General features: G+C 42.4%; 1 protein-coding gene across 1 annotated transcript; it reads right to left on the minus strand.

Moving 5' to 3' along the window:
• Positions 1 to 20,508: 20,508 nt before the first annotated feature.
• LOC309538752 (uncharacterized protein) lies at positions 20,509 to 115,811 on the minus strand. Its single transcript, XM_082234641.1, has 11 exons — positions 115,670 to 115,811; positions 115,476 to 115,539; positions 108,915 to 108,991; positions 104,864 to 104,985; positions 74,125 to 74,343; positions 72,457 to 72,709; positions 68,127 to 68,290; positions 64,950 to 65,109; positions 28,348 to 28,554; positions 22,532 to 22,668; positions 20,509 to 21,093 (listed from the first exon to the last, which is right to left on the minus strand). Exons 5-11 carry the CDS (start codon positions 74,217 to 74,219, stop codon positions 21,090 to 21,092), a joined length of 1,020 nt encoding a protein of 339 aa, XP_082090767.1. The 5' UTR covers positions 74,220 to 74,343; positions 104,864 to 104,985; positions 108,915 to 108,991; positions 115,476 to 115,539; positions 115,670 to 115,811; the 3' UTR covers positions 20,509 to 21,089.
• Positions 115,812 to 144,179: the final 28,368 nt, after the last annotated feature.

Consider the following 144,179-nt stretch of genomic DNA (forward strand, 5'->3'; position numbering starts at 1 on the left):
GATTACTAGGTAGAACCTAGAAAGAACCAGGAACTGTGTAGTATTAGCTCAGCCATAATGGTTAATCCAGAAGCAGCTGTTTTTCTTCTCCATCCTTTTTTTTTTAAAAAAAGTCACAGATGACCTCCTCCCACTCTGATTCCCATTATTTTTAGGAATCAACTTTTCAACACACACACAACTTGGGATTTCAAACATGTAACCGGTAGGATCTATTGAATTCCCTGAACGGTGTGCAATCCACAGCTTAAATTTCATGGGTTGCCTTTCAGGAACTAACATACTTACTGTTGATTTAACTGGTGCCTTTGGTTCGTTTTTTTCATATCCATGGCGTCATTTCCTTCTGACACTGAATCACTGAATCAAGTGTTGAAAAATGGATGTACACATGCAAGTTACATTTTGAGGTGTTAGTTTTAACTTGGCTTGGGGATCCTTTGGCCTATCACTAAATTTAAATGTTGCAAACTGCCTTCTGATCTTTGGATGAAGGGCAGTGTAATGTGTATGGGTTGCTCGTGCGTAAGTTGCTGCCTCTCCAGGCTTTGTTGCCTTGCTAAACCTTTCAGTCTGGGCAGCCCTTCACTTCGTGGCTGCCTCAGTCGCCAGCAGAATCCGTCAGTGGGCGTTTCTTAAATCTTTTCCAACATAAAAGTTGTTTGACACCCAGTCTCCTCCTACTCTCTCTGCGCGGAAGTCTGCGCAGGGTGGGCGTGGGTAGCGGAGGACCCGTGCTCTCCCCACTGGTGTCCGGTGAAGAGTCCTGGAGCCCTCTCGCCGATTCCCCCATCAGCCCCTCTATATCCCTGGTGTTGCGCTGATTTGCTTCCCCATCTGCGGAGCTGCCTCTCTCCCTGCTGGGCCCTTCTCCAGCATCATTTGAGAGCCTTCCCTCCGCCTCTAGCTCCGCTGTCAGTTCCCTGACAGGCAGTATACAAATTTAATAAATAAATAACTGTGACCCACATTCGATATAAGTAATTGGGATTCGGGTTATATTTATCTGTGCTGTGGGTGCTAATGGTCTCAGTATAATTTTGGCTCTATAAAGCGAATTATCTTTGCTTCAATGATGAAACGGCTTTTATTTGAGATGAATTTTCTGCAGTAACTTAAAACCAGTACATGGATGATTCAGATGGTTTTCCCCTCCCCCCGTGATAGTCACTGTTTCTCTATGCTATTAATTGTCTAGCATGCTTTTGAAAGGAGTTTGTCAGGTTGAAAGTACTTGGTCGCTGTTGTTGTTGTCTGTCTTCCTCATATCTAGAAAATATGTCTACATTTGAATTATGACTTTCCTACAGGAACTAACAGCTGTATGGGCAAATCATGCATATAAATCAATTACCAAGGCCTATGTACTATAAATGCACCCATTAATTAAGCAATGTCAGATGCTATGAACCGTGAAGTTCATTACATCTTTAGCATTCAAACCAAGGATTATTTGAAGAAGCAAGACGGAGTTTACCTAATAGTTAATGAAATTAAGCCTTGTTGTTGCCAACATTCTTATTTTATACCTGATGCAGTGTTTAAATGTTTATGAATAAAACAGCAACTGCTGAAAGCAGAAATGTTGAAATGTAATTACTGGTAAGTTATAATGCACTTGAGGACTCATTATGCCAGACTTGAGGAGTTTTTTTTAAGATCACCAGTGTAACACAGCCTCCAAAAACGCAGAGGTTTTCACTGGCTAAAAGCGGCAGAAGTTATAAAGACTGTCAAATTTCTCCTGGCTCAATGGAAATGTTGTTGATTGTGGTCGTATGATTTATGGGTATAATATTTTCCACTCATTACGTGGTTGCATTTCAGGATTGTGACATGATTTGCATATGTGAATATCCCTGCAAATTAACTTCTGATGAGTGCTACATCTGTCTGGCTAAAGAAGCTCCCATCTTAAGAATGAATCCAGCTGCTGCAAGGAAGGGAGATGCTGGAAAAGGAATGACAAGCCGAAACCTTCAAAGTTAAAACAAAAGAAAAATATTAAGGACAATTTCTCTTTCTTTCTTTCTTTCTTTCTTTCTTTCTTTCTTTCCTTCCTTCCTTCTTTCTTTCTTTCTTTCTTTCTTTCTTTCTTTCTTTCTTTCTTTCTTCTCAAGCTATCAGTGTCTCTGTAAACCACATCTCCCCCACCCCTTTGGCTTTAAAAGCACACTAACATATTTTTGCACCCATAATTGGGACGTCAGCAGAGGCTGACTTGTGCCAGAATGAGCATCTATTCATCTGGTGCTTTGCTGTGAGGACTCGCGCCAGAGCACCGGACCAAAAAACGGGACATTCCAGGATGCAAACAGAAGCCATGATTCACTTCACTTAAATTGGGACCATTGGGTGTTTTGCACTAAATATTCAAGAAGAATTGTGAATATTCAAGAAGAAGTATAGATGTTAAAAGAAGTGGGAAAGATAGATTGCACAAAGACTGGACCTTGTTTGCCCTGATAGATGACGTTCTTCTAGATAATGGTGTGTGTGTGTGTGTGTGTGTGTGTGTGTGTGTGTGTACGCGCAAGCAATCCTGTTGATTCTCTTGCATGTCTCAGTGGCATTTGATACTATTCACCATGGTATCCTCTTGTTGGTTTCACTCCTACATGCAGGGTCAGTTCCAAAGAGTAGGAGTGGGTGGCTGTATCAGCTCCCTGGGATGGGCAGCCAGTGGCCCTCCAGATATTACAGGACTACAGTTACCATCATTCCTGGTTATGCTCTCTGGAGCTGATGAAAGTTGAGTTCCCCAGCATCAGGTTCCCCATATTGGCCCATAATATGCTTTACATCCAGCAAGCGGAAACAGCTGAAGAAATACCATGCCCGTGAAAAGCAAGAGGGCTGCTTTGTCATTCCTTAGGAGTATCACACGTTCATGAGGCTTGTGGTGGATCACAAATGAAAAAGAGCAAGATAAATCCATTAAAATAGCATCAGAGTAACATATAAGCAGGTTATGGCTGTAGTTACTAGAAAGCTCGCATTTCATAACTACCTTAATGAGGCTTAAAAAGGTAAAGGGCAAAGGGACCCCTGACAATTAGGTCCAGTCGTGACTGACTCTTGGGTTGTGGTGCTCATCTCGCTTTATTGGCCGAGGGAGCCGGCGTACAGCTTCCGGGTCATGTGGCCAGCATGACTAAGCCGCTTCTGGCGAATCAGAGCAGTGCACAGAAACGCCGTTTACCTTCCTGCTGGAATTTATCTACTTGCACTTTGATGTGCTTTCAAACTGCTAGGTTGGCAGGAGCAGGGACTGAGCAACGGGAGCTCACCCCGTCGCGGGGATTCGAACCACCGACCTTCTGATTGGCAAGTCCTAGGCTCTGCGGTTTAACCTACAGCGCCACCTGTGTCCCACTTCAGTGAGGCTTACTTCTGTGTAAATGTGATAATAATAATAATAATAATAATAATAATAATAATAATAATAATAATATCTTTATTGTCAATGTACAAACTGTGTGCAATTAAATTAACCAAATTAGAATTGTGCTGTAAATTTAAGCAGCCACTGATCTCACCCAGTTCTTTCAATGCCAATAGAAACAGAAAGGCCATACTGTGCTTTCAAAAGATGCTTCGGCTTGGACTCCTGAGAGTTTCAAAGAGATGGAGTTCCTTAATTGACACAGCCACTGGAAACATCTGTCTCAAGAGTACAAAGTGTATGAACCACATCTGTAAAATTGTAACATCTGCTGAAACCAATCTGTTGCCCAAATATGAGTCATTCCAAATTGTCCTGATAGGAAGGAGTGGATCCAGAGGAAGTTAGTCACCCTTTAGTCTTTAAATAAGACAAAACTTATTTAAGTCATAAGATCATAAGAAGAGCCCTGCTGGATCAGGTGAAAGATTTATCTTGTCCATCATCCTGTTCTCACAGTGACCAATCAGATACCTACGAGAAGCCTGCAAGCAGGACCTGAGTGCAACGACCACTTGTGGTTCCAAGCAACTGATATTCAGAGGCATCTTGCCTCCGATGCTGGAGGCAATACATAGCCATTGTGGCTAGCAGTAGCCATCGATAGCCTGGCTGCCCATCAATTCACCTAAACCCCTTTTAACCCATTCAAGTCGTTGGACATAACTACTTACCTGGAAGGGCAGACACCTTGATCGTGACTTGACTACCTCTTGTAGGAATGGGACTAACTTGCCCCATGGGTTTCAATGAAGACTGAATCATCATACAGTGTCCTCTGGAGCCGACTGTTTCTGTTTATACTCCCCTCCCACGCAAAGGAAAACCGAAATTATGTCTTCATAACCCGTAAAAGCAGTGTGAGACTTGAAAACACATATATTCAACCCCCCCTCCATTTTAAGTTTTGTTATAAACTTGGGAAAATAAGGTTTTATGAAAATGCTCACTGCTGTTGCTACTAGTGGACACTACGATGAGAGTTCCAGCAGAATTACCAAATGCAGTGTAAAGTAATAGACAAGAGCAGAGCAATCCTATAAATCCTTACTCAGAAGTAGGTCCTACTGTGTTCAATGGACCTTACTCTCAGGGAAGCAGGGATAGGATCACAGCCTGAGTACCAAGCAAAGGTGCAGGCAAAACTGGGTAACGTTGATATCTGAGTCATATATGACCCTGGGTCCTACGTACTGCAGAAACTAGTCAACCAACACACTGGAACTGTGTACATTTACAGATTTTGAACCGTTCTTTGGGAAAATAACGGCTTATTGGGGTGTGGAATTTAATATCATTGTCAATCTATAAAACTTTTACAACCTAGTCTTATTTGCACAGAGATTACATCCCCAAAGCTCAGTGCCAAAGACACATGTTAATAAGCTCACAACTTTTAATTAAGCAATATGTATAAGTAGATTCCCATTAAGCTGTGATTTGTGGGCAAGTTCATTACAGTGGGTTTCAGCCACCAGACACATATTCAATACAAATCAAGCAGCCTGCATATTATCCAGCTTAATGTGAGTCTACTTGTGATATTTTATCGCCCCTTCACAATGGTGGCTTAGAGAACTATATTTTCTATAAGATCGGGGGCAGAGACCAGAACCTTCTAATGACCCCATGTTGATTTCTTAATGAAGCTATCCATCTGCATTATTTACCTGTAGCTGGCAATTACTCACGGAGTTAATCATTTTTCTATAATATAAGCTTTCTGTGTATGTAGCAAAATCAGCAAACTGGTACAGAGACAATATACATGGCATTGATAAACCAATGAATTTTAAAAGGTCCATATGGATTTCCAAAGACATGACATAATAGGACTCTCTCATGCACTACCATAAGTGGTTTTCCAGCACTGATAATATCTGACATCATGTCTTTTCAAATAAGCAAATCATATCTGGTTATTATCTTGGGATTTCCACCAATAATTCTTGTCAATTGTCTCTTGATTTAGGCACACCACTGAGGGAAGACCCAGTATGATGTGGCAAAACCTGCATTAATGATCAGGAAGAGAACAGTAATTTTCAGGGGTCTCCATGGTGACCATAAAATGTGTATAAAGACTCTAAAGGCACATTATACTTCTGATAAAGTGTGAATGTGATAAACAGGTGTGCGAAAACACACTGATAATATAAGTACACTCCTCAAGATCGTTTGCACCAAGTAGGGATGGAAGAATCTGTCAGTTTCATTTCTTTCAGTTTCTCATTTTTTTCCAATCTCAAATCCAGCTCTCTACATTTCTTCAGCACTTTGCAGATTAAAACAAGGAAACATGAACCTTCTTCAGCATTTTAGTGCAAACTCCTCCTAATAGTGACATTTGTGTATGCCATTTTGACTAATGTGCAAATTTTTGCAAGCAATTTCTCTTAATGGGCTGTATTTTCACAAATACGTTCGTTTTTGCACACGCTTCCACCTCATAGATGTATTTTTGTGAACGCTGGTTGTGGTTGGAGAACTGGGCTGTAAATTTCAAAGGGAAGCTGTGTTTCAGCTCGCCCATTGTTTTGGAAACTGCAAATTTTATAGATTTGCATTTGAATGTGAACTAAATCAGATTTCTCCCCATCCTGAGCAGCTGCCTCTCAAATGGACACTGTTGGGTGGGTTGGTGTGTAAGCTACATGTGATGAGTGAGGAGTGTGCATGAGCATGCTAGTTCTGCTTACCCCTTCCTCATCACTGTTGACCTCTGCATGTTGCAGACCTATTGGCTACAAAGGAATACCTCTTTGACTAATGGAGATGATGCCTGCACATTTTTGAAACCCTGGAAAATCAACGTTCTGAGATATGTGGGCACTTCCATGAGTACTTGAAGTTTCTTCCCCACTTCAGATACATGGGGGAGCCTGGCAGGGATGGAGGTGCAGAGCTAAAGGACTCACACACACTCTCGCCATCTCATGTGCTACCGTATTTTTCATCCTATAGGGCGCACCGGCCCATAGGACACACCTCATTTTTAGGGGGGAATGCGAGGCTTGCAGACACTCGCCCGAAGCATGGGGAGCCCTCCGAAGGGCTCACCATGCTTCGGGCGACAGGCTGCCGCCCCAAGCCTCGCGCGCTCGGCGGGACCTCCTGCCGGGCGCGCAAGGCTTGCGGACACTCGCCGGGGCTGCAGGCTGCTGCCCGCAAGCCTTGTGAGCCCACGGGAACTCCCACGGGCTTCCAAGGCTTGCGGATAGCTTCCTGAAGCCTGGAGAGCGAGAGGGGTCAGTGCGCACCGATGCCTCTCACTCTCCAGGCTTCAGCGAAAGCCTGCATTCGCCCCATAGGACGCACACACATTTCCCCTTCATTTTTGGAGGGAAAAAAGTGTGTCCTATGGGGCGAAAAATACAGTCATTTAAATCCTAATCAGAATGCCCAGATTGAATTTATGTTCTATTGCAAAGCGGGGGAACCTTCTGAGACCCACCTACCCACAGTGGGTGGGGACAGAGACAAAAGTGGGTGGAGCAATCAACATGCCTTTTCATTGGTAGGTTTAAAAATATTTTTTGTAACTGCTTCTTTTCTTTCTTTCTTTTTTTTAGTCCTTATCTGCGCTGGGGGAAAATATGCTGGAAGTTTTCAATTTTCAATTGTATTTCATATTTTATTCGGATCCCCAGTGCTGGCTTTTAATCTTGCTGCCATTATTTTCACTTTGAAATTGCATTTTACTGAAAATGATGTCAATTGTGTTTTGATGGTTTCAGTGTTTTTTATATTTATATAATCTGTAAACTGCCTTGCGAAAGCAATAGGGTGGGTTAGAAATACATTAAACAATAATAAAATCCAATTTAAGGGAAATAGATAGTGGCAAAAGCAAGTACTGTGTCCTTTTTTCTCCAAAATGTGGAAAAGGAAATTCTAATCCAAATTGCTGTTTGATTGCTTGTTACTGGAATTTTCTCTCAGTCTCAAAATAAAACAGCATAGGGGATTAACCCAAGATTAGGATGGCCTTCTCATCAGCAGACATTGCGGGAGTGGAATACTCCAATTGTGAACAAAATGGTAGCCATAAAACACTGAAGCCTTAACTAATTCACTTGGCATGATTGTAAGCATGCTTAACTGCATAGTGGTAAATATAGAACACTATTTATTCAGTCTTAATTACTTTCAAAGAAGGAGAAAGATTATTAGAACATCTTTCCACTTGGAAGACTCCAAAGCTGAGCCAATAAATATTCAGAAAGGAAGTGACAACAGAATTATATTAAAATTTTTGTTTATATAGGGACAAGACAATCCCTTAATGTCCATCCTAAACTAATCTCTCTTTACTATTATCCGTTTGCCCTATTTCAGTTGCCTGTTTCTGTATAAATTGCTGTCTGTCGTGGTCTAAAACATTACAACAGAACAATGGTTATGCACATTAACTTGGAAGTCAGAAAATGGCACATTGCACTGAATTATTATTGTTTAATCAGGTTTAGTATCTTGCAGCTAGCAGCATATTATGCATAATTGCTCTATGGCCATTTATGATGAGGTGAGCATTCTACAAAGGAAAGTCTTGTTTGGCGAGAGAGAGAAAAGAGCAAGCTGTTGCACAAAGACGACTTGAACAATGAAACAAAAATGCATGAAGGAAGAACATGACTAACAATAGCTTTCAGTGGAATGAAATATTTGAAATAAATGCAGAGCCCACTGCCTTTAATAGCTGGAATTTAGGCTGCAGTTCTTTTCATATTTAACCTGTTCATCTGTTGAACTGAATGAAATTTACCACCGAGTAGACCTTTATAAGAATGCTGTGTAAGGTTTGAGAAGCTGCCCTATGTATGTATATAAATTCTGTATCATTGAATGGAAGATGTATTATTTTACTGATTTTATCTCATCTTTTGATACATCATTAATACAGAAAATAAAAACTTCAACTAAGCTACGTCTGCTTCCATCTCTTCTGACACATGGCTGGAATTCACCAGCACTCAGTTCCAGCATCTCTGAGGTGGGTGCCACTGACATTACAGTGGTACTGTACCTCGAGTTACAGACGCTTCAAGTTACAAACTCTGCAAACCCAGAAATAGTACTTCGGGTTAAGAACTTTGCTTCAGGATGAGAACAGAAATTGAGCGGTGGCAGCGGGAGGCCCCATTAGCTAAAGTGGTACCTCAGGTTAAGAACAATTTCAGGTTAAGAACAGACCTCCAGAATGAATTAAGTACAAATTAACCCGAGGTACCACTGTACTTTATTCTAGGTGGTCAAATAGTAAGGATTGAGGAGAAATACGATCCACTTCTCATCTATAGGCAAACACAAAGTTCTTAACCTGAGATACCACTGTATAAGAGAACAAGGGAGGTGTTCGTGGTGAGTTCCAGCACTAGAAAAATAGTATTGGTTATCACTGGGAGTGAACCAAGAAAATCCCCCCTTTTTTTAACAGTTTGGACAGTTCTGAAAAATAATATATTTCTTTTTCAACTTTTTAAAAAAAGTATATTAAATTGTCATTCCTTGCGCTGAATGACATCATCACACAGTCAGTTATGACAGGCTACATAGCATTGTGTCATGAATTATACAGGATCTCTTGAATGGTTTCCCAGTGGCTTGAACGGTTTCCCATGCCATTGATCTGGAATCAAGAAATCAATGCTTTTCTATGCTGAGAATATTTAACAGAACATCACATGAACAAATTACAAAGGCAATACATTGCGCCAGCAGCCGAGGAGTTAAAATTGTGTTTCTTTAGAGAAAACCTGGAGTCAAGCAAAACAACCAAGACATTTAACTGCAAAGACAGGAGCAACAATACAACCATTAAAATCAAATGTCAGAGAAAGAGCTGTGCCTATTAGCTTCTCGAAACCCAAAACGAACAGTTCCGTGTTATCAAACAAATGGTTTGTGCTAGCCAATTATTAACTTCTGATAAGCGCCATGTCAGTTTTGAAATTGCACAACTGAGTTTGCAGATGAGGGAAAATAAATCTGTGTCATCCCCATAAAGACGATAAAAGGAAATCCAAACTATTACCATTGTAACAACCTAATGACACACAAGCTCCCATTTCAGTACTAGGAGAATGAATTTAAATTCAATCACATTGTACCAGACAACGTAGTCCCTCATCTGGTGCTCCTGGTCTAGTTTGAAGATTTCCACAAAAGCCATTTCCCTCCTCAGGCTTCATAAAAGCTCAATGAAATCCTCATTTAGAAAGCAGCAGGTGAAGATTCGCAAGGTACCTGTTAACGGACAACCTTAGTCCTCTTCAGGCATTCCTACTGTGAGGACATGTAGGGTGGAGGGGTGGGTGGTGTGCAGGTGTGGCTCATGAAGGTAGGTGGCCTGTGCAGTGGTGGACTTTGGGCTAAAATTTGGCACCCCTGCCTCTTGCACTCTGTTCTACAGCATTGTTGTGGCTTCCCCTGCAGCATGGCACCAGTGAAGCCAAAACAAACTGGTAATGCAACCCTAAAACCAGCGTGGTGTAGTGGTTAAGAGCAGTGGACTTGTAATCCGGTGAACCAGGTTCGTGTCTCCGCTCCTCCACATGCAGCTGCTGAGTGACCTTGGGTTAGTCAAACTTCTCTGAGGTCTCTCAGCCCCACTCACCTCACAGAGTGTTTGTTGTGGGGGAGGAAGGGAAAGGAGAATGTTAGCCGCTTTGAGACTCCTTAAGGAGAGTGAAAAGCGGGATATCAAACCCAAACACTCTAAAACTGCCTCTGGCCTGTGGAAAGTCCAAAGCAGGGGAGGCCATTAGGCCTCACAAACCTCAACCCACTCTCAGGTAGCCCTCACCTGCCCACCTTCTTTCTTCCTACCAGTCAGAAGGTGGCTCTGCCTCTTAATGGCTCTGCCTCCATCTACTGTTGGTCTCCTTGCCTTCTGTCCCAATAGACACCAGCCACCACTGGTCCAGAAGGATATATGGAGTGGCCTACAGGGTCTGGGGTTCCCCATTTCTGTCCTGGACCATTCACAGCTGGGGAATTCTTGCATAATAGGAGGCATAACATTACCAGGTTTTATAGTGTTTTTTCACCAAATTGTATTTTCATTGTTGTAAGCCGCTCTGAGAAGCATCAATGTCTTAACTCCTTTCTAATTTTAAGTTGTTGTTACCCAGTCTAGGACCTGCTGGGAAGTATTAATATTGATTGAGTTGTGTGTGTTTTTTTAAAAAAATTACTTGGTATCTGTTCCCTCAGAACAAAAAGTTCTCTGGTTGCAAGTGTTAACATCCTACAAATGGTCAGAAATCTGTTTTTGATCTTAGGTTGTGTGAGAAATGGCTAGAATAGCTCTATCATCCTCTCCACGTAAGAAGCAGCTATGTGTACGAGTACGACAGTAGTTAAGACAATGCAGGAAAGGGACATCAAATGCTTCCTTAACAAGTAGCCAGGTTTGTGCACATTCCTATTGAACAATCTTTTAAGGTAGCCTATTATGTCTCGTTAAGTCAGCCTTGTGTCATTATTTCCTATTAGTGTAAGTCACAGGATTGGCATAACCATACATGAGTCTTCGAGAGAGAAAGAAAGAAAGAAAGAAAGAAAGAAAGAAAGAAAGAAAGAGGAAGGAATGGCTACACTACATGGTAATAAAAATAACAAATACAATTTTCTCCCTTCCTACATACATGGTTGTTTAAAGCAGTATTGTATAAAACGTCTACCCCATGGAATCTTTCCCATATATACTTTTATATATGAAAAGCAAGTACATTCTCTGAGCATGGATTCATATGTGATTGAAATAGTACCACCCACAGATCAGCAGACTTGTAGGAACCCCAAGGATTGCAGAACTCTCTCTCTCACTCTCTCTCTCTCTCTCTCTCTCTCTCTCTCTGAAAAATCTTAAATTCAAGCAACCCCAAAACAATTGCAGACTGGATGTCAACTATTAACTGATATGACAGAAGCTTATAACACTTCCTACCACTTTTGCATTGAGAAAAAACCGGCTCCTATCCACACAGCCCCATATTGGATTCTTGGTCTCACACCAAGAGAGAGAGCATGCTTCTGAGAAGCTTTAGACAGACACAGACAGATAAATGGTGGTGGGTGGGTGTTGAGCATTGCTCCTAAGAGTGTTGGAGCACCCTGTTAGTGATGGAGAATGGACCCACACAAACCTGGCTTAAGATGTATGGTAGTTTGGGGTGGTTAAAATTCCACCATACAAAATGGTACTTAAATATTAGGAATGTGCACAGCCCTGTACCCCACCCCACCCTGAGGAACACCTGACAGCCTGGATCTGGCCATGAATCAATTTGGGGGTGGGATTAATATTTAATTAGGCTTTTTTTGACCCTAATCAGCTGGTAAGCAGAGGATTCAATCCTGCTGGGATCTGTTTCTCCAGTGTGTCCCCTGTGCACTGACAAAACAAGAAATGAAGTCTTCCCACCTGACACCTTACTCCCTGACAGTCCAAGTTCACTCTAGGCAACCCAACTTGGCCCAAGCTGAGATCCCACCAAACTGGTCCAATGAGGTTCAGGATTCAGACAATCTGAGGCACAATCCTAGTGAATATAGCTAACTTTTGTATGAGTCAGCCTTTCAACCCTGCTTGAATTATTGCGCTCCTTTGTTGAAATGGTATCCCTGCCTTACTGGATCAGTTACAGATAGGTAGCCGTGTTGGTCTGCCATAGTCAAAATAAAAAAATTCCTTCTAGTAGCACCTTAAAGACCAACTAAGTTAGTTCTTGGTATGAGCTTTCGTGTGCATGCACACTTCTTCAGATACACTTCTTCAGAAGTGTGCATGCACACGAAAGCTCATACCAAGAACTAACTTAGTTGGTCTTTAAGGTGCTACTAGAAGGAATTTTTTTATTTTTACTGGATCAGGTTTGTGAGTACATCTCCTACTAGTAGACGGCTGGCTGTGTCAGTTTTGTCTGTGACCAGTCAATTTTGGGTGGGCTTAGAGCAGGGGGGGACTCAAACCAGACTCTACTTTGCCCTCTCCCTGGCTCCAAAGCTCCAAAGTTGATATTTGCTGTCAATGCTGATCATGTTGACCTCATATTTGGTGAGCACACAGATGATGATCTTCTTCCTCAGCCGCCTGCTCATAAATCACAATTGTGCTCACACAGATGTGCGGATCACATCCAAACAGAATGTTAAACAAAAAATGTGTGGTTTGGGACTTGCAGATCAAGCACAATATCAAAACTCTTGATGAAAACACATTACACACCATTGTTCGTGTTTAGGGATTGCGTTGCTGAGAGTGAAATAGGTATAATGGCACATAATTGGCTGAGCACCAATTAATTAGGTATTTCCTTCTCCTTCCCTCTCTCCCTCTTAGATTATAATCCACATACATCTTTTCCATCCTGCTACTCCTTCAACTCACTCCATCAGTGTAACCAGCTGATTTATTTAATAAAACCAATGCCTTAGCATTCCTGAAAAATACTGCTTCCAATAGAACGCTCCCATGCTGTGATTGGTGAAGTGGTAAGTAATTTGCTTTTAATGCTAGCACATACCACTTAGCACTATATTTAACCGAATGATGAAAATCTCTAATTTTTCATCCACTTGCTTTAACTGGTGCTCACTGCCATCCATCTAGGTGCAGTGGGAGCTTTTCTCCTGGAAATGTTTTAATAGACCTTGCTCTCCAGTCTACAACAAGCATTTTAATTTTTAATTCATACTTATGACTTTATCCTATAATAGACCAGAACTACAGATGCGGGAGTATGTTGTAGACAATAAGAGCACAGTGGGTACCTAGGGAAACTATGGCACTAAAAGGGTTCTTTATTTACACTTTTCAGTAATGACTACATATATTCAGTTATACAGGAGGAAATTGTAAAAAGGAATGCCACCATAGGCAGCCAATTACTATGTGACTATAACTAAGTGATATGGATGAGGTTGCTAATAACTACAGAGGAGAATACAATCTGTACAAGTTACGAGCCAAATTCTATTTCGTTCGTATCTTATCAGTGGCTTCCCCCCCCCACCTCATCTCCATGGGATTCATGCAGGATTTATGAAACAATATCACAGAACTAAATCTATATTCAAATCTATATTCAAATCTGGTTCGGCGCCAGCGCTAATGGCTGCTCCCTCTCCGAGCTCCGGAGAGAGGACGGCTCTGCGAGTTCGGGTCTGACCCGCTACGGCAAGCGGGGGACCCCTAAAATCACAGGAACGGAGCCTGTGAACAAGGAGATTCGGTGGGCACCTGAAGCGCCCCCCTTTACCGCAGAAAGAGCCTTTTTAAAGGCTCCGGAACGACAACGGGGAGCGCGGTGCTGAGAATCGCTACCCAGCCCGCAGGGTGAAGCCGCGTCGCCATTAGTGGAGAGCGCCGATTCCCTTCCTGAACAATTTGGACAAAAAAGACCCGTGAGTAAGATTGAACCTCTATTCGTCCCAAAACTATCTGAAATTAGGCTGAAAACGGGAAAGGCGAAAATTAAGGAAGTCTGCCTTCCCCTGACTGCATGACAATTAAAGCAACGAAAGTTACTGAGCTGCATCCGTATGGGATACTGTTTTTAACTGCTTGAATCCGACATTTGGACTTTGACTATCCCCTCTAGCTTGCAGGGCAGAGGGGAGGAATAAGTGACTCTATAAGCTGCATGACTAACTGAAAGGAAAGGGAACTCTCTGCAGCCTTCAACCTGGCACAAACTGCTATTAGAACAAAGGAACACTGAACTGACTTTAGACTCTTGTGAAAGTAACAAAGTGGAAGTCTCATTGCTTATTTGATACAAAGTTTTGGGACTTTGTGGATACAATATATCAGGGAAGGCTGGGACTTTTTTAATGAGAAAGTGTTGCAATATACATATAGAAGCCTCCCGATAAATTTGCTTTTCAAATACTCCTTGCCTTTGTTTACGGACATTTTGATTTGCTCCCTCTAGAGGGTAAATTAAAAGTTGCTACGCTTTGGGACAGTGGAATTTTCCTTTAGGAGAAGGCTCTCGTGGGAAACGACCTTGAGATATGAGTGGCCCAGCAGATGAGATAAGCACGAGAGTCAAGACAAGGCAATATCAACAACAGCTACAGCAACACAAGAAAAGAGGCTCGATCTCAGGCATAACCCCTACAGTGACAACAGGACAAGAAAAAGGTACAGCAGTCTCCATGGATGCAGTGTCGCAAGCCCTTCTTAAGATAAACCAGTCTTTGGAGAATCTAACAAAGCAGATGGCTGAAAATACCAAGAAATTGACAGAGAATTCACAGAAATTGACAGATTTAACAGCAAGACTTGACCTGAATACAGAATCTATAAACAGGCTTACACAAGAAAATTCTGCCACACGTCAAATTGCAGAGGAAGCCAGAACTATTGCTGGAGAGACCCAGGAAAAATTAGAACCGATTGCCAGGAAGGTCTATGACCACGACACAACTCTGGCATTGTGGGAACTACAAAGAAAAGAAAGGAATTTGAAATTACGATCAATTCCAGAGGACGAAGGAGACAATCTTACGGACTTTTTAACGAAAGAGTTTGTTGATTTCTGGGAAGACCTAGAGGAAGACGAATTTAAAATCACAACAGCATTTAGACTGGGCAGAAGACAGAACAGAAAGGCGCCGAGAGACTGTCTGATTACCTTGAGATCGAAGGAGGAAAGAGACAAAATTCTAAGACTGCACTTTGAAAAGGCCTTACAAATTGGGAACTCTCCGATACAGATCTTTAAAGATATTCCTAAACATATTTTGGACTTGAGAGCTTCTTATAAGGACTTGGTCTACCTGTTGAAGAAGAACACCATTCTTTTCAGGTGGGAATTTCCACAGGGACTGTCTTTTGACTACAGAGGGAAGAAGGTGAAAATAAAGACGATACAGGATAAAGACAGGTTCCTGCAAAGAAACCAGGAAGACCTACAGAAAGGAACTGTAGACCCAATTGCTGAGCAAAGGAGTGTAATTGACATCCTGAACCTTTCGTTTGGACAGAACCTTCCACCACCAACAGAGGAGGAACAACAACTGGGAGCTGTTGGAGGAATACCAGAAAAATAACAAGATGGCCCTGCAATTCCTTAGTTGGAATTGTAATGGGATGAACAGCCCTTTGAAGAGACGACAAATATTCCATATTTTGAACAGAGAACAACTGGACTTGATTTGCTTACAGGAAACCCATATAACCAGAGCACACAGGAGACTGCTTATGAATAAAAAATTGGGACAAGAATTTATTTCGTCGGACAAAGTTAAAAAAAGAGGAGTGGTGATTTATGTAAAAGAGAAGTGGGCTCCAAAAATGATGTTTAAAGATGAACAAGGAAGATATTTAGCGGTGGAGATTCAGGTACAAGGAGAAAAATTTTTGATAATTGGGATCTATGCGCCAAATGAAGGTAAAGCAGAATTTTTCAAAAAACTTCATGAAACTTTGACGGATTATTTGGAATACAATATGATAATTATGGGAGATATGAATGGTGTAGTTTCTACAAACATGGACAAGACACAAAGACTGACTCTTACTAAAGAAGGGAGACTCCCGAAGACTTTTTTCGAAATGACTGAAAATATGGACTTAATAGACATTTGGAGAACAAGGAACCCTCTTGAAAGAGAGGGAACCTTTTTCTCCCATGCAAAGATGACCTGGACCAGAATTGACCAAATCTGGGTCACTAGTGGAATGGCTCCGAAGATTAAGAAGGTAGAAATCTGCCCAAAAACCTGTTCCGACCATAACGCCGTGAAGATGGAAATGAAATTTACAACAACTGGTCAGTTTAGATGGAGAATGAATGACACCCTATTTCGAGATAGAGAGATCCACATGAAGGCCCAAAAAACTCTAAAGGACTATTTTGAAATCAATCTAAAGGGCGATGTGGAAAAAAGAGTGATCTGGGACGCAAGTAAAGCTGTGATGCGAGGATTTTTGATTCAACAAAACTCAATAAAGAAGAGAAAACAGAATGAGAAAAAGGAAAAAATTTTGGAAAAGATAAAAGAAGGAGAGAAAAAATTAAGATCAAAACCAAAGTCCCAGGAGATTTTGAGGGAGATTAAGTTGTATCAAACACAATATATGGAATTGATGAACCAAGAGATAGAATGGAAAATAAAGCAAATGAAACAAAAGACATTTGAGTCGGCAGACAAATGTGGTAAACTTCTGGCATGGCAACTTAAGAAAAGACAGAAATTAAACACAGTTACAAGTCTAGAAGTGGATGGAAAAAATATATCTAAACCCAACGAGATAAGAAATTGCTTTGTGAGTTATTTCAAAAAACTCTATTCCCAAGGATTACAAAATGAAGAGGACATAGATAAATTCCTTAATAAATATGGATTACAAAAAATCTCTCATCATAGCAAGGTGGAGCTAAACCAGAGAATAACAGAACAAGAGATAGAGGGTGCCATTCAGGATATGCAATTGGGCAAATCTCCAGGGCCAGATGGACTGACTTCCAGATATTATAAATCTTTAAAGGAATGGCTAATACAACCGTTGAAGGAAGTTTGTAACGAGATCTTAGAGGGAAAAAAGGCACCCGAATCGTGGAAAGAAGCATATATCTCACTCATACCAAAGACAGAGACTGAAAAGACTCAATTGAAGAACTACCGCCCAATTTCATTATTGAATGTGGATTACAAAATTTTTGCAGACATTTTAGCAAAAAGATTTAAAAGAGTATTGATGGAGAAGATTCACAGAGACCAAGCAGGCTTTCTCCCAAAAAGACACCTCTCAGACAATGTTAGGAACATAATAGACATTTTGGAAAAGTTAGAGGTGAATATAAATACTAAAGCAGTTTTGATATTTGTGGATGCGGAGAAAGCCTTTGACAATATTTCGTGGAGTTTTATGAAAAAGAATCTTCATGGGATGGGGGTAGGACAAGGATTTGAGAATGGTATGGGTGCAATATATTCTGAACAAAAAGCTAAGCTAATTGTAAACAATGTAATAACTGAGGAACTTAAGATAGAAAAAGGAACACGACAGGGGTGCCCAATTTCCCCATTGCTTTTTATTTCGGTCCTGGAGGTTTTGCTGAACATGATTAGAGATGACCAGCAAGTTAAAGGTGTACAGGTCGGAACTAAACACTATAAGTTAAGAGCGTTCGCAGATGACCTTGTATTGACTTTGCAGGAGCCAAACACTAGTACAAAAAGAGTGTTGGAAATAATCCAACAATTTGGGCAGGTAGCCGGATTTAAATTGAATAAACAAAAAACTAAAGTCTTAGGGAAAAACCTAACAGATATGGAAAAGAATAAGTTTCAAGAAGAGACAGGTCTGACGGTGGTTAAGAAGGTGAAATATCTAGGGGTTAATTTAACATCTAAAAATTTGAATCTGTATAAGGATAATTATGAAAAATGCTGGTCAGAAATTAAAAAAGATCTAGAAATATGGTTAAATTTGAGATTGTCAATGTTAGGCCGAATTGCAGTGATTAAGATGAATGTATTGCCAAGAATGTTGTTTTTATTTCAAACTTTGCAGATTATTGACAAGATGGACTGTTTCAAGAGGTGGCAGAAAGATATTGCGAAATTTGTCTGGCAGGGCAAAAAGCCCAGAATAAAATATAAAATATTAACAGATGCAAAAGAAAGAGGGGGATTTGCCCTGCCGGACTTAAAATTGTACTATGAAGCAGCAGCATTCTGCTGGCTGAAAGAGTGGATGCTCCTCGAGAATACAGATATCTTGGACTTAGAAGGTTTCAATAATGCATTTGGCTGGCATGCATATCTATGGTATGACAAAATCAAAGTGCATAGTGCCTTTAAAAATCATATTGTAAGGAAAGCGTTGTTCAATGTTTGGATGAGATATAAAGATCTGTTGGAAAACAAAACCCCTAGATGGTTGTCACCCTTAGAGGCTAAGGCCCACAAGAAAGTTAATATGGAGGATGGATGGCCAAAGTATTGTGAGATCTTAGAACAGGATGGAGAGAAACTGAAATTAAAGAGCCATGAAAAACTAAAACCAAAAGTACAAGATTGGCTCCACTACTATCAAATAATGGAGGTTTTCAAACAAGACAGGAAAATTGGCTTCCAGGTGGAAAAATCAAAACTTGAGACAGAACTGTTAGAACCCAATACTAAGAACTTGTCAAGAATGTATAACTTGCTGTTGAAATGGAATACACAAGATGAAACAGTTAAATCAGTTATGATTAAGTGGGCACAGGATATTGGTCATAATATTATGTCTGCTGACTGGGAAAGGTTGTGGAACACTGGTATTAAATTTACGGCATGTAGTGCTTTAAAGGAAAATGTTATGAAAATGGTCTATAGGTGGTACATGACCCCAGTTAAGCTAGCAAAAATTTACCATTTGCCTGATAACAAATGTTGGAAATGTAAGGAAACTGAAGGTACTTTTTATCATCTTTGGTGGACATGCCCGAAGATTAAGGCTTTCTGGGAGATGATATATAATGAAATGAAAAAGGTATTTAAATATACCTTCCTTAAGAAACCAGAGGCCTTTCTCTTGGGCATTGTCGGCCAATTGGTGCCAAAAAAGGATAGAACTTTTTTTATGTATGCAACAACAGCAGCAAGAATACTGATCGCAAAGTATTGGAAGACACAAGATTTACCCACCTTGGAAGAATGGCAGATGAAAGTGATTGACTATATGACATTGGCGGAAATGACGAGCAGAATTCGTGACCAGGGAAAGGAGACTGCGGAAGAAGACTGGAAGAAATTCAAGATTTATCTTAAGAACTATTATAAACTTGATGAAGCTTAGAATGTCGAGATTTTACAGAGAGAAAGGGTTGCAGTAATATAAGATTAGACTAAGAAAGGACTATGAAGAATTAGGATGGGAAAGAACATTTATAAGTTGCTATAAAATTTGGACATGAGGATGCAGAAAGGGGAGGTATGGGGAAGTCCGAGGAAAGAAGTCTATGAAAGGATATTTTGAAATTATATTTGTTTGTTTGTTTGTTTTTCTTTTATGTTTGTTTGTTATAAAAACTTTTGTAAAACTAATAAAAATTTTATAAAAAAAAAAAAAATCTTTATCAGTTGAATTAGATATGCCCCCCCTCCCAAAAATACTGCAAAACTACAAAGCGTGGTTTGTAATTTTTACTCATTCATGGGAATTAATAGGGTAAGGTAAGGACCTGATGAATCTCTGGATTGTGTTCACTATGAAACAGTCATTCCAAGGATTTGGGGGAGGTCCCTGCTCCCATTTAAAAGATTCTTCCAATGATCTGAATGCCCTTTCTCCCACTGAATTGAGCTCCTTTTTTCCAGGAGCAACGGGGACTAGAAGAAGGAGCTTTCTGATTTGTGTTTGTGCCAGTCGCATGGAACAAGCCCCCTGGGAAAAAGCTGGAACAATTGGATTATCCTACCATGCTCTGGTATAGCTGCACTCATCTAGGCAGCCACTTGATTCCTCCCTGACTTGATCTGGTCTGGGTCACTACTTGGGCAACAGCCTTGTCCATGATGTTCTCCATACACTTTCCAAGCCCTCTGCTTTTCAGCTTCGTTGAGTGTTTTCCAGTCTCTGTCCAACCTGCTTCGCACTTCCTACAAAGCCAAACCATGACTCACCAAGACCATGACTTTCCAAGTCCCGCTTAAGACTCCTGCTAATCTACTCAATATCTGTCTCCAAGCTCCTTACCCATCATCCTGGACTTGTGCCTCCAATACCCGACATTTCTAGGTGTCCAAATCTCATGGGTAACAGTACCTTAGGATACAGCAATGCTTCTTTTATCATGTAGGGGGAGAAGAAGAATGGTCAAGCTGCAGCTGAATTTAAGTAACTTTTGGAAGAACTCATCGTTCTTGGGTTCACAGATGTACCATACTCACTTCCCATTTCAGGGGGGGGGCATACCAAGGGGGGCAGCTGCAGGGGGAGGAGAGGAAATTCACTCATGCAGTAGGACCCTAGGAAGTCAGACCACAGAACCATCTAGCTCAGTCTCATCTACATTGACAATATTGATTGTAAGTGGATGCTTATATTGGTTTAAGTTAAAATCCAGCAACTAAATCCAAAATGCAATGCTTTTTAAAATAACCTCCAAGGTCAAGTTCTTAAAGCAAACATTGAAAGGTTTTGCCAAAATACAAGTTCACAGACATTTTCACATTATTCCCTTCTATTTCTTTTTCTGGGCAAAATAATCAGCTTATTTCTATTACTGAGCATCCTGGAAGATTTCCTGGCAGTTGCCATATTTGTTTGCTTGCATGCTTACTTTTCAGAACCAAACCATGCTGCCATGTGTTTTGAGGCTTAACAGCTCCCCATGTACATTGTGGAAAACCCTGAAATAAATTTGAAGTACATTCTGTGGTTCCAAGGGTCAATATAATGAATTCTAAAAGAGGGGGAAAGCCCATGCAATAAAATCACAATAAGAAAGCACTCCAAATCTGGACTGCAGTCAGTCACAAGTTTGGAGGGCACTAGCTTCTGCATCATAAAATACAATAATAAATGTACACAGTAAAAACAAAAGTATTAGTAGATTGTGATGAAGATTGTCATATGAATCAAGATGCATTTGTAGCGCTCTTCTTGATTAATTAGCTACTGAAGACAACAGGTTCACCTAAAAATGAAAAGGAAATGAGTTGTTTAGACCATAACAGTTGCCAACCACCATTGTCCCACCAATTTACACTTCTTTTAATATTTTCACTAGTAAAATTTACCCTATAATTTCCAGCTGTTTTGGCTCTCTGTGTGTGGAGTGTACAGACACCCTTCACATAATTCCCTGCTGGACTGCCAAGAGTGAGTTCTGCTTTGCTGGAAGTATTTAAGTAGAGGCTATACTACGTTCAGGCCAGTTGGGCCATTTTAGTTCCTCTGTTTCTCATTTTTTCCAGTTAAATTTCACTTGCAACATTTCCACATCAGTTTTTTAAAAGTCCTTACGAAAGACCGTAAGTATTTTAGTGCACATTTCCTAACAGACACGTTTTTGCGTGCAATAGGCACATTTTGTCAGCGTTTTCCCCATATGTAACACATTCGTGCACATTAAAATGCATATATTAGTGAAAATAACGTAGGGGGGAAATACGTTAGGTTGGGGAAATCACTTGGAAAATATGCATTTCGTACATGTTATTTGACTGGAGAGGTGCATGCAAATATTGCAAATTTCAGATGATAGCTGTTTGGGAAAGTGCAGATTAGGTAAATTCACTATAAAATGTGAGCTGAACTGAATTGCTTCTTTATCCCTAAGATGGACATCTCTATGCCATGGATGCTGTAAGATTCTACATTGATTAGGGTGTTGTACTAGAGGAGCTCCAAGGTCCCTGTGTGGTACTCTGAATAAAGTTCTAACTCTGTATTACAATTCCATTTATCTCATTTATCTCAGACCCTCACACATCTATTGTAGAGCCTTAAAAAATGAAGAGATTGTAGGCTCCGTCTTCAGAGTATGCTATAAATCACAGGTAGCTGAATTGACATGTTTTGCAATGGAAGTGCTCTCATATATCACAGCTAGTGCAGGAGGTCAGTTTAGCTGGAGTCTTACTCTAGGAGGGTCATAGCCAGTGGTAGAATACTTGTTTGGCAGCCCCAGGTTTGATCCCTCGCATCTCCACGAAAGACCCCTATCTGGAACCTGAAGAGCCCTGCTAGATAGATAGATAGACCACTGGTCTGACTCTATATAAGGCAACTTCCTGTGTTCTGCAGAATACAGCGTATTCCACATAATCCAGCCTTGGTCATGGTGTTTACAAATTTCACATATGTTCCCTGGCCATGGACTTAAAGCCACCACTGGGTGCTAATCCAACCTCAAAGTCATCAGGTCTGGATTGGACCCATCATCTGGCCCTCCTCCCCTTCCACTGTGGCCACCATGAATGACAGGGCTGTAGATGCTTTTGTTCATAAGCCAGATAGTTTGTCAGAACAGGAGGAGGACTTTCCTTACAGAGGGCTTTTGCTCAGCGCTATCACATTTGACACACTCTGTTCCATGTTTACAAGAGAGCGGCAGTCACTGAAAGTAATACCTGTATTCTTTTCTTCTTTCCCTTAGCTTGTTCTCAGAAGAAATTCCCAGTGCATTATCTGTTTCACTTATGTGCTCCTGAACGAAGGCACCCCCTTCATTGCGTATGAAATTTATTCCACTAATGTCACCAAATGCCTGAAAAATACAGTGTGCAGGCTCATTGGTTGTGGCACAGTCCAGTGCGATATCAAGTTAAAAGAAACAAAAGTAAGCAGACTCTGGGCACAGTTTATTTATTTGTTTAAATTACAGATTAGCAGCTCTTTTGTGTGTGAAATTTGGTACTGTCATGGCAATAACCCAGATTCCCTTCTAATGTACAATTTGGGTTTCATGGTTGAATTCCGCTCCTGTGTTTTGTAGCAATTTTTTTAACAGCCCTGCCAAAACACTATAGAGGGAGTGTGCGTACAGAGAGAGTCATTAATAGCATGTACAGTGGCAAATGAAGACTTAATTCCACATGAAAGGTAAATCCACCTAGGTTTTGCTTCAGCTCTAAGAAATAAATAGAATAGAACTGCATTTCTCATGCTCAGCTATTTTCTTTCTGTAGGATACTGTTGGGAAGTGAGTAAGAAAAGTATATGAAATAAAGGGGGGAAGCTACTGGCTTTGGGAATACACTGGATGTAGGAAAAATATTGCAGATGAGTGATTCAAATATAGAATATTTATAGACAATAGAATATTGTCGTGACCCATTGTCGTGCTGCATCTAGGATCACCTAGAATCTACATCAAGGATCATTTAGGGCTACAGGCTTTGCTGGAGAGTGACTGATGTGGTATGTCAAGACAAACACAATTGGTGTCCTCATTACCTATATAAAGATAAGCAAACGGGAGTGATCTTTCATGGATGGTCAATCAGGTGTAGAGACTGGACATATAAGACAATGAGCAATTAAGGGGAATGCACCATTCTGATGGAAGAAATGAAGTTGTTGGAGTTGGTTACATGGGCTAGATCGCTTAATAGATTCAGCAAATTCACAAACTCTACCACATCTCTTTTAAAAAATTTAAATGAGAATAAGCTTATACTTAATGCTGCATTGAAATTAATGGGGGTCAAAAAAATTATTCATGCAGAGACTGATCTTCAAAATTCATAATTATATATTACTTACTAATTATATTTAATTAACTTAATTAACTTAATAATTATATATAACTCAAATATTAAATGTTAAGAACTGTAATAATAGTAATCACATCACATTTTATAAGCTGTTAACAAATTTGCATATAATGAACTGTAGCATGTATACAAATATAAACATAAACATATACATAAATATTGGACATAGTCTCAATATTGAATTAATTAAAGGCCAAGTCATTGCTTCTGAAAGTGACTCAATGGCAGTAACCTTTTAATTAATCAACTTCGCCCAAAAGTTCACTTCACAGTGTAATTATAAAAGTGAGTAAAAATTATAATTGATGTGTTTTTGTCAATCTATGTAGCTGCAAGGTACTTTTTGAAAAGGTTATATTTTTGTTTAGGTAAACTGAGCTAATATTGCCTTGGTAATTATCTTTGACTTTTTTTGCTTTTTCTAAAAATAAAAAAAACAAACTTGAATCAGCAATAAGATATGCTAAATAAATATTTGAAGCATTTAAACATTAAGAATGTGGATTGTGGATATATGCTGGAGCAAACTTGGAATGAACCACAAAGTCTAAGCAAAGTTTTCTCCTCATCCGTAAAAGGCCCATGTGGAATTAAATATCCTGGCACACTGATTTTTACTATCACAATTTATGTTTGCTTACTGGAACAGACATAGCATCAAGTCGAGGCTCCTCCTCACTCAGGAGCCATTAATCAAATGGAATGAAATCGCTTCAGAAGTGCATCCATTTTGTATTTCCCAAATATAAACATTAGAGCAGGAGTTTTAAGTAGAGAAATAAATGTACAATTACTTTTGCATATGTTAATTTGCATGCACACATGTTGGAAAATGCACAAAGTGTACAAAAAGCAGCTACATTTCAAGTTGTTCCAAATGAACAGATCTCACAACGCATTGTGTTACCAAAACCAAGTGGGCAGCCTGTTTTGTTTTCCTCCAACAACCTCTCTTGGGGGGACGACACACAACTCTGCCCCATTAATTCTGGGGTCACGTTGAACACTTGTTTGCTGGTTGTGGCCAGGTTGTCTGATGACAGCCAGGCCTGAAGCAAGAAGGCATACATTTTTAAACAGCAGCCCTTATGCCACCTCATAAGAAGGTACCAAGGACTAACTTTTTAAAAGGTTCGGTTTCTTATTTGACAGCTAGGAACTGTTCCAAACAGCTAGAAACAACAGCAAGCATGCCGCCTTGCCCCCACAATCGAGGGTGCCGGGACCGTGTGAAGTCAGCATGTGTTATATGTGCAAGCCCTGCGGCATATGCATGTGAATTGAGCACACCATGTGTTGTGTGTGCATGGCCGCCACAGAATATTGAGGGGGCTCATCCACCTCCTTGAATTTTTTTGGGGGGTGGGGGTCCTTGCCCTCTCAGTCTTCGCTAGGTAGTGCCCCTGAAGGACAGTATAGTTTAAGCCAAAAGAGGCTTCAGCAATTTGGATTCTTATTAGATGAGCATCCCCCCTGTCTTCAAAATTGTCATGCAGAGATGTCTTTAGTCCACTTGTTTCCACATATCAAACCATTTCCCACAGTACCAGGGAAGAGACAGGGAGGAGTGATGCTCTCTGCATCACTGTGAATGAGAGACTTCAAAATTCATCATTGTTTAACCACAACAATGCCAGTGGGTGATTGTAATGTGAATAATAGTCTATTAGAGAGGCCTAGTCCCTTCATAGATCTCTAGTCCCAGAGATTTGGAGCTGATTTAAATTAAGGGTGTACATTTGGTTGGAGTGAATCCTGAATGGTGAGCAGAAGTAGAGTGCATCAGAAGGATTTTGGCTTGCCTGAGGTAAAGTGAACACACACTCCCTCTATATATGGCTGCGTGAGTTGAAGCAGGGACCCCTGAAGCAGTTTGTGGCAGCTTGGTGATGCAGGCATTAAAAAGAAAATACTGTAGACTAGCGTCTACTGAAAGTGACACCATGTATCTAAGCTTTCTTGAACCCTTTAATTTAATTTTAACCATGCTTTTTGGAGCACGGGTCATCCACCTTGATCAGAAATGCTACAAGCCCCAAATTACATCCCTGAATATTGCAACTAGCACATACTTGTGGCCATCTACAATGTCATCTCACTTTCATCACAAGGTGATGCCTCCCCTTTTCTTTACTGGGTCCACAGCTCTTTATTTATGTCTTACAGACTTACATATCATTTGCATTTATGCCTTGAAATTGTTCAGGGTATCCTCTCTGTGAAGGTTTCAGCCATTCATATGTCAATGAATTGATCCAAGTAAGGGCCAATTAGCTCCTGCATTAGGCTATCAAATCATCCCTGATGTTCTCTGATTTGGATTGAAGTAGAAGTCCTCCCTCTCTCCCTCCCGTGAATGTGCAGTCTTCTGGTTGGTGCAGAAAGCATTTAACTTGGGGCTCCACTGCATGTGAGCAAACGTAACCACCAACACATTTGGGCTTGCTTTCACTACACACAACATTTCAGTATAATCAATGGCCTTGTTCATGGGTTATCTCATCCGTGGTACTCGGAGTAAGAGTTCAAATCTAAATACAGTGAATTGCTTTCAAAATAAAGCATTAGGTAATCTGTTTATTTCCCCAGGAAGCACTCACCAGCCACAAATGTGTAAGCGATTTGAGAGCTGTTTGATATGTCCTTACCAGTTCCAAGAACAATGCGCCAAATTGTGCAGCCCTTCATTTTTATAAAAGTACAGTTTTCTCGAACAGCCACAACACATTCGGTGTTCCTTAGATTAAATATCTGAATATTGCTTCTGAAGGAACAGCTGTCAGCTTAAATCTAAAGTCTAGTTTGTTTACCGATCGTATTTTATATTTGTTAGGAAATGACACCAAATGGCAATAACATTGCGGAAAGTGTTCTACTGGGGAATATACATGCCCTTTGGTTACAGTATACATATCTTTATACATAATGCCAGTATATTTTCCCTAGAATTATGTTAAATATGTAAAAAGCCTTTCCTCATAAAGGTAAAAATGCTAGATGATTCCAAGCTATAATTTAGCATTAGTGTCAAGATTGTTTCGGAAAATAAGCTACAGTTACCGCTTCATTCTTTTTAAGTGTCACTCAGCATACCGTATCTGATCTTGCATTCCAAATAAGCCCAGATGATTTTATTCACTTTCCAAGGCAGACACAAGAGCTTAAGCATCATGTGCAGCATATGGATGGATGTAAACGGCTTCATGAAGTAATAGGCTAGTTACCCAGACTGTCTGATCTTATTACCGCTTGCTTCATTTCAAGCAATTGTGGAGGGTAGGGAAGATCTCCCTTTCATCTTCTCTGTGTTTAGAGTGATTCAATCTTAAGGGTGGTTTTGTTTTGCTTTTTTAAAAACTAGATAAAAAGCAGGCTGTCCCAAAAAAAGAAAGAAAAAAAGTTTCTGTCCAACATTAAGCTTTACTTACCCTTTAATAAGAAACTGATTTCTTCTTGAGTTAAAAGTGGCTTATCGTTGCCCTCTTAATAAGAAATCAACTGAAGGCAGCAGAAGCCAATATAATAACAAAACAAAACAAAAATTGCCATATTTGTGTTATCACAATGTATCACCAGTATTAAGTGCTCTGTGCATGGCTTCTAAATGCATTTAAAATGCTAAAACTCAAAGGACAATTTAAAAAGGAAGAACTGTGAATGAAACAATGACTTGTTTTTAGGGAGGTGGCAATTTGCATGCAGAAAGTGCTTGATTCAATCCCGAGAGAAGGCCACTGCCAATCCATGGGAAACTGAGTTTGCAACTTACTTACTTCCTCCCTCCCTCCTTCCCCCCTTTTCTCAAGCACACGTCACTATATATTCCTCACCTCTTCCCTCCCTCTTTCTCCCAGAATTCAGATGCCCCCTCAATAGAACACATTTCCCCACAGAACACATTGCTCCATCCTAATCCCAAACTGAAATTGTTCATGCAGACAATAAATAAAGGTAAAGGTAAAGGTACCCCTGCCTGTACGGGCCAGTCGTGACCAACTCTGGTGTTGTGCACCCATCTCGCTTAAGAGGCCGGGGGCCAGCGCTGTCCAAAGACACTTCCAGGTCACGTGGCCAGCGTGACGAAGCTGCTCTGGTGAGCCTGCACCAGCGCAGCACACGGAAACGCCATTTACCTTCCCGCTATAAAGCGGTACCTATTTATCTACTTGCACTTAGGGGTGCTTTCGAACTGCTAGGTGGGCAGGAGCTGGGACCGAATGATGGGAGCTCACCCCGCTGTGGGGATTCGAACCGCCGACCATACGATCGGCAAGTCCTAGGCGCTGAGGTTTTACCCACAGCGCCACCCTGAATAGATAACTTTCTTACTATATGTGTGGTAGGAGCACAACAAGTGACATCAAGCAGAACATGACCATATTTCTTCTAACACAGCAACAATTCTCTTTCTCCCAGATCTGCTCCAAAAGGTCCCCTAACATTTATTTTTAATATGTATTTTGTGGTTTTATATCTTGATTTTATTCTGTGAACCACCCTGAGACCTCCGGGTATAGGGTGGTATATGAATTCTTTACTACGGAGACTGATTTGTGTAGAATGCTATGAAGTGACCAGTGCAGAATGATCCTGAATACACTGTACAATGGCCTATGGTCATTTGGCTATAACAATTACATCACATTAAAAACCAGAATGTTGGGACTTACCTCTACAATAGCACCACTAGGCAGTCTAAGGAAGTGCCTGTACAGTTCTTGGAAGCCCCCAAGATGAACTGTGTATATAGATACATGAACAGTGACCCCTCCTGAGCTTCCGATAGATTTCAAGATTTCATTTGGGAGCTGGAGGCCAGTACTGGAGACACCAGACTTATTGGCATGGTCTTTCCAGATATAATCACAGACAATGACCTAGTGAAGGAGAGATCATATGGTTATTTCATTTCTGCCATTCAGCTATTTTACCTTATTCAAATCAACTTAATTTTTAAAAGAAACTCGGGATCAATAAGATTCATCCTACAAAAGACATACCACAGGCAAAATTAATCATATTCATTATACTTGAAATTGCAAAGTATACATGCCTGTCAAGGCAAATAAATAAATGTGATATACGACATTAGCAAACATTATAGATTGACTGGAGTCAGGCATCTCATTTATTTATTTCTTTATTTATTTCTGAAGTTAATACAAGTTGCCTAGCTGTGTTTTAATGCTGAAATACATTACATCAGGGAATTGAAATGTGATAATTTTAGCAAAGCTGTAAATCTCATAATCAGCTTTGCATATGAGTAATCAGAAAACTTGCAGGATCTCGGTTTCTAAGGCTGCCAAACTTTATTTCTCAAAGAACTGTAGCAGGAACCCCCCCACCCCAATCATTCTGTTTCCACAAACTTCACACACACTCACACACTACATACGCCACATTTCTGTTATAAATTCATAGAAAATCAACCATACATCGGATTTGCACTGTTCCATTTTTTACTCCATGTGACAAGGACTATCAAAGGGGGGTGCTTGGTTTCTGGTCAGCCATAATCCCTTCACCATCCCAGCACATCCACAGGAGCCCTGCCCAGTTGCTATGTCAACCCTGATAATCCCAGACAGAAGACAATCAAAATCACAAAGAACAGTGGATTCACCACAGGCTGAAACAAAGGACAATAATCAGATCTTCCCTCTGGGGGCAGGAAACTGCAAACTCCCCATTGTCACCTGGAAAGTACTCATGGGGAGGGGGAAAGGAGGAACCAGCTGGGTGACTGGACACTCAGGTTACCACCACAACTCCTCCCTCAACCCCTCCTTTCTGTAATGTATGCATGATGTCAACCCCTTCTGTAATGTATGCATGATGTCAACCCCTCCTTTCTGTAATGTATGCATGATGTTTCTGGGGGTGGGCTTGACCTAGAGGAGGGGAATTTCAAAAGTTTTTATAAGGTCTTGCAGCCCATTGTTCTGGGTCTTTCCTCTCTCTTGCAAGGGAAGGGAACCCTGTTGCAACAGTTCAATAAAGGCCAAGCCTACAGGCTGCTGTTTTGCTCCAAGTTATCCTGGTTGGTGTCTTTGTTTTTGTCCAAGGGAGCCCTCAGATTTTTCCGTTAACAGTTGGCGACCACGAAGGGACACTTGGTTCTCCTGCAGAGGTGAGGAGGGAGATAGAGGGGATCAGGCGCCACTGGGCAACCTTAGCCCAGAGATCCTTCTTCCTCTCCCTGCCTCCTCTTTGTGGGCGGTAATCAATCGTCACCAAAAGCTCAACCAGGGGAGCAAAGGCGAGGTCAAGCCGGCTAAAAAGAAAAGGATCCCGGGATCTGCGGGGGGACATCTTCGAACGTGAGTATGGTTTGAAGTAAATACATTGGGAGGGGGGTGGAAAAGTAACGTCCCCACGACAGCCAGACTTTCCTTCTTTCATTTCTGACGTTACCCTTCGGAGTCGGCCGGGTACGTTCTCTCTCTCTCCTTTTCTCCCCCGATTCTCCCCCTCGGAGGGTGGCCAGGGAAATCGCGGAACTTTTCTGTCTGACGTTATCTCTCGGGGTCGTCTAGGAACGTCAAAACCTTTCCCTTTCTCTCCCCACAAATTCTTACGCGGTGCTGGGCCGGGGAAATTGTGGTACCTTTTGCTGTTTTCCGACGTTCCCCCCGGGGTCGTCCAGGAACGTCTTAATCTCTCTATCTCTTTTCTCCCCCGTTTTCCGTCTTGGAATTGAGTCCGGGAAAGCGTGGCTCTTTTACTGTTTCTCTGACATCCCTCTCTCGGAGTCGTCCAGAGGAGTCTTTCAAGTATTCTCTTACTCTCCACCTACCCTAACTCTGCAAATGAAGCTGCCCCTCCTGCCTGGTGACCTTTGTTAGGGATGACCCGGGTATGTGAGAACGCAAGGTCGTTTGCTCCCCTTTCAAAACTTTGTTTTCTCGGACCCCCAATCTGGCACTGCACAGCGCAGGCGTCCAGTAGGGAGCCCAAACTTAGTCTCAAAGGCTAGGCAGGAGGCTGTTGTGGAGGGTAGAAGGGGCGGTTCACGAAGTGGGGCCCCACACTAGGATTAGTCTTGTGAAGCAGCGCTGAGGAAAAGGAATTTTAGTTTTGTGGCTGAAGTTTTCTCGGGCAAGGAGTCCCGTGGCTGAAGTTTTCTCGGGCAAGGAGTCCCGTGGCTGAAGTTTTCTCGGGCAAGGAGTCCCGTGGCTGGAGTTTTCTCGGGCAAGGAGTCCCGTGGCTGAAGTTTTCTCGGGCAAGGAGTCCCGTGGCTGGAGTTTGAGTTCATGTATAAGATTTCTTGAAATGAGTTTGTAGCTTGTAGATATGTAGGAATTGTGTTAGTCAAGGGTACTTTGAGTACTGAAAGGATATTTTTTTCTGTCCCCCCTTTCTTTCCCATTGCCTTTCCTCCCTTGTGTGTGTGTTTCCACTCTTTCTGTCTTTAGCGTACTTCGTTAACGGAAAAAAAAAAGGCCCAATAATAACATATGAGAGAATGGGAGCTCACTAAACTCCCTAGCTGGACTCCTCCTGGCAACAAAGCTTCCATGAAGCCTTTTTGCCCCAGAGAGGATTCTAATATGCCCCTCCAGCTTGTCATCTCCAATTGGGAAAGATAAAATAAAATAAAGGGGCAAAATGGTCTTTCCAAGTACAAAGTACGAGACCGCTGTAACTTTTAGTGGGTGGCTTAGGCCCACCACCTAGAACCCAGGGCACAGTGGCCGCCTCAGGGATCCTTCAACAAAATCAGGGTGTGAACTCTTAGGGAGAGCTGAACACATCAAATTTGTGTTGTTAAACTATAACCTAAAGCTAGAACATGAAACTGTAAACTTAATGGTGCTCAGAGGCAAAAAAATAAATAAATGAATAAGAGATGTATTCAAAGATTTAGAAATATTTCAAGGGTTTGTATTTACATTGGCCTTGGCATCCACAGACTGTTCTTAAATGCACATAGTTTTAAATTGCAAGCTTGCTTCAAAAATCTCAAATCTAAGGAAGCCATGTTGCGCCTTATCAATCTTAAAACAAAACAAAATGGAGAATGGAGTGTGCAAATGTTTGTTATTTGAGAGAGGCTCTAAAAGAGAGTTTCCCTCCCAAGTGGTGAAATCCTGTATACGTGCTACTTGTGTTCTGAAAGGGGGATTACCCCACTCCTTCCTCTAGTTTAAGTGAGGAGGGCGATTTTAAGTGTAATGGTAAATGATGTTGTGTTGTAACTTTTGAGTTTGCTCCAGTCTATTTTGGAAGGAGAAGTTAACCTAATGTTTCTGCTGCAAAAGCCTAGTTGAGCACAACTGCTCTCTCAAGCTAAAATGCAGTGTATGCATTTCATTAAGCGTATGCCTATAAAAGTATGGTGTTCATTCTAAGAAAAAACATTTGAGTCCAGTTTTAACTTTGATTTGGTTGGACAGAAGAGTTATTGTAAGGCTCCTGATATCAGTCTCTATAAGACTTCATGGCCTCTTTTGTTAGAAAATGCCCCCCCTCCCCCTTGTTTCACTCTGCCTCTTTCAGTTGTTTTCTCCCTTCTTACTTCTGTGCCAGGTAAATTTACTCCCGAGTAAGCTTCCTTTAAAGGAAACTGCAAAGAGGGGAGGGGGCAACACTTGTGTATTCCCTAAAAAAAAAATCAAATCTAGGGCTGCTTTAACTGTGCTTTATAAGAGATCCTCTCAGGAGTATAGATGTTTCCTTTCCCAGCTGTAAATCTGTACTTAAATGTGTATGCCTCTTTGGTAGTACAAATCTTGCTGCGAAATCTTGCTGTGAACCCTATATTTTGGAGGGTTGGACTAGATGACCCCAGGGTCCCTTTCAACTCTCCCAATTTGTGGCTGTGTGGAAGACCATGTGTCTGCAAGCATTGGAGGGTAATTCTTAAATTCTGGTGTGGTAATGGAGTTGAAATTCAGCCTAGCTTTGCTCTTTAGTTTTAAAAGGTGAGAGGTGAAGCCCAACTGGTAATATCAAGCATTTGAGTGATTACAGTGTTTATCATTTTGTCTACTATTTAAAAATTAGATTTAAAAGTCTACTCAAAGTTTAAGCACATACAAATGAATAATCAAGTAGAATTAGCCTTGACCATTCCTGTAAATAAAGGGCAGTAAATAATAATATTAATAATAATATTTTTTGTCTGCAAATGGTAAGGCTGAAATGGCTGAGAATGTTTAAAAAAAATAAATAAATAAATCCTATGAATTCTGACCCTCTGGCCATTTCCCCATATATAAGGGCGTGGCATTGTTCTGCGAATAGCCAGAGGGATATTAGCCCTTTCCTGTACATAAAGGAAGCAGTCTCAGTTTGCTTGGGCTGAAATTGCTAGCTTTGGTGAATACTTAAATTGCTGAGTTTCTTTTTTTTGTTTAAAATCAAACCCTGTTTTCAAATCTACTCCTTACCCTTCCCTTCCCTTATTCAAATGGTAATTTAGCCAAAGGATGCAACATTTTCAATAGTATAAAAGGTTTGCTGAGACATGAACTCTGCACATGCACAGAGGCTAGATCAGCTAAAGAAGAGAGAGAGAGGAAGGGGGGAACTGTAAGGGGGGAGAGGAGGTTTCTTCCAAATGTAAAAGAAAACTTGGAACCATTGAGGAACCATTGAGGGAAATCACCCTTAATCTGTCTTTGCTCCAGGGGCTACTTAAGACAAAAGGCTAAAAAACAAAACAAAACAAAACAAAGCAACAACTAGCCCATCAAAAGTCAAGAGCTTTCCAAGTTCCAAATCTTAACATGCCAAATTCTTTTCACAGGTAAATATCAAAGCATTCCCCCCTCAATGGGAATTTTAGGAACAGCATTTCCTGACAGGCTTCTCACATGAAATAATTTTCCCTTTTAACAGGATATGTGAACCCCGATAACAAAGTGTTTGTCCCTTTTTCCTCCCACAGCAACTTTCTTTCTGTTCTGTGAAACAAGTCTGAATCCCTGCTATATTAGTGATTTCCATCTCTTTATGGCTTTGACACTTTTTTTAAAGTTACAAATAATCTGTTTTCATTTATTTAATCTGTTTCCCCATGATGTCTATGAAGTTAATCGAAGCACAACCAAACATTGTTTGGTGAATGGTATTTGTTTACCTTTTTGCCTGAGCATTTCTTATTAATTCTGTCATTTTGGCTAGTGCAAGGTACCTGCACAACTTTAAATTACCATTCATTTTTCTTGGTATTAACTCATTTCCCGTATTAACATTACAGTTGATGTTGTCACATCAAGAAACACTATTTTATTTTCATTTGGGATGTTAGAATGCCAAAACAGATTACTTCAGGTTACTTATTAATTGTGTGTTTTAGCATTTATTTATTTGGTTCCTCATAGGTCATTTTGTGTGTGTGTGTTTTACTTTGGGGACATGTCCATCACATGTTGAAAGTCAGTTTCATGAAGTTCTTTTATCAAATAGCACATGGTGAATTTAAAGTTTTTTCCCCATGGTTTTCCCATTTTTTTCAGTCTAGTAGTAATCTGCGTGGTTTTGATAATATATATAATAATAATTCTTTTCTAAATCTGATGTCTTTGTGTCAAGTTTGTTTTCATCTGACTGGTAATCTAATTTTTTTGCTTTCTTTTGCATTTCTTAACCTTTGTATTTTTTACAGCTCTCTTTCTCTCCAAAGTGAAGGAAAGCAAACGAACTTGGCAGATAATAACAGTAGTTATAGGAAAATGTGATAATAATATTGGAATGAATGAAACGCTTAATTCGCTAAGATTTTTATTATTTGCAGCTTCCAACAGAAACCGAAGGACATCCTTTTTGCCTTTTGCCCCCTCCCTTTTCTAACTGTCTTTAAGCCCCAAAACCCTGCCCCTTACAGGATATCACCTATACAGATGTGCAATGATGAAAAGCAGCAACAACCCCTCAACTCAGTTCTTCCGTCATCACAAGACACCAGAGTTTTCAAGTGCCCACAGCTATCTCTTTCAAAGGATATAGACTGCCAGGGGAGTGGGCCTGACAAAGGGGGGTGGAGTTGACTTGCAAGGACATCTTTTCACTTGAACCTCAAGCCTCTGTGCTCCAGGATTCAAAAGATACATGCGTAAAAGATCACAATTGTGTCAAGATATGCAACTGATATTTAATTAGTTTGTTTTGTATTAAGTGTTATTATGTAGGAATGTTGAAATGTGTCTGACAGTGTGTTATTTCCACAAGGGGGGTATTTTTGTGTGTAATTTTTATGTTTAATGTCTTATTGCTTGCACACCAATTCTCATGCATTTTATACTTTCTGATAGCTCACACTATTGTGTAGTCCAATGTTTAGATAACCACATTTCATTGTCCCACCTGGCACTCTGCCAACTTTCCCTATCCATTTTAAAATGTGCTAAAACTTGCTTTACCAAGGAGAAGCTTATAAGATACATAAAGGTGCACATGCTTTGGTTTAGCAGGAATGATCCCTTATAGAGTTAAATTGACTTATTTGGACAAAATGCCCTTTTAAGAACGGTTTTCCTTTAACAGACTGGTTTGAAAGGTTGAGAACCATGGGCACATAAATTCAAATTGGACTCAGTTTGAATTGGGCAAGTGTATCCAGGCTGCAATTAGCTTTTTGGTCCTTAAAGTGCAAGTGATCAACTTCCCAGGACTACAAGACCAGAGCCTGTAATAATAATAATAATAAATCCCATGGATTTTGGCCAAGGCGAAGACATTTCTCTCAGGACGTGTCCGAAACCTGTGCCAGCTGTGGTGGGTGCCAGGCTACATGAAAGCCCTAAGTGGATTCACCAGGGATTGCCACTACTGCGACACCGTGCCGATGTGAGACCACAGAAGAGCTACCTTGACACCTGAGAACACACAAATGGCGGGGGGGGGGAAGCAAACTGCACTTTTCAGTCATTAGTGGACCTTCCTGCCTAAATGCAAAGCATAGATCACTATTGAGAAAATATTTCTTCCAAGGTGCTAGAATACCACAAGTAACTGAGCAGTGCACTGTTACACCATTATATTTCCATGCAAATATCCTTAAAGTAGCATGATATCCAAGTCCCTTTCAGGTTCACATGGACACACATCTGGGACGGAGAATACCAGGTTATTATTTACCACCTTAAATTGTGCGGAGAAAAGGATTGCAAAGTAGCCACCTTTGCAATCTTATCTCCGAAGGGGGGAACTGTAGCAGGAACCCCCCCACCCCAATCATTCTGTTTCCACAAACTTCACACACACTCACACACTACATACGCCACATTTCTGTTATAAATTCATAGAAAATCAACCATACATCGGATTTGCACTGTTCCATTTTTTACTCCATGTGACAAGGACTATCAAAGGGGGGTGCTTGGTTTCTGGTCAGCCATAATCCCTTCACCATCCCAGCACATCCACAGGAGCCCTGCCCAGTTGCTATGTCAACCCTGATAATCCCAGACAGAAGACAATCAAAATCACAAAGAACAGTGGATTCACCACAGGCTGAAACAAAGGACAATAATCAGATCTTCCCTCTGGGGGCAGGAAACTGCAAACTCCCCATTGCCACCTGGAAAGTACTCATGGGGAGGGGGAAAGGAGGAACCAGCTGGGTGACTGGACACTCAGGTTACCACCACAACTCCTCCCTCAACCCCTCCTTTCTGTAATGTATGCATGATGTCAACCCCTTCTGTAATGTATGCATGATGTCAACCCCTCCTTTCTGTAATGTATGCATGATGTTTCTGGGGGTGGGCTTGACCTAGAGGAGGGGAATTTCAAAAGTTTTTATAAGGTCTTGCAGCCCATTGTTCTGGGTCTTTCCTCTCTCTTGCAAGGGAAGGGAACCCTGTTGCAACAGTTCAATAAAGGCCAAGCCTACAGGCTGCTGTTTTGCTCCAAGTTATCCTGGTTGGTGTCTTTGTTTTTGTCCAAGGGAGCCCTCAGATTTTTCCGTTAACAGTACCAAGCATAAGAACGAAAATTGCCCACTTTGCTTTGATAGTTGGATTTTGAAGACATGATGCATACAAATCTGTTAGTGATAATGTTTCAGATTCCTGGAAATTGTGGTTAAAAATATAACCTTGAAGCTCTGGTTTCTAAATATACATTTCACTTGAAGTGCATTTTGGGATATCCATTTTGCCCACTCAATTATATGTAATGATATTACTGAGCATTCTGTTGTTGCACTCTTTACAACAACCCTTGGAAGCAACCTAGTATTGCCATATTGGCCTGAATATAAGTCTCACTTTCCTCCCAAATTCCGACCATGAAAAGTTAAAGTGTGGCTTATATTCGTGACCTTACGGTATGCAACCAGGAGCATGGGGCAGACAGCATCAGGGGCATGGCAAAGCAGTGGCAGCTTCCTTGCATAGTCCCCATCCTCTCCCCCAAGGCTGGGAAGGGAGAGAGCAAGGAAGGGGAAAGGCCCCCAGCAACACAGCGTGGCTGCCCCCACCCACCCAGTATGCAGCCAGGAGCAGTAAGAATTGGAGTGGTTATATTCGGGTATTTTTCTCTTTTTTTCTCTTTCCCCCTCCGATTTTAAAGATGTGGCTTATATTCAGGCGTGGCTTATATTCGGGCCAATACGGTATTATCTCTATGTTGGAGATGGAAGCGTAAGAGTAGTTTGGCTAGAGGAAGGGTAGGGCCAAATGCAACACCTATGGCCTATCTATCTGGCCCATGTGACTCTCCCCAAGCCACATCCCCTTCCCAGTCATGCTCCCTCTCCTCAGGCCACATTCCCTCACCAGTTCCCTCACCAGAAGAGGAATTGATTATTTGGGGGAAGCCATGATTGTTTAAAGTAGTATGGTACTGCTTTAACTGTGTAGTCCATAGGTTGAGATCCCACACATTCCTGCATAAGAGCAAGCCGCATTGAACTCAATAGGATTTACTTAGCAGACCTGCATAGGCTTACATTGTGAATATCCTTGCAGAATGCAGAATAGGTAGGAAGAAGAAGAACATATTTATTTCCCAGAAAGGGCACAACTATTCATTTCAAACAACCTTCCTTTTCTAAACAGGAGTATGAAATCCACTGTAAACTGAGAAATGTGTCTTTCGGAATATCTTTAAAGTGATATGTCCATTCAGTATTGAATAATTCAGAATGCATATCTGTTAAGGAGTAGAATGCTTTATCTCTAATGTGCCCTGAATAACCTGAAGTAAGTGCCAAGCAGAAGACTCTGCTGTCATCTGAAATCTCTGTCGTGAAGTTAATCAAAAACGTCCATTCATCTCCTCATAGGCCAAATGTGGCTTCATAAATCTGCTGAGACAGACTAGTCAAGAGACAGTGCATATAGGACATGTCAGAGGCACTGAAGACAGCTATGATCTAGATTCACAGGAGCTGACAAGAGACCACAAAATGCCAGTGCAGCATCCCGTAATCCTAAAGTGAAATCCATCTTTCAGCAGAAAAACAAATTAAGGGCAATAATTCGGTGATAAGAAGCAGGCCAGAACAGGTTCAAAACGCTGAATATTTCACAGGGTTGTTTAATTAAAACAGAAGCATGATGCTTTTAATTGCTCTGCAGCAGTTCAGCCTGAAATTAAGCCTGATGTGAATGCACTTGCAGTTGATTTAAGTTGTTATAATTGCAAAATATTACAAGGAATGAACACCAAGATAACACTCGAATGGGGCTTTCTAGTGCAAATCTTCTCTTCTCAGCTCTGTGCCAATTTGTGAGGGAAGAGGTGAGAGAAAGGATTGTAAATGTCAACCTGCCCACATTCTTTAGCAAGCCTCACATGGATTTAAATTTCAGCTCCCGAATGTGATGCATTTTCCCACACCAACAACATTTTGGTAGTCATTGTTTTCCTTCATGATGGGTGAAAAAATTCATTTATGGAATACATAAAAGGTTGGGAGATTTCATTCCATGCATGCTAAATACTAGAGAGCATTTAGCAGTTTCAGAAGGTCCTATGGCAGAGTAGAAAGTGGGTTCCCTTGTCCATTCCAAGAAAGAGTTTTGGTGGAAAGCCTTCAAGTGCTCTTTGTCCTAGTTTACTAGATTCTTTCCAGACCACCTGAAATTTCCACACACACCATATCACCTTTTAAACAAAGGTGTTCGATCAAGGTTTAAACCGAGGGGAAACTACCAAATGGTGGCAGAATAGTGTTCTCTGGCCACACACACCTTCTCCATTGTTGCTCCATTTGGTCTCAAAGCCAAGATCCACTTACAGTGGAACCTTGGTTTTCAAATTTAATCCATTCCAGGAGTCCGTTCGACTCCCAAAACTGTTCGAAAACCAAGGCGCAGCTTCCGATTGGCTGCTGGAGCTTCCTGCACTCAAGTGGAAACTGTGTTGGATGTTTGGCTTCTGAAAAACATTCAAGAACTGGAAGGTACGACTGTATTTCCCCTTGAAGCATAAAAAGCAGAACATGGTGGCTTTGAGCAAATGAGCTTCCTGATGCGACTTATTCTGGATTCGCTTGACTTAGTCACCTTGGGAACTTATTTGAAGGGCAGGGAAAACATTTCCCTGTGTGAAATAAATAAATCATGTATTGCCAGATACCTTTATCAATCCCAAGCAAGAGTTCAGTGTTTGAATCCCTTCTACTAACTACAGATAGGTACTCAAGCAAACAGCACACATATATCTGAGAAACGGCACAATTTTTCTGCATGAAATTTCTCTGCAGGTTCCAAGCTCTCAGGTTTCGCCACAGGCAAATAAAAATGTGTGCTTATTTGATAATATTTATTTATTCGCAACTTTAAAAGTTTCAGTCACGTTCCCAAGAACCAGAAGTACAACCTCACTAATGAGGGCCTAAAATTACGAAACGTGGGTGTTGCGTGATGCAGGGCAAATGAGCTTTTGCAATTTGTGTGCCCAGTTCCGTACTTTAACTATGTGCTGTGTGAAGAAACATTTCCTTTTGTCTGTCCTGAATCTTTCTACATCCCACTTCATTGCTTACCTCTCCCCAACACCAGGTTATTTATGAACAAATTAAAAAGTACCATTTCTAAGAGTGATCCTTGAGGAATCCCACTTCTTACACCACTGTTAGAACTGTCCTTTTATTCCTACACTGTTTCTCATTCTTTTACCACTTACCCTCTCCCCTTATCCAGCGACTGCTAAGGTTACTCACAAATATTGGGTGGGGGGTTGTCTCAAAACCTTTCTGAAAGTCTAAGTAAACCATGTTGATGGGCTCACCCTTATCCATACACTCTCAAAGAACTCTTTTTTTAGGCAGGACTTGCAGAAGCCATGTTGCCTCTCCATCCATTTTCTTGGCCTTGACCTGTGTCCAAATTCACATTGAGCCCAAATGTTTCCCTGCCCTACCAGCTCTGATCAATGCCACATTCTAAAAAACCAAGAAGTAAGATTTTCAGGCTATTAAGAAACCATCCATAAACCAGGAATATTAGACCCTCCAAGTTTTATTTTCCAGGGACGGTCCCTGAATTACAGAAGCTGTCTCAGTTTCTGATTTGATCTTGGAATGTCTCGCTTTTCCTTAGGACGTCCCTATTTTCATTGGAAAAATATTCGAGGGTATGGTAAAGGTAAAGGGACCCCTGACCATTAGGTCCAGTCGTGGCCGACTCTGGGGTTGCGGCGCTCATCTCACTTTATTGGCCAAGGGAGCCAGCGTATAGCTTCCAGGTCATGTGGCCAGCATGACTAAGCCACTTCTGGCAAACCAGAGCAGTGCACAGAAATGCCGTTTAGCTTCCCACCGGAGCGGTACCTCTTTATCTACTTGCACTTTGACGTGCTTTCGAACTGCTAGGTTGGCAGGAGCTGGGACCGAGCAACGGGAGCTCATATTCGAGGGTATAGAATCATAGAATCATAGAATCATAGAGTTGGAAGAGACCACAAGGGCCATCGAGTCCAACCCCCTGCCAAGCAGGAAACACCATCAGAGCACTCCTGACATATGGTTGTCAAGCCTCTGCTTAAAGACCTCCAAAGTAGGAGACTCCACCACACTCCTTGGCAGCAAATTCCACTGTCGAACAGCTCTTACCGTCAGGAAGTTCTTTCTAATGTTTAGGTGGAATCTTCTTTCTTGTAGTTTGGATCCATTGCTCCGTGTCCGCTTCTCTGGAGCAGCAGAAAACAACCTTTCTCCCTCCTCTATGTGACATCCTTTTATATATTTGAACATGGCTATCATATCACCCCTTAACCTCCTCTTCTCCAGGCTAAACATGCCCAGCTCCCTTAGCCGTTCCTCATAAGGCATCGTTTCCAGGCCTTTGACCATTTTGGTTGCCCTCCTCTGGACACGTTCCAGTTTGACAGTGTCCTTCTTGGACTGTGGTGCCCAGAACTGGACACAGTACTCCAGGTGAGGTCTGACCAGAGTAGAATACAGTGGCACTATTACTTCCCTTGATCTAGATGCTATACTCCTATTGATGCAGCCCAGAATTGCATTGGCTTTTTTAGCTGCCGCGTCACACTGTTGGCTCATGTCAAGTTTGTGGTCAACCAAGACTCCTAGATCCTTTTCACATGTACTGCTCTCAAGCCAGGTGTCCCCCATCTTGTATTTGTGCCTCTCATTTTTTTTGCCCAAGTGCAATACTTTACATTTCTCCCTGTTAAAATTCATCTTGTTTGTTTTTGCCCAGTTCTCTAATCTGTCAAGGTCGTTTTGAAGTGTGATCCTGTCCTCTGGGGTGTTAGCCACCCCTCCCAGTTTGGTGTCATCTGCAAATTTGATCAGGATGCCCTTGAGTCCATCATCCAAGTCATTGATAAAGATGTTGAATAAGACCGGGCCCAAGACAGAACCCTGTGGCACCCCACTAGTCACTCTTCTCCAGGATGAAGAGGAACCATTGATGAGCACCCTTTGGGTTCGGTCAGTCAGCCAGTTACAAATCCACTGAGTGGTAGCATAGTCAAGACCGCATTTTACCAGCTTCTTTACAAGAATATCATGGGGCACCTTGTCAAATGCCTTGCTGAAATCAAGGTAGGCTACATCCACTGCATTCCCTTCATCTACCAGGCTTGTAATTCTGTCAAAAAATGAGATCAGGTTAGTCTGACATGACTTATTTTTCAGAAATCCATGCTGACTATTGGTGATCACAGCATTCCTTTCTAGGTGCTCACAGACTGTTTGCTTAATGATCTGCTCCAGAATCTTCCCTGCTATTGATGTCAGACTGACTGGGCGGTAATTATTTGGGTCCTCTCTTTTCCCCTTTTTGAAAAGAGGGACAACATTTGCCCTCCTCCAGTCTGCCGGGACTTCGTCTGTTCTCCAGGAATTCTCAAAGATGACTGCCAGTGGTTCTGAGATCACATCTGCGAGTTCTTTTAAGACTCTTGGATGCAGTTCATCCGGCCCTGGAGACTTGAATACATCTAAACTAGCCAAGTATTCTTGTACTATCTCCTTAGTTATTCTGGGCTGTGTTTCCTTTGCTGAATCATTTGCTCCAAATTCTTCAGGTCGGGCATTGTTTTCTTTATCGGAGAAGACTGAGGCAAAGAAGGCATTGAGGAGTTCAGCCCTTTCTGTGTCCCCTGTTTGCATTTCACCATCTTCTCCTCTGAGTGACCCCACTGTTTCTTTGTTCTTCCTTTTGCTACGAACATACCCATAAAAACCTTTTTTGTTGCTTTTAACCTCTCTAGCAAGCCTGAGTTCATTCTGTGCTTTAGCTTTTCTGACTTTGTGTCTACACGTACTGGCTATTTGTTTGAATTCCTCTTTGGTGGTTTCCCCCCTTTTCCATTTTTTGTACACATCCTTTTTTAATCTTAACTCAGTTAAAAGTTCTTTAGATAGCCACCCTGGCTTCTTTAGGCACCTTCCATGTTTCCGTCTCATTGGTATTGCCTGACGTTGTGCTTTTACTATCTCCCTCTTAACAAACTCCCAGCCATCATGAACTCCCTTTCCTTTTAGTATTACTGTCCATGGGATCTCACCCAGCACTTCCCTAAGTTTTATGAAGTCGGCTTTCCTAAAGTCAAGAAATTGAGTCCTAGTATGCTTGGCTGCTCCTTTCCACTGTATAGTAAACTTCAGAAGAGCATGATCACTCGCGCCTAATGATCCTTCCACATCTACCCCACTAACCAGGTCATCAACATTGGTTAGGACCAGATCTAAAATGGCTGTTCCTCTTGTTGCTTCTCCCACTTTCTGGACAATGAAGTTGTCTGCAAGGCCAGTGAGGAATCTGTTTGACCTTATGCTCTTGGCTGAGTTTGACGTCCAACAAATATCCGGGTAATTGAAGTCCCCCATTACTACTATCTCCCTTCCTTTTGCATGCTTGGCCATCTGTTCCAGGAAGGCATCATCTATGTCCTCCATTTGGCTTGGGGATCTATAGTAAACTCCCACAATGAGGTCACTGTTATTCTTCTCTCCCTTAATTTTGACCCAAATGCTCTCACTTTGGCTTTGAGGTTCTAAATCTTGGATCTCTTCACAGGTATACACATCCCTGACATATAACGCCACTCCTCCTCCTTTCTTGTCTGGTCTATTTCTCTGAAATAGATTGTATCCCCCCATTATTACATTCCAATCGTGGGACTTATCCCACCAGGTTTCAGTGATGCCTATTATGTCATATTTAGTTTGCTGTACCAAGAGCTCAAGCTCATCTTGTTTATTTCCCATGCTTTGCGCATTAGTGTACAGACATTGAAGTCCATTAATCATTCCCCCATGTCTCTTATTTAAGGATTTTTTCCTCCCACCACTAGGTCTGTGTGCTGTTTGCTCCATTTGGTCTATGACATTTGGATGATCATCTTCATCAACTGATAGACTCCTACCTTCAGGAGCACTGTCTCCCTCCCCCACAGTTTAAAGCCCTCCTGATGAGGTTTCTGAGATTTTTGGCAAAAACATTTCTCCCAACCGTTGTGAGGTGCAGCCCATTGCTTGCCAGAAGTCCATCTTCAAGAAACTGCAGTCCGTGATCTAAGAATCCCAACCGTTCCTGTTTACACCATTTGCGAAGCCAGCTGTTCACTTCCACTATTTTTCCCTCTCTCCCTGGGCCACATCGTTCAACTGGGAGGACAGATGAGATGACAATTTGTGCATTTAATTGCTTCAATTTCCTGCCCAGAGCCTCGTAGTCTCTTTTGATTTTCTGGAGGCTATTGCTTGCAGTGTCATTGGTTCCCACATGAACCAAGAGGAAGGGGTATTTGTCAGTGGGTTTTATGATTCCTTGCAGTCATTCAGTTACATCTTGGGTCTTAGCCCCGGGGAGACAGCACACTTCCCAAGACATCTTGTCAGGCCCACAGATCACTGCTTCTGTTCCCCTCAGTAGGGAATCCCCTATCACCACTACACACCTCCTCTTAGGTTTCGTCGGGGTTCTTCCGTGAGCTGTCCATTCCAAGGTCGCCTGCAAATTCCCTGAGGACTGACTTTGCTGCTCGTCTTCATATACCTGATCGACTGTAATGAGGGAGAGATCCTCAAATGGAGTCTGCTCTTCGTCTTCCATGCTAGGGGAGAGGACCTCAAAGTGATTGTGTATTTCTAAACAATCAGAGCGAACCCTGGGCCTCCTACTTCTTTGAGTCACGTTTCTCCATATATCTGGCTCCTGTGTTGGTGAACTAGCCTCCTTCTCGGGGGAGTCCCCTGTCACCTCCTTGGTGGAGACGGTGTGCTCTGTTGCTTCCAAGAAGAGCTCCAGCTCTCTAATTCTTTGGAGCGTAGCTACACGTTCCTCCAGTTCCTGGGCTTTGTCTTTTAAGAGGGCAATCAACATGCAATTGTTGCAGGTAAAGCTGCCTGCAACCTTTGGCAAGATGTCAAACATTGTGCAGGAACCGCAGGCAACTGCAGCTGTTCCCTCCCCCTCCATCTTGAGAACGTGTCATTGGGGGTGGCTACAGCGGTCCTCCATCATAAAAAGCGTGAAGACAGGACAAATAACTCCCCCCACAAAAAACCTAGGTCTCCCCCAACAAACGTTTGAGACTAGCTCCCCTAAATCTAAAAGATGGATCAAACGGTGTGCGCCACTAGGCGCGCGCTGCTCTCCTGCAAGCTCTGATAAGCTCCTCCCACAGCTAATCACCTGCCTCAACATAAACCCTGCCCCCTCTGACCTTTGCACAGGGAGAACAGCTAATCAGCCACAAAGAAACACACACACACAAGAAAACCCTTTTTGCTCCTCTTCAACTGCTGCCCTGCAAGCTCTGATAAGATGTATAAGGTATGGTAGGATGTCCCTATTTCCATGTTGGAGAGTATGGATATGACCCCCAAGCCAAGGAGATAAGTAACTATGCAACCTTTAGAAGACATCTGAAGACAGCCCTGTATAGAGAAGTTTTTAAAAAATGTTTAATGTTTAATTATGTTTTTATATGTGTTGGAAGCCACCCAGAGTGGCTGGGGCAACCTAGTCAGATGGGTGGGGTAATAATAATAATAATAATAATAATAATAATAATAATAATAATAGAATAGGAAATCCCCATTTTCATCAGAGAAATGTTGGAGGGTATGGAATATCCTTTCGTGAAGACCCTGACTTCCTAGTAGCCTGCTAAGTGAAGCCATAGTGATACTTCTTTTAGCATTTGTGCTAATACAGACAGCAAAATTTGCCACAAGAGTACCGTTAGGTTTTGTGAATGAGGTGAGTCTGTTTGTGCTTTCTGAGTCTAAACTGCTTTATCCACTTTGCAACTGCTATCTCCAATATACGCTGGAGGGGAGAAAATGTTATCTCTGTATTCAATATGCTTGATTTGCAGGGAAACACACACACATAACTGTTCTAGCATTATTCTAACCAACTGCCTGTTAGAGCAATGCCCTTTATTAGTGGAGTGCACTTTCAGTAATGACTCTATACAAGACAGCAAAAGATCACTGGCTGGTAAATGTCTGTGAATTCCATTTCCCACTGCAAACAAAACCCATTCTGAGCCACCAGCCAACAGAGTCTCCTCCAGCTGCTGGAGAAGAAGGAAACAAAAGTGATCATTTATGAAGAGTGGCAAAATAAGATCCCAAGGAAGCCTGTCATAAAATGCTTGTTGCATAATACATGATGGATCAGTTCTATTATGTAACTTTCCCAAAGATATAACAATAAAGAGAGTTGCTAAGCATCATAGTCAGCATTAATTTACAGTAGGAAAAATAATTAGAATCTACCCCATTTTTAATTTTTAATTTTTTTGGAAGAATGGAGTGAAAATGTAAACAATGCTTCCCTCCAGGCAAGCACTTTATCAAGTTGACAGGTGCATTTGAATTTCCGAGGGTGGGGGACATAATAGGTTATTTATGTGTCATTTTAATAGAAAGGCCCAACCATCAAGATGGACAGGAGACTTTATCAGGACTGCTGTTTGCAACTAATCCACCAATTTAATACCCCAGGAAAATACCTGAGACAAAACTGGTCCATTTTTCTTATACACTCCATTATACCCAAATCAATATGGGCTCTATTCATCTCCAATCCTTAGCTCGGCAGGTGCCCATCACACTGCACCCCTCCCTCTCGACTCAAAAGGCGAGCAATGCTGGTTTGCATTGTAAGGCTCCGGTTCAAGCACTGGAAGTGAATGCAGAAAGAAGAGCTGAATAACTCGGGTCAATCCATGCATAACTGGGAAATTAGGGGTGGATTATGAAGGAGACATCTACAGCTCAAAAGGATCAGGTAGGAGGCAATAGGAAAGGTCTTTGCTAAGACCCCGGAGAGCTGCTGCCAGTCGGAGAAGACAATATTAGGCTAGATGGACAATAAACTGATATAGCGTAAGGCTGCTTCCTAACAGGTAATGCTGTTTTGACTCGTCCATCCCCATTCTGCTAGGCAGCAGTGACACCACTGCCAGGTGTGTGCCTCTACCACTCCTCATTACAATGTAATTTTGGAGCAGGCATAGGCAAACTCGGCCCTCCATATGTTTTGGGACTACAACTCCCATCATCCTTGACCACTGGTCCTGTTAGTTAGGGATGATGGGAGTCGTAGTCCCAAAACATCTGGAGGGTCGAGTTTGCCTATGCCTCTTTTGAGCATTCTTTCTTAATTCTTTCTTAATCAAGATTCACAAACTTAGGACACGCTATGGCGGGACAGTATTTATCCATCGGGTAACGTTTAAATTCATTTGAAAAATTGGAGATGAACAGCAAGAGCAACCAACAACAAGAATTCAGAGGGCAACTGAGTCCAAATACATCTCTTTGTGCCTCTGCTCCCCATCAAAATCATTATCAGCCCAGCGGCTCTACTGCATGAGCTCAGCTACAATGGTTCAATCAATGCCAGGACATTGTGGGTGCTAGCAATTGGGGGGAAATGGCCTCGCAATGTGTCATCTTGCGGTTTTCAGAGCTGATTCATCACAGGTCTTTCCTTGGTCATGCTATTTGGACACCTGGCTTTGAACATAAAGAGGGGGGGATTAGAAAAAGAAGGAGGAACAGCAGCCAATTCCTGTAGAAAAGAGCAATTTCATTTTGCAGGATTAATTAAAATGTGGGAGATCAGCTGCAGTGCGAGGGAAGGCGTGGACCTTTTGCCTGTGGATCAATGTTCTGCGAGATATATAACCCTCTCAAAAGCAAAATGGAATTCCTTGAAATTGTCTTGCTCACCAGGCTCTCTGTTTTGAAGCTATTTCTTTTAGCCAGTACCAGTTTTTTCCTTGCATGCAGTTTTCACTTCTAACTCAAAGTTTCCGTATGTTAAAATATATGAAATCAAAGGACACTTCTAAAAATAACCATTCTTAAATAAGCATCTAATATAAAGCCTCCATCTGTCAATCACCTGCTGTCACAATGAGGGCAGGTGAGTTGTTTCTGCCCACATGGATGATCATCTGATCTTCAGGGCTCAGTAGCTGCATGGCACCTTGCAATCCCTGACAACCTAGTGCCTGCAAATCTGCTTTGGCCTAGTTGAATATTTACCTGTCCCACACAGGTATGGCAGGGGTCATAGCATGGCTAAAATAGCCCTAGCTGCACCAATGACAACAAATTGTTTTGCACAGGGGTTACATTCTAGACCCAGTGCCTGTTGGCACAGCACATGAAAAGTGTTGCACCCCACCTCTGTTCTGCCTCCATCCCACCCTTTCAGTGGTGTTTTAATGACTTTCGGGGTCACTTTGAGGTTTGGCGCCATGCATGTGTGTGCATTAGCGCATCAATCAGTCATGTCTAAACCAGGAGTTACCTGTATACATGCTTATTTCCTTGGCCTGTACAGTCATACCTCGGGTTAAATATGCTTTGAGTTGAGCACATTCGACTTGCGCTCCTCGGCAACCCGGAAGTAACAGAGTGCGTTACTTTCGGGTTTCGCCACTTGTGCATGCGCAGATGCTGAAAATGACATCACGCGCATGCACAGAAGCAGCGAAAAGCGACGCGCACATGCGCAGACGTGCCATTGCTAGTTATGTTTACCTCTAGACGTGAACGGGGCTCCGGAACGGATCCCGTTAATATCTAGAGCAGTGTTTCCCAACCGGTGTTCCGCGGCACACTAGTGTGCCGCGGAACGTTGTCTTGTGTTCCGTGGGAGGGAGGCGGGCGAGTTGGGCGGCGAGAGGCGGGGCGGCGGCGGCGAGCACACGCGGGGCGGCGAGCGAGCGAGCTCCCACATCCCATCGCCGCTCGCTTCGGCCGGCCTACTGGAGGAAGGCGCGAAAACCTCGCGCATGCGCAGGCCTTCTGCCTGCGACAGCCCAGTAGGCCGGCCGAAGCGAGCGGCGATGGGATGTGGGAGCTCGCTCGCTCGCCGCCCCGCGTGTGCTCGCCGCCCGACTCGCCCGCCTCCCTCCCACGGCACACCAGCCTACCTCCGTGGGAGGGAGGCGGGCGAGTCGGGCGGCGAGAGGCGGGGCGGCGGCGGCGAGCGCCTCGGGTGAGTCAGTCCGGCCTTAAGCCCTCCTGCAGTTTATTATATGGAGTTTCCTTCTTTCTGATGAAACGATATGCTTTTTTGCAGCAGCTCCGGGTGCTTCCTCTCCCCTCCCTCCCCCCTCACTCGTGATGCAATTCCCACAGCAATTTACACGGCTGGGAACCCGGGAGGCGCTAGGACCCAGCCGAGCTCGCCGTGTGAGTTCTGGCTGCGGCTGGACTGCTCGGCTCGAGTTACGGAGCTCCCCGACGTGCCGAGCTCGCCGTCTCACCGACCGGCCTCCTCCTCCTCTACCCGAGGAATTGCAACAAAACCCGCCCTTATCAGCTCCGCGGCGGTCAGTCGATAGCGCGGCCCTGCACGCACCAGCGCCCAGACATGAGCTGACGTCAATGCAGGCACAATAATAATAATAATAAAACCCGTGTTATTTTTTGCCGATCCAAAGTGCTGGCAGGGTGGCCAACACTTAACGTGTGAACCCGAGTCCGACACGGGCCCCGACCCGCTTTTACATCTCTCCTCTTGTTGTGCATTGCAAGGAAAAGCCCGATGAAAATGCACCTAATACCAAGTACTTTTGCGGGGAGTGGGGGTGTCCTGATCTTTGCAGCAACAAAACACGCACACATCCCTCTACAGGCCGCTTTGTGGAAGATTCACTTCTTTGGCTGCTTGTCAAAATAATGTAACCTGACTGCTAATGCAACTGTTACTTTTCGTGGCCATATACCTACACGGTTAAGGTCTTTGGGAGAGCACACTTTCGTGCGTCCCTCCCGGCGCGACGCTGCGCGCTGACATCACGGGGCTGTAATGGTGGTGTGCCTCGAGATTTTTTTCATCAAACAAGTGTGCCTTTGCCCAAAAAAGGTTGGGAAACACTGATCTAGAGGTACCACTGTACATTATCTGCAATTGGTACAAACAAATTAGTGTCAGCTTTGGCAAGCAAAAATGCTGTTAGATATGTTGCAGCGATAGGAGTCATAAAAGCAAAGGTTTTTTTTTTAAAAAAAACTCTTACTGATGAATATCTTTCCTTACCAGTTGCATGAATTTGAATAATATTCTTTTAGCAGATAATTATTCATGCACAGCTTCTCCTGCTCGTACCGTTTATTTGAGGTGTCTTATTAAAGCGGTTGTTGGTACGTTGACTTGATTTTGGAAAGGGGCTAGCAAATTCAGGAAGGAACTGAAAATCACTTCAAGACAGATCCTTTTAATCAATCTCAGGCTTGCAGAAGTGAGGATTTATGAGGGTCTTTCACCCCTAGGTGTGATGCTAGTAACATAATCCAATGTAACTGTTAACGTTTGCATCTGGGCATCCACTGGAGAACCAAACCATATCCGCGGAGCTAAAGAAGGCAAAAGGCATAACTTCAAGTGTTAATTGTTCAAGACTCTTATACGAAACATTCACAAACTACATGGGCTCAAGTGCTGTGGAGGCTACAGTGATGGGGAAACTTGGCCTTAATTAACTCCTGGGGTAATTTACAAGTATGCACACCACACTAGTTGCTGGGCTTGCTAACAAGACCCTTGATCGATGGCATGTGTTCAGGAAGGGGGCTGAAATGTGGAAGATAATAGGGGGGAATCGAGGGAACAGATAGGAACAAACTGAGGACCCAAAGCTGAAGGGGAAACCATGTCTGGGGGGGAGGAGAAAAAGGCTTCCACTTGCACCTCCCCCTCAGCTTCACCATTTTGTCTTCTCAAACACTGGCATCACATGTGCGGGACAATGTTCATGGATATCTGATTCACACAATTGTTTCCAAAACGGTTCTTTCCATTCCTTTTCATAAAGATTTTTGTGGCAGCAAGTTTGGCATAGTGGTTAGAATGTGAAGGCTGGAAAGGCCTTGGGCCTCAGCCTGACCAACTTCATAGGGTTGTTTTGGGGAATAAGATGAGAAGGCAGAATACATTCTGCCTTGAGCTCTTTGGAGGAATGGCACAATATAAAGGTAACAGGTACATACATACACACATTGGGACTACAATTCCCATCATCCCTGACCACTGGTCCTGTTGGCAAGGGATGGTGGGAGTTGTAGTCACAAAACAGCTGGAGGGCCAAGTCTGGGGATGCCTGATATATACACATTCCTTACCCAGTTTTGGAACTGTGGTAGAATCCAAATGTAACCAGTTGACAGCATTTAACAGCCTGGACAAGAAGAAAGCGGGTGGCCTACAGTTATGAATCAACTCTAAGGCCTTCCATAGAGCTCACAAAATCTAATTTACAGGGTTGTCCCATGGAAGTTGGAGCAAGCTAGTTTTCTCCTGCTCTCGGGGATAGGACTTGAACCAATGGCTTCCGGTTACAAGAAAGGAGATTCCGACTAAGCCTCATGAAGAACTTTCCGACAGTAAGAGCTGTTTGACAGTGGATCAGTCTCCCTCAGGAGGTTGTGGATTCTCCTTCCTTTGAGGTTTTTAAGCAGAGGTTGGATGGCCAGCTGTCATGGATGCTTTAGCTGAGACGCCTGCATCACAGGGGGTTGGACTAGATGACATTGGACTAGATGGCATGTTTGTTCTAGGCATGTTTGCACTGAAGTGAATTCCACAGAACCCAGCGGGATTTACTTAATAATGTTCAGGACGCAGGTGGCGCTGTGGGTTAAACCACAGAGCCTAGGACTTGCCGATCAGAAGGTCGGCGGTTCAAATCCCCGCGAAGGGGTGAGCTCCCGTTGTTCGGTCCCTGCTCCTGCCAACCTAACAGTTTGAAAGCACGTCAAAGTGCAAGTAGATAAATAGGTACTGCTTGCAGGAAGGTAAACGGCATTTCCATGCGCTGCTCTGGTTCGCCAGAAGTGGCTTAGTCATGCTGGCCACATGACCCAGAAGCTGTACGCTGGCTCCCTCGGCCAATAAAGTGAGATGAGCGCCACAACCCCAGAGTTGGCCACGACTGGACCTAATGGTCAGGGGTCCTTAATAATGTTCAGGGTTGCAGGCTAAGGCTGCCAGTCTAGGCACACTTAGCTAAGGAGGAAGCCTCATTAAACACAATGGACTTACTTGTGAGGCAACCTACACAGAACTGCACTCCACTTGCCATAGTCTAATGCCCTTATTAAACTGTCTAGGAACAAGGTAAATTAAAGGGGAACGGTACCAATTCAATTCATTCATTCATTTAAATGAAGCTGATGAGCTTTGAGTGAAAGAAAGTTTTCCTGACCTGGAAAGGCAAGAGTTCTACTTTGAATTTACTGCCAAGCCCGTCAGAATACGGTGTATCACCCATTTGCTTGTTTTATTTTCCTTGCAGAACAAAATGTGGGGTGTTTTATGCATTCGAGTAGAACAGCTTGTTTATTCCAGCTGTTTAATATTTGTCAGGGGACTTACCAACCTCAGGCAACTTTTTCAAGGTTCATTAAAACCAGACCACAGACAAAACCTGCAGACTCATGTTAAGCCCACCTAACCCTTTGGACAGCTGCAAGGTTAGACGCGTGGAATGTAGTCACTAATCTGAATAATGCTCATGAATGTGTATTCTCCTTGCTTGTTTCAATGCAAATATGGGAGCTTGCTTACCCAGGTAACTTCCTCTGAAATATTGTCACGGTGAAATTGTCAGAAGAACAAATGCAGTCTAATGCAATGGTTAAGCAGGCTAAACGATAAGGTTTAAACTGGAAGCTAAAATCCTAATGTGACTTTTCATTATTACAAAGTGCCCCCCCCCCTTTTTGCTTCATACTCTCATTTTTGTATGGACTATAATTCAGAGTGGAAATCAAAGTGGGATGGGGGAGACATTTGATTTAATTTGCATTTAAGGGCCAAACTGCCTAATTCATACTTTCTGAAACATTGTGTAAACAGAAAGACAATTCTCCTTTGAAATCCTCACTTCTCCAAATTTTGCAAAGCAGCTCTTGATGCAAGTAATAGGTGCAAAAATGCATATGCCACGGTAAGATATCCATTAAAAATGCATACATTGGTGAAAATAACAGAGATGCATGATATCCGGTGAAATTGCTGTGTGTATGTATGTAAAATTGCATATAAAATGTGTGCACTAAAAGAAATTCAAACATTTAAAAAAATGAGAACTTTAAAAATATATCACAAACTGTGAAATGTGGAGAACTGAATTTAAGATTAGAAAAATGAGAAACTTAGAGCAATTGAAACTGACAGATTCACTTATTTTTATGGACAATACACATTCCTGGAGCTGTCTTTATTCTTGCAAACAAACAGAATTCCTCATGCCTTTCGCTTCAAATGAATATTTCACTTTTCTACAAATTATTCTTTTATGCAAATCTTGATCTTTGATGTCTCATCATTCTCCGAATTCGGTTTTTGCTGCCCATCCATTGCTATGTCTACCACCTCAGGTAATCAGCATTTCTGTTTATCGAAGCATCTAGCTATCTGAAAACTTAGAATGTGCTCCAGATCTTTCAGTTAAATGCTGCTGTGTATATCACTAATGCTGCTTTGTACATGGCTAATATTTTCCAAAGCTTCTGACAGCCCAATCCATAACCCCATTTGCCTGGAATGCTAGTATGCATTCTGATTTACTTCAACGGCCCTAAATCTGTTTAAATTCAGGAATTTGGGATTCACTGGATTTTAGAGTTGCCTGTTCCAAACTCTCAAATAATTTACTTTGCAGCTTGCTCCATCTATTTATGATGCCATCCTGGCCAGAAACATTTTAAAGGAGAGATGAACAGTTGTCCTCAACCTCATCAGGAAATAGCTATAACTCAGAGGGAGCTAAATATTCCTCTTTTTACAATCTTGTTTCTAATGGTTCGGCTAAACACCACGCTCTTGCAGGTAGCATCTTTTCAGAAAGCCTGTTTCTACGATGTAGGAATTGTACCTTTGGAACTCCCTCCCATTACAGATAAAATAAGTTCCATCTAGATTGCCTTTTTGACAACTATTGAGTACCTTCTTTTTTTCATCAAGCCTTTAGCGAGATTTTTTAATCTCAAATTTATCTGAATTACATTTGAACGTGTGTGTGTGTATCACTTTGAGATTTCCAGGATGTGATTCATTAATGGAAATAAATAACAAGTGGTTCTAGCACCAATTGTCTTTCAAAGAACGCGGTGGAATTCTTAAGACCCACGATATGCTTCTCTTTGGGTCTTTGATCAAATTTAAGAGATTCTGGTTTTACTGTTACCAACTCAGGTTCTGAAAAGGCAGGCAAGGCATGATTCCAAACATTCTTAATGATTGATTGGCATGTGCAGAAACACATATGCATTAGCTATCTTTATATAAGGATTCCAAAGTGTTTAAAACATTGGTAAAACAAATAGAAACAAAATATCCTAAGGGATTTAAGAATTGTTCATTGGTGGTTTTGTCACACAGAAGGGAAACAATGTAATATATGAAATTATAATAGTCCATGATGTAATACTTGAACCATTGACCTAATGGACCCTGTACCGGCTTTTCAGTTGCTAGAACAATCAATTCCAAAAGTTGCATCTATTAAAAGTGGGAGACTAGCTATTTTTATACTTAGATTCTAAAGTTCCAGCAATATTTTGTTTAAAACAGAAAATATCCTGAGGGATTTCCCTGTTTACTGGAGATTAGTACAGAAAGGAGAGAAAATAATATACGGAATTATAATATTACATGATCCCTAAGCAAGTTTATTTGGAAGTAAGTCTCACCATGTTCAGTGGTCTTATTCCCATGTAGCTATGCACAGGGTTGCAGCCTTAAAGAAGAACATTATTAGACCTAAGAAAGTTATTATTGACTATAAGCACAATTACTGAGGAGCATTTCTTCTTCTTCAATGGGGCTTGCCTAGGAGGTGTCTACAGTGGTACCCCGGTTTAAGAACAGCCCTGTTTACGAACAATTCGGTTTACGGACTCTGCAAAACCGGAGGTAGTGTCCCGGTTTGCGAACATTACCTCAGTCTAAGAATGGAATCCAAACAGTGGAAGGGCATCGGCAGCAGGAGGCCTCATTAAGGAAAGCGTGCCTTGGTTTAAGAACAGTTTCGGTTTAAGAACAGACTTCCAGAATGGATTAAGTTGGTAAACTGAGATACCACTGTATATGTCAAACCAACAGAAGTCTGCTTGGCGAGGGATTTGCTTGCTTTCCTTAAATGCAAAGCCATCACGCAATCTGAAGTGTTGAAATGTTAGCATTGTCAGAAAACTAATTATCATATTTTCACTTGCACACTTCAGACCTGCTTGCTAATTAATCTCTGTGGACAGGATGCCTATGAATCAAATATTAATGTAAGTAAGATGATATTGGATGAAATGTGTTCAGTGCTCCACCCTGAGAGCAAATGCAATGGATTGTTTTCTATAGCCTTGACAACCAGCAAGCAAAACCCTGATTGTCATTGAGCTATTTCTTCCAAGCATCTGAAGGCAGGCACACCTGAAAAAATTGTGACTAAAGAAGAATTGTGACTAAATGTTATTCAGTGTGGATTTTCAAGGTTTGTCAGTGATCACAAGTGGTCTTCATACAAGATCAGAAACCCATTTATTTAGTTCTAGACCACCATTCAACCAACGATTCTCAAGGTGGCTAAACAGTTTAAAAAAGCTATTAGGATAGCAGTGCTGAAATCCACAATAATTAACCCTAACAACGTATGCCAAGCTCACAAAGGCTAGACATAAATATAAAAGGGATATGTTTTTCCAAAAGTGTGCCTAAACTAATTTGAGCAGCCCTGCTGTAATTCTTGTGAGCAGACTCAAGACATGTGTAGTTTACTTTGAGTGGGCTCCCTACTTCAATTCCACTTCCACTGGCCTTTATATCCCATCCCTTTCCCAACAGGGAGGGGAATGTGTCTTAGAGCTTATGATGGAGAAGCAAGCAGGCATCTCTCCTTCCCATGCAATATTCTGGAAAGAAGATGCTATTAGTGTGTTGATGCTGGCAACATCTCTTACCACTAGGGATCATAGGGATTCTTCTACTTCATCCCCACTCCATAAATCCCAGTAGGAAAATATGCTGGCAGAATCGTCTTGCTGGCACAGCTATCTTTTGAAGCTTATGAAAGGTTGGATTCACTCTCAGGGCAAGCTGTTGGGTGCTTGTATACCCACAGCCTAAACATGTGTGTTTTCCATTCTTAAACCAGGAAGGAAAGCAAAAAAGAAAAAGAGCATGCTATCCAACATTCTGGGAAAAGGGAATTCCATCATTCTGGAGCTCACACACTAAAAAGCCTCTTCATTTTTAAAATCAACCTAAAGTCAGTAAGTGCTGAAATTCAGAGCAGGACTTTATTAGCGCATCTTAAGGCCTGGGAAGAACAGTAGCTCATCGTGAAGAAGATACTAAAAATCAAATTCATGACCTATGAGAACTGATGCCTGGATGCAGTGGTGGACTGGATGAGGTCCAATAAACTGTGTTTTGATCCTGGGGAGATGGAGGCTCTTTGGGTTGGTGGTTCCCATGTTTGGGAAATTGGCAAGTCACCTGTTCTGGCTGTGCTCCCTTTGAAGCAGCAAGGGCATAGTTTGGGGGCACTCTTGGATACTTTATCAGTAGGGGCTCAAGTGTCCTCTATGGCCAGGAGTGCCTTTTACCAGCTTTGTCTAGTTTGCCAACTATAACCATTCCTAGACAGGGATAGCCTGACCACTGTAGTCCAGGGCTGGCTCACTCATGAGGCAAGGTGAGACAACTGCTTCAGGCACCAGGATCCACAACAGCAGCAGATCCTGATGTCAATCTCTATTGCTCCCTTGAGCCTGATGTAGAACTTCACTCATTCCTTCTTCTTCGGCATGGAGGGGGTGCCATTTTGTGGTTCACCTCAGGTGCTAAAATGTCTTGGGCCAGCCCTGCTGTAGTGCTGTAGTCCATGCATTGGTTACCTTGAGGCTAGATTACTGTAACACACTCTATGTGGGGCTGCCCTTTGGCTTGGTTTGGAAGCTCCAGCTGGTGCAGAATGCTGAAACCAGATTTCCAATGGTTTCTGATCAGGAATATGAGACACCATTGTTAAAACAGCTGCACCGGCTGCCCATCTGCTACCAAGCCAGGTTCAAGGGTCCTGTATTGATTTACAAAGCTCTGAACAACTTAGCTCTGGGATACCTCAGGGATCGCCTGAGGGGGCATGAAGGGGGCATGAGCAAACCTTTAATATGTTGCGTTTATATGCATGTCCTCTCCCTCAGGTTTCCTTCTGTCATACATATCTAATTCAACCATGAGAAATGGAATGGAATGAGTAGCCACTGGGTACAAGTCACACCTCATGCGGCCCAAATAGGTGAAGCATCCTGTGTGTCAGGGACTGGACTGAAGAGGAATGGTGGAGGCCGCCGCCCCCTCCTTCTGAACCTTCCCAAGAAGAGGAGGACAGTATAATTACAACGGTGGTTTGCAGAAGGTCATGACTCTGAGACAGAATAAGGACAGAGCTGGGAGATAATGGAGAGAGAGGAGGGGGAAGCAGCAGAGCCAGAACAGCTGGCTGACACGTTATCATTAGAAAGCATTCCAGACCCCCACTTCCAGACAAGAGGGCTGTGAAAGTGAGAGAGCAGAAAGCAAGCAGACAAAGGGCCTTACACAACCACCATATGAGTGGTGGAGGAGATTACTCAGAGCAACGCCATTACTGCAAAGAGACTTTTCAAAGCCTCTATCTGTGAATATTGAATAAAGGACTTGGTAAGAACTCTTCTTGTTATCGACTTCTTGGCTGCCTACCATGGGAGGGATCGGATTCCCTGAAGGCTGTTTCCTGGCATGCTGTTCCTGTTGTAAGTTTGCACTAATGTTTTCTTTCATACCTATTCATCCTTCAGTAGCATATATTGTCCCCTTCCCATTTTTCCCTAGATCCATGTCCCACCAGCACACTATCCTTTTATCACCTTGATCTGAGTATGCACAATGCCTCATCTTCTAACCCAGAAATAGGGGGGAACAATTTAGCATATAATTGTTGACCAGTAGATGCAATCAATGGGTCTCCCCTTCTCGGGGCTTGGCTGCCTTTGGCATCAGCACTGGCAATAGCTACTTGTTCTCCCAGGTATGCTTGCTGCCTCCACCACTGGAACAAATATTTCATTTGCCCAACAGACAGGCAGGCCCCGATCAAAAGCTATTAGCTCATGTCAACAGAACGTCCCATTAATTACTGCAGAGGAGAGAAAAAATGACAGAAGAGTGCGTTTCTCCTTTGCCACCACTCAAAGTGCTCTGGTGAAACAGTTTGCATATATGCCTAAGTATTGTGGAAATTAACACCTCCCTTCCAGGTATGGGAATCAGAAGGCTGACAAGACGACAATTAATTAGGTTCTTCTGCATCACTGCTTCTACATAATTAATGTGCTCATTATGGATTTTCAAGTATCTTTTTTTCCCAAGGATCACCAGCAAATTTCAGAAACCTAAATGTTCCTAACATTTTCATAGTTTTCCTTAAATTTAAATGAGTAGCAAGCAATGAAAATGTATCCATCGACATCAAGTTCACAAATGTTTTTCCCCCCCTAAACAAAACCCCGTTGTGTTTCACCATGACATTTCATTTTGCCAGAGTTTGTAGTGTGGAACGGCTGCACATTGTATTGGATATCATGTGGCAAAGTGAAGGATGCTGTGAGCAGCTCCTGAGAGCTGTTGCTTGCTGACTCTCTCTCTCTCTCTCTCTCTCTCTCTCTCTCTCTCTCTCTCATATTTATTTTTCTTCCACAGACATACTACCATGCAATCATCTGATCTGGGGATGCAGGAATCTATGGCTTGGAGTATTTTATATAACCATTTTAAGCCATGTTTTATTCTGTTCCCTTCCTCAATATTCATAAAATAGGAAATCATGCCACCAACATAGGACTGTGCAGAGTCAAACAGCAGCTGCATTCTGCAAGTCTGTTTCCATTAGGTTACTGGTGGGCAACATTCATTCTTCATTATGATAATTGATTAAAGTAGTCCTTTGTGTGTGCACAGCTGTTAAAATGTTTTTTAAACTTCCTAACATGTTTTATGGGCAAATGAATCTTGTTTTTTGTCCAGCCTGCATTTAATTTTCTTCTCCTAATCTCTATTTTCCCTTATACACAGATGTAAAAAAAAGGAGAAGTGTTTGTAGATTTTGAACCAAGAATTTAATGGCAGAGATCTTTGCCACACTGGTCTAGTTAATTCCAGGTGCCACTCAAAGTTGCTCTCCCACCTCTTAAACATATTCACTTTTTCTGATTACTGGGCCACAGGGAAATGAAAGCTAATATTAGTGACTGATTGTTTATAATCATGGTTTTCATTTTCTTTTCCTCGTCCTCCCCCCCTTTCTTACTTTTAAGAGGTGAGTGTCACTGAATATATAGCAAAGATGGCAGCATGCTTGAGGGAACCCAAAGGGCAAACCCTTCTCTACACTGTGCCTGGCACCATGTTGGTGTGTGACTTTCGTTGCTTTGCTTGGATCAAACTGCCTTTGCCCCATTCCTATGTCCCATGATTGAAAAGGGAAACCATCTAGTTCAGCTAACAAGAAAATCATATGGTTTTTCTATAAGGTTGCATATTCAGCAAATACATTTGCTACGCTGCTGCAAAAATTAAATGAAAATAGCCAAATGATTTTTTTTAAAAAAATAGGGTAATATTTTTTGCTGTACATTATTTTTGCATAGTTTTAATTTTTGATTCTAAATTATTTGTAATACTTTATTCAGTTGTGATGGCATTCCTTTTCTAATTTCTTTTTGCAAAGTGGTGAAATCCATAAATAAAGATTGACTGCACTTGGCAAAGCATTGCATTCTTTATTTTTAGGGTTTCCATTTTTCTCTGCAAATATCACCGCTAGGAGCCTGGTGTGCTCTCCCTCCCTCCCTCCCTCCCTCCCTCCCTCCCTCCCTCTCTTAAACAAAAGCTGGAGTGCACCATTGGCAGCAAAAGAGGGGGAAAATGCAGTAGAAAAATCAGTACCCTGTCTGGATACTTGCATGGAACATGCCCAACGTAGATTTGGAGGACCCATTTATGAAGTTCTCCAAATCCCTGAAAAGCCATATTGAATTTATTGGACTTGATTATCACAAGGATATCTCTTGCAACTGAACGATGGAAGGCAACATGAGATCCTTTCCAATGCAAGGATTTTGCCCTTAACTATTAACAGGTAATTAATGCATTATGGAGGAGGAATAAATAGGTGGCAATTAAATAACATATATTAATGACTTATTTATTAACATATTAACAAGTTGGCCTGAGAGTAATAAATGCAAATTAGTGTAAAGTGCCAAAAATGGTGTCGATAATAGGCCCCCAAGTAATTTTGTGTGTTCAACCTAATTACAAATATATTTTCTTTTCAAAAAAATTACTGCCGGCTAATTTTTTATGGTTTGCTATAATATCATTTTAGAATTAGAAAATTAGCCCTAGTCTCATGAATCAGTCTCGTTTCCAGGAGCAATTGTCCTGTTATCTTTGAGGAGGCAACGTTCAAGCCATATCGTTCAAGGATTTCAAAGAAACTGAGTTGGAAATTCTGCATACATGAAGAGCTTGTGCTTTGAATTGAGTCACTGATATTTTCAGGTTCATCTCAGTGTTTTCATTGGACAAAATTCCTCCCAAGAAAATTATATGATAAGACTTACTAGGAACTCCGTGGAACCAAATGGGATTCAGTTCCAACAAAAGTGCTTAGGATCCAGCTGCATGCACTGGCCTGACTTCCCTTCAGCCAAGGTGCAACTGCATATGAGAATGGAGATGGGGAGATGTCAAGATGGCGGCAAGGTTTGGCATGGTGCAAACATGCCAGCAGGATTGACGCCACCAGTGCATTTGCAGCACCCTGACCGCACCACTGCCTCAGTCCTTCCCTTCTCTGTCCAAGTATGCAGCAGTGGCCGTCCAAATGTTGCTGGACTTCAACACTTATCAGCCCCAGCCAACTTTGCCAGTATTTAGGGATAATGGGATGCTTTTGAATTACGGTGCTGGAGGAGACTCTTGAGAGTCCCATGGGCTGCAAGAAGATCAAACCTATCCATTCTTAAGGAAATCAGCCCTGAGTGCTCACTGGAAGGACAGATCCTGAAGCTGAGGCTCCAATACTTTGGCCACCTCATGAGAAGAGAAGACCCCCTGGAAAAGCCCCTGATGTTGGGAAAGATGGAGGGCACAAGGAGAAGGGGATGACAGAGGATGAGATGGTTGGACAGTGTTCTCGAAACTACCAGCATGAGTTTGACCAAACTGCGGGAGGCAGTGGAAGACAGGAGTGCCTGGCATGCTCTGGTCCATGGGGTCACGAAGAGACAGACACAACTAAACAACTAAACAACAAAAACATTGGGAGGGTCACAGGTTCCCCATCACTGTTCAAGGTGTCAATACCTGTAACAGCCTTGGGAAATGGTAGACAACCTAGCTACAGTACTTTTCATGTGACATGATTATGTATGAATGGGGAATTAAATGCCACAGTTCAGGCACGGTGACAAATGACGGTCATATATGTCTAGGGTTACCCCATGATATGCATCACAGTGAGACTGCAACCCTATAGACACTTACCTGGGACTAAGTTCCATTGCACTCAGTGGGACTTACATCTGAGTAGGCATGAGGACAATTACAGTGTAAATGAATTTGGTCTCGAACTGAAATCCCATTCAATATTCACCTCATTCACCAACAATTAGAACACAAATACATTTGTAGACATGCAATCTATGTATTTCAAAATATTATTATCCCATTGTTGCTAATGAAGGTCCTAAGGCACACATTGATTAAATGTATACATTTCCATGGGGGAATAATTAGGTCAATGATATAAAATTCATTGTCCCATTATTTAATTGCAAGGGTGAATCATGAATACAACTTCTAAAATTTGGTTTAATGAAAAACACTTCATCCTGACCTAATCATATCAACCTTATGCTATCTAATTAAGGATGTAAAAAACATTAGAGTTGCAAAATATGACTTCCAGTTCCAGCTGCTAGCTGCCCATTTATTAATATATATTCTCTTTAAAAAAATTTAAAAACCCTTTTGATAAATACTTAATGATGGGAATGTGACAACATTTGCATGTTGGCAAATTACTTTAATAGAGTGATTCTTGACTACAGAAAGTGACCTTTTTTCCTATTTAATGGATGGCTAAAAATACTTTTGAAAATTATGGTATGGCTGTCTTTCTGCCAATGACAAATTGCTTGTCTGAACAATGTAAAAATTATGAAATAGAAAAGCCTTAAATTCTCATTATACTGTAAATGTATCCTCGACTGCTGCATTTATCAGTTTAATAAAAGGAAATTAAGCATATTTTAAAGTATGCCGTTACAAGGCAATTTTTTAAATCTAGAGAATAAAAATCAGAAGCAAGCAGATAAGGACAAGAAATAATTCAGAGACACTGAATCCCACTGAAATCAACAATTAAGTAGTTCAGGGCCTGAACTACTTAATTGCTTGCTCACATTCCATTGATTAGTCCTTCCCTAACTCTATTTCAGATTTGGCAGTTATTCACCCCACTCTCAGCCAAATCCCAATATTTAATATATAAATTAAGCTGGTCTTATGCTCACGACACCCACAGTCCCCTTACTGGTGTTGTGTTGGCTTAAAATCCACCAGCCTTTGTTCAACACTCCAGAGCCAACTGTTTCTCATGGAAGGAAGTGGCCTCTTTTGTTACCTGTAGACAGGTGCACCAATTCTAGGGGGCGAATGTGTCGTCAGCCCCATCAATATTCCTTATCAGGGGGCTCAAGTCTGAGAGGGCAGAGGAAGCCAAACCAACAAGCCAAGTGTGGCATAGAATCAAAAGCAGGCTCCTCCTGAGGGCAAAAGAGGAAGGGCTGTGGCCATTGAAGTTGTGCGTTGCTGGGCAAGTCCTCATCCTGATGCCAGTAGTGATGTGGAGTGTTTTGTGTGTCTTATGAAGTTTACTTTGGTGCGAGAATAAAGGTGTTATATGTAAACAAGGATATCCAAAATAGGGAGGGGTTTCCTGTCCTTAAGAAGCTGCCCTGGGAACCTTATTATGGGAGGCACAAGCTGCTGCAGCAACAGCAATGGAAGATTTCCAAAACAAGATGTTGCTTCAGCACTGCAAGAATTGCACTGGTATTAGGGGAGGGTCTCAAGGTACAGAGAAGGGAAGGATGCAAAGAAGGCATGTGAACAAAAGGGAGAACACGGTGGATGCTGATGGGAGCTTTGCTTCCTGATTTCACCTCGGTGCTTTCCAATGCTCCGGAAACACAGATTTCCACAGTGTCTGTTCAGGAACAGCACACAATGGATTGCTTCCAAATAAGACCTAATCATGCATTATTGAGCACAATAATCAAGCTGCCCTGGGAAGCTGTGAAGGATGGGATATAAATCAATAAAATAAATACAAGGAAGGAACAGAAAAGGTCAAGATCAGTGTCCATAGATTTGTAATGATGTAAATAGATTCGTCCTTCAGACTAGAGAAGGTTCCAGAGCTGTGCTCTGTTCTGAGGAAAGTTCATCTGAGATGGATTTTCTAACAGAATTTCTTTCAAATTTCCATCATGGTTGTGAGTCCTTGAAGTCATGATGCCTTCTTTGCAGGCATTTGGATTGTGACAAGGTAAGTTTGCCCATCACTAATATATACCACTCACAGAACTATCATTACATACAAAGTAGAAATAAGGTTTAATATGATTGGTTCAGTAAGAGAAGATGGTCCTTATTGGGGATTTTGTTGCCCTTCAGATGACAGATGCTGAACTGTAGCTAATGCTAGTAGATCCATTGAAATTAATGAACATCCATAGTTGGATGCAACCCAGTGGTTGTATTGTGAACTAAACTAAAGTTGGCTGACTGGGTTTGAACTTCCTGGCTTCATTTTGCTCCTCTCTTAAAAATATGGACATCCTTGAACTTTCCTGTAATCTCCTAGATCTTTCCTAGAAAGCTCTTATGGTGAACTGAGTGCATACTGAGTTTATTCTGAAAGAGGTTGAAGTCCTTTGTCAGGCAAATATGTGTGGAAAGCATTTCCTAAAGATAAAATTTCCCCTGAAGGTAGAAAGTTCGAAAACTACCACAATCTCCTGTTACATACCAGGTGCTAAATACTGACAAATGCTGATTTCCACAAATGTTGATGGTCAGATATTAAACATTTAAACCAGATATCAATGGACTTCAAATTCCAAATACTAAAATATTCACCAAATATTTGAGCATTGAGAGAGCATCCAGAGAATATTAAGTACCCAAATTTACAAAGGAGAATTTCAGGCACTAATGACTTCACAAACGGCTAAGTGTACAGTATCTGCTTGTTCAATTGACACATTCACCTTTTTATTATGTTTTCCAGGGTCAAAACTCTCATTGAGAAAGAAACTGGAAAATAATTAGAACAGCACCAGATGTTTATAGCAGTGACAAGTGAGGCCATATATTTATACAAACTGCTGATCTTTCTCAGTTAAAGCTTTACAGACTTTGCATCCTTTTAGCTGCAGTGCTATTTTATTAGACACAATCCCCACATTTACTAGTTTTTCACTCCCACTGCCTCCATATTAACCAGCCAAATGATGGAAATGTCACTGCCCCACCTAACCCACCAACAAATTTCTGGGCTGGTCTACATGTTTAGGGGATTTCCTGAAAACTGAAACCTTTCGCAGGTTCACTTAACTACATTAACATTGTGGCCCAGTGCATCTCAGATAAAAGTCCAACTGAGGTGAGTTAGACTTACGACCAGGTAAGTGTGTGTTGATCTATAGTAAGTGGACCATGAAATGGCCTCCTTGAGCCAGTTTCCTCTCCCATGTCCTGATTCCTGATAACTGCCTTTAGGTGATTCTCCCTGATCAGATCCCAGAGTCAGTTCAGTGGTCAGCTTGTCCTCATTATGCCTTTTAATGCCATTGGTCTTAATACTGGACATTTCACTGACTAATTTATAAACCCAGTTTCTGAACTTTCATGATACCCTACTGTATTTACTCGAATCTAATATGCCATCGAATCTAATGCGCACCTCAACTTTCAAAACCTTGAAACCAAAAAAGTATTTGCTGGCACCATCAAATCTAATGTGCGTCCTAATTTTTGCGATGTAGTTTGGCCAAAAGAAATGTGCATTACATTCGAGTAAATACGGTATGTGGATCGGGTCAGTTCATACCAGAATTAACAAATGAATTCCTCAAACATCCCTATATCATTCAAAGATGAATCAACTTTTTAATAAAAAAGAAGTTAAAAATACCCCTGAACCAACATGCAGCAAAGCTCTGATGGTATATTATTCTACTCACTTTTCGTTTTTCACCATTGATTCCTCTCCACTGTTCTGCCTTTTTCACAATGTAGCTCAACTCTTGGTTGGAGATTTCCAAGTCAAATGGAACAAATAAAGTTGCCTCATCACTCTGAATCCTTTTGAATATATCCAATAACCAGCCTTCATTGTGCATCCTGAAATGCAGAAAAAAGAACCCTTCACTACTGTAAAACTTATACTGCCAAAATCAAGGCAAATAAAAAAAAATAGGGAAGCAATATTACAATGAAGTATTATAGTTTAAACAGGTGCGCTGAAGTAGGAACCACATCAAACAAAAGAAGAGAAATACCTAGCTCCCATATTATTATTTTTCTCATTCCTTTTATTTAAATTCAATTTTTAAAAAATGTATGACCAACAAAACCACTCATGAAGCTTATGATGCTGATGGGTCCTGTCTGCCTCTGGCAAGGACTGAGATGATAACTCACAAAATCTCTCAGGGAGCCTTCTTAGTTGTGGCTCCCAGATTGGAGAATGCTCTCCCCAGTGGGTTCTGCCTGATGCCATCTTTAGCTAAAACTTATCACCTCTGTGGAATGAATCACGTCAAAATTATACAAATGCCAAATTTGAAAATTTTTGTTATTTTTCTACTTGTAAGGAGAGTCAATAAGTCATGCAGAGAACTGGATCCCCATTCCCTGATAACTGGAATGGGGAAACCTGACTAAAGTTCCTAAGTCAGGCAGATATATGTATTCATACATTCATTCATTCAATCACTCACATCATTATGGTTGGAAACAGAAATGTTGAACCCTCTTCATTAGGTTGAACCATATCTGCATATGTATTTCATTCTCCTCCATTTGATCCTTGATATCCTAATTAATTTGCAACTAACCTTTGTCAAGGTTAGCTAGACCTGTAGAGGAACTAAACTCTTGGAAGGATCTTGGCTTTGTTCTAATTATCTTATGCACAATTTTGTATATAGATACTTGGATGTAACTTCCATTGAGTTCAATGGAACTTTCTCCCGAGAAACTACACATAGGATTGCAGCCTTAATTATCAGCTTCATTCTAGCCTGTGGGAGGCAAATCTGGTAAATAATCAGCAGAAGTAGTTTTGACAGATCAGTTCCACAGTTGGTTATTTGCCATCCAAAACAGGTAAAGTTTGCAAGTCCTGAGTTAATTTCATGTATAAAAAGCATTTCAGTGAGATTTGTGTTGAAGTGTAAATGGGCAAAAGATGCAAAGTTGATGCATACAAAAATGTCTATGTGCACATTAAGCCTAAATATCTTAATGTGCAACAAGATACTTCCGTAGCCACTCAGAAATGCATTTATCAATAGACATTTCCGTGCACAATAAAACAAAAGTGTTTCTTTTTTAAAATCCAGGTATAATTATATTGTGTGCTTTGTATCTTCCACGGAGCGAAATGCTTGGGAAAGCTTCTGTAATGTAACCAGTTTTGTCATGCATGCTTTGGTTTATTATTTTGTTATGAAGAATTTTAAAAGATGCATTGTCCCAATGAAGTACCTTTTTCCCTTTATTGTAAAACATTATGCAAAGATTGATCCAGAAGGGAAAGAATCTTTGATGATCCCACACCTGTTCCCCAGACAATGAAGATGTTCATAATATTCTCATAAAAATCTGCCTTACAAATGTTTTAATTTAAATTAATTTTCCTGAGTAATAAACGACAGCAGCTAAAACTTATGAAGCCATTCGAAACTATTAAGTCAATGATTAAGAAGGCATTAACATCTCAAAAACTAATTAACTAGACTACCAGTACATTGGACTTGTGTACAGCTTGCAGGAATGTAGAAGATTTGAATTCCCTTTGTAGGGTTTTAAATTGCGTATTCCCTCCCCCTGCCCCGCTTGAGTCAATGGCGCTTCTGATAATATAAAGACAGAAATGATTTACTTGTGTGCAAACTATCCATCTCTAGCAATCTAATTTGCCAGTCTGAAAAAAACATATATCCATATTGTTTAGCTAGAACACACATTTGTGTTGATATTAGCATTAGCTTCATCCCCCCCCCCACCAGAGCTGATCTGTGCAAGGGTTCCACTCTTGATTCTCCCCATCCTACTTCTACGTTCAATGAAGAGAAAGAGAGAGAAACATTCATGTAATGTTAAACCATGCACAGTTCCACACCCACCTTAAAAAAGGAAGTTCAGGTCAATGGGAACCTAATAGCATTCTAAGGACGACTTAGGACAGTTATTTATGAGCAAAATCTAGGCACCAAATCACTTGCCGTAAGCTTTGGTGAACAGGCCTTACTCATCAATTGCACTGATATTATGCCCGTTGGTTTACAACTGGATCACGGTTGATTCGCTACCTGGGCTCTGTTTGCATTTCATGCATACAAATGGACAAAGGGTTGTATCCAGTTGAGTCATACACAGAGAAGACCCCCTGAAATCAGTGGGTGCAACTAGTTAGTTGATTTCAGTGAGTCTACTCTGAATGTGACTTAGCCGGGTACAACCCAAATAGTATTTGTACCTAGTTCTGTGTCCAGCAGTCTATAAATCCAACCCACCCCCATGCACCGAGTTGGAGGAGAGGTGGATTGGGCAGAGCTAGTGCAGAGTTTCCCCTTCTGCCTACTAAATGTGCAGGAAGGTGGAAGTGCTGCTAGCAGGATCATGAAATGTGGCATTCTGGAACTGGGTAGAGGTCTACTGGATATTGAGCTAGTCCCCGTACCATTGCAGTGGGCCTGACTGCTACCCCAGTTCCAAGCTGGTTCAGAAATTATCCTGGCCCCCACCTTCTGCCCCAGCTGGCTGATGGCTGGGGTTTGGATAGTCCCCTAAATTAGCCCCCAAAAGTATTAGTCCACAACATGTTTCACAGCCCTCCTGCAGGCCATCAGTAGCCTGAAATGAGGCAGGAGGGAAAAGCACATTGTGGCTGTTATTCTTATTCACTCCAGGTAAATAGCTGTTTACAGGCCTGAATTTGATCTTAAAGCAAGTTTAAGAAGCTAGCTCTCTCTCTCTCTCTCTCTCTCTCTCTCTCTCTCTCTCTCTCGTACATTTGATACACCAAATCCGGCATCTTGTGGCATTTTGTTTGATGAAATCGTGGCAGGCCATTTGGGTACAGAGGGAAGAATCTTACATTTTGAAATAGTGAAAAAGAAAGAAGAGCTTACCTCATTAAATACAGGTACAGGGATGTAGACGAAATGAGAAACAGCATTGTGTAAAGCAGTAGGGTAATCAATATGCCCAGAATGCCAGATTCTTCTATTCTTAAAAAAAGCCAGTACATCTTTGCACAGTCAGCTATGGGTTTGCCTGGAGCATAGTGAAGACGCTGAGAAACACACACACACACAGAGAGAGAGAGAGGACAGTCAGTCAATCAATCAATCAATCAATCAATCAATCAATGGTAATCGTGGTGTTATCATTTCGACTTCATTGTGCATGGTGGTTCATAGGGATAGTTAAAGGTTGACAGCAACACTAAAGCGACATGACACTGTGGTAGGTGGTTTCTCTCACCTGTTGCTGGAGGAGTTGTCCATATTTAGGACTGAGAAGTTGTGCAATTGCTATGAGCTCGACCACTCAGTGTTTCAATGGTCTGATTTGAAAAGAAACTATATTCTGTCTGAAAACCAATACTATGGCCTAAAGGCCAAAACAACCCCATCTCACCCCTGTGGGCCACTTAACAGAACACAAAAAGAAGGGCCCTTTCAGTGATTTTCAGTGTGGTCAGGTGATTTAGCCTCGTTTTGCTGGCATGTGCCATTCCACTGTCCCCGAATACCCCCAGAATGACACGCCAATGTGATGTAGCATCGCTGCATGGCACTCAGGAGGGGAAATGTCAATATCAGCCAAATGGAGGCCAGAGGAGTTGCAGTGACTGCAGGAGTGGCTTGCAGGTGTGTCCAGGTGCACGGAAAGGAGTACACAGTTGGCTCTGGAAGTGCACCCTGAGCTTGCGCCTCCCCCTCCCTGTAAGCAGTAGCGACACCCTTGCTGGGAGGCTGTAACTGCAGCTCCACCCCCACCTGGGGAGAGACACTCCTGGGAGAGTGTCACAAATCACACTACAAACATACAAAAGGGGGGGGGGAGCAATTTCACCCTCTCTTTAATCACTGCAAATACAGTCATACCTCTTGTTATGTTTGCTTCAGGTTGAATCTTTTCAGGTTGCGTCCTGCGGTGACCAGGAAGTAAAGGAATGGGTTACTTCCGGGTTTCACCGCTTGCGCATGCACTGATGCATAGAATGACATCACGTGCATGTGCAGATGCGGTGAATCATGACCCGCGCACGCGCAGACACACAGAAGCGGGTTGCGTTCTGCTCATGATGCGAACAGGGCTCCAGAACGGATCCCGTTCACATCCAGAGGTACCACCGTACTGATTTGAGAACTTTTGCCCCACTCCTCCTAAAAAGACAACACCGATTCTGTCAGGCTCAGCCTCTGAATCACTGGATTCTATCTTAGGTGTATTTCTGACCTGCCAAGTTTTGCCTTGCATTTCAAAACCAATCATTTTCTTTATTTTATTATTTATGGGCCACCCTTGATTTTAGATAACAATCCCAGAATGCTTTCCAACACAATCTATAAAACAGAATATACAGAATAAAGCCAAGCAATATTATATAATCACATTGGCGCCTAATTATTTATGGAGGAAACAGAACCTCAGATATTTGCAGGAAAGGGTTTCGGCTTCATACTGTTTATTATCACATGTCATTGCTTTTCTTTGTTTTGTTTTTTAAGTGCACTGTCAAGTGATCTGTACTTTCCCCTTTAATAATAATTTTTTAAAAATGAAAGTGAGTCAACATGGGTCCCTATTTTCCAGGGCTATCAATCTGTCAACTTTCATAAGCGCTAAGTCCACTTAGAATTTTTTAAAAAGATATTAGATCATTAAAATAACTCATGTCACATTACCACAACATAACATTTTAAAATGCTTGATCTAAAATAAATTGATTGGCAAGTAAATCTGAAATAGCAGCTGAAGGAATGCCAACGGCGGGAAGCAAAATTGCAAGTACAAATATGGAAAACACATGTAAGGGATTCGGTTTCATTCTGAAATGGGATATGCCCCTTTGGCGTGGCATTCAGTCAAATGCGTTCCTTGTGCGGGTAGTTTTGGTGGAAAATATTGGCAACTTTCAACGCAGAGCACGATGTATTTTTCATAACTTCTCTTATCAAAGTCAAATTAGAAGTGGTCACAGACATTCAATGCTCATATCTGCTTCTGCCTGAACTTGTTGTAGAGGATGGCAATTTATCCAAATTCATCTCATCATTTTCTTTAACCAGAAGCAGGGACTCTGATGTTCTGCTAAGTGTTTAATGCATGTTCGAGCAAATACAATATCTATAGGGCAAAACCTGGCCTGTTGACATCAACAGCAATTTGAAAAGATGTGGCCCAGTATTTCCCCGAGTAATTCGGCAAAGAATGTTTTGAGGTTTTTTGATGGCGCTTATTACCAACATGTGTAGGTCTTAGCAGTTCAAGAATCTGCTAGTGAAACCTGGTTCCCAGGGTATAGGATGCTGCTGCTTTGTCCTGACTGCCTAGTTTAAAATGTCCATTGCTAGGGCTCCACCACAGACCCCAGGCAGTTAGTGGAGGGAGACAACTAGCAAGCTGAGCTGAGAGTCCTGGGGAAAATCTGACCCCCCCCCCAAAAAAAGGTAATAAAACAGTTTTTTGTTTCTGATTCCTTGCCTATCCTGAAAGCACTATTCATACATTACCTGCATGCAGAATACACCCAATTTCAAGCTGGAGCAGGGCTGCGCTCACATCCCACCCCTGACCCCAAACTACTGTGCTAGTTCTGCCCTTTGAGTAGCTGCTGGTACGTGCAAACTCCTTTGTGCCAGCAGATATTCAAAAATAGCCATGGTTAGATGTTCCAGTCATGTGGAGCATCTGTGCATGAGCAACTGTTTGCACAAAGGCTGGTGTCCCCAGACAGACAACCATGCTCAACAAGAGAATGGGTCTTTTCCGTGGTAGTCCTTTCCATGTGGAATACTCTCCCTAGAAAGGCCTGCTTTGGCATCTTCCAGGTGTCATCACGCAGATACATATTTTATCCTCCTGGATATTTGGACAGTGCTGATGGTCAGGCTTTTGGTGGCTCTTGGTGTTCATTCTATGTGGAAGGCATGGACATTCCATACTGTTTTAGGTGACCTTTTTATTGTTTTATTGATTTTTTAATGGACTTCATACTTCACATCACTTTGTAAAGTAAGAGGCAAATAAATGAACAACTTGCAGTCATTGGAGGGAAGAGCTGGTGCCCATGGAGGCTTGTCCATTAAGGTGACTAGATCATGGCCCCACCAACCTCAGCCTGCGCTAAGCCAACGTCCACCTGCCTGCCTTCTTACTTGAAACCAGACTAGGGGGTGAGACTGCAAGTCAGCTTCCTCCTTCTTAGTCTCAGGGTTGCCCTTTTAAAACTGAGCAGTGAGGAGGATGGGGACCAAACTAGAATTAGCTGCCTCCACCTACTGTTGGTCTCCTTGCCTCCCACCATACCGATCCCAAAAGGGCACCAGTATCTAGGACAACAATGGTTGTGCATGTGAAAAGAGCAGCCTTGGTGCAGCTTGAAACTGTGAGTGCTTTGCACATGAGTAATGTGTGAATTAGGGCTAAAACCATCCAAGCTTGGTCCATTCCACTGGCCAATTCTCTTCCTCCCGAAAGCACTGGAATGGGCTACTTTTGCTTCAGATCACAGATTGCCTTGGGAGCGCCTCCTTTTTGCATAGTAGAGGAGCTGATGCACCCACAGCCTCATGCAATTAGTGCCCACTTCTATGCTCCTTCTCCCTTAAAAGAGAGGGGAGAAATAGCACAACCGGGCCCTCCATACAACCATCCAGTGGCATTGTGCATAGAACCTTACTTCCCCACTTGCAAAAAGGCAGTACCAATATAATGCCTGGAAAAGTTGTAGACATGAATGAGAGCAAAGGTTTGGCATCACAACTGTCAAAGTTTTTATTACAAACCAAAACCCCCACATTTTTTCTACAGATTTTATGCCATGCAGCTATTGCTTTGGGGGAGGGGGTCGGGAGACAGAAGTTATACTACATTATTTTTAGTTCATTTCTTTAAAATATTCCTTAGCTTTCCTGTGATATTGTTGTCATCCTTAAGGTTGTTGCAATCGTCAGAGCATTTCACTTTAAAGTTTTTTTTTTTAAATCTATGTTTTCGGTTTTAGTTTTATTTATTGGGGAGCAGTGGGGAGAAGGGAGATCATATGTCTTATCATCAAAACTGTGATTAATAACATAAAATTTTCTAATTTTTTATTTTTTGGGGGGGAAAGAAGACGACTTTTGTATGTTGTCGCCAGGGGTGGAATTTCATATCATTTGATGAGTCATTGAAGAAAACAAACTTTTACATCAAGGACTCATATCAAAGTTATTTTAAGTGACTTACCCCCAGGAAGGCATCCACTACAAAAACTGCCAAAGGGTCTAGCATTGTCCACAGTCCCCAAGCAATGATCAGCTTTGACAAGTAAGAAGGGAATGAGCCAAACAACAGCTGACAGCCCCATCTCATCAGAACCATAAGAAGCATCACTGTGTTCAAGGTCAAAGGTCCCACCACAATCATGGCCAACTCTTCACTAGTGCGTACCAAAGAGTTCTGGTAGCACAAATCCACCGTATGAGGATAGAACTGGAATCTAGAAATAAAAGAGGAAGCAGAGGGTTCGAGTGACAGGTAGGTTATCTTACTTGATGGGTATACATCACTTACACAATTATTTATGTTGTGCATTTTAATAAAAAAGCAGCCGAAAGATGTATCTCATTGTGCCTCTCCAGTGATGAAAGGTTGCTTTGATCCAGCAGAGTGGAAGGTGATTTCTCCCTCTGCAGGCCTCTTATCTGCTTATGAGGACTGGGGGAGCTTCAGAATGACATTGAAAGTGACACAGGAGAATGGGAATGTTACAGAAATCACATCTCTGGGTTTTCACTCCATGCATCCTCAGGAACAAATAACCTCCTATAGGTGGAGGAACACCGATACAACTCTGGATTTGTTATGCAATCATAACTGAACAGAATTTGGGTGTGGGTTTTTTAACACACACACACACACACATGTGCCTCTTAAGGCACACTCAGAAAAAATGTCCTGGAAATCAGTGGGGCCATGTAGGTATCTAGTGCTCTTTCAGAAGGCACGTCTTTCACCCCTCTCTTAGCAGAGTGAGTAAATTTATCTCCCAAGCCTTGACATCAAGACATTCTGATCTATGGGAGCTGTGGTCCTATTGTTCTGTTTTGAGCAGTGGTATGTTGTGACCCTGCAAGGCAAGGTTTCAGTGGAAACCCTGGACAGCTCCATGCAAGTCTTAGGCTGCAGAGTTGAAATACTGCTTCAGCAGCAGTCATTGTCAAACTGAACTTTAAGTAGGAGCTGCAGCTTTATCTCAGTAGCCAGATTCATCTTCCATGAAAGGAACTAAAGGGACCCAGCTACTTTAGCAGTCATTAATTCGGACATAGTGGGGGAGACTGTGGTTCCACTAGCCCTTCTAAGCTGGAGTCAGAGGGCTTCCTCAGGCTGGAGAGGTACTAGTACTTTTGCATGTACACCTAGGGCTGGACCAGAGGGCAATTCCCATTCTCATTCCAAATACCTGGTCTCATCCCCTGAATTAGGAGAGTCTGGCCCCAAGGTCATGACACTTACCAAAAGTCATGACCAAAGGGAGAAAAAAATCCAGAACTGTGAAAGATATCAAAACATCAAGTATAGGATTTGCTGCCTGAATGTGTGTTTCAGAACAGACCATAAGGGCTTGGTTTTAAGCTCTTTGCCTTTTGGCTAGTCTTCCTTTCAGTAGCGTTGGAAGAAGACAGAGACTGAATGAGATGCCTATAAGATACGTCTGCTGTCAGCTTTCACAGATAGTCCCCACCACCATTCCAATCTTCACAATTAACCAAGTGAATGGGACGTAAGTAAGAATGTGGTTGGTTGCCTATAGACCCAAATGTGATGCAAACGTTATTGCGCCTCTCTTTTTGTGACATTATGTAGCATAGTGCTATGTTTTCCAAAACGTAACTTCATTTCCATACTTACTTCGTGACAGAAACTGAAATAGCGTGAAGTAAGACCCACTGGCTGAAATAATGAAGATACAGTCGGGCAAACCAGAGCAAAACTACTAGCAGCATAATAGACCACAGATCCCAGGAATACCAGTGTCCCCTTCCAAGTTCAGAAATGATGGCATATACACCAAAGTAGAGGTGCTTTGTGATGCTTGTGGACACTCTGGTTTCAACCGCAGGATGGCAGCTGCAATGGCAGAGATAGGAAAGACAATGCAATGAACATAGTCAAACACAATGGACTCTTACCATAAATATGAATGTGCACATTGTTTGTCAATGCCTTATATACTTTGTATCAGTCTGGATTAAACCCTGTGGAGGTCCCTAGGCAGTCAAAATCTCAGGAGTGGGTGAGGTGGGCTTGTGCACACATTCTAGTGAGATAATATTGAACTAAGAAAGCTTAATTGTAATTTTCTTTCAAGATCAAATCAATATTATTTTGATCTGTTGTTGTGGAGCCCCTAAATGGCGTGGGGCCTATAGGCCAGTGCCAACTCTACCTATTTGACAATCCAACACTGCTTTGTATTTGAAGTAGTCTGCTCAATTGTATTCAGGTGTATTTAGGGCACAGAACAGAACAAGCAGTTGCTAATTACAGAAAGAGAAGTGTCAAGGGTCTTGCCTACATGGAAGGTAAACTCTGCATCTGAGACGCCCTTTGCCTGTTCTTAGGTGACTCACAAAGGTGGCTGCCAAGGATGGCAGTGGGTGAGGAATGAGTGGGTATGTAACCAAACCGTCTAAGCCTGAAAATGCATTGTGTGACACTTAGCAGCATGCAGAAGGACAGAAGGAAACCATCAAGAGGAAGAGGAACTGGTATGATGAGGCTATGCTGCTCACTTGACCTCCATCTGGCTGCAATGCTGCTATAGACTGGGACAGAGAAGGGGAAGGAGAGGTGGCAGCAAGGTTGCATGGGGCAAGTGTGCTGATAGAGCCAATCTGGTGTTCCTGTTGGTCCACTTGCATCATGCTGACCTCACTGCCACCTTGCCCATACAGCTTGTTCTTTCGTGGTATGCAGCAGCAATGCAGATGGAGGGAGGTCAGGAGAGCCATGCTGCTTGCTGTTGAAGAGGGGAGCAGGCGGCCCCATCAATGCATACAGAGCTTCATGCCTACAAAACTAACATTCAAAATTATAATTAATGGTAGTAATAAAATAAATGAATGAGGATTTCACAAATGCAAACCAGTTATAAAAGGGCACTTATAAAAAGCAGTCGATAGAAGATTGTTCATCCTAAAACGAGAGATAACATTGGGAAGCTTTGGCTAGTCAGCTGTTGTTTGATCTTTTTAAGGTTTTAAGTGGCACTCTTACAACAAAATTTGCCGTTGGTTAAAAATTAAGCCACCACAGTTTTAAAACCCTGAACAAATTAATTAATGCTGATAATGATGCAAAAGCACACACACACACAAAAAAACCTTTTGGAAGAGTTCAGGATCTCTTTAATTACATAGCTTATTTGTTCTCTGTATTAGCAATAAGGCCCATTTCAGAAGGGAATAATTGTGCCAGGGCTATTGTATAGATTTTTGTTTCACAATCAATGAGTTAAGTGTTTAATGGTTCTATGATGCTCATTGGCCCATTTTTATATATAAACCAGCCTGAGAGCTGCTCTGAAACCGGCTGTCATAGGAGAGAGAAAGCAGAAAGGAAGTTGCACTGTGCAATCATTTACTGCTCAATGTGGTGTGATCTGCCCTTTAGTTAATTACTCTGCTTCTTCAAAGCAAAGAAAAAAGGCAGGCGCACAGATGCAAGCTTGGCATTATGTCTGCAAGAAACTGGAAAATCTTTGCTGATTCAAAGCTGAAAAGACAGTCGCTTCTTTGACCTTTGGAAACTTCTAACTGTTGTGCATATCTCCATTGATTAAAATGACTAAGCAGCTCAGGCTGCCAAGCAGGATGTCAACACACTTGTAGCATTATTTTTATATTGGTGCTGTACTTTGAACATTCAAAAAGCCTAAAGGTCTTGCTATTGAAGCATGTGGGGAATGCTGCTGCTGCTGCTGTTGTTACTGTTTTTAAAAGTATCCTATGAAGACACGCAGTAGCCAGTGCTTTCTGCACACTGATCCCTATTTATTTAACCCAATTGCTTGACATGCACAAATCTTTCCCCCTAAAAAGAACAATGGTGTGCTCTGTCCCTTCTGACTTTGGTTCGTAACAGAGGGCTTCTCACGTATCACAGGGGTGAATACTGCCAACGCAAGCTTGGAAAATGAGCACCACTCCCATCAAGTAGCCTAGCTATGGCTGACCTAAGATAGCATCACCAGTGCATGCTGGCTGGTCAGGAGAGGAACTGATCCTGCACCACCACTGGATGGGCCAGAGAACAGCAGCTGTCAGATGATAGAGGAAGGAGGTGGGGGAGTTAAAGGGAAGCACCAGATGCAGGGAGAGGGGTCTTCTAAGTAGCCCAGACTCATCCTCTTGATAATGGGATCACTGCTGTTTACCTGGATGAAGCAAGATGGTAACAGGTATAGGTGCAGGTGGCCATTGTGGCTGGGGTGCCTTTGCATGGCTTAGGCTGCTGTGGGTACTTTGTCCATCCCTTGATACGTCATATCTGCCACAGCATGCCTTAGTTGCACGTAAAAGGTAAAGGTGAAGGACGCCTGGATGGTTTAGTCCAGTCAAAGGCGACTATGGGGTTGTGGTGCTCATCTCGCTTTCAGGCTGAGGGAGCTGGTGTTTGTCCACAGACAGCTTTCCAGGTCATGTGGCCAGCATGACTAAACCGCTTCTGGTGCAACAGAACAATGTGATGGAAGCCAGAGCTCATGGAAACACTGTTTAACTTCCTGCCACAGTGATACCTATTTATCTACTTGCACTTTGACGTGCTTTCGAACTGCTAGGTTGGCAGGAGCTGGGACAGAGCAATGGGAGCTCACTCCGTTGCAGGGATTTGAACCACCAACCTTCCGATCGGCAAGCCCAAGAGGCTCAGTGGTTTAGACTACAGCACCACCCGCGTCCCTCTTTGCTGTAATGTATGGAGTTGTCTTTGAGAAGTGTTGGGAAACTTCATTTGATCCAGAGCACTGTGGTTAGACTCCTGAACTGCTGCTGGGTATCAGGAATGCATGATTCCTTAGCTGCCCAAGGCAGATTGCTGATTATGACCTAGAGATTGCTATGACATGGACTATGCCCAATTTCTTAAAAAGGCTTACATCTGTTGACTTGAAGAATGCTGAAGGATCTGACCCTAAAGATGCCCTGTTAGAATGCAAATCAAGCTGAGCTGAAAAACAGAAGAGTCAAGCCACCAAACAATGCTTCAAGTGCAAATGGACTTTGGGGGGGGGGACATTGCCTGTAAAAGTGATATCACGGAGCACAATATATACCGAATCCCAATGAGTTCCAGAGTGCATTTTCTCAATTTATGAGTATATATCTCCCCCCCACCCCGCCCTAAATGCTAGGCATGTAAACTCAGCATGGAATCTAAAACTCAAGCTGTGTTATTTCTAGCTCATATTTCATCAACTCTGTTAAAGATCCTGAAGGAGAAATTCTGCCCTCAGTTACACTTGGGCAACTCAATTATCTTAAAGTGGAATTATACAGGAACAACTGAGAACATGGTGGGGGAGGGATGCTTGCACCTGTGGACCTAAAATGGAGATTTTTTATTTATTTTTTGTAGCTGAAACATTTCCAAGGTGCAATGGCAGGCATATGGTGCTAGCTCTTTTCTACTCTCCTTTTCTAAAATGAAAGACTAGAAAGGCTAGAAGTTTATTGATGTCCATGAAACATACATGAGATAATAGTGATGGCTGACAACTCTCCTGATTTTCATAGAACAGTGATGAAATCAGTCATAGACTGAATTAAAAGCCATTGTTCATGAATTTTTGGGCGGAAGTGCAAATTAGGTAGGTTCTCATTAAAATGCAAACTGAACCAATTTTCTCTCCCTTCCCTGGAGAACAAGTGATTTTCTGTCTTAGCAGGCAGGCCTGTACAGGTGGAAAGGGCAGTTTTCAGCACCCAGCAGTCCGTCAGCATACCCTCCCAGGGAGTTCCCTCAAAAAGCAATAAAAATACAAGTAAAAAAACAATAAAAACAAGTCAGGTAAAGCATAATTGAAAACAATAAAACAGGCAGTAGAAACCAATTGCAACATGTTTTCAATTCAGCTTATGGTCTGATTTGAAGGCCTGTCTAAATAAAAATATATTTCCCTACCAACTTTGGAGAAAACCTGGCATGATCTTCTACTATATATTTCAAAAAGTGCTTTGACCATTTTTGATAGATTCAGCTGGCTCTCAATATATTGTTGCCAAAATTAGCACAAGGGCTTCTGCAGTGGGAGTGTTTGAATCATGGGTGCCATTTTGAATAAAGATGGCAGACCAAAGTGTGACTTTGGCATGACTTTCGACATGCCAGGTCCAATATGTTCTGATTTGGAAGCCACTGAAGATATTGTTACACCGTTTGGAAGGCCTTCACTAAATTTGGCATCATGGGTCCAGCCTGCTCCAATTTGGATGGCTCTGAAGACACCGTTGCCCAGTTTGGTGTAACTGCACCAACCTGAACACCTCTTGAAATATTGCCACCCAACTCAGCATGAGGTGAAGGTTACTGTCTTCTTTGATGTTTTGGTGTTGGGTGTCATTTTGAATAAAGATGGCAGACTAAAACATTTGCACCCATGTTTGAATGCTGTAGGATGCAATGAACCATGTATCAATGTGCATATGTGTGTGCACTCACACAGCACAAAAACTCACCAGCTATAGAATCCATTTAAAATTCTCTCCTTTTTTTGTTTCTTTGAATTCTCTTTAAGACTGAGTCCACCAGATATTGGATGCAAGAAGGTTGCATGCAATGTACTTAAGTGGCCAGATGGTTTTGACCTTGATCAGGAAACACCTCTAATGGTAAACATATTGTTTAGGGAATTAAAGTAGTACTGAGTACTAGAAAAGAGGCTTGTAGATGCAACAAAGCAATAAACACATTTCCAATTTAAGGCAACCAGACACACACAAAATGAAATATCCTAGGGGTGTAAACCATCTACAGAATTTCCCCGTTTTCACTTTTTAAAAAAATTACAGCGAAACATTCTGTAGAAAATAAGGGGAAAGAACAACAATAAGCAGACTTGCTTCTGCTCTGAGAATCCCTTGAATATGGTATGTTGTACCTTCCCTACCTTGACACAGACTATCTCCCCAAGGACATTTGCTTTATCTAGAGGGGAGGAATTTCCATCTTCCTCCAGACTAAATACTGTTTGAAATCCTGAAATGATTATTCACTCAAACACCAGGTGCAACGTGAAGGAAAAGCACATCTTGCTTGCAGGGGAAGAGACTCTTGAATTGCTTGTCATGAAAGATCCCCTCAGTATTAGTTGGAACTTTACAGCAAAAGTAGAGCAGTTCTGTGAAGAAAACATCACTGAGATAGCTAGCTAGGCCATGACAGCCAGAATTCTGGTCACCTTTGTTAACTTCCAGAGATGGAAAAAGAAACTATTTAAAAAAATACTTATTTGGGGATATATTCAGTGAGAATGCTGTATTGTAACTTTTGAATAAATGTTTTTTTAAAATTGAAACCAATAAATAACAATGGCAGAAGAACCCACTGAACTTAGCAAGTCTCACTACTGTCGACATTCTCCTTTCTACTGTAATATAGCCACATTGCTTGTGTAGAGTAATCTTATCCCCTGCCTCCTATGTTCTTTTGGGTAGTTTCTGCCTAGGTGCTTCAATAAGTTCTCCTGATTTGTGGATATGCAGCACGCTGCTCACCTACTAGAGAATTATGTCTCTACTATCCTATCTGGAACTTATGAGATGGCTGTTGAAAGATTGCTTCCAACTCTGGAGACTGCATATATTTTCACAACATTTTTAATATATCTTACTATATAATAAAACTGTAAGGATGCCATCATGCTGCAGTTGTGCAGCAGCCCCTAATATTTTTACAATTCAGTTTTACTTGCTATTTTGCTGTTTGCTTTTATGTGTTTGTGGTATTTCTTCTTGAAATGAAAGGCAGCATATATATTCCTTTAACAGATAATAAAACAAGCAAACAGATAAATATTATCTCAGATAAATTCTCACAACAACCTTATCAGATAGGTCACAATTGTCAATACTGTGTTGCAACTGAGGGGGCTAAGGCCGAGAAGCTGACTTGCTTCAGTTGGTGGCTAATGAAAGATTTGAACTGGCATTTCTTAGCTTATTTTCCAGGCCACTATGCTACAGCAGCTTTCATTTTTAAGCGTAAAGTTTAGATTGTAAAGTTTGTAAAATAAAATACAAATAGTGAATGTGATTAAATATTGGAACAGAATACTCAATGAGTTTGGTTCTGCCTAATTAGCAGCCTTGAAATCAAAACCAGGCACCTTTCCAAGTACATTTAAATAATTTGGTGTTCTAATACTGGAGAAATGTCAAAGGACCTAGAGTCCATGGTATTATCTTCTACATGTATTGAACTCTAACCATTGTCAGATACATTAACACTGGTTTCACCCACACTCAACATAGTATTTTGCTGTTGGTAGGTGGGAGAAACAAATGTTCAGGGGGAATAATTTATTTGAGCAAATTTTGGAAGCTTTTAAAAGCAAATCTTATCCATGTTTCTTGTGACATGTCTCTCAAAATGGAGACAATGGTGCTATTTTATTAAAAAGCATTAAATAAGTAAAGAGGTAGCCTCTATCAGAGGAGATACAAGTGTTATTAAGAATCAGTTGAATAACGACAGATTTTGCTATACTTAAAACTCTTTTCAATGTATCTCTTTATTAGAGAAAGTTCAATTGGTAAGAGGAAGATAAATGGGCTTGGAAAAAATTCAGTAAACTAAAATGCATCATGGAATGCCAGCATTAAGTTTTTCTTCTCCATTTTATAGTGAGCTATTGTAGTTAGTCAACTCTTTCAGAGTGTAATTTGGGCTGATGGCTCTGAAGAAAATCCAGCCATTGACGACTAGATTTAATTCCTTTTGAACCACTCTGATTTTTTAAAAAAATTCTTTTTAACATGTCCCAGCACTGCAAAATCTGATGAGAAATCCACCTTGAACTGTGCGCACTTTGACACACAATCTCTCTCTCTCTCTCTCTCTTTCCCTAAGGCAAAATGATCCTATATTCAGCAGGGTTTTATCACAGTATTCTAAAGGACTCACACAGAATGTACCTGATAGAACTGGACCAGAATGTCACCCATGATAGAAATTACGATCAAGACATGGTGGATACATAATGAGAACCTTATCTATTTTGCAGTGGGCTGTGATTGGTAGAGAGTACCTTTAGGGGGTTGTTTACAGAAATCAGGTCTCCTGCATTAAAGGCGAAGAAGGAGGAAACTGTGTAAGCCTTTATGCAGTGTTCTTTTTGTTTGCTTGTTATATGACACAATAGATACTGGCTGTATTTATGGTATACAGACAATGCACAAGCTTGCTCAACTGCTCTTGGGGAGTTGCTTCCTTACAAACAAAGCCTCAAAGCCCAGAACTTTGTCCTGTGCTTCAATACAATATTACCCAGGTAGTTTAGAAACAAATAGCATCACCATTTGCTCTGTTTCCAGTTCTTAGACTATGAGTCCTTTTCGATCATGTAGCCAGAATGCCACCTCAGTACACAAGAGATGGCCTTGGAGGAAGCCCATGATTTGCAGAAGAACAAAAAGGATTTGGGGGAATCTATTGGGGATCTCTCCTAAACAGCTGACTCTGCACTGAATATGCACAATGGCCATGTAATGCTGGCTGGAAAAAAAACAGAAAACTTGGCGCAGGGAGGAGAGAAAGGAGTGGCTGGAATCCCGACCTCCAGTACTCCAGAATACAACATTTGATTGCACTTCTTGCTCGTTTCATTAGCGAATTCAGGTGGCTGAGAGATGGAAGGATCTGCCCATTTTGGTTCTACCAGTTTCTCATTTTTTCAGTCTTAAATTCGATTCTCCACATTTCCACAGCAATTTGCAAATTTTATTCTGAACCTGTCCACCCATGAAAATTCATCAGCATTTCGGTGCAAATTTCCCCTAATGAATGCATTTTTGTGTTTCGGCTAGTGTACATATTTTTGCAAGCAATTGCTCCCGACATAACACATTTTGGTATGCTGTTTTCATTAATATGTTCATTTTAGCTAGAATGTGAATTTTTGTAAACACTGGTTCATTGGGGAACTGCATCACAAAATTCAGATAATTTCAAAGGATGGCTGTGTTTTTGTGCTGGAAAGTGTGGCTTTCATAAATGTGAGCTTAAATGTGAACTGAATCAAATCTCTCCCCCACCCCTAACAGCAATAGTTTGTTGCAGATCCCACTTATTGCATTCTCCCTTCGAAAGATATATACAATCATTTGCCTTCCAGATGTTGCTGAATTCTAATCCCAATCATCACCTTTGGCTGGTCAGGGATGATGGGAAATGTAGTTCAAAAATTCCCCATTTCCATTTTAGTGCCTCTAACTGCATTTATATGACCCTGGCATCAATGACCAATCTAGGAAAATATTTCTTCAATTCAGATCTTCCTGCCCAGATGGGACATCTGGTATTAGATGCAATCACCTCTTTACCTGAAATGATTTCCTGAAGCTGAGTTCTGACTGGTGTGTGCCAAAGAGCAAGTCACCTACAGTCTTGTCTATAATCACATTAAGTGCTAGTTTGTTGAACTCAACTGGATTTGACTTCAAGCATCACCTCCTTGAATTGGGCCTGGAAGCCCACAGGCAGATTATGGGAACATTCTCTTGCATCTTCTGGAAATGTTATCATATTGTAGCAGCGGCAAATGCAATAAATATCAATCTGTTCATTATTTTACGGAAATATGCATTTTATGGTTATGATATACAGCAGTCTTGTATTAATTACCATATCTACATGTGACCATGTAGATGACACTCTAAAATAGTACATATTAAATAATATTATTAATATTAGAGTTGATATTTCTTATATCTATTTGTTAAGACACCATCATGCAAACTGGGCTATAATTTCCTATAAACGAGGAAGGTTTTTGAGTTTGTTTTTTGAAATATTTCTTTCAAAAAGAAAATAATGAAAGGGAAACTCAGCTAGGAATCTGATTCTAAGGAGCTTAAAAAAATGTTTTGCCCTTGCCCTTCAGACTTGGTTCCCAGAGCCTTTTTTCTTTCTTTCTAAAATGCATTTTTTTAAAAAAAAGGAAGGGCACCATATTTTATTTTTATTTTGCTGTCAATATACATTCCATTTTCATTCAGCAAAGCTTTAGAACACTTTTTCTTTCCTTGCAGAGCTTTTGATTCAGCACATTCTTGAAGTGGAAGAAAAAATACAGAGGAAAGAGGACACTCCCTTGATGATTTATACATCTTTCTGTGTGGGGGGGTCATGAAATGTACCACTGCACATGTCAAGAGTTCCTTGTGGCATTTATTGGAGGTCAAATGTGACACCAAATTTCCCAGCGCAAAGAAAAGTGGAGGGACCTGAAAAGAATAGGTTCAGATTGCCCTAAGAACAACCATTGCAGGATAATAAGGCAAGAACTGTTGAATGAATCCTATGAATTGTGATACGCCAATAGAGCCTTTCTCAACCTCCTGTTCTGCAGATGCCTTTGGACTCCTAACTAGAAATGGGGGGAGAGATGCAATTCAGTTTGCATTTAAAGCTGAAATTGCCTAAAATTGTGCCTTTTGAAACACTACTCAAACGAAAGCACAGCTCCCGCTTGAAATTGGCACTTATTTGAATTTTGTAATGCATGATGGAATATGCTGAGATAACTGGACTAACTGAAAATTAGAGAACAAAATGAGAAAAAAATTCTTGAAGAATGGAAATATTTTGTGGAATATATCATGGTTATGTTAAAACGTATGCAGGATTTGAAGTATAGCAAGAGATGACAATTTATAGTTTAATAATTTAGAATTAATGTATATACAGTGGTACCTTGGTTCTCAAACTTAATCCGTTCTGGAAGTCCATTTCAAAACCAAAGCATTCCAAAACCAAGGCACGCTTTTCCATAGAAAGTAATGCAAGATGGATTCATCTGTTCCAGACTTTTAAAAACAAACCCTAAATCAGCAATTTAACATGAATTTTACTATCTAATGAGATCATTGATTCATAAAATGAAAGCAATAAACAAGGTACTGCATTCACACAATCAATCAATCAATCAGTGACTGAACTGGGTTCTACACAGTCACAAAAACAAAACAAAAAGAGCCACAAAAATGCAAAACAAATAGCAATAACAGACAGACCTCAGCGTAACACTCAAAATGGAAGCATGGCACTCAAAACGGAACACGTTCGGCTTCCGAAGAAAGTTCGCAAACCAGAACACTTACATCTGGGTTTGCAGTGTTTGGGTTCTAAATTGTTTGAGTTCCAAGGTGTTTGAGAACCAAGATACCACTGTAATGGATAAAATGTAAGTCACATAGCAGCTTTATAAGGGAATAAAATAGCATCATGGAAGAGTCAACAAATATGAGAGATTTGTTTGGATTGTATTTCAAAAGAATTGGTAAAATTTGAAAATGTAATGAAAATATTATTATTTTTTTTAAAAAATGTAATGCAGTTCTCCAGCCAGTAATGTGCACCAAAAAAAAAGCTTATACTAAGGGAAAGTGTGCCTAAATATGCATATATTCATGAAACTGAAATGCATTATATTAGGGGTAAATGTGCATCTTAGGAGAAATTCGCAGTAAAATGCTAATTTATTTTCATGTGAGCTTCTTTAAAATGATCCGCAAACTGATCTGCAAATGTAGAGGACTGAACTTAAATCTGGAAAAAATGAGAAACTGAGAGAAACTGAAACTGACTGCTTCCTCCATCCGCAACTTCAGCTGCCATCAGGTCTAGACCGCATCGCTAATGGTCAGGAAAGTAGATGGAGCCACGACTCAGTAACATCTTGGAGGGTGCCAGGTATGGGAAGCCAGCACTCCTATTTCCTCCTCTTTAAAGTTATATATTAAAAATCAGTAACACTCTAGCCCTAAACAAACTTACTAGGTGGTAAAGCCCATTAATCACTGTGGGCTTTACGTCTGAATAAACATGCATAGGATTGCATTGCCCTGTTAGTGCATTAGGATCTATCCTAGCGATAGCTCGTTGGCCGCTTTTGGAATGAAATCAGGACATTTGACTCCTTATTGAATTAGCCAGAGCCAAGCAGCTTAGATATGCATAATGATACAAAGAAAACTTAATTCATGATGTTTAATAGTGTATTCACTGTATCTTCCATGCTTTGATGTGCCAATTGCCTTTAATCGAGTTACTCGTGCTCTTTTTTTTATTTTAAAGGGCTTGTTCCACAGAAACTGAAGCAAACCCATTTATGCTTGCTGGAATCTTTCCATGTGCTTTTCATATTGTCTCCAAATTGCTGACCTCTTAATAGTAGGGAGGAAGTGTAGAGTGAGTTAGAGGGCTGTAAAAATAATCACTCCAGCAGCCCATCTCTTCAAGCAGTACACCCACACAAGTCTCAGTGAAATAAATGCCGGCAGCTCTCATAGTTTGTTTGGGAAAATACCTTCCTTGAGGTTGGAGAACCGAGCCTGATTACGAGATATTAATCTTGCATTTCAGGAGTGTGTTTGCATTCTCATGAAATGCTTTCAAGGAGCATGTATTGTTAAGAGGTTCCTGCAAGGGGCAGATTCACCAGCTTCCAGCAACCAGTGCCATGCAGTGGACAGAGAATTGAACTGGATCTATAGAGACTTGGTTTCAAATCCCTCCTCAACTACAAAGCTCATTTGATAACTTTGGGCCTCTCACTAGCTCGACCACACAGCAATTTTGGGGGAAATCCAGGGTATTATTTACCTTCAACCTAAGGTCCCAGGGCAGGTGACAACAATTAAACACAACATTAAAACAGTTTAGAACAACGTACAATCACTGATATAAGGTGGGACCTAAAAGTGGAAATCTTAAAAGTGTCAAAAGCCAAGGTAGAGAGGTGTGCCTTCTGTATTTGCTGAAAACTGTGTGATGAAGATGTGGGGAGGGTGTTACACAATTTATGGGCTGCCACAAATAATGCCCTCTCCCAGATTGCATCAGCGCTGTAGCTAGGTGATCTTGCGCCCCTGGCAGAACTGTCCAGATTGTGCCCCCTAACCATGGACAAATTAGCTCTTCTTTCTGCCTCTCCTCCAACCCCCTCCACCCATTCAATTCCTCATGTGCTTCACCTTGATATTTTTATTTATAGACATATTTATGGACATATTTAAGCCAATTTTGTGGGGGGGGGCCTTGTTTGTGTCCCTGGCAGGGGCCCACCTCATCACCCCCTAGCTACAACCCTGGGTTGCATACACACACCCACACACACCAAGCTTCTGAGGCTGTAGGAACTATCAACAGAGCCCCCCTGCCTATCTTAATACGGAAGGGGGTCTGAAAGTAAGGAAGTATTTCAGGTATTTGGGGCCTAAGTCATTTAGGACTTAAACACTACTGTTCCCTTGAAAGAAGGATGGAACCAAAAAATGTGGTAATAAACAAAGTGTCATTATTTCCACAGTTCTGGACTCTAATAGTCATAGTCCCATTGAATGATTTATGAAAGACTCTGTTCCAGGATGCACTAAAACATATTAAGACCAACAGAAAAAACAAACCCCAAACCCATTGCATTGGGTGTGAACAATGTACCAAACATCAGGAATTTCAGCAGCCTATGCTATTTACTTAGAAACGTTTAATGGGATTTACTGAGTAAGTATACATTGGATACTGTCTAGGAGAGCTATGATAGTGCTTCCACAGAATGATGTTGCTGTGAGACTAGATCTGGGATGAGTGGATATACCTATTTCTAGTCAATATCACTTTTTGCATCCTTTTACTTGAAATTCTGGTCTTCATTATTCAGCCATTTTATATAAAAAAATCCTCACAAAATATGTATTTATATTTGTTTTCTCCCACAATATCATCTAAATGTGTGTTTTTTCTTTCATCATTTTTACTTAAATGCATATTTTGATATATTTAAACTGACAACAATTGCATCACAACATTTGGAGAAGTGTGACATCCAGTGGATGTTGAAGTTCTGATCCACAGTTTAATGCAAGCAGTGCAGATGAGGTCATTTCATATAAGAATTCGGAAAGACTGAATTTTTCAAGCATCTCAGACTAGCTGGCAAACAGAGGAAGCTCAGCTAATTGGATGAACGATGTTTGAATACTGAGATTCCACCAGATATCAAAGAGTTCTAGGGACAAAGAAGGTGGCAGTAGAGTGTCATTTATGAAAAGATTCTTTAAGGTTCGTGAGCTGTGAAGAACAGTGGCATAATGCAAAACTGAAAACAAAAGCAAACACTTTTTGCAATTAAAAGATAGTAACACTGTACTCTAATTAGTTCTCTCAGGAAGTAAACATGTCTCCAGTTAAGTGAATGAGTGACAATTACTTGGATTATTGTCATACTTAAAATGTCAGAGCTGAACGACCGCTTCCAGCTCATAAGAATAAATTCTACACATTTAGGTGTCAGAAACAATAAAGTTACATATAGACATGTTTTAATGGACATAAAAATTCTCACAGAGGGAAAGAGTCCGGCAGAACAGTGTACTAAAAATGACTAATGATCGATTGGGCATGCTGTCTCCCTCAGAATAATCACAGTTAACAAATATAAAGGAAAGTTAATCTTATGAGCACTGATTAATACCAAACTTGCACATAGTGGAGGATGGAAATCTAAGCACCACGCCAGAATCACTGCACTTGGACAGAGAGGGAGGGGCAACAAAAAGGTTAGCGCTGTGTGGATGCGTCAGAGGGAACACAAGATTGGGTCTGCCAGTGCAACTGCACAACACTGAACTCCCTGCCATGTTCCTTTCCCTTTCTTGGTAAGCTGATGCGAAAAGGCCAGGTGTGCACTGCCAATAGTCCCTGCCAGCTGTTCCAGGCTATTGTCAGCATCTGACATCCTTGTGCAGTTGCTGTGGTCCAGCACTCTGTCAGGGTCTACACCTGTCTTGCCCGTCCTCATGCTTTAAATCAGGCTTCCACAAACTCGGCCCTCCAGATGTTTTGAGACTACAATTCCCATCATCCCTGACCACTAGTCCTGCTAGCTAGGAATCATGGGAGTTGTAGGCCAAAAACATATGAAGCTCAGTTTGAAGAAGTCTGCTTTAAATGCTTTGACCTGGCGCTGTGAGGAGCCCTAGGTAAGTTTACCACTTTTTCTACTATTACTACTAGTAGTAGTAGTATTACTACTAGTACTACTAGGCAAACGGCGTTTCCGTGTGCTCTGGCACTTGTCACGGTCCTCCGTGCACCAGTAGCGGTTTAGTCACTGGCCAAATGACTCAGAAAACTGTCTGTGGACAAACGCTGGCTCCCTCAGCCTGAAAGAGAGATGAGTGCCGCAACACCATAGTCGCCTTTGACTGGACTTAACCATCCAGGGGTCCTTTACCTTTATCTTTTTTTTACTATTACTAATACAGGCAGAGACCATTTTACATGCATGCGATTGACTACCACAGACACGCTCATCACCGCAGACTCTGAAGTAACCAGAAAATGGGGCAGAATGGGGCTGGAGTTTATGGAAGCGGTTGGGGGCGTAACAGGGTAGGGCAGGTTTATGCATGTTTTGCTGATGCATGGGGGCCAGGAATGCAACCCCCTTGCAAATGGGGAGTTGCCTGCAATAACAACAACAATAATACCAGAAGTGAAAAGCTGAAATAAAACCCTCCCCAGGTTTCTGCTCATTTTTAAAACGGAAGAGGTTGGGACAGGAAAATTGTGTCCCTTTTGGAATCTGCTGCCTGGAGCAACTACTCCACGTTTTTCCTAATAAAAGTGTCCCTGGAATGAATGAATAAGAATACCAGAATAAGCCTAGGAGCACTGCCTATTCCATAAAGTGGTGAGAAATGAAAAAGTTTTTTAAAAATATTGTATAGTGAATGTATTCCCCCCCCAACCCCATACTCATAAAAGGAATCTTTTAGGATTCCTTTTAGTAATGCTTTAAAAAAGAAAAGTCACTCTAATTGTAGTCAATGCCGACATTGATTTGCTTCACACCTGCTGTGAAATTCAATATGTGGTTGTGTGATGGGGACACAAAACTGTGTTTTTCTGCTGCAGAACACACCAACTGCGATGATTTATCATATGATTGCTGTGTCATTAATTTTGTCTATACTATAGGAGATACTTATTGCTACCTTGTCATTTTGTTTAATGAAGAAACAACATGGCTGCAAGCCTTCTTCATTGTGCTAGGCCAGGAAACTATTTTCATTTAAACATACCATAATTTGCTAATTGCTTATGTTCCCAGTATCTCAAACATTGCTTCTGGCATAAAGACTTCCTATTAAAAAAAAAGAAAGGAAAGGAAAGAAGCAGACACACTGCCAATTAATTAAATAGCAAAGCAACTATGCCCACGTATTCCAAAAAGCATCTCTAGCAGTGAATGGTAGGTGAAAAAATCAATGACCTGCATGCACGTCTGTGTCTGATATTTTGTGTGTCAACACATGTAAAAGGGGCTCTGCTTCTTATGTAAATCCCAATTTGCATGCAGAACCAATTGTGAGCTTGCATAAATGTAGAGAACAGCTTGGAAAAGAGAGCATAATTGACAGAGTGTTGCTGAGAGAAAGCATGAGAAACTGTGGCTCAGATCCAGGCCTGTCCTTGACTTCTTCAGCAAGAGAATGGGGCAGATAATGAACTATCACACAGGGTTACCATGAGGATGGATCAGATAAGAATTGCAATGGACACTGAAATCCCATTTAAGACAGCGGTTTTCAAAAAATGTTTCCTCAGGGATTTAATATCCACCAGAAACCTATCAGAGCATGGGAATGGTGGACACAAGAGTCTGTTTGTGTCCTGGTTTTCTCTGCAATATATAGCCATGGGAGAGTGTTCTGGGTCAAATTTGTTTGGTGTAGAACAGGCGTACCATTCTCTTAGGTTGGGTCTGTACATGCAGAAGAATGAAGTGGAAATGGGACCCTACTTCTGGCTGGGGATTATAACATTCTAATGTTCTCCCACTAACCAACACCCTTGCAAACAGAAAGTGAGCACATCAGGGCAAAATGTTCTAGCCTGCTTTTCCTTATGGGGAATGTTTCATTTAGAGCAGGGTTTCCAAAACTTGTGTCTTCAGCTGTTTTGGACTACAATTCCCACTGGTTGTGCTAGCTAGGGATGATGAGAGTTTTAGTCAAAAACAGCTGGAGACCTCTGTTTCAACAGGAATCAGTGAGCAGCCTTCCATTCCATACTTCTGCTTGACTTCATTTTTCATAACTCATAGAACTAAAAGAGAGAGGAAAGTACCCAAAACAAATTTAGGTGTTGTTGTTTTTATTTGCTCCCTATCACTCACAGAAGGTTTTATAGTAAACAGCACGGGAGATAATGAAAGGTAAAATTTCCATCTCAAAAGGCTTGATTCATCCAAATTATTGGGACAATTGCTTAGGTTAAATATTTAGCCCAGAAGGCAGTATAAAATTTCATCAAAATTCAAGCCATGCATAAACGATCTCAACCTGCAGCATCTATTTACTCCAGACAACATGCCAGTCACATTTCTCACACAGCAGATTGGAAGTAATGATCAAACAGATAAGGATGAAAGACTAAACATGTGCCATGCCACCCATATATAATTCAGTTGGAGGCAAACCTATTAATAGTGTCCTGCAACAGCTTACAGGGTTGTTGTTGTTGCTGCTGTTTCCCAGGCAATTGAAAAATTTGTGTCAGCTATTACAGAAAAGGAAGGGGGAAACAGTAAAAAAGCTAATGAAAAACATGTGGCATATACAAAGAAGCCAGATTTGGAGGTTGGGGGATGATTTAGCAAAGCTGTAGGTCATTGAAAACAAATGTGCTGCTAGGAAACAGACATTGGAATATGTTCAGGATGATGAGAGCAATAAATGTCCCTCAAATTGAGAGATGTTCATTTAGGTGGCTTGGTACACGTGCAGATATATTTTCTATCTGCCACATATATGAGGATGAGGGGAAAATTGTTCCAGTTCACATTCAGAGGCAGGCCTTTCTAATTCACATCTTCTGAGGCCGTATTCACACAATACAGTCATACCTCAGGTTGTGAACATGATCCATGCGGGAGGCACATTTGCAACCCGCACCATTCACAATCCACAGCTCACGCGTATGACGCGATTTGGCACTTTTGTGCATCTGCGAGCACCAAAACCTGGAAGTAACCTGTTCCAGTACTTCTGGGTTTGGCACAGTCCGCAACCCGAAAATGCGCAACCTGCAGCGTTCGTAACCTGAGGTATGACTGTACATTTAAAGCACTATGATACCACTTTAAACTGTCATGGCTTCCCTCAAAGAATTATGGGAGCTGCAGTTGGTTAAGTGTGCTGAGAGTTGTTAAGAGATGCCACAATTCCCTTGTTGTTGTTGTTTAGTCGTTTAGTCGTGTCCGACTCTTTGTGACCCCATGGACCAGAGCACGCCAGGCACTCCTGTCTTCCACTGCCTCCCGCAGTTTGGTCAGACTCATGTTTGTAGCTTCGAGAACACTGTCCAACCATCTCGTCCTCTGTCGTCCCCTTCTCCTTGTGCTCTCAATCTTTCCCAACATCAGGGTCTTTTCCAGGGAGTCTTCTCTTCTCATGAGGTAGCCAAAGTACAATTCCCTTACAGAGCTGCAATTCCAATAGTGATTTAATGGTCAATCCCTCTTCTCAGGGAACTCTGGGAACTGTAGCTCTGTGAGGGGAATGTGGAGGTTTCCTACAAACTCTCACCATGCTTAACAAACAGCAGCTCCTAGAATTCTTTGAGGGGAGGCCATGACTGTTTAAAGTGGTAACATAGTGCTTTAAATGTGCAGTGTGAATGTGGACTAAAACAATGTGTGGGCAAAAACACATCCATCTTTCAAAAGCCGTGCTTCTCTTAATTTTGCAAAGCAGTCCTCCAGCCAAGATGTGTGTACCAAAAAAATGCATATACTAGGGCAAAGTGTGCGTAGAAATGCATATATTGGTGAAAATAACATTTAAAAATACGCTATGTTGGGAGGAATTGCAAACAAGCATATGTTTATCATGAGAAATTTGCTGATTAATTTTCATGAGGACTTAAAGGGGGGAGAGTAAATCTCAAACTGATGTGGAAAGGACTGGGGGAAAAGAGGAAATTGAGGGAATCCAAAATTGGGGGGTTCATCCATCCTGACACACATATCACCGTTTAGTGTAATATTTTGAATCAGTCCTCTGTGGCCTGGAGATAGGATGGGGAAGAAAAGGACATACAGAAACTAGGATTGGGGAAAACTATTAAGCAATGCTTCATCACACAGCTGGACAGTTCATAGCATGGACCTGCCCAAGCCCAGAACTCTTTATGACAGCTGAGTGACAGGAAGCTGCAGCTACATAGGAACTGCACTGGGAGTGATGGTTATGTATGCAATCCTGTGCCAAAGGATGGGTGTCCTTTAGTGTAATGCAAACTTCTGTGAACTAATTCAGAGTGAAAAACAAGCTGCTTTCCTTTTGGGGAAGGCTTGAACTTGAGCTAAATTCAAATCCATTTAACCCAAGGAGGTAAAGTAAAAGACAAAGAGAAATATCATATTCACCTCAAGAAAGATCCCTTGAGATCCTGCTCACCTGAGGCGAGATAGGGCTCAGCAAAGGTCACCACTTGGGAACCAAGACTTGACATAATTTAGCACCCCGGATAAGTCCAGTGTCAGACTGGAAAAGAAATGGCTTTTTTTCTTTCCTGTCTTCTCCCATTTAATGCAAAGCAGTAAACGAAAATGCTACAAGGCACTCATGCTGGCATGACAAATTTCAAGTCAATAAGTCTTTCTTGCTGTTGCCAAGATGTACACTGAGATTTGGTGCTTGGCATTCAAAATTAGATAACCTTCCTTGAGTAACTACATTCACTGTATCTACAAGAACGAGGAATAAATCAACAATAATTGAAGTACTAAAAGTGTCTAATTTCCAGCACAGTGCTTCAAGCAACAACTGAAATTAAAAAACTGTTAAAGTGCAGCTACATACCCATACGATCTTGTCATGAATGCACTGAAGCAGAGGTTAAGAAAAAAAGAATAAATATGCATTCTTAGTGGAAAGTAATGTTCTTCCATAAACGGGTGGGGATGAATTGAGGAAATGTCAGGTCTCATGTGGGTACCATGCACCTCATAGGCAAAGATTCTGTATGAGCATCTCTCAAGCAAGAAATGGAATGGCTTTGCATGGGTAGCAGTGGGGATGGGCGGCTGTGTAAACCTGGTTCTCCAGTCCCACGTTCAACACTTTTAACCGATATTCAATAACTATCTCCCTTACGACTCCCAGAGTCATTTCTGAGATGTGTCTTCCCCCTGGAGCACTGAATCATAGGATCAGTCTGCAAATGAGCCAAAATTCACATCTGAAACTCCATCAAGTGGACAGCACATTTAAAAATGCTTTTACCTGCTGAGCCAGCTTCTATTTTTAAGCTGCTGCTGTATTCCTTTTGTGGGATTGCTTAGATTTTAATCACCGTAAGCTGCCCTGAGTAACGTGAATGCACTAGCAGGGTGGAGTAGAACAAGTGCAACTCATCGCCTGAATCCTTTTTCAGGTAATGCCCACTGTTCCCAGCCCTGTCCTTAATGAGATCATCTTCTGTATTATATATCATGCCCACCAGAAAGTCTTTTCCCTATAGCTGTGACCTTTGTTCATTCCCTTGGGTTTTGTATTCCCTGAACAGCTCCACCTCTACTCTCCCTGCCCCCAGATGCTCCAACCCTCTGTATTGCTGCTGGAGTCAAACTTTTTCAGCTTTACCTACTGTAACTCCCTTCCCTTTCCTCATCTCCCTGTCCCCACGATTTTAAGCTGTGTTTCTTGGTTTTGTTCAGATTAGTCAAGACCTACACAGGAAACCTTTGCCTATTTTAACCATATTCATAAGGAGCCTTCCTAGCAGTAGTGAACTGTGTGGTGGGAAAGGGGAAGAGGAAGCCTGAATGCATCTGGGATTGTGTAGAAAAACAAACTATGGTCAAGGAAAGGCACTGAGTTCACACATAACAACATGCAATAGTTAAGTCAAGTCAAAGTTCACTAGCCAACAACAAACCAGGGACGAACGTTGGTCTTTCAAATTTCAGCAGCACCCTGTGTGAGGCAAAAGTTTGGCACCCTCATTCAGCCTCTTGCTTTCTGTTCTGCTCAATTCACTATGTCATAGTTGTTTTGACCTGCGGCACCCCCTAGGCTTCGTGCTCAGGTCAGCAGAACCAGTCGTGCTGCTCTAAATCCATCTCTGAACAAACCATGGCTTCAGATCATCGTTTGAGGGCAGTAAACAAGCTACAGTCAAGCTGCTGGGCAAGGTTAGCACATAATGTTTAATAAACCATAGTTTAATAAAGCACGGCTTAGCATTATGTATGGACTTGGTCAATGTCTCGGGGTCCACACTTGAACTTTATCTTCTAGTTCCTTTTAGTGTCTGTCCAGTGTCATTACAGTGGTACCTCAGGTTAAGAACTTAATTTGTTCTGGAGGTCCATTCTCAACCTGAAACTGTTCTTAACCTGAGGTACCACTTTAGCTAATGGGGCCGCCCGCTGCCACTGCGCTGCCGCCACGCGATTTCTGTTGTCATCCTGAAGCAAAGTTCTCAACCCGAGGTACTATTTCTGGGTTAGCGGAGTCTGTAACTTGAAGCGTCTGTAGCCTGAAGCGTCTGTAACCTGAAGCATCTGTAACCTGAAGCATCTGTAACTCGAAGTACCACTGTATTGCAATATGAACATCCTATTTTCTTAGTCTGTATTAAAAGGTTTTGGGGGGGTTTTAAGCCATTTGGTAGTATGCTTCTTCAAAATAGAAGATTTTTAATCTGGGCACTTCAATCAGAAAAAAACACCAGTGCCAAAACACAACAGAACACTCAGAGAGTACATTTTGAGTTGAGGGCCAAAACAAATAAAATTAGGGAACCATCTCCATCTCATATGGTATACATAGCTGCTCAAGGTGCTTGCACTTCCTTAATGTAAAGGGAATTTCAAAGGGGACTGGCTTTACAGGCAAGCAATGCCTAGGATAAACATCAGAGGCTAATTTAAAGCTCTATAAAAAATACTCCACCATGTACAGTATATCTGATAGGGAGACATTAGTTTTTACACTTTGATTGAAAAGTTAAAGGGGGAAGCGGTTGTTTCTCAGAGAAAAGGCAACTTTTAAAAAAACAGCACTCAGGCATGCTGCAAGCAAGGATGATTGAACCAGAGGATTTTGCCTCTCACGTGGCCAAGCTAAGTCCTGCAAAAGCAAACTGCACAGAGTGTTTTCAATCATTATACCTCAGTGGAAAACTAAAAATCAAAAGTGGGCAAGATCTAGGAATGAGCACTAGGAGCCTCCTCTGCCCCCTGACCGGCCGCCTGCCTAAATCACACCAGTGCGCTCCCTCGTCTCTTTAAAGCTCAGCTAGAGAATGTAATTCACACCTCTGTAACATTCGTGAACAACTGCTGCAAATTCCCAGTTTGCAGGGCTTCCTGTTAAATCAAGAGACAGATAAAGTGTAGTTTTATTCACAATTGAACAAGCAGGCCTTTAAACACATCCTGTATGTATAATCCATTTGCCTATCCTCTTTCCCTCTTCCCAGTTTCTCTTCTGCCTGCCAGAGCCATTTCAAGATGATCTGCAAAGACCAAAAACAACAACAACATTTCCTGCTCCCTGCTAACCCCAAGTAGTCAGATGTTCCAAGATCAGTTTTGGACCAGAACTGGAAATAAAGACAAAAGGAGTGGGGTATGGGTTGAACCTGTTTTGGACCAGAACTGGAAATAAAGACGAAAGGAGTGGGGTATGGGTTGAACCTGTTTTGGACCAGAACTGGAAATAAAGACGAAAGGAGTGGGGTATGGGTTGAACCTGGGGCACATTTAGGAATTCCTAAATGTGCCCCAGGTTCAACCCATACCCCACTTCTGCAAGACTCTCTGCAGAAGGGGAAATAACAATATGGGATGGGTAGCTAATGTAAAGGAAATCCGTTGACCTCCACTTCAAGAGCCAATGCCTCTGCCCAGGGTGAGGGACATGATACATTATTGCCCCTTTACCCATGACATACAATTAAGGATTGTAGGGAAGCCCCTTCCCTCCTGAGGGTCCACAATTCTGATCAGGTGGATGTTCCATATCCAGCCCACAGGACCCACGGCCCGGAGCAACTGGTCTCAGGAAATGCCCATCATCCTGTAGGGATGGTGTACAACAAATAAAAGCTAGAAGCCCCTAAGGTGTTTCTTGAGCCTGCGGGATTATTTAGATGGCTCTGAGTGCTGATGGTGTTGTATGAGATGTTCTAACGATAATGTACAAAAGCACATCCCTTGGAATCATAGAATGGTAGAGCTGGAAGGGACCCCAGCGGTCCTCTGGTCCAACAGCCTGCAATGTAGGAATCCTGTCCACAGCTGTCCCTGGGTGGGCTCGAACCACCAACCTTCTGGTTAACTGGCAGCTGCACTGACCCACTGCACCACAAGGGGAGGTGGGGGAGCACAGCTTGATGGATCCCTATTCTTTGCCAACACACTGCCATATTTAAGGTGAAGAAGGGTTTCTCTTTGATGATTCTGGGGATCTTCTCGCCTTCCATTGTAGCATGTGAATGTTCACTTTCTTGCTTGAACTGACCATTGGCTATTGCCTGGGTGGTTGGTGGGAAGTGAATTCTAAGACACTTGTCCTGGAGGCACTTCTAGCATTCATGGATATATGAAATTCCCTTATACTGAATCAGGCCACTGGTTCATCTAGCTGTCTTCTCTGCAGGTCTCCAAGATGTCATGTAGACAGCCTGGCCAATTCTACTATCTGTGTTCTTTTTGAATAGAGATGCCAGGAGCCATCTGCATACAAACTGTGTGATCTGCTGTTGAGTGGTGATATCAGCCCCATGTTCCTCGTGGTCTCTCTTCTTACAGCTCATATTAACCTGGGTGAAATGGGACATTACAGAACATCTGGATGATATTGAACCGATAGGAATGTTTGTACTAATAGAAACCTCCCTCAAGCTGGAATAAATGACTTTGAAGCCTCTTTCATCTCTGTTGTTCTATGATTCTACAGGTACTAGCATATCCTCTGGAATAATCCTATTACAGTAAATGGGATTTCTTCATAATGAATAGACTCTGAGCTACAACTCTGACTCACATGCAAATTAATATTCCCCAAATATTTGCAGTGCTGTAGCTTAATCTTGTACCCCTTAATAAGAGCCAGAAGCTTCTTACAGCACTTTTGTTTTGTAGTTCTCTTAAAAGGGAAATGTTGGTCTTAACATGATTTTTCTTGTTCCTTATTGTGTATTTGCATCATTTATTTGGTTTCACATGAAATGCATCACAACCCTCATGTCAACCATCCTCTCAGCGGGCCTTTGAAACAGATAGTTGTTGCCAATTTGAGGATGAAAAGCTGAGGGTGACACGCAGCAATTTATTCATTACAATGATTCACTTACTTGCATGGGACTTGTGAGGTCTAATCCTATCCCATGCACCTAAAGATGGTTACAGTCCCATCCACTGACTTCAGGAAATTGGCGAAGGGCCATATCTCAGTGGTAGAGCATCTGCTTTGCATGAAGGTCGCAGGTTCAATCCCCAGGATCTTCAGGTAGGGCTTTGTGAGGACACTGCCTGAAACCCTGGAGAGTTGCCACCAGTCAGTGTAGACTATACTGCACTAGCTGGACCAATAGTCTGACTTGGTATATGGCAGCTTCCTACAGGCTTGATCTGCCATTGGTCATGCTGTGTACCGCTTAGGGTTGTGGCTAACTGGTGGATCTGAGAGTGAAGTCAACCTTCAGGGATACCAGAAGTCACTGAATCTGGATAGTTATTCATGAACAAACTGCAGAGAACTAACTTTGGTAAACAAAATGATCTGTTGTCATACTGGCAAGACAGACTGTGCATTTGGGGCATCCTGAGGGCAGACACTACCATCTCTAAGCCAGCTCCTTACTCCATGGTCACAGAGATGCACTTGAGGAACAACCCTCCCCTTAAATCCATAGGATCTCAAAGTGATGGCTGAATAATTACCTTCCCCATACCCAGGGCTCCTGAGAATGTCCATAGCTGAAATGGAATGAGAGTCTAGGTAACTCTGGAGCATGTTCACCAATACTTCAACTGCGGTTTGAGGCTGACTCGGTGTATATATTTCTTTGTTAAAATTTGAATGGGGGGGGGGTAAGCCACCAAGGGGAAGAATGAATTGCAGAAAGTTTTAGGTACCAAATTATTTCCCAGTATGCTTTGTGTACATATTAAAGCAACAAGCATGAACAATAATTATGGCACTTAGTTCCATTTGTTTGTTTCCTTGCAATGCACCCAAGTGATAGTTTCAGCCATGAAAATGAACCACAACTAAAATATGCCGCTTATCTGCTTTATTGTTCATTTGAAAATTGTGGATCTCCTTTAACTCCAGTTTGGTAAATGTGTCCTTTCATCATATAAATTACATATATGGCACCTGCACAACAAAATCACTCTCCCTCCATCTCTCCCAGTTGCAAGATATCTGAAACCTTATCCGTTGTGTCATGTTGGATTACAGACAGTCAGTTCTATAAATTTTGGTCATCTCAATCCTCATCTCCCCAACTGCCTTGGTAAGATACTCAGACTGAGTTTGATTGTGTTCTCACCAAAACCACCTCTACTCAGAGTATTCATTTCAATGGAATACATGGGGGGTCCCTTTTTTGTTTATTGAAGGAGAAGGAGAAGGAGAAGGAGAAGGAGAAGGAGAAGGAGAAGGAGAAGGAGAAGGAGAAGGAGAAGGAGAAGGAGAAGGAGAATATACAGGTCCATTGAGGCATATTATTTAAACAGAGGCGCATAAACCAGGTTCATATGGCAGAAACTCAACTCATAAACTAAACCAGGTTCCTAATGTTATGAACCTAGTTTAGGCACCTCTGTCTGAATAACATACTCCAATAGACCTGAATATGTTCATTTGGTGTAAACAAAACAAAACAAAATCCCATTTGTTTATGGAATGTTAAGGGCAGAAAGGAGTTGTGGTATAAGGCCCTTTTCAATGGGAAACACTATTTTGCACCCTTTTTTCTCTTTAAAAAAAGCTCTTTTATCAAAATGTGTTTTACATGTGAGAGCTTCATAAAGCAGATAAGGAACAGGGCACATGTCCTGTGTAGGCAGTTTCCGGAAAAGAAAATTTAAGTGTTCATGCCAGGGGAAAAAGTGATCATCACCATTCTTATCACTATCCTACAAACCTAAGATTGCTGACAAAACTACCTTAATTTATTATCCTGTGTATGAGAGCATCTATAAAGTTTACATGCATACAGAGGTGAGGAGCAAAGTTAAGGCAAGGGAAGAATTTGTTATAAGTGAATGAATGAAAAAATGAATGAATTTTGTATGTGAGTCAAAGGTACAGCCAGGGAAAAGGTTTCTTTAAGAGTGTGACATGCTTTACACGCATTTACACAAGACTCAAACCAAATCTGACTGCTTATTCTTGTTCAGGCAGTTTTACCTACGATTCGGACATCTGTAGAAATGGTAACAATTTGACCAGAAGTGAAGCTGAAACACTGAAACTTTCCCCCTTTTAAAGAAGAAAACAAAACATCACATAGCCTAAATAAAATGTAAAATAGATCTCGGGAAGAATCCTATGAATTTTTTTTTCAAACGGCCAAGATTAATTTCAAATATTTTGAACACACAGGCAATCATTTGCTTCCAATGGATAATTCATTCTGCTCCCTACTTACTCAGTGTAAAATCAATCTGTTCTGTTTGTATGACATAAACAACAAGCAGTTTCACAAGAATGAGGCAAACCATATGTGAAGGTGTTTAAGAAAGCACAACAGGGAATACACTGTGCAAAGAAGCATCTGCATTTATTTCAATGTCAAATCACCTGTGTGTTATAAAAAATGAAAGTTTATTGTTTTTGTTAAAAACAATGTCACCACGGCACTGCAGCGCTTACAATTAACTCTTGTTTTCCTTCAAGCTCTCAGATTCATGTGTCCCCTATGGGAAGCAGGTGGAAATAAACCTGATGGTTTTTAAACACTGTGATTTCAGTGCCAGTTTTAAGACTGATTTCATACACTGCAGAGTACATTATGGTTTAATGGAACTGCATCACTGACAATGGCCAGCCTCCCCAACCTGGTACCCCTCTGGAGGTTGTGGCAGTAGCAGTCGGCAGAGCTAACCATCACCAACGTCACTGTGGCTTATTGAGAGGGAGAGGGGTAAAACTGCAGCAAAGTTGCCACAGTGCAAATACACCCATGTTGTTGTTTAGTCATTTAGTCGTGTCCGACTCTTCGTGACCCCATGGACCAGAGCACGCCAGGCACTCCTGTCTTCCACTGCCTCCCGCAGTTTGGTCAAACTCATGCTGGTAGCTTCCAGAAGACTGTCCAACCATCTCGTCTTCTGTCGTCCCCTTCTCCTTGTGCCCTCCATCTTTCCCATCATCAGGGTCTTTTCCAGGGCGTCTTCTCTTCTCATGAGGTGGCCAAAGTATAGGAGGTGCCATATATGCATTTGCACTGTGCAGACCTCCCTGCCCTCTTGCACCAGTGATGGGAGGTCAGGTAAGTTTTGCTGCCCCCACAACCTGCTATGGAGCTGCAAGCTGACAATTCCCTTCGGCCAGAGGCAGCATACAAGAGAAATACAACTGAACAAAATTTTTATAAAAATATTGTGACCGGGAAAATATAGGGGACAATCATAGCTGAGCTGTATTTTTACCTTTTTAAACTGTATCACTGAGAATGGGGAAAGAATTGAGTTTCTGCTAGGCAAAAAAACGGAGGTGGTGAGAGTTTTCTGCAGTCATCAAATGAAATGCTTTCTGGGCACCAAAGACTCTTGTCCTCCACATGAGCATAAGGGCTCCTGCTCAAGGAGGGAACTGGAACCCCACAGAGGTTCCACACTGGTGGATAGGGATAGTTCGGCAATTTCCACCAGTTCCCCACTCCCCTGCAGCCTCCTCCACAGCCAGCGGCGTAGCTAGACGCTCGGGTGCCAGGTGCGGCCCATGCATTGCATGGAACCTCTCCACTGCCTCTTCCTCAGCTGTAGGGCAGCTGGAGTGGCAGAGGGCAGACACAAGTCCCACACTGCCATTTCAGGGAGCACAGAACCTGCAGGCCCCCAAGCCACCACGTCACTCCCAGGAAAGACGTGTGGCTCGGGCACAATGCAGGCCCTGTGGTAAGTGCCAGCCCCCGTGGTGTGGCGCCCGATGCCAGCCGCGTTTCGTTATGTTTGTTGACTGAACTAAAAAGTTTCGTGAGCCCAATTATTATTTTTTAACTCATATATTTGTCATTTTGTCACCCCCCTCAGTGATGACACCCGCATCTCCCACACCCCCTTCCTCCGCCACTGTCCACAGCCACCTCCTGCACTGTTCTGGAAAGTTCCTCAGTCATCTGGTGCACTTTTTCAGGGGGCCGCAGAGGGACCTTCTTCACTGCAAGTGGAACTCCACCGGGGCAGCCCAAGACATTTTGGTACCTGAGGCAAATCACAAAATGGTGCCCCTCCTCATTGTTAGGGACAAAAAGGAGTATGAAGAATGATACCAGGAACAAGGGGGGAGTAAATATCTACAGCGGAATCTGCTGCCCCTGTGGTTCCTGCCACCCAATGTGGTTGCTTCACCTACCTCATGGTTGTGCCGGCCCTGAAATCCACTGAGCCCATCTTCAGATCCAGCTCAATGTGCCCCTGAAGTAAGTGAGCAATGGATTGGACCCTATATGTCTTTTGGGGTTTGCAGACTCATTTTATAAAGATTTCAAGGCTTGTCCACTTAGGGCTTCACATATTATTGAAGTATGCTATGAATTATAGCATTATGGAGACAAATCTTGGCAGTGATAAGAGTAGTAGTTTTTGCAATCACTTCAAAAAAAAAAAAAGTTTCAGGAAAATCCTGTCTTAAAATACACACTTCTTGGCTCCTGTATTCCAGTTTTATGTTATTTTCAATTTTATTTTTTTACAAGGCAAAGATAATGGGGCGCCAGGATACTGGAAAAGCCCAAACCATTTTCAAGGCCATTGTTAGCTGATAATTAATGCAGTACATGTATCACTTTGAAGATGGCTGGTAGTACAGCATTTTATGATAAATAGACTTTATGGGGGGTTTTTTAAAAGCAGGTTTTTGTAAAAAGGCTACCCCAATAAATGATTTACCAGCTCCAGTAAAAGATCAAGGAAATTGCTCAGATTGCATCTCAGAGTATCTAAAACTCTGATGTTTATGGAAACCTAAAAAGCTCCTAGACCTAGAGCCCCATTATTTTTTTTTTTTTTTGTCTCTAATCATCTAACATAATATATTGTTAAAGAACTAGTAGAGGAAGGTCTGGGATCAGAGAAAGGGAGCAGCCCTTCAGAGACAAGTTGGGGAGACAGTGCGGGAACAGAGAAATGAAGAAGATAAATAATAGACAGCTTAGAGCCTACCCTTTGTTGATCTCATTGCTACCCAGCATTGTGTAGAATTTTTGCGCAGCAACACACCCATTTGCTAAGCCTCTGCCTCTAGGGTGCAGAGATGTTATTGCACTACAGTTCCCATCATTCTTGGCCACTGGTCCTGCTAGCTAGGGATGATGGGAGTTGTAGTCCAAAAAAAGCTGGAAAGCCAAGTTTGAGGAACCCTGATATAGCCCATCATTGTCTACTCTGGCTGGCAATAGCTCCCCAAGGTCTTTGACAGAGAATCATTTGGCTATCACATGCTGCTCAAACTTTTGGTAACTGGAGATGCCAGGGACCAAACCTTTCCACATGTGACACACGCACTGCTCTGTCGCTAAGCTATCATTCCCTCCCCACAAAGCCACTGGTACCTGCTTTTCCACTAGGGCTAGAACTGGCAACTTCCTGCTCTGCAAACAACAGCTTTGAGTGACAACTCAACAAGCCACTCAGATGGAGCAGGGTATGGGTGGGCCACTGAATAGAGTTCCCATTTTTTGATTTGATAGCAACCTTCCTGGCAGCTGGTGAATCTAAGATGGGCCAGTAGTCAATAGACAAGCAGTGGGATTTAGGGTAGACCAAGTAAGAGAGGGGTGGAGCTGGGCAGGGCAGGGTGAATCACATAAATAAGAAATAATAATTTTTGATTATTAAACAAATATTATTTGCAAAGATCAATCCTTTCTTATTAAGGGATGGAACAGAAATTTGATTCAATTCGAATTTAAAGGTGAATGTACATAATTAGCACTTTCAATGCGCAAACTGAAACAAAGCCATCCTTTGACATTCACAGTGAATTTTGCAATGCAGTTTTCCAGGCAAGTCATGTCTACAAAAATGCATCCTATGGGAAAACGGATTTGCATAAATATATATTAGGGAAATTATGTATATCAAGAGAAATTTGCACTAAAATACTGTGGAATTTTCACAATGATCTTTTTATGATAAAAATCACAAATAATGATGTAGAAATGTGGAGATCTGAATTTAAGATTGGAACAAATCGAGATACAGGAATTGACAGATTCGCCCACTCCTACTTCCTTATTAAACTTCCTCCTGCCCGCTCATCATTTCATAATCAGATTCCAAAAGCAATAGCCTTAATTGTGCTCTTAAGTGCTCCACATGGGGCCAGTGGGGATTCTTTGAAATCATAACTGCCAAGGCGAGCATGTACCTCACGTCTAATAAATCAGGCAGAAAAAGGGGCTGGCAGCATTTTGCCACTTCAGTCACTTCTGTTTTGAAATTTGCAACATGGGTTTGGGTCGGGGAAATAGATATGCATGCCTTATTACGCAGGCATTATTACACATGTCATCACCTACTCATAGTGGTCCTTTCCTCTCTTTCACTCTCTCTCTTGAAAAAAAAAGTGTCTAGGAAATGTTTCTGCACAAATTGTTAGCTTTGAAGAGACTAGGAGTTCTTGTAAGATGCTTCTCATAAGGTGGAGCAGGCACTCTGAAGCCAGGAGGAAAGAGGGCGAGTGGTGGGGGGGGGAGGCAGCTTGTTTTGTCTAACTGAAAACTCCAGGCAAAACACTAAGGCTGGCAGAATATAAAATAAGGATTTGGCAAGAATCTTGTGGTTAGAGCAGCTACTTGTGCAGCTACTCTTTTAAAAAGAAATGCCCAGGGGTCTTTAATAACCACAAATGGCCAGGAACTCATTTTTATGGCTGATTCAAACGGCATCACTTCCAGCAACAGAAGAAATGAAATGTATTTTCTGATTCCAGAAATAATGAACAGCCCCAGTACTAAATCACCACTTATTTTAACTGTCATGTTTCCTTAGATAGTTTTGCTTCTATTGCCCCCGCCCCACCCTGACCTAAAGAGGGGGGGGGACAACATGTTTTGCATAGTTCTACAGGAGTAAACCAAAAACAAACTGAAAAATCAGTTTGCTCACCATACGGAGAATCTGTGTTTCTCTAACTCCTCCAGATAAGATGTTACACGGAAAGCTGGTTCATCTAGTCCGATCCCAGGACTTCCTTGGCCACACACATTGCTCGGATCATCCTGGCTCGTCTAAAAATAACAGTCATAAATAAGGGAGATTAAGTGGCCAAAACAATGCACTAGAGATTTTACAACTCCTGTTTGAACGGCCTTGTTTGGGAACTACGGTACTTTATATATTTGAAATAACCTAGCAAACTCTGCAGTGCAGCACCACGGTTTTAACACACAAATAGCAAAGGAATTTAGTTAGCATTGACACACACTTTCATCTTTGTCTTTGTAAGTGCACCCAATTTGTCACTTGGTCCAAGGATTGGCTTAAGAAATGGGGAATAAAACCCTAAATGTTCAGCCAGGGCAATATATCTTTAGAGCAGATAGGATACAAAGTGGCTTTGCGCAGTGATGAAACTTGATTTTTCTCTACAAAAAAATTGGCATATAACATAATTGCTGAGACAATTAGGCATTGGTCTAGGCCACAGTGCAACCACCTGCAACCCTGGAGTTGGTTCATAATGTCTTAATATTCTTGAACTGCAAGCCCATCATCCCCCAGCCTGCATGGGCAATGCTCAGGGTTGCTTGGAGCAATGTTTGGGGATTGGTTCTAGACAACAGTAGTGGCTCATTTAGCAGCAGGGAGTGGAGGCAGTCATGTTCTCTCAGCAACAGCGGTGCTGCATTTGCTGCCATGTGGATGGGGTGGGGCAGAAGTGAGTACAGATGAGCTTTGGTTAGGCAGAAGCACCCTTGCAGGTGCACCTGTGGGGCTGCCCCCATCCCAACTCACCCCATCTCTGCCCTAGCCAGCACAGCATTGTCATGATTTGGAGTAAGCCAAGGCCTCTGCTCCCCCCACCACCGCAACCTACCATGGGCATAGCTGTCCCCCTTTAGAGCAAGTAGAACAACAGAAATACTTAACTGACCAATCACATCAGTTCGCCCCCCCGAAAAAAGTCCTGCCCCCCCCCAAATCCTGGCTACGCCCATGCAAGCTACCAATGCTGGATGGTATGTAAACCTCTGTCAGGTACTCTTGGTTTTGTAGCCTCACTCCTGTTTTAGGTATTCCAAGTTACTACTGCCCCTTTTTTTGCCTCTTGAATGGGATATCATCCACATACAAGAAAAACAGGACTTCTATTTAATGACACATCCTAATCCTGGCGTGCTCTGGTCCATGGGGTCACGAAGAGTCGGACACGACTAAACAACAACAACAACAAATTCTTATTATAATCCAACAGTTTGGGTGAGCCATAGATTACTACATTCAGATGCAACAGCCAAGTATGGTTTGCCTCTGGTTAGAAGTGGATGTACCTCACCCTGTATCTTCCCTTGTAGGCAGAGAAATAGGGGAGGGGAAGAGGGAGCAGGAGTGCAACTTGGTATCGCAACCGTGGGTGCCCAGGGTCGTGGGTGCCATGCAGCGTGCATGGCCCTAGCACTGAAATTTTGTGGGTACCCGGCCCCTTCATGGGGAATTTTGTGGGTGCTCAGGCACCCAGGGCCCCAGGGAGTTGGTGCCTATGCGAGGGAGCATGTGAGCCTGCGGCAACCAGAGGTTTAGGCAAAGTCATCTGAATGCAGCATGGTGTTGCACATGCTGGTCTACAAGAAGTCTGAGATTTCAAAACTAGTTGCCTGTGCAAAGCGTTGACACACTCTCTGCAAGCTTATGAGTCAGAATTACAGCGTTCAAGATGCAAAGCGAAAAGGCATTAAAACGGATTATACGTGAACTTCACTGGGTTGTGTTTGATCATGCACATGACTCAGAACCAGATCTTATGTCAAAGGCACGAGGGTGTGGCTCCAGGAAGCTTTTACTTTCTCACAATGATCGCATGGGCATAAGCACTTTGTGCCCTTTAATAACAATACGTTAATAACTTAATTACACACAGCGCAATGCTCTGAACAACATCAAATAAGATGTCACTGTATTGCTCTTTAGGCCAACAAAACATCAGAAGAACAAAAATAGCAGTAATTAGGCTGAGGCATGGAAGTCCCTTAGAAGGCTCTGAACATCTCTCCTTCTCCAAATGTAACTTCTTACATTTTCCTCCAGCAAGGGTGCTTTTGTTTTCTGGGTTTTGTTTTAAAAGTACAGTGGACATGACTCAGAGGGAAAATGAGGTGCACTTAAACCCCATTGAAATAAACACCACTTAACTGCTTAGCTATGTGCATACTTATTTATGAAGCTTTCTCTCCAAATGCTGGAGGTACCTAACAAATGCCAATATAAACAATCCAAATTTAATAAGTTAATTTAGACCAACTTATTAATTCATTTCAAGTTTATACCACCCTTCAATCATATTCCTGGAGCAGCTAACAGAAGAAAAATAATGTAGTATACATCCACTTACGACTACTGCTCTGGAACTATTGCACTTCATGAAATAATATTGCATTATCATAAATAATGGGTTTATTGCTCGTACAAGCAATGGGTTGGTTTGATACTTGTATTGGATGGAACTTTCCTAATAGAGAAGAAGGGGGCGTTCTTACCAGGTTCTGCATGCAGGCTTCTCATAGGCATCTGGTTGGCCATTGTGAGAACAAGATGTTGGATGAAATGGGCCGTTGACTTGATCCAGTTGGACAGTCTTATGTTCTTATGAAGATAGCCTTCAAATATTAACTTGCGGAGCTTTATAGTACATTACAGGTCATCCCTAGCACCTTGTGTTTGATCTGGTAGCATATTAAATATTAGGTGTTTGGTACCATGCCTACGTGGAACGCGGGTGGCGCTGTGGGTCAGCAGTTCAAATCCCCGCGACAGGGTGAGCTCCCATTGTTTGGTCCCAGCTCCTGCCAACCTAGCAGTTCGAAAGCACGTCAAAGTGCAAGTAGATAAATAGGTACGGCTCCGGCGGGAAGGTAAACGGCGTTTCCGTGCACTGCTCTGGTTTGCCAGAAGCGGCTTAGTCATGCTGGCCACATGACCCGGAAGCTGTACGCTGGCTCCCTCGGCCAATAAAGCGAGATGAGTGCCGCAACCCCCAAGTCGGCCACGACTGGTCAGGGGTCCCTTTACCTTTACCTTACTATGCCTACAGACTTGAAAGAAGCATGAACTCAGGGTGAAAAGGAGAAATGAGCTAATAGGAAGGGACATTTTGGAAACCCTCACTGTGTCAACTCCCTATGTCCGCACTGCGGAAGGACGTGTGGATCCAGAATTGGCTTCCACAGTCATGTACAGACTCACTGTTAAGACCATGTTTATGGAAGACAATCTTACTTGACTACAAGTGATTGCCAAAGAGGAGGAAAACCATGCCTACAATTATTTGTTTAGTGATGAAATTTCAGAGATTTTTGGGGGGAGGGGAATGCAAAAAGAAAGTACAAGAATTTAAAAATGGTTTTTGATGGGTTGGTCCTTTTCCAGAAGAGAATTGCTCAGATTCACTATCATCGTTTGATGGACTCTAAAATCCAAACACCCTTTTGAAGGGAGCAGGTAGAAACAGAAGTGAGAATACCCAATAAACCATAAAAGTTCAGCAAAGAAAATAACCAGCTAATTACCACTTCAAAGATTGGCAGGTATTGGTGAGCTGTTAAGAGATTTATTTAGCCAAAGTCTTTGGCAGAACGGGAAAAAGGTGTGTTCTGAGCCATAAAAAAGTTTTACTGGCATTGCTGAGTTCACAAAATGTCAGCAGTTTTCCTCCAGATGCACACAAAAAACAACTCCACTGCAAGTCAAGGATGCCTTTTGAAATAACTGCAATTTATAAGGCAATTGTAGATTAGATAGATGATAGATAGATAGATAGATAGATGATAGATAGATAGATAGATAGATGATAGATGATAGATGATGATAGATGATAGATAGATGATGATAGATAGATAGATAGATAGATGATAGATAGATAGATAGATAGATAGATAGATATAGATAGATAGATAGATAGATAGATAGATAGATAGATAGATAGATAGATATAGATCCTTACCTTGCTATATATACCATGAGCTTCCTTCACTGGGACCAGATCAGATGAACCAGAGCTGATTGGATATGGCTCATTTCCTAAGCAGGGAAAGCACAACAAATATGTAATTCAAATGACTGAAAAGATACTTGTTTCCATAATCATAGTAGCAAATTTTAAATAATTTAAGATTAATATCTTCAGCCTGTGCGAACACAGGGCAGATGCAGATGCTGGATTTGATGAGGCCCTAAGCTACTGAAGGTAATCCGACCCTTTATATGTCCAGCTGTCCTTTGTCAGCAACAAATTGTACTGTTTTTTGTGTTGAATATAAGCTATATGGTAATTCATGGACTTAATAGGTATCTAAAGCCATTTGCACATAACAAAATATGTATTTTAAATATGCATTGTTGAACTGAAATACAATTAAGAAGTATATTAATAGTGAAATACAATTAAGATGAAGTATATTAATAGTGAAATAATTATTAAACTCTAACTTAAAATGATTTTTTATTCATGTATATCCAGCCTTTTTTTCTTTACATTTATTTGGGGCCCCAAGAGAGTGAGGCCCTAAGCTATACCTTGTTTAGCTTGTACGTATTGTGAAAGGATGGCCAATTGTTAGTCATTTAATCTATTATTGCCATATTTCCACTGTGTCATATTTATTGATTTATTGCCTCAGGTGACAGAATTATTGGATGGGTAACGGGTACTAACACCTTGATTTGGAACGGGGCTGCCAGTTACTGCTTTGCCTTAAGTAGTGAAATGTCTTGGGTGGGTGAGCTTCCTTGAGGAGAGTTTTCCATAACTGAGACGACACAACAGAAAAGGCCTAGTAGTCACCCACCATTACTGTTCACCATCGGGTTACCTCAATAAGGACTTCTAAAGGAGGCTCCCAAGTTCTTAAAGGCAAACCTACAGGTCAGAACCCGGAAAGGGGCCTTTTTGTTTGAGAGTTTCCTTCCCCCTGCTTTGTTCTTCCTGTTTTAGAAGCTGAGCAACCATTGCTGGACTACAGTGGTGGTGGCAGCAACTGACAGGAGGGAAACCTCTCCATCACCTGTGCTGTTGTGCCACCATAACACTTCCTTCCTTCTTCAGATAAAATTAGGTCAGTCTGTAAAATATTAATTAAAAGGCTAGGTCTTAGAGAAGTTAAGAACCTAAGACGAGTCTGCTGGATCAGGCCAATGGCATAATGTCTCGGACAGTGAGGTAGACCATAGCTTCCATGGTTAGTAACCATTGCTGTGTGCTTCTGCAACAGGGAAGAGAGAGAGAGAGAGATGACCTATTTATTGAGCCAGTGTGGTGTACTGGTTAGAGGGTTGGACTAGGACCTGGGAAACCAGGGTTCAAATCTCCACTTGACATGAAGCTCATTGGGTGACCTTTGGCCAGTTACTGTCTCTCAGTCTAACCTACCTCACAGACTAGCTGTGGGGATTCACTGAGGAGGACAAAAATAATATTTGTTGTCCCAGCCACTCCATGTATGCCACCTTGAGCTCTTTTGAGGAAAAGGTGGGGTACAAATGCAACAAATAAATAATCTGATTTGCTTGCACAATGCTTACGTGAAGGTTAGACAGTGGTCTTTATTGAACATTCATTCTCATTTGTTTGCAGGGATGTTATATGACAATCAGCATTGATCCTGAATTCATCCTGATTTGTTTTGCAGTGCTTGTTGTACATCTTCCCGTTAATCATTTGTTCATCCCAAACTTTTCAGTGTGTTTTCTCCATCACTCTCCCAACCACAAATACATGTTTTTTTTAAAATGTATTTGTGGCACCAGCATGATAGGGGGGGGGGGTTAATCCATATTCATTGAGTAAACCTAAATTTCTCATATGAGTTTCCACAAAATACAGAGAGCCTGGAGATGAAGGGGGGAAAGGGAAAGAAAGGATTGGTATGCCTGAGTGAAACGTTGGAGAGGAAAACAAATTGAATATACTGTTGCTGAATGATTTTCCTGTGAGCGGTTGTGCTTTGGTTGGTGGAGGGTTTTTTTGAGCTTGTATTCTTCCCTTTATTTTCTGTATCACTGAGCTCATTACTTTTAACTCTAGATAGATTTCCTGATAAAACACAATGTACTTCTTCAGCAGCCATAAACTGTGAGGAGCTGCTTAAATTAAAGATCAATAAAAAAATTACAGGAGGAGAAAAGAAAATGTGTCATAAATAAAAAAGAGAGATGCTCTTAAAAAAAATGCTGTGCAATTAAACACAATGAAAATCTGAAATGAAATTAAATTTTGTTGTAATACATTTCCCATTCTTTTCTTCAAGAAAATTACCTCAGAAGTGGAAGGGATTTCTCTTCCCCTCCCCCTCCCCACGTAATTTAAATGTTAAGCGGCCAGATGTGTGTCTCATGCTTGAAGAGTTGAAGCTTTGCATTATTTAGCATATTAAGATTCACAGAATTTAAAAAAAGGCTTCCTTTATTGCCTGGAGGTTCTAATTAAGTAAACCTTAGCTTGGTACATTTAAAACTTGCAATACAAGAGATTTTGCTTCTTTCTTGGATTTTTCTTTCTGTTCTTTCTACAGGCACATCAGTATAATAAATGTGGAAAATACTTAAGATGCTATAATTTTTCTTTGGCTTGAGGAATTAAACCTATCTATTACTTTAAGAAGATTTTAATAGGGCCAGCAATCAGAAAGACATCTAACGGCTCCAGACTACTTTTTTTTTATCATAGGAGTTTTTCATAGTTGCTAGAGAGGAAATGTGGCTTATAAAATTCTATGTAAAAATTCCCTCTCATATACACACTACTACTCAGCAAATTAGCCCCATGAAAACAAAAACGAGAATTGCACATTTCGTCTCTGCTCAACTGCATTCTCTCTTTTTTATAACATTTTATAATTGACCGCAAAATGCTATAAAGTGCTAATTAGATGCCCTATCAACTATGAGATGATGGAAGGAGTAGAACAGCTGCACTAGAAATTGTAATTAAAATGAAAATCCCACTGACAAGTCTAGGGACAATTATAAACCATACCCAAACATAAATATTTCTGCTTTCTTAGAAAAACAATGGAAGGAAAAGATCCAACATTGCCACTTTGCTGTAATTATTTTAGTAAGTCAGCTCCAAAATCATTACATTCTTTCTTAAACCCACTGATTTTACAAGATTAAAAGCAGATTTCAGGTTATCAGCTAAAAGTACAGTCCTCTGAATGTGTTCCAGAATGCAGCTAAGGGACTGCATCTTGAGGTATGATGGGAGACAAGGGAGTGACACTTTATTGGTTCTCCTGGACATCTTTGTCTTTTGATACAATTGACCCATGGTATCCTTCTAGAACAGCTATCCAAGTAGCGAGTTGGGGCACTGCTTTATGGTCGCTCCATTCTTACCTGAACAGTTGGCCCCAGAAAATGGTGCCGGGGATTTGTTTTTGGTCCCTTGGGGTTCCATGAGGACAATCTTATTCTCCATCCTATTTAATATCCACAAGAACCTGCTGGGTGGGGACATCTGGAGTTTGAGGCATGCTGTCATCAATATGTGGATGACACACAACTCTATTTCTCCCTTTTTTTCCTCAGCAGATACAGTTGTGGATGTTCTAAGGCAGGTGCCTGTCTACAGAAATAGACTGGTTGAGTGCCAACAAGCTGAGGCCAAAGCCAAACAAGATGAAGATGATGCTTGAGATGGTTCCTTGGTCCAGATCGGATCTAGAGAGGGTTGCACTCACCCAGGAGGATCACGTTTGGAGCTACATCCACCATTGTCCCTGGAGGCAAAAGTGGTCTATGTTGCATGGAATTCACTTTGCCACCTTAGTCTGGTGCCCCAGGTACATCCTTATCTTGATGGGGATATCCTAGCATCAGTACACTATGTTCTGGAAACCTCCTGTCTAGATTACTGCAATGTTTTATATGTGAGGTTGCCTTTGAAGGTGGTCCAGAAAGTTCAGCAGTTGCAGAATCTGGCTGCATATTTACTACCAAAGACCAGGCATTCACAACCTGCCACACCTGTCCTTGCATGCCCTGATTGCCAGTACATTTCCAGGCCAAATTCAAGGTGCTAACATCAACCTATAGAGCCTAACACAGCTTCAGGACCCCAGTACCTGAAGGAACGCCTCTTCCCATATAAGCCTACTTAGATATCAAGATCATATACAGAGGCCCTTCTTAGGAGGCCTCCTCCATTGGAAGAGCAGAGGATGGCAATGAGGGAAAAGGACCTTTTCGGTGGTGGCTCCCTGACTACATAATGCTCTCCCTAGGGAAGCTCACCCGGTGCCTTCTGTGGCAGTTTTCTGGTGCCAAGCAAAGTCTCCCCCGGCTTTGTCTTTTTGGTTTTTTTTAGCAGTTTCATTAGTTTTAACAGTGACACTTTTTAAGGGCTTTGGAGTCAACATTTTTCTTCTGCTGACAGTTTTTAAATGTTGCTTCTTGGAGTTCTAATTTGGATGGGGAAACGTATAATTACTATAATTTATCAGATTTATATACTGTCCTTCATCATAAGATCTGAGAGCAGTTTACAGAATAAAATACAGGATAAAAACAAGTAAGTAGTAAGTAAAACAAAACAGCAAAACAATACCCCCCCTCCTTCCCACAGAGACATTTTAAAGACTTTAGAATATTAATCAGCCAAAGGCCTGGCTGAAGAACTTTTTCGCCTGGCACCTAAAAATATATAATGAAGGCACCAGACGAACCACTGGTGTTCTTATGTAATTTTGTTTATGGATTGTTTTTATTGTATTTCCTATTTTGTATGTTGCAAGTCGCCTAGGAGCTCAAGGTGACACACACATTTTAAAATAATAATAATTGTTGCTGCTGCTTCTGCTGTTGTTTCCTGTGGTGGGGATTTTGTTATGTGATGTGTACACCGGGCTCTTATTAGAGAACAGTTTCTAGAAAACAGGCTAGAGCAACTGAAATGACAAGACACCAATTTCTTTTGCGACATAAATAAAATGATATTATCTGCCTGGACCCAAGACCCTACCCATGCACAATCTATCTAGGCATGGGGAAATGGAGGACGCAAACTCCTTTATTTCAGCAAATGTCACTGACCCCTTTGAAACACTGCCTATAAGGAATTATTGATAGGAGCAGCTTCTGGCGTTTTATCAAGTAATTACGTTTACATCCTATATATACAGCAGACACAGAGAAGCATGCTGCCTGCTGGAAGCCATAGCCCCCTTGAAGTTGTACAGAATAGGAAGTGGAATAAGGAAAAGCCTGCTGCATTGCCACAGCAATTGCTTCATAAGTCAGCTAGGGAGCATAAATGTCATCTCTCCTAGGGCCTTTCCAGCTGATACAAGCTTCACACTCCCCTCTTAGCTCCCTTTGAACATGAGATCCATCCCAGAACCAGCAATGTGACCCAACGTCCTGAACGAAGCCCACAAGCCATGTCTGGTGGCTCAGTGGAGTATAGAGTGGATCAGTTGTCAACCTATTTCAGTCCCATGCTAATTTCACGTACAGTGGTACCTCGGGTTACAGATGCTTCAGGTTACAGACTCAGCTAACCCAGAAATAGTACCTCGGGTTAAGAACTTTGCTTCAGGATGAGAACAGAAATCATGAGGCAGTGGCGGGAGGCCCCATTAGCTAAAGTGGTGCTTCAGGTTAAGAACAGTTTCAGGTTAAGAACGGACCTCTGGAATGAATTAAGTACTTAACCCGAGGTACCACTGTATGTGCATAAAACCAGCTCTGTCTTGTTCCATTTGTGGGTGAATGGTTTTTTGGGGCGGGATTTCAAAAATCCACTGGGTTTTACCCTCATTTCCCTCACTCACTCGCTTCCCAAAAAAATTACAAGGAGGTCTGAGTTGTGCCTCTTTCTTTCTTTCTTTCTTTCAACATTTTACAGCTACTTGGAATAGCTAGTAAATCCACCATGGTCGCACAATTAAAAGAAACTTTTAAAAAAATGCTCCCTGGAAATAACCATACATCATAATGCAGAGTGTCACTTCCTGGGAGCATATTTTTTTTTAAGCCACGGAGGAAGCATTAGCTGTTCTAAGCAGCTGTAAAAGGTTAGCAGAAGGAAGCCCTTCGACCACTCTTCATAAGTACAGGACAGGCCTAAAGGCATGGATCAGTTTATGGATTAGGTGGCGTAATCTGCAAATTTGTGTTCTGATCCACACACACAGAAACAGTACAATAGTTTGAAAAAGTATTTTCCCGTGGCTGCTGGAAGATGAGAGTTTATTCTGTTCATCTGAGCTGCAAAATGATTTTAAGATCATGAATCAGGCAAGCCATTTGGAGAAGGAGACCTCTGTTAGCAAAGAGATGCTGCTAATAATACTGGTGTGAGGAGAGAAAGGGGAGAGCGGGAGACATCAAGATCTGCAAATATAAACCGCCAAATAAAATGCAAAGGGGTGTAAAAATGTCGTAGAAACACCACCTCTAATCTGATGTTGTCAGTACACTCCACACACACCTTGTAATTGCAAACACATTGAGCCTAGACACACACACACACACACACACACACACACACACAGCCTTTCTGTACCTTTTCTGCAGGGCTCTGTTTGATCCTTCACATTTGATTTAAACTTGTCCGTGGCTTCGCCTGCCTAGTGAAATAATTGACAGACGGTATCGTTGGGGGTGTGGAGATGTGTGTTTTCGTAATCGAAAGACATATGCAAAGCAAATCTATTTTCAAAGTGTTAGCAAATTATCCGGAGCGATAAAAGCTCTGACCTGCTGGAAACATTTCAAGAGCTGGTCCTTTCTTTTCGTCCGAGTTTCTTTTGACACGCACCGTTCCCAACCTTCTGCACCATTAAACTGCTTTCCCACTTCCTTTTCAACAGTGGGAATACTTCCCTTATGGGTGTCAGAATCTCTCGGAGAGGTCAAAGGTCGTCCTGCGGAGGAAATAACAAGCTGTGAAATGTAAAAGAACAATTCCTTCCACATGTTTCCTCGCTCCGAGAACAGCAAAGCACTGTCAGCCACCATCACTTCGGGATGGCCCAGGCCCTTGCAAAACAGCTCTGTCAAAACAAATTTACCATTAAAAGACCCGCGCAACTGTTTAAAGCTTTTTACTACCCCTCCAGTAGATGAGAACGTTGGACACTGAAACCAAATGGGGTGCATTAAAAGCGAGGCCACCAGAGAATGATGAGCCATGGCGTGGGCCAGCTAAAGCGAATGAGGTGTGTGTACACATGGATGTGAATGCATTGTTTTAATTTGCAATGGGCAGCATGTGCTTCCCTTAAAATGGAACACTTTGTCTGGTTTGTTTGCTCAAAAAACAATGACATGTCACAGGAAGTTTCCACATGGGGGCTTTATCCCAAAAAAGGGTTGTTCAGATCCAATGTTTCTGCGTATGTGATTAGCCTCCATAGTTTCCATTTCCCCACATCATGGATCTTCGTTGCTATTCTTGCCACTTGCCATCCACTCCAGTGGGTGGAGCTTGATGGAAGCTTTTATCTCTGCTGTGTTTGTCTTCCCTTTCCCATAGTCACTCCTCTCACATCTTCCTTCCCTGATTTTCAGCATGCATGATGGTATTTCTGCACCTTTATGCACACACCTTTACCAAAAAAAGTCACCAGAAGTGCCCAAGATTACAATAACAAATGTTACCAATCTATTTCTGTCAGTTTTGCAATTTGTATCTTAGTAGAAATGTGCAGTAAAATGCTGACATTCCAGCCTGGACACCGAAGTCCAGCTCCGAGCATAGCTGTCAACGTTTCCCTTTTTTAAAAGGGAAATTCCCTTATTCCAAATAGGATTCCTCGCAAGAAAAGGAAAAGGTTGACAGCTATGGCTCCGAGGGCCTTCACTGGGAGAAGTGAGGTTACAGGGAACCAGCCAGAGGGCCTTCTCAGTAATGGCACCCACGCTGTGGAACACCCTCCCATCAGATGTCAAGGAGATGAGGAACTATATAACCTTTAGAAGACATTGAAAGGCAGCCCTGTATAGGGAGATTTTTAATGTTTAACGTTTTATTATGTTTTATATGTGCTAGAAGCCACACAGAGTGCCTGAGGAAACCAAACTAGATGGGTGGGGTATAAACAATAAAAAAAAATATTTACTGTTATTGTTTTGTTTCTATTATCATTTTAAAATGACAGAACTTCCACATTAGCAAGCCCTTGCAACAACAAAAAAGCAAGGGATGGGAGGGAAATTAGGTTCAACCTGTGTTTAAAGACGGATCTACTTAATACATGCACCCTAAAGCTATATGCGAACCCACAACACAGATAGCCTTTGAAATCAGCATGTCTCCCAACGGTGTGATGTGGTTCTCCATGCAAAAAAATTGTGTCCGATAATGTGTACTAGAGTATATGCATTCTTGCATGACTTAGTGTAATTGCATACAAATTGCATTGAAAATTTGTATATTAGTAGAAATGCGCAGTAAAATGCTGACAGATGTTGCAAACTGATGCAGAAATGTGGCACACTGAATTTCAGATTAGAAAAACAAGAACCTGGAAGAAACTGAAATTGACAAACTGGTCGACTCTTCCCTTCTACACTTGCCATACACAACATAATAACTAGCATTTTAGGCTTATCCAAATTTTGCAATGCAGTTCTCCAACTGAGCAACGTTTACAAAAATGCAAATATTAGACATCAGTGAAAATAACCGATTCATTAAATTGGGAGAAACTGCTTATAAAATGTGCACATTAGTCAAAACTGTATGCAAAAATGTGTTTATTTGGAGAAATTTGCACTAAAGGGCTGGAGGGAAATTCCTGTGGATTTTAATCACTAAAATCTGCAAATTGCTGCAGAAATGCGGAGAGCTGAATTCATCCACCATTGCACCCCTCATTTCTAGGCACACACCTGGGGTTTCCAGGTCCAGTTCCAAATGCTTTTGGGGGGGGGTGTTGCGCCACTGCTTTCCCCATGAAAACCCGCTGCAGAAAACCCAAATTGCTGTTTGCTCCAACGTAGCAAGGGAGGGGGAAAGTGCTCTGACAGGGACCAGGAAATAAAAAGTACAGAGCAAAAGGTAAGTGTTCATAACCCCTCAAACCGAAAAAAGAGAGACAAGCTGTACCAAACAGAAACTGACCGAAACTGTGTCTGCTCCTATTTTCTACACATGCCACACTCAACCTAATAACATATATTTCTCCAGCATAAATTGTTGGGCTGGATTTGTGTCTGTTAGTTTATTAAACACGAGGGGAGAGAAATCAGCTTCTGCTAAATCACCTCTTTGCTTTTGTGTTGGTTCTCTATTTTCCCTACTACTTGCTTGCAGTTTAATTGGATAGACATGCTTTCAGATTTCAACAGGAAGGAACAACAGGAAGGTGCATCTGACAATGGCGTTACTCGTGTTATGATAAATGCATCACCTGACGGAATTTGAATCAGAGATCAAAAGGTGCTCAGACTTGAGAACACACGCAAAGTGGATTATTCGAACATCTTCCTCCTTGCAAAACACCACATTACTTTTCAGGTATAGAATCTCTCTCCACCCCCCACTGCCAACTTTCAAGTGTGAATGAGCTGTCAGTGTCTTTTTCACAACCAAGACACCTGCTATTAGAATCTAGTCTGGGGCCCATGTTGAATTTCACAAAAAGGCTGCCTTCAGATTGTGTTGTGTCTTGATAAGAAATGAATAATCACCACCCCACTCCTTACATGAAACATTACCCTGTGTTTTTGGTTGTTGTTTTTTAAGAAAATCATTTTCCTGAATGATCTGCTTCTCTTCTCTTTAAACATGATAGATTTCTGATGTTTTATTTATTGTTTATGACTATTTTGTTATGTACCGTATTTTTCGTCCCATAGGACGCACCGGCCCATAGGACGCACCAAGTTTTTTGGGGGGAGAATAAAGGGGGAAAAAATTATTTCCCCCCAAGCACTTGTGGGGCAGGCAGCGGGGAGAAGCGCTCTTCTCCCCGCCGCCCGCCTTCAGACCAGGTCCGGGGACAGCGGGAAGACGTGCTGCGCCTCCCAGCTGTCCCCGGAGCTTGCGGGGCTGGTGGCGGGGAGAAGCACGCGTCTCCCCACCGTCAGTCTCCAAACCACATCGGGAGACAGCGGGATGGCGGCGTTCTGCCTCCCCGCTGTCCCCCGACCTTGTGGGGCTGGCGCTGGGGCTCTCCTGAAGCCTGGAGAGCGAGAGGGGTCTGTGCGCACCAACCCCTCTCACTCTCCAGGCTTCAGCAAAAGCCTGCATTCGCCCCATAGGACGCACACACATTTCCCATTCATTTTTGGAGGGGGGAAAGTGCGTCCTATTGGGCGAAAAATACGGTACTTTCTTCACGTTGTAAGCCTCCTTGAGCATGGTTTGAACTGTGGAAAGGCAGCATAAAAATAAGATTATGTAGGTATCGAAATGTTTTCCGCCAGCATTATAAAGCATATTAAATAGTTATTAGTCTCTTATAAGACTGTTCCAGTGAATTTTTCTGGGGGGAAACAGGGGTACGCATACCCCTAAACATTTTGTGAATCTAAGTTTGGCCTCACTGAGGGGCAGTATTTCAATATGAGTAGGAAAATGAGAGCACCCCTAAACTTTTTTAGAAAAAAAGCACTGGACTGTTCTAACATCTCAGCGAATCTTGTTAAAGAATATAAGCACCCTCCTCATTTGCAAGAGACTTTTCTTACATTTTCTAACTTGCATCTTAGCATTAGCAACGTTTTATGTTGTGTCCTAATAGATTAAAGACAGTATTTATAAGATCTATCAATGGGCAACAGCTTGCTGCAGATCATAAATGCATTTGTTCTGTTGGAAATGGCAATGCTGTACATTTCGTCACGTGGACCCCAGTTCCCTAAGGTTTACTCCTTTAATTGTAAATAGCCAGAAAGTCATCAAGCTGGTGTTTAATAAACTTTTAATTTGAAATGGATTACCACATGTTGTGTTTGTTTGCCCATTATTAAATCTCTTAGCAACATATCACCAGCAGAAACAGCATACTGTAGCACGGCACTGATATATATTAGAAAACAAACCCACAGGGAGATATTAACAGCTAATAATACCTTTAAAGAAGGCTCCAAGTAAATAAATAAATACAAATGATAAAGAAAATTATTCCGAAGGATTTCTGTTGTGTCAGTGGTTGCAAGCTGGGGGGTGTAAGGCTTCGACGTTCAGCACATGTTACCTTTTGTTATGCACAACAGCACATGGATGTCAGTCGCAGAATTATCTTACGGTGCTGTGCATTTGTATCTGCACATTTACATGGCATAGCATAACATATGCAATATATACACATGTACTTTCAGGGGGGAAACTAGGGCATTTATGGGCTAATGTAGACATAATAAAGCATGAAGACCCTGATGCCTACTGAAACTGCCCTTGGGTATTTTATGGTGGCAATTCCCCTCCCCCCCCACTCTCAAATCCATGCACACATCATGGCCTTCATGTCCAATGATTTCCCCAACCTGATGTCTTCCAGATGTTTTGGACTACAACTCCCATCATCCCAGACCATTGACCATGCTGGTGGGGGCTGAGGGAAGTTGTAGTCCCTGGAAGGAACCAGGTTGGGGAAGGCTGACCTCGATCAAGAAAGGGAACCTGCTGCTCTCCAGATGTTGCTGGCCTAGAACTTTCACCAGCCACTGCCTGTACTGGCTGGGTTGATGGTAGCTGGACTTCAGCAACATCTAGAGGACTTCAGGTTCCCCATTCCCATCCTTGATCATCTTACCACTTGGATGGAGCTTGCCACTCAACTGAAAATGGTGCTTTCTACTACCACAGATGTGGTGCCCTTCTTTGCATGGCTGAGGAGCTATCCATGGAAAAGGAGAGACTGAATTATAACTGCCTTTATAGTGCAGACAATTATCCATGACTTCATTCCTCTCTGAGCACTAAATAAGTGAAGAACTGGAGTCGGTCAAACTTTCTAACACTCAACATTGAGTGAAGGTGGAAGAGAATTTTTAAAATATGAAAACCAAGGTGATGTGTCCCTCACAATAAAGGATACTTGATATGTCTCCTGTTTCCTGAAACATATTGATTTATTTAAAAACAAAAAAACAAAGAATATCTAACCTTGAAGTGAGGCAAAAGAACATATTGAATGGCAGTGTGGTAGGCATGAACTTTTTAGTCCATTATCTTGTAGTCCGCCTGTTGTTTCCTTCTTCAAGACTCTATCCTTCTCAGCAATGCTTGAATATGCAAGGTCTGAAGAGAGCTGTAGGGCTGCCTCATATTTGTTCTGCTCATCTGAATACCGCGGTAGTTTAATTATCTGATAAGAGAAAACCCTGTTATATGAATAGGTCAGCCATATGCAAAATTATTCTTCTAATATTCTCAAACTTTCAATCAAAAAGGTTGATCTACAATTCTGTGGAAACGCCCACTGCAGGGGTCCGCCAGTCATTAGTTTCTTCTTAATTCACATAATTCCTGTTCTAAATGCTCTCAGTGTGCAGTGCAATAATTTAAAGACACAACTGTCCGTCAATTTGCGAATCCAACGATCCAATTATTCCCCCACAGCCACAAGCCTCGATGGGTCCTTTAAAACTGACTTTGAAGATCAAGTATGAAAGCAATTTCCAAGTCTTACAGTTTTAAATACTGCACTACAGCCTAATATAGCCACAACATATTTTCAACAGGGCTTTGGTTTCTGAACAAGTTGCCTGCCCCTGGTGTAAAGGCTGAGAAAGATGGGCTTCCCTCAAGGTGCACTGCTGAAGCATATCCCTTCCATCAGTGCTGTAAGAAGGAAACTGTTTCACATGAATGTTGCTTTTCAACCTTAAAATAATATTAAAGCTATATTATAACAAATAGGGAGATAGATTTGCTGTAAGGGAGCATGCAGGTTAGGAATGCTGTTTCCTACCAACCTGGAAATAGAGGTTGCACAGCCAGTGATCCAAGTCAGAAGAAATCCATTTTTCAATTTTTTGGAACCTATCAATTTTAGAGTTGTAGTGGCCTCTGAGGAAAGGACACTTAAACTTCCCATCCACTGTATCCAAATTATTATTACACAAAGGAAATGCTCCCCAGCCCACAACTCGGTCAATGCAAGTATTGGTCCCGCGAAGGAGAAAGAGTTCAAAGAGAAGTATCTCCCCAGGCTTCCCATCCTTTCTGGCTGGAACCTCCTATTGGAAAGAGGAAGGATCAACGATATGCCTATTTGGAAGAATGCCAACATAGTTTAAGAAAGGTTTTGCAAACAATGTCAGATAATAGCAGGCATAAATCTGAGAGGGTAAATGTAAGCAAGCTCTTCTAAAGCAAATGGTGGAAACATTCTCAAGGAGCTTCCAAATTGGTGCTGTTTCAAGGTAGGATTCCATCAGATGCCAGTAAATTCAGGCCGTGCAATTTGAGTTGATTGGGAGCTCTTGTGCAACAAACCCGCTTCCCCCAAAAAAGATTCAGATTTTTGCGATAGGTAATGGGGAAATGCACTGAAAAGTGTAGGGTAACACTTGCTGGACACAACATTGTCTAACTGCCCATGAACGAATTGAGATGGATGCTCACTAAACAGCTAGCATCACCCAGCCTCCCTGTAAACAAATCAGGATGAATTATCAGTCAGCAGGTTCTTTGGAAGGGGCCATCATTAGACCATTTTAATTCTATTTTATTTATGAATGGAACATATTTTAAAAATTTTTTTAAAGGCCCTTAGAGACCAACTAAGTTTGTTCTTGGTATAATTATTCATTATTTCTGAATGTTTTCAATTGTGGATATTGCAAAAATGCCTAAAAATATTGACAGGGCAGTTATCAGAAATCATTGGATAGCAATACTGATGAACAGACATTTTGTTTCACCTCTAAATGGCACAGTATGTTGCTTCTCTTCCCTTCCCCCTGCCTCTTTCAGTCAAAAGAACCTAAAACAGCAGCTTCAAAGTGCTTGGTGCAAGGAGGAGCTGCTTGTTGCCTTCCCTTTCAAGAAACTGTCCACATGTGCAAGGGGCATGGAAGTGTGTGGCTTAATTATTCCATGGCATTGAAAAAAGAAGCCGTCTTACACCCAGTCAGACAATTGGTCCATCTAGCACAGGCTTCCTCAACCTCAGCCCTCCAGATGTCTTGAGACTACAATTCCCATCATCCCTGACCACTGGTCCTGCTAGCTAGGGATCATGGGAGTTGTAGGCCAAAACATCTGGAGGGGCGAGGTTGAGAAAGCCTGATCTAGCTCAATAATGTCTACATTGACTGACAGCAGGTCTCCGGGGCTTCAGAATGGCAACATTGAAGATGCGGGGGATTAAATGTAGGGCCCCCTGCATGCAGAGGTACACCATTGACAGAGGTGTACCTAGGTATCATAGACTGGTTGGATGCAGAGGAATAGTGGGAGGAACCAGCAGGGGAACCCCCAAGGGAAGAAGGCTCAGAGCCTTCTGGTGGTGGGATGACAATGAGTGGTCAGAGGGAGAAGACTGGGAAGAGGATGTGTTGGAACCTGAGGAGGTAACAGGGCTTAGTGAGCAAGGGAAGCCTGTGGCAGGGGGTGGTCCAGAATCAGAAGCTGGAGGGGGGGGTGCCAAAAGGCAGAGATGAGTCTGGCTGGTGAAGAAGCATCTGTGTCTCCCTGTCCTGCTGCGACAAGCTCCCCTCCTCCTTAATCACCCAGAATCAGAAGAGGCATGCAGAGGGTGGAAGAGGTGAGCTTCACGCAGCAGCAGTCTCAGATTGCTTGGGGAAAACCCTGGAGAGGCAGGTACGTAGATTTCTGTGGGTAGGTGGGGACATTTACTCTCAGCAACTGCACTATGGGGGCAAGACCTGCCAGAAGTGAGCTGCTGTACTCCTTAGGCCTGACACTCCTGTGCAGATTCGGCGGGGGGGGGGTGTGCTAATAAAGAGTTAACTCCAACGTGCTTAGTGTGATTACAGTGGTGCTTCTAGTTGCGAACACCTCTGGATATGAATGTACACAGAAAACCGGGAAGTAATGGAAAGGTTAGCACCATGTGCATGAGAAGAACAGGCACCTCTGGATGTGAATGTTTTGGGGTAAGAATGGACCTCCGGAACAAATTAAATTTGTATCCAGAGGTATCACTGTACTGCTGGCTTGCTTCTGTCACTAGGCTCCTTTGTGCCCTTGGCAAGGGGATGTTGGCAGCCAGAACAGCAGAGGAGTGGACTGGCGAGATTGCGGACAAGCTCCTAGCCACTTCAAGCCAGAATGGAGAAGCACAATCTGTCAAATGGCTGGAATCCAAAGCTCAATGAGGGAGCTTCAATGTGTAGGGGGGTACCTACCTCGGGTCTGCACCCTTGGTGGAGGCTAATCTACCCAACCCCTAGGTACCCTCCTACACACTGAAGCTCCCTCATTGAGCTTTGGATTCCAGCCATTTGACAGAACAGCAGAAACAGCATTTTCAGATAATCAAATGGTTATACTTGCATTGCTTCAGCTGAAAAAAAAATGCAATGATAACAGGGGAGAAAGCCATTTCCGACCTGGGAGGAGAGGGGGTTGCACACGCCTCCCACACACGCCTGGGCTGGCCTTTTGACCCCCACGTGAACAGGGAATCCCCGGGTGTGTCTTCGACCCTGCCCGCCAATCGGTGGGCCGGGGAGGCGGGGCCTAGCCTATTTAAGGCCAGGCACGCCCGGGGACCGCCCTCTTTCCCCCCGAGCGGTGACACTCGTGGGATCCTAGTTGGCGTACTTCAACAGGACTCCCACAGCTTGTGGATAACCCTTCCCGGTCTCCATGCCGGGTAGTCGATAGGAGCCAGTGCCTAAGGCCAATACCTTTCAATTCTGTAATCAATAAAGTTGTGGCCTTTTTATGCCCATTAACCTTAAATAATGTGTCCAGTGTCTTCATTTCACATGGGGGAGGGGACTTGCCACGCAACAACATTTCAAGGTTCCTTTCTTTTCAAAGTGTATACACAGTGTCACTCCTGTGTATAGGCTTACTTTACATGAATGGTTTGTGAACGCTTAAGATGAAACAGAAGCACCCGCTGAACAATGCCATAACCCTGTAGCAGCTGCTCCTAAGCCATTGACAGGATCGAGTTTCATTTAAACCAGATTTACCATTTTTCAATAAATAACCCATGGGGAAGTTAAAAACATTAGTTATCAAATTACTGACAGAATATGCCCCTTATCAAGGCATTTGGCTACTTGGGTCCCAGACTCAGGTGTGCAACAAAGTCCATTTAAACTCAGCATGTGCTTCTTCATTGATTTCAATGGAGGAATGGATTGCACATTCCCTCTTCTCAAATAAAGTTAGCAAAGATATTTTATTATATTTCTGGGAGTAGGGGAAGGAGATAAGGAGAGGTAGTGGGCTCATTCTAAGCACGTGTTCCGCTACTCAGAACTGTCATCTCTCCCCTAGTTCATCTTTCTTGTCTGTCTTACTAACTTCTCCTATGTAGCTACAGAAACCTGGATTAAATTAGCCTGAAGTATTTTTTTAACCCCAAATCCCAGTTTATGCTCCATTTATTCATGTTCAAAAGTCTCCTCAAATTATGCACCAGCAACTGAGAATAAAGACATGCAATTCCTTCCTTGCGTTGTACTGAATAGCTCTGCGTTTAATTGAATTAAAAGATATTGAGCTAAGAATCATCTCTTGATACCATTTCCAAAATCAACAGCTTTATATTAATTTTGTTGTCATAATATATTTTACTTCCCCATATGCCACTGCATTACAACATGGAAATGCTCAAGAGAGAGAATGAGGTCTATTTGAATATTTCAAATTAGCAGGTTCAGTTTGGGGATTTTTCTATAAAGTGTGCCACCAAGAAGTCCAACCTGCTATTGGGTTTTTTGTGGCTAAAAGAGAGATAAATCTATACTTTTCTCTTTGTTTTCTTTCTCCCCCACCCCCAAGGAGCTGAACTTCAGAGAGTACTGCACAAAGCCCATTATTTTTACAGTCCCAAAATGACAAAGCCCCAGCACACATAATGATGTGATTTTTTTGAACATCTGCCATACAATTAGATCAGCATCTACTAAGTCCCAAAACTATATAGCATAACAATACAATCAAATTTCAATATTACTGAATTTGTGGCCAATTGTTCCTTGTCAATAAAATCTTCATTTTAATGCCTCTAAAAATCATCTTTGTGGGACCATATTCTTCGTAAGTCAAGTGCAAACGAACACAAACAAACAAGATGAGGTAGCTATAATTTCCATGAACGTGGTACTAAGGGATTATTAAAGAAAGCTCTGTCCAAACCTTATTGCATGAGGGAAATGCTAAAGAATAAGACTAAAATGGAAGAAAAAGGCAAATGAAAAAGAAGAAGTAAGAAAGGGTGAAATCAAACATGAATTCAATTCACTAAATATATCTATGCATATAGGATGGAAGGAAAGGATGGAAGGAAAGCTTGGGTGGCAGTTGTCTGGCAGTTGTCTGAGCTGCAAGGTATGGCCTAACTGAGATACAGAAGACTGAGTGATGAGCTCTGAAAAGGGAGGAAAATACAGTTGTTTGGAAGTTTTGAGGTTAGAAGAAGAGACTGCAAGTCCACCCTTGGGTAAGCATATGACTGTCAATTGTTGTTTGTTGTTGTTTAGTTGTTTAGTCGTTTCCAACTCTTCATGACCCCATGGACCAGAGCACTCCAGGCACTCCTGTCTTCCACTGCCTCCCACAGTTTGGTCAAATGAATATTGACTGTAAATATTATGTTTCAGTTCATCAATTCATCTGCAAGTAAAGTTTTTGAATGTTAAAGTCTGGGCATCGGTTTGATTTCCAAAGAAGGGTGTCCATCATATATATGATTTGAGCTTCTTAGCTACGATTTCGCTGCCCTTACTTCAACAGTACAACCCGCCCCCCCCTTGTTGCAGAAGCATCTCCCACGTCACATCTAGTTCAACTCTGACACAGCTGCAGGTGCAGAAACATTCTCAAGACCATCATGGCATAAGAGCCAACCCTCTTCTCAGCAGTGGGGACAAATGCTTCATAGGTCCCAACATTGTTTCTGCTTTATTCTCACAAAGGATTAGGTCATTAAAGCAGAATTTGTTGTAATCTCACAGGCAGTGCAATGGAAATGGACAAGAGCACCATAAAAATATAACCCCTTGTCTTTTTTAGATAAAGGAAAATAATTGTTGCATCCTGTGTGCTTTAGCCTCCACATCTGGTGGCAATTGCCTTGCCCTCAAAACATCTGCTGCCAATATTTTTGTCTCTCTTCTATGACCAGCAGGGATTGCACTGCAAGGCATGGCTATTGTTAACCCTGACTGCATTATGTATGGCCTTCATATCACTGGCCTCGGTTTCTCCTGAACTTTTATATCTAGGTGCTAGCCTGGCCTCACTGGAAAGGAGGAGACAGGAACAAGTGGGAAAAGAACAAAGATCAAAGTATGTTTTTATTTCTAACTAGAGCATGAGTTACATATGCAATATGTTAGAAGTTTGAAGATCTCTCAAAGGTTGAGAACTCAGGTCTATTAATCATCTACTTCAATATTTCTTTGGCTGCTATTTCTTGGATTAGTGATATGAATGGTCCCATGCATTCAGAGGTTATGCAGTGAACAGATTATTATTGATAAATTCGTTCTCTGGCTTAGGTATATTTGGTCAAAGAGGCTAGTTATTGTAAGTTATTATGTTCTTCAGATGCTTTGTACCTGCTGCTAAGGATTAGAATCTGAGAGAGGGGATGAATAATGAGAAGCATGACATCACAACACTATGTGATGTCTGCTTTGGCCATGTGACATCACTGAGGGTAAGTGGGGGCAACGTTTTCCTGAGTCCTGAATTTCTTGCCAAAGAGTCATTTTTCGACACTGAAGAAAATGCAAAAGGGAGAACCAAATTCTACTTAATACTCATGACATTCTGAATATTGAAAAAAAACAAAGCTTGAACTAGAAGTAAATATTTTTGCTTCGTGTAATTTTATAGATTTCCTAAATAAACTCTAGTCTGTCAGGAGTAATATTGTACTTCACCAGAGCAAAATGTGAAACTGCTCATCACTCCACCCACAAATGGTTATATTCAGGAGAAAAGCAGTCTTTACAACAGAATCCTATGCATGTCTACTCAGAGGTAAATCCTTCTGAGTTTAATGGGGCTTACTCTAAGGTAAGTGAGTCCAGGATTGCAGCCTAAGTATTTCTGACTTTTAAAAGTCCTTCCTATCTTTTCTTTACAACATTTCAAACGCTTCGTTTCAGTTGCGCTAAACATTTCCTTCACCCGCATTGTGTAAGCTGTGTTAGAGTATAGTGGTGGAATATGAATAATAATAATAAAAAAGCTCTAGCTTAACTAATAAGACTTCATTGTGCTGCTATTAAAAGCATCTTAGCTCCTAGTTAGATGCTGACATAGAGAAAATAGAGGCTCAGGAAATGTTGGTCTCATCATATTTTAAGAATTAATACCTTGGGTCATGTTAATCAGTTTCTGATATATGTAGCTTTCACAGAGTACTTCGGGGGGAAATTGTGGGTGTGACTAATAATGACATGGATTTGAACTATATTTCTCATACTGATCTAATTCTGAGCATAACCGAGGACCTGTACCGTGATGTGGATTTAAAGAGCCTTACATTCAAAAAAATAAATTTACCTTTTGCAGTGAAATTGATCAGGCTTCTCTCCAACTCCTTCCTAGGCCAAAAACTTTATTCTTTTGGTAGCCATAATTTAAAATGAGTGCCAGCACCAGCTCAATGACTGGATGATAAGTGTCTTGAAACTTCAAGAGAAGCCACTAAATTTTTCACAGCATTTGGGTTTCATTTTCAGTATAATAAAAATATGGTGCCCTTTTAATAATGAATAATAGATTCCTCCCACAGTTTGATTTACATGCATGGATTAAATGTCATGTTTGAAAAGTTGCCGTTTTATTCACCCTGGATTTCCCTTAAGTAAAGCAAAAATGGTGCACTGCTACACTTAGACCACTGCTACCTTGCCATATTGGCACATTAATATTAACTCTGGTGATATACTTTTTAAAAATCTAAAGATATATAAATCCCTTCCCATCAGTGGCTGAGAACTTTATAGGCATATGAAATGGACTGTGCTGGGAACATGTTATAGGTTTTCAAAGAGAAGATAGCAATGGACAGCTGCCATTGTCTATGATACACCTTCTATTCTTCTTGGCCCCAAAATAAGCTATTAAAAAACTGGCACCTTGATGTATATTACGGACCATGATGTATATTATAGAATTTGCCACCTATCCACTACACCAAATACAATATTACCAATAACACGTGTTTTATTGTTATTTTGCATTTGTATTGGCTATATATTGGATATTGGATTTTTTATTTTAAAAATGTTGTATACCTTCTTGGGCTATTTTTAGGACAGGTGACTAAGAACTTTTATGAATCAGTAAATATACACTACCCCACCCCCCAAAAAAGAGCAGTCAGCTAACTAACAAGCATAATAATCACTTCTTGGTGTCAAACCAAATGTTAGGCCCATAATCAGAATGAATAAATATATCTCAGACTTGTTTAGTTTATGACAATCAATCCAAACAAGTCTAATAACAGTGCCCTGCATTATTAGTAAAGCTGTGCTGCTTATGAACCAAAACCACAACACACACACACACACACACACACACACACATATATAGTTAATTTAACTGACTTCACAGTATGCAACAGTGCATTGAAATGAATTTCCATTTACTAGAATATGGCCAATTAGCAGACTCTTCTGTGACATTACCACTTCCAAGCTAGACCCTGGAATAGCTAAAACAAGCTCCCAAAAGAATGGCAATCACTTCTGCTATTTTAAACTCAGGCATAGGCAAACTCAGCCCTCCAGATGTTTTGGGACTACAACTCCCATCATCCCTAGCTAACAGGACCAGTGGTCAGAGATGATGGGAATTGTAGTCTCAAAACATCTGGAGTGCCAAGTTTGCCTATGCCTGATTTTAGACAACTGTATATTTTGGGGTGGTTGTCATGTTGGGTAGTTGTTGCTATGTTCATAGCTGTCTGGGAACCTTTTTAATACATACTTTTGCTAAGTTTGAGAAAGGATGAATGGGTATGGTAAACCACAGAACATCAACCTTTGCAAGAGCTATAATGCTGTATGGTAAGTATGACTGGAATTGGGGGACAGACCCTCTTCCATTGGATTTTTTAAAAATCTCTTTCCATTAGCATATGAGAACAGTCTCTCGTTTCCCCCTTCCCCCATGATTTGGTCTTCATAAACCCCCTCCCAGGAAGTGAACTGCCACAATGATTCATCACAGGCATGCACACCTTGGGCGGATCTACACACAGGGGGAAAAACATGCTATAAATAAGTCAGAAATTAAATCGTTAAAACAGAAGAAAAAACGCTATGGAAAATCACTTATAATTTTATTTTGCTCTCTTGCGCCATCTGGTGTTGCATCCAAAATGCTGTTTCTTGACTACTGTAGCTGAGTCCCTTGTGTGGCCATATAAAACCACAGGTTGTATGACCAAGGAGGAATCCACACATGTTCAAAAGCATTAATCTCATGGGAGAAGAAGCTGAGTTCTGATCCCCCCACTCCCGTGAAGCTTACGCCACCACAGTGTCCCCCCCAAGTCACCAATCCAACTGATCCTCCCTTGCAAGCTTTCGCGATCAACTACAAATCAAGTTTTCCTCCCATCCCACTTATGCTGTACATGTATGTACACCCGACATTTTACTTTAAAGACAGCCAACCGTCATGCCTTTGTAGAGGATTACAGGAAGCCATTCAAACGAAACCTCGCTGCTATCACTCAAGAGTTAAGAGAACCTGACAATTTAAGCCAAGGGGATGGTGAAAGGGAGAGGGAGAAGGAAAGGAAACTAACAAGCTTAGGCAAGAAGCACTGATTAATGAACAAAAAATATTTTGGGGGAAAGGTCGGACGTTCCAGTCAGACTAGCCCCCAGGCAGTTCTAGCTTACATGACCAGCACTTTCTGTATGCAGCAGGTAACCCATGCCGACACTAACTTTGTCGACAGGAGAGAACTATTATTTTTGGAAGGATGTAGCGCTCTGGAACAATATCTCTAATGTATTAGTTACAAGCATGCTGTCTTTCAACATCAGGCATGCATGTTTTATTTTTCACCTTATTTGTCTTGTACCCCAGTTTCTGCATTATAGCCAATGAAAACAAAACTCTACCCTTCACATTAGCTGTCTGGTATTTTCTCCTGTAACAAATCCCAAGGAACAAGCACTGTGTTTCACCTATCTCAGTCTTTCTGCACTTGCTGGCCAACATTTTAAAGAAGGGAAAAACTAAACTCCAATTTGCTCATGTGAACTTCTTTTCTAAGGGTCAGTCGTAACTTGGCAATATGAGTTTAAACTGGAAACCAACTTTAATCCACCAAGAACAGGCATCCCAAATACATTTTGGAATATACACACATATACCTTTAGGTACAGACTACCCATGTCCCCTTTCTCATCTAAGGATTGCTTTTATGCTTTATTTTTATTTCTTATTTATACGGCACCATCAGTTTTGAGGGCTCATTACAGAATGGCATGGGCAAAAGGTACGCCCTTGTCCCAAAGAATTTGCTATTTAAGAGTCAAAGTATATGAGATTCTTTGTCACATGAATGTTTTCCCTGAAGTTCCTTTATTGTTGTGATTTAGTAACAGGAGGGGGAGGTGTAGGTTGATTTTGGATGAAGGGCAGTATATAAATTTTAAAGAAATAAATCTGAATATTAGAGATGGATGAGAAATTCAGTTCAGTTCACATTTTAACTTGCCTAATTTGTACTTCTGAAAACAATACATGAACCAAAATGCAGCTGTCCTTGGAGAGCCACACTTTTTCAAATTTAGCAATGCATTCCTCCAACGGAGAAAAAAAGTGTACAAAAATATAAAGCTATAAGGAACTCCCTGCTTGCACAGGGTTGCATTTCTGGCCCCCAAGCATATCGGTAGAGTGCGCATAAGTCCACAACATCCTGTTACTCCCCCCATTTTTTAAACCTCCCGGGGCCAAAACAGTACATGCATTAGTGGTCTTGCACTAATTGGGCATAAAAGGGACGCAGGTGGTGCTGTGGGTTAAACCACAGAGCCTAGGACTTGCCGATCAGAAGGTCAGCGGTTCGAATCCCCGTGATGGGGTGAGCTCCCGTTGCTCGGTCCCTGCTTCTGCCAACCTAGCAGTTCAAAAGCATATCAAAGTGCAAGTAGATAAATAGGTACCACTCCGCTGGAAGGTAAACAGTGTTTCCGTGCACTGTTCTGGTTCGCCAGAAGCTGCTTAGTCATGCTGGCCACATGACCCGGAAGCTATACGCCGGCTCCCTCGGCCAATAAAGCAAGATGAGCGCCGCAACCCCAGAGTCGGCTAAGACTGGACCTAATGGTCAGGGGTACCTTTACCTTTACCTTTACCAACTGGACATGCACAAAATGGTCTCCGCCTGTATGCATAAAATACACACGTTAACTAAAGTAACATACAAATGTTCATCATGTTAGGAGAAATTGCAAAAATTGTGCATATTAGGCAAAATTGCAAATAAAAATGGCTGGATGAGAAGAAATGCACACTAAAATACTGCTGAACTTTTATAAGGACACACACACACATTTATGAAACTGATCTGGAAATGTGGAGAACTGAATTTAAGACTGAAAAAAACAGAAATAGAAAAATCACATTTGACAGATTCCTTTATCCCTAGTATTTATTCCCCAAAGCAGATTGCATGCTCATAGGCTCTCCTAGTCTCCATTACCCATCAAATAATCTACCAGGCATATCTACCAAACCAGGGATATCTACAATAGTGAACTAGTCTTCCCTGGAACCTTTCAGAGAGGAAATTGCTTCTGAACATACGTAGGGTGCATTTTGCTCACAGCTGAAACACCAAGCCAAGTGGCCCCAACCCCACTATTTTATAGAGATCATAGCTACAAAATGCACAATGGTTTTGCTATCCTACACTTACAGTGTGTAGAGTAATCCACTCTTTTACCAGAATTTAATTATTTCAACAAAAGTTGAAAAAGCAGAGAAATCACACAGGTAAAGATTACACATCTGAAGCACAGCAAAAAGGCTCAGGAAGAGCAAAACTCAGCAAAATCTTTAAGCGGTTTTTAAAAACCTATTTATTTTAAGCTGCTTTTCCCAATTTAGACCTTTATTTGATGAGCCTAAATTAGAGAGCTGTTTTAGAATGTATAGCTCTCTTTTTTAGCAGCTGGGATCTATACTGCTGTTTTATTTATTTTTAACTGGCCTTTCTTTTTTAAATAATTGTGTGCTGCTGTTATTTAAGTTGTCTAGATTTGTTTTGAATTGCATTGTGTTTTCAGGATACGCAAACTGCCTAGTGTAGATTGCACCAAACACTGTGGCCTATAAATGTAAATAAATAAACAGAAAGAATACAATACTTTTGACAGGGAAATGATGAAAACAAAATTTACATGCACTAAAGCTATAAAACTGTTATTACACTGAGGCCAGAAAAGCAAATTATGATCATAAGACTATCCCATTAATTCCAGTAGGTCTTACCACCAGGTAATAGCGCTCTGAGAATCCTACTTTGGAAATGTTTGGGTACCAATATCCCTAGCAGCACCCAGGAAAGGTTTCAGGAAATGACCTCAAAAGGCCATAGATGTGGGACTGTTTGCTCTTCCTGCTCAGTTTCTTTTTGCACTCGCTCAGTCTATCCTATACTGAACACACACCCTGAAACTTTCCCACATTTTATTGGATGCTATGACTGGACAAGGCTAGGCAATATCATCTTTCAACCACCAGCCAAACGTCGCGGTCTGGCGATATATCGCGATGTTGAAAAAACAAGCTTCATTGGCCTCAGCCTGCGAGGCAGCGGGTGAAATTGCCGCATCTCTCACCATGGGAGCTGAGGCAGTTTCACCCCAGCGCCTAGTAGGCTGGGACAATGCAGCTTGTTTGTACGGCTCAGCTGGGGCGTGAGAGGACTCCCCATCCCCGGCAGAGCCATCCCCAGTGCTGGGGGATCCTTTAACTGCTCAGCTGATGGGAGCAGCAACCGCACAGTCCTCAGTCAAGCAGTTTAAAGATGCAGAGGGAGGTATTAAGTTGTGGGTTGACATAGCAGCCGGCACAGCGATTTCTTCAAGTAGCTCTTTATTAAGGTAAGCTGGAACAGAACTGACTGTGAACAGCTCAGCCGGCCTGTATTTATAGGCAGCCGGCTGTCAACATTGTAACCACCACAGCCCAGAGTTCCCGCCTAAAATAACTGCCGCGGACCTGAGTGAAAACTATCTACAGACCTGAGTGAAAACTATATACAGTATCCCCCTGTTGGCCCAGGGTGAAACTACACTACATAACACCCCTCCCCACCGAGATAAGGCGTTAGTTACAATCGTAATGGTTTCCTTATATACAGCACTACGCGTAATGGTTCAATTAGGCACAAAAGCATATCGGTTACATTTCCCATACTTAGACCAACAGTGATACCTGTCCAACAACATAGTCCTTTAAATAAGTTGGGCGCTTGGAAACTCTGCCAGACCGCCGGGGACTGGTAGCCAAGTCCGGAGGGCCACACAGTTCTCGCTGAGGCTGTGGTGCGACCCTAGGTGGCGTTGGAACCAACTCCCCTGGATCCGCTGCTGTGGGTGGAGCCTCCGCAAGTGGAGTGGTCTGAGTCTGTTCTGAAATGGCTTGGTTCGGCTCCACGCTGGCAGTTTGCGAGGGAGGTGTAGGTGGGGCCTCGCCATCTGTACGTGTCTCTTCTGGAGCCGCAAGCGCAGTTGGGGGCACCTCGGTAGTGTCCAAGTCGCCAACCCTGCGCCTAAGCTGGTCTATGTGCCGTCGCCACAAACGTCCGTCTTCGAGTGCCACCTGGTACGAGCGAGGTCCAGTGACTCCCACTACTGTGGCTGGCACCCAAGGGATGTCCCCCACATAGTTCCGGGCAAAGACCTGGTTTCCTGGGACAAATGACCGTGGTGCGTTGGCACAGCCTGGGGGTTCAGCCACGGCAAAGTCTGGGTGTAGCCGGTCGAGCGGTGACCTGAGGCGGCGGCCCATAAGCAGTTCAGCAGGACTCCTCCCTGTGGCCGCATGAGGGGTGATGTGTTGCACGAACAAGTATTCGGCGACCCGCTCATGCCAGTCTCCCCGGTCCAGGCGCGCCAGTGCCTCTTTTGTCGAGCGCACCATTCTTTCCGCTTGCCCGTTGCTGGATGGATGAAAAGGTGCCGTTAGGGCATGGCGGATGCCCAGTCCCAAAAGATACCGCTCAAACGTGCCTGACGTGAACTGCGGTCCGTTGTCAGAGACAAGGACATCAGGACACCCATGCGTTGCAAACAGGCCTCGCAGCACCCGGATGACAGCTTCGGTAGTGGTGGAGGGCATCAGGGCGACCTCCAGCCATTTGGAATAGGCGTCCACCACTACCATAAAGGTCCGGCCGTGAAAGGGGCCAGCCAGATCGATGTGCACCCTCGACCAGGGTGTCTTTGGCGTCTCCCAGGTGTGTCCCTTAGCTGCCGGTGGTGCAGGCCTCGACTCTTGGCACGCTTGACAGGCGGACACCCAGGCAGTGATGGCATCGTCCATATTAGGCCACCAGACGTAACACCGAGCCAACGCCTTCATTTTGACAATTCCCGGGTGGCCAACGTGCAGAGCCTCCAGGACGCGCTGACGGAGTCCCTGGGGAATCACGATGCGGTCTCCCCACAGCAGACAGCCGCGATGAGCTGAGAGTTCATGTTGTCTGGTTGCGAAGGGCTGGAACTCCGATGCAAAAGGCCCTTGTGGCCACCCCCTCCACACCCAGTTGAGCACCCGGCTGATGGTGCGATCCTGGGCAGACGCGGAGGCCACAGTGGCAGCCGATACAGGCGCTGCCGGAAGATCCTCAATCAGAAGGAGCGATGAAGCTGGAGCTGGGTCTTCCACAAATGCTGAAAGAGGGCAACGGCTGAGGGCGTCGGCATGGCCCATCGATTTCCCCGGGCGATGGATGAGCCGGTAGTGGTAGGCAGCCAGGAAAACAGTCCATCGCAGCATGCGTGGTGAGAGGACCGGTGGAGTTGGACGATCACCGGCGAGGAGGCCCAGGAGTGGCTTGTGGTCAGTGATGAGGTCAAAGGTCCTGCCATAGAGGTATTCATGGAACCTCTTCACTCCAGCCACAAGTGCCAATGCCTCCTTGTCGAGCTGGCTGTAATTCCGTTCCGTCGGAGATAGTGTCCTGGAAAAGTAGGCGAGCGGTGCTTCTCTTCCATCTGGAAAACGGTGACTAAGGACAGCACCGATGCCAAAAGGTGAGGCGTCGTAGGCAAGGACCAGCGGCCTGGATTCACTGTACTGTACCAGCACACTGTCTGAAGAAAGGAGAGCCTTGACCGCGTTGAAGGCCGCCGTCTCCCGATGACCCCAGGCCCAAGGCGTCTTAGTGCTAAGGAGTCGGTGAAGAGGCTCAGCCACTGTGGCTTTGTGGGGCAGGAACATGTTATAAAAGTTCAGCAGCCCCAGGAATGCCTGCAATTCCGTTTTGTTCTTTGGGGTGGGGGCCTGCTGGATAGCGCGGATCTTGGATGTGGTTGGATGAAGGCCGGAGGCATCGATAAGATAGCCCAGGAACTCTACCTGTGGAACGGCAATCCGGCACTTCTCCCTCTTTACCTTGAGCCCGGCCTCCTGGAACCTGGTCAGCACGGCACGGAGGCGCTCGAACAGCTGCTGGTGTGAGTCTGCAGACACCAAGACGTCATCAAAATATGGTACCACGCCAGGAAGCCCTTGCAGGAGACGCTCCATAAGGCTTTGGAAGATGCCAGGAGCCACACTCACCCCAAACTGCAACCGGCGGCAACGGAATGCCCCCCGGTGGGTGACGATCGTCTGGGCTTCAGCAGTGGCATCATCGACTGGCAGTTGTTGATAGGCTTGGGCAAGGTCCAGCTTAGCGAAGACCTTACCCTCACCCAGGGAATGCAGCAGGTGGTGGACAACAGGAACCGGATAAGCGTGCTGCGGAAGTGCCTTGTTGATCGTGCACTTGTAGTCAGCGCAGATTCTCACCGACCCATCTGGCTTGACAGGCGTGACGATGGGGGTTTCCCACTTTGCGTGGTCAACCGGCTCCAAAACTCCTTGGGCGATCAGTTTGTCCAGTTGTTCGTCCACCTTAGCCTTGAGCGCAAAGGGAACCCGGCGTGGCTTTAGCTTGATGGGGGCGACTTGTGGATCAAGGCTAAAGGAGATGGGCGTACCTGTATATTGTCCCAAGGTGCCGTCAAAAACCTCGGCAAAGTCTTTGACCAGACCCTCAGTCTCTGCGTTAGAGATGCAGTTGATGCCGGTGACTTCCAGGCCGAGGGCATCAAACCAGTCTAGCCCTAAGAGGCTTGGCCGCTGACCTTCGACCACCACCAACCGGAGCAGGCCCGAAAAATCCTTGAAGGCGATCCGGAACCGGCCAACGCCTACCACGGGAACGTCGTTTCCCTGGTAGTCTCTCAGGTGTACGCGGTGAGAGTCGAGTTGCCTTTTGGACACTCTGGGTACCAGTCTTTTGATGGTGCTCCATGACACGATGGACAGGGCAGACCCGGTGTCGATCTCCATGTCACATGGAGCTCCTTCAATGAGCACCGTGACGTTCAGCTTGCGTCGCGTAGGCGAGTTGGTTTGGCCAATCGTGGTTCCAGACGGGCAGCGGCAGTTGGTGAGAGCGAAACAACTTTCCTTGGCAGACTGGAGTGAAGACTTGAACTTGCGAGTCGATGAAGGGGGGGTGTCAGACGGAGCCGATCGGCAGACCTTAGCGATGTGGCCCCTTCTGGAACACTTCCTACAGATGGCGTCTCTGAATCGACACTTGGCACGGGAATGGTTGCCTCCGCAGCCAGCACATTCCGGTTGGCCCTTGGACTTCTGTTGGAACTTCCTGCGCTCCCGCTTTGTCTGGTGCACGTCATCGTCTTCACTGGAGGATGCCTCATCACTGCTGGCCTCTTCATGATGCACCGGAACTGGCTCCCTAGCAAGACGCAGGCTGCTGGACTTGCGGATCTCCTGGGCGGAGCGTTCAGCAGCTTCTGAGGCCACAGCCTCCTCAATGGCTTTCTGTAGCGTGAGGTCTGGCTTGGCTAGGAGACGTCGTTGCAGATGGATGTCCCGGACCCCACAGACGATTCGATCCATCAGGGCATCGTCTAAGTCTCGGAACTCACAGTGCATTGCAGCCTGTCGCAGGGCGGTGGTGTAGTTGTTGATTGACTCCCCCTCTGCCTGGTTCCGGTGGTAGAACGCATGGCGGGCAGCAATCTTGGACGGCTTCGGTGCGTAGTGGTTGCGGAGCTTCTCTTGGATCGTGTCCCATGGTGTTGCCTGGACTGCTTCAGGCGCAACCAATGCTCGGGCCGTCTCAAACACCTCAGGCCCACAGAGGCTGAGGAATAGGCCCCGCTTCCGATCCGTTGATACTGCTGTCAGCTCGTTGGCTTGGAGGTAGCAGTCGAACCGAGCGAGGTAGGAGTCCCATGATTCAGAGGCTGGCGCAAACGGCGGTAGAGGCACAAGTGAAGCCATGATTCCGATGCCGACGTGAAGGGCGATAGATGGAACACAGCGCTCTAGCCAGAACAGTCAGCTCTGAATTGGTTCTGCCCAGTGATTTCGCTCAGTGATTTCGCTCAGTGATTCAGCTTAGTTCAGAGGCTGGCCGCATCTGGCTGTGCTCTGATGTCCATCTATCCCATCCTCGTCGCCAGTATTAAGTTGTGGGTTGACATAGCAGCCGGCACAGCGATTTCTTCAAGTAGCTCTTTATTAAGGTAAGCTGGAACAGAACTGACTGTGAACAGCTCAGCCGGCCTGTATTTATAGGCAGCCGGCTGTCAACATTGTAACCACCACAGCCCAGAGTTCCCGCCTAAAATAACTGCCGCGGACCTGAGTGAAAACTATCTACAGACCTGAGTGAAAACTATATACAGTATCCCCCTGTTGGCCCAGGGTGAAACTACACTACATAACAGGAGGAATCTCGTTGATGCAGCTTTTTCCTCCCTCTACGCAGTATGATGGCAGAGTGGGATATATCACTGGTGAATCTGCCACCACTCCTGAGTCCCTCTGCTAGCAACGGTTGCTGGAGGAAGTCACTAGCAGAGGGACTCAGGAGCAGTGGCAGTTTCACCAGGGATATACCACTGAGTGAAGCTGACATCACAGTCTGCTCATACTGGTCGTGGGTTATATATAGATATATCAGGCTGGGCCTTGACTGGACACCTTTACTCCACCCTAAACAAAGGAGCTTTTTTCTATAAGTGAGTGCAACAGTCGCTGTTTTAGGTGCCTTTTCCCCATTGATGTGGTAGTCATGCCTGTACCATTCTGTGGCCTTGTCTTTTATTGCTCTTTTAGATGTGGCAGCCATCTTTGTTAAATCCCCACCTCCCGGTAGCCATTTTATGACTGGCATCCATAGCACTTTCTCAAAAATTCAATTTGCCCACTGGCCCAAAAGGGTTGGCTATCCCCAGCCTATGGGAAGCCCAAAATCAAGGCATGAAGTCAGTATCTCCCGTGACCTTTTCTGTAAAATACAGTGGTACCTTGGGTTAAGAACTTAATTCATTCTGGAGGTCCGTTCTTAACCTGAAACTGTTCTTAACCTGAAGCAGCACTTTAGCTAATGGGGCCTCCCACTGCCACCACGCCACTGCTGTGCGATTTCTGTTCTCATCCTGCAGCAAAGTTCTTAACCTGAGGTACTATTTCTGGGTTAGCGGAGTCTGTAACCTGAAGCGTCTGTAACCTGAAGCGTCTGTAACCTGAGGTACCACTGTAGACATAGCAGTGCTTTTTTCAGCCTGGAACTCGCTGGAACTCAGTTCCAGCACGTCTCACATGGGTGCCACTGCCACTGCCACTGGCACCTCTCTTTCTAGAAAAATAGCACTGGACATAAATATTATGAAGTATGAGTGGAACCATTGTGTGCATGTTTCCAGCATATTTCCATTCAAAAGATATGCAGGGCCCAATCCGGACCTCATCACTGCTTGCGTGCATTTTTAAATGAAATTCAATGGAAGATCCATGCATGTGTCCTTCATGTCCGACAGGACGTGTGAGTAAATGTCATTAATCCTTCAAAGGATGTGTCTTATGACACAAAATCATAAAATGTATCAATGCATCAGCTCACAGTGGCTGTTCTGCTCTCCTCTTCAATCAACCAACGAGCAAAGGTTATTCCAGCTGTGAGGAACCACTGACCTTCCAGATGTTGTTGGACTACAACATCAGGGACAATGGTCAGGCGTGATAGAAGTTGTAGTCCAACAACATCTGGAGGGTCACATATTCCCTAGCCATGAATTTATCCCCTAAAGCACTGTATATGGCTTTAAATACCACAGCAATCGCACAAGGCTCTTTCCGCAGGAATCAAAATCATTCAGGAGCAGTGAGGAAGCTCATGCTTATCAGACAAATTTCTTCCAAATCAAATGATTCAACCAGTTGCAGACATTTGTCTCAATGCCGCCAGAGCAAATGACACATAACAATTCTGCCCCACGCAGCATGCAACGGGGATCGGAATATCTATGTACACTTCAGTCGCAAAACAGAGCCTCAAGTGTGCTTGGGCTTATTCCAAAATAATCCAAATGCTGCTTTTTTAGCAAATGGGGGTCAATGAAGCTCAAAACTCAGACAAGGATTTGAGCATTCATGTGTTTATATACACCCACTCGTTCATTTATTATTCTAAAGCTACTTTACCCAAATCGAATTACATAGCTGACAAGCTGCATAGATAAGAAAAATGCAGACGAAATCTAAACTCGGCTGACAATACTGCATGATATAGTACATTATATCATTTGGCATTTTTCAAATGAGTGGAAGAGGTTGCATTGGGGTGGATGGGGCAGGAAAGATGAGCCTGCAGGTACCTAAACAGTACCTTTAACAGGAACATAAAGGAATGTATTCAATATACAATGGTACCTCGGGTTAAGAACTTAATTCGTTCTGGAGGTCTGTTCTTAACCTGAAACTTTTCTTAACCTGAAGCACCACTTTAAGCTAATGGGGCCTCCTGCTGCCGCTGCGCCGCAGGCGTGCGATTTCTGTTCTCATCCTGAAGCAAAGTTCTTAACCCAAGGTAATATTTCCGGGTTAGCGGAGTCTGTAACCTGAAGCATATGTAACCTGAAGCATATGTAACCCGAGGTACCACTGTACATATATATAGCCCAAAGGAGAAATCACTGAGTGTGTGTTTTCTTTTCTAAATGCTCAACCATCAAAGCAAAAGAGAGCATATTGAAGAAACTTTGCTTACTGTGTGTACACTTTGGTCAAAACAGATCTCCACATCATAGAAGTTCCCATGGTGTCTGACAGGCAGTGTGGTTCCAGCCCACTGCTGACCCTCTGCTTTAGACCAGTCAAGCACTTTACCACCAAGCTGTCCGCAGAGGGAAACCTTGAGAACGTAGCTGCCTTGTGGCACTTTGTCTTTAACACCACGTAAGCATTTCAGCTGGATCTGAATGGGCTGAGGTTTTTGGGACCAGTCAATCTAAAGGAAGAATAGATGGGTGTTAGTGGGAAGAAAATAGAAGAGGAACACACTTGGCTTGCAATAGTAAGGTAAAGGTAAAGGGACCCCTGACCATTAGGTCCAGTCGTGGCCGACTCTGGGGTTGGGGCGCTCATCTTGCTTTATTGGCCGAGGGAGCCAGCGTACAGCTTCCGGGTCATGTGGCCAGCATGACTAAGCTGCTTCTGGAGAACCAGAGCAGCACACAGAAATGCCATTTACCTTCCCGCTGGAGCGGTATCTATTTTTCTACTTGCACTTTGACATGCTTTTGAACTGCTAGGTTTGCAGGAGCTGGGACCGAGCAATGGGAGCTCATCCCGTCGCAGGGATTCGAACCTTCTGATTGGCAAGACCTAGGTTCTGTGGTTTAACCCACAGCGCCACCTGCGTCCCTTTCCAATAGTAAGAGCACGTAATGGAATCCAGTCAAGGCCGTGCCTGCTCTTCCCATGGCCTTACCAGGTTTTATATGAGCAATGAGCTGCACATGCTTATGAATGCCCTTCAGAGGGTTTCAAATGCATGTGCCCAGTGCATGTAGGGATGTCGAAGACTTGTGTGTGCAAGTTCAAGCCCTCCCTACTTGAAGCCACCACATCTTCTTCTGAGCGTTTGAACAGTCAGCAAACTCTGCCTTCACAAGTTAGGAATTCTAGATGATTTGTTGTATCTCCTTGTTCACCGCTTTGGACCATTCATACACGTGGTGTTTTTCTGTAGAACTACAAATTCCATCTCCTAAAAGGAAACGATGTTGACCTGTCTCTTACACAATCATGCAGTTGGGAGAAGGGTGAAATGATATCATCACATCTGCATTTCTCGGCTACCCACAAGCAATGAGCAACAGCACCCTTTTCCTGACATGAGGGCATACTGCTGGCTGCTTTTCACAATTTGTTCTACAGCCAGGATGGCTAGAAGTGGGGGGAAGTTTCAAGAAAGCCCTGTGGTCACACTGAATTTCTCACACACTGCATTCCCTTTGAATAGGCAGCCGGCAGGTGTGCCTCCAGTAGGTTCCCTGCAACCTGCTGCATGCCTTCATGCTGGACATTCAAGAGGAGGAAGGGGAGGGCCTGGGCCAATCCAGGACCCATTGGATCCTGAGCTGGCCTAATGCCATCACATGGTGGCAACCAAGTACAATGGCAGGTGCAGCAATCTGCCTTCTGCGCATGAACTCTCCTGACCAGGAGGCTCAGTGAGGCTATGGATGTGGCAGTGGCCCCACTATTAAGTTCACTGGGTAGCAGCTGGGGTTAGGACTGCACCACAGATCACCACAGTAGCGATTTGGAGTGTTTCCTTGCACATTTCAAGGTAAAGCAACCAATTGTGAGAGAAGGTACCTCATAGTACGCAGCATATTATTTTAATATGCTTCGCTTGCCAAAGTGTTTCAAAGCCTCATGATCCAAGCCCACAGTGACCAATAATCTCCCTCCTTTTTTTTTTTTAAATCCGACCTTGGATTTATATTGGAAGAGACAACATATTTCCATATAGATAGAAAGCTTGTGGAGTTTAAATTAAGCAGTTAAATAAACACTTGAAGCAGTTAAACCTCTTCTGGGGTTTTTGTTTTGTTTTTCTCAACACAAACCGTACTTAACAAACTAATCTGAATGACAATTATTTTCATTTAAATGAGAAAAAAAAAATGTAATTAACAATGGAGATTTAACCTTAATATTTTTTTCTATATATATATAAACACACACACACACACATACACACACACACACGAGAAAAATTAACATCATGTGAATGAAGAAATAAGACAATCTTTCTAAAACCTCAAGGCAGGATTACTGATGCAGGCAGTCTGAGTTATTAAACACATTCTAAATTAAACGCCTCTATGAATTTTATACTGAAATATATTTTGATAGTTTTGCATGCCAAATGTGACATTTTATATTTCAGATTCATCTTCTGTAGTAATTTTGGAAATGTCATACAAACAAAGATTTTGTCATTTACCAATGGAATTACTATGCATGGCCAGTTAGCCTTCTCTCTTTCTGGCTCTCCTAGTTGTTTCAAGTCAGCAAGCCATAAAAAATCTTTATCTCTCTGAAACACAGCAATTTGGAAGATAATCGAATAGTGACTGGGGGGCAAAAACGCCAGTCTGAGGAATTATACCACAATCTCTCTTGCATTTACAACCTTCCCTCAAAGCGAGTGTCAGTTGAGTAGGAAAAGGAGATGGGAGATTCATCATATCTCAAGCTTGTCTCATTTACATGGTGGCAACGCCGCCTCCCCTCATCTCCCCCAGAAAGACTTTGCTTGGCCAGTGCCGAGGAAGTGTTTTGAAGAACTCCAACCTTGCCCAAATGATTCATCGTTAATGCTTTTAGACATTCCATTTAAGCATACAGTTGCATCTGCTGGGATGCATATGTTTAAGGCTGATGAAAAACTAATACGTTTATTTAAAAAAAATGGGAAGGGAAGGGATTTCATACGAGGGAGTCAATATAATTGATCTAGTCAGTTTGCAATTTACATTAGGAAAAAGAGCACACACACAC

The sequence above is a fragment of the Podarcis vaucheri genome (genome assembly GCF_965113315.1).
Source record: "Podarcis vaucheri genome assembly, chromosome: 8".
Classification (NCBI taxonomy): domain Eukaryota; kingdom Metazoa; phylum Chordata; class Lepidosauria; order Squamata; family Lacertidae; genus Podarcis; species Podarcis vaucheri.

What these genes read in the sequence shown, in the direction of transcription:
- LOC309538752 (XM_082234641.1), bottom strand. Translation starts at nt 74,219, where the DNA reads ATGCTGCTAGTAGTTTTGCTCTGGTTTGCCCGACTGTATCTTCATTAT. An exon ending in TAGTGGATGCCTTCCTGGGG is followed by an intron (nt 68,291 to 72,456) that starts GTAAGTCACTTA and finishes TGTGTTTCTCAG; the next exon opens with CGTCTTCACTATGCTCCAGG. An exon ending in CTAGTGGTGCTATTGTAGAG is followed by an intron (nt 22,669 to 28,347) that starts GTAAGTCCCAAC and finishes TGTATTTTTCAG; the next exon opens with GCATTTGGTGACATTAGTGG.